This window comes from Patella vulgata, chromosome 1 (genome assembly GCF_932274485.2).
Source record: "Patella vulgata chromosome 1, xgPatVulg1.2, whole genome shotgun sequence".
NCBI lineage: Eukaryota > Metazoa > Mollusca > Gastropoda > Patellidae > Patella > Patella vulgata.
This window is the reverse complement of record NC_065879.2, coordinates 84,092,774-84,209,051: the sequence shown is the minus strand read 5'-3', so window position 1 is coordinate 84,209,051 and position 116,278 is coordinate 84,092,774. Positions and strand designations below refer to the sequence as shown.

Below are 116,278 nucleotides of genomic sequence, written 5' to 3'. Positions count from 1 at the left end.
TGGAGCATATTTAATGAGGTGGGGTTTAATTCCACTCAATGCAAACTAGGTGTTCCAGAGCTACCTCCCTTTTGCTGAAAACCTTGTGAACTTGATAGAGGCTGTATAGATGTGTTTAGGGTAGTTAATGACACATGGGGGATACTTAATGAGGTGGGGTTTAATTCCAGTTGATGCAAACTAGGTGTTCCAGAGTTACCTCCCTTTTGCTGAAAACCTTGTGAGTGTGATAGAGGTTGTATAAATGTGTTAAGGCCCTAAACTTTAGGGTACTTAATGACACATGGGGGGTACTTCATAAGATTGGGTTTAACGTCCACTCGACACAAACTAGATTGAATGTTCCGGAATTAAATTTTCTCAATCCCAAAATGAATATGCCGACTCCAAAAGAAAATATCTCAGAATTTAATTTTAAAATGGAGAGAAATTTTGCATAGCAGTTGGGTTTTCTCAAATCATACAATTATGGCGTAAGGTTTCACCTATATTTCAATGGGAGTTATGGGCCAGTAACATTTTTGTCATTAAATCCTGACAAAACATGCTCAAAGGAAGTCCTTAGAATGATCCACCTAAACTTCCCATGCTCTATAATTCGGTCTTGGTGTGATTTTCTCTAGAATTAAGCTAATTTCTCAGTAATTAAGCTAAAAATGCTAGGAAATAGCTAATAGAAATCCCACGAAAAACATATTTTTGACCGACCGACCATACTTTTTGGATCCAAGTAACCATACAAGAAGGTTGGTTTTTTTATGGCCTAATCAAATGTGAAAGAGGTAATACTCACTTTAATTAATATACATATTAATATAATAAGAACAATAATTATATAATAAGAACAATAATTATATAAGAACAATAATTATATAATAAGAACAATAATTATAGAATAAGAACAATAATTATAGAATAATTATAGAATAAGAACAATAATTATATAAGAACAATAATTATATAATAAAATTCATGTTGATATAAGACACAACACAATTTATATGGGAAACAATCACTGGTTTATACACATATAGCACAACGTTTCCACAAGTATTCCCTTATCGTTATCAAGCACAGATGACAATTAGTAAACGATAAGAGAATACTTGTCGAAACGTCGTGCTATATGTGTATAAACCAGTGATTGTTTTCCATATAAATTGTGCTATGGGTTTTCGTTGTGCTATATGTGTATAAATCAGTGATTGTTTCCCATATAAATTGTGTTGTGTTTTCAATGTGCTCAATCTCTAAATACCACACAAGGACGATATAAATAATATAATTCATAATGCTATGATAAATACAGGAAATACACAAAGAAAAAAATTCTACCAACCTGTCTCTCAACTTTAACCACACGGGATGCTAGACTTTGCTTCGAATCATAAACATCTTTATTTTTACTTCCGGCCTTGCCTAATATCTGATCCAACCTATAATAAAACATAAAACAGATTGAAGTTAGATAAGAGTCTTTATTTATTGTAGGATTTATATCAGGCTAAATCAACACAGATTAAACACACAGAGAAATTATACTAGTTCCAATAAATATTAGACAGAGAGAAAAGAGAGAGAGAGAGAGATTAAACCATAAAAATACATTATGTAAGAGATAAATCTATTTATTGCAGGTCTTTATCTTGGCTTCAAATGTTATTGGACATTTATTAACATGACCAAGATGAGAGAAAGGAAAAAAAATGGGCTTTAACGTCCACTCGACACAAACTAGTTCTCTTTGGGACTAACATATGGTTCAATTTTATTTCAATAATTGACTTGCGAGTAGGTGTCTTTAACAGTGAGAGGAAACCGTAGGACTCAGAGAAAACCCACGAGGTTGGACAGGCGAGAGAGAGAGAGAGAGAGAGAGAGATAGAGAGACCAGTGCACTGATCTACATGGGCTATTATCAACCATATTATTATGTTAAAAACAAGAACTAATGAAATATAAATGTGAACAAGTGTCTGTTAAATTTCTTGAAGCTTGATCCATGGTTGGTTGTGGATGGAGGGAGAGAGGGAGAGATTAAAAGCCATTATCCCTGCAGATCAAACACAGAGAGCTATTTATACTGAAGATTGAATGTTCAGAAAGTAGATTTATATATCACAGTTTGTAGAAAGTAGATGTATATATCACAGATTGTAGAAAGTAGATTTATATATCACAGTTTGTAGAAAGTAGATTTATATATCACAGATTGTAGAAAGTAGATTTATATACCACAGTTTGTAAAAAGTAGATTTATATACCACAGTTTGTAGAAAGTAGACTTTTATATGACAGTCTGTAGAAATTAGACTTAATTACCACAGTTTGTAGAAAGTAGATTTATATACCATAGTTTGTAGAAAGTAGATTTATATATCACAGATTGTAGAAAGTAGATTTATATATCACAGTTTGTAGAAAGTAGATTTATATATCACAGTTTGTAGAAAGTAGATTTATATATCACAGTTTGTAGAAAGTAGATTTATATACCACAGTTTAATAATTGGTCGGTGGTGGTCTTGCTGTTAGGACACTAAGTTCAAGACCAGAATGCTCTGGGCATAAATACAGCCGTGAAATACATTTAGGATAGCCAGTTTATCTTTTCATTTCATCGGCAGTGGCATGGAAAAGTAAAGTCTAATGCTTATAGCTTAGAGTTAGATGGCATTCTGTTGACAAAATTCTTCCTTACATTAATAGGAAAGACGCGACAAAAACCAGAATTTAAATATGTTCTAGAATCAAAAATTGTTTCTGAAATTTCATTACACAAGAAGATTGCTTTTCGAAAAATGGTTGAAAAACCTTGAATTTATTTAGAATAAGCGATTTGATGTAAGATTGAAAATGGAAATAATTTATGGTTTCGCAATCAGAGACATTATATAGGTTTTTTTGTTGTTTATCATATAAAACTTTGATAGCGTATAATAAACAGAGTAGAATTACATGAATATAGATTAAACCATAAAAATACATTATGTAAGAGATAAATCTATTTATTGCAGGTCTTTATCTTGGCTTCAAATGTTATTGGACATTTATTAACATGACCAAGATGAGAGAAAGGAAAAAAAATGGGGTTTAATGTCCCCTCAACACAAACTAGGTCATTTCAGGACTAACATATGGTTCAATTTAATAAAATAAATCGATAGCGAGTAGGGGTCTTTAGCTGTGGGAGGAAATCGGAGGACCTGGAAAAAACCAACGAGGTTGGACAGGCAATCCTACTCTTTGTCAAGTACAAGTAGGGATTCTAAACAAATTATGAAGATTACACAGTTTTACCTCTGCTGTAGGTTTTTCACTCTGCCCAGCATATCAATATGACATATCATAATGAAAGAAACATTAATATAAAATTAAACAAAATGTCATCCTAAAATTGAAAAGAACATTATCATAAAGGTTGTGAACCACAATATCCAACCCGTGGTGGTGTGAGAGGGTGGAGGAGTGCTAAGCCTGTCTGACAGTAAAAAACAGCACCACAGAAATTCTCTAGTTAATAATACGTAACAAAAAACACTTTCACAGTAGCTCGCTGCTTGAGGAAATTTCCGGGAATTCATTCACCGTAGGTTGAGATTTCTGCGTACTGGTATGTCGGTGGCAATACTATATACCGGAAAAAAAACGGAAAACACGATGCTAAACTGAATACCGAAAAACACACTAAATACCGGAAAACACCCTAAATAGGTAACCCGGAACCTAGTCCTCTGTGTGCGGGGGGTTAGGGTTAGGTTTTTCCAGTGTTTTCCAGAGGACCAGGCTAGGGTTACTATTTAGTGTGTTTTCCGGTATTTAGTGTGTTTTCCGATATTTAGTGTTTTTCCGGTGTTTTCTGGCATTTAGTATAACATGGTGTTTTCCGGTATATAGTAATATCCATATGTTGGTCAAGTGCCCGTATGTATAACCACATTGCATCAACACAAATTTTATTACATAGGTAATCTCTATTTACCTCTGCTGTAGATTTTTCACTCTTGCCAGCATATCAATATGACCTGCTGAATATTGCTCTATGACATCCTTTACATCATACGGACGCAACGCCTCACGGAACTTCCGTCTCGCGACAAAATATTTTATCTTCCTAAGGGATCGGATGGCTTTTTTATGAACTTCTGTTAATTGTGTTACTCTGTAGGAGGCGTCTAGATCGTCTGAAAAATATTAAAGAAAAGATTAAAGTAAAATTAATTGAAAGGAAATGAAATGGTTGTGATTTTGAATGGATAGAAACATAAACGGCATGTAATAATGTAATCGAAAAATGGATAATCAAGACTTTGTTTATTATTGTAGCAAAGAAAATCGAGACTAACACTATTCTTCAAATAGCTTTGATCAGAATGAAGAAAGAGAGAGAGAGAGAGAGAGAGAGAGTCAAGGAACCAAATGTTCCCAATACCAACTACTGTACAAGCTTAAGATAAAAAGAATGGGGCTATTTTGGATGGTGTGTGAGAAAGAGGGAGAGAGAGAGAGAGAGAGAGAGAGAGAGAGAGATGGGGCTTAACCTCCACTGGACACAACTGGGGCTAACATATATGGTTCTATTTTATTTCAATAATTCGCTTATGCGTAGGGATCTTTAGCAGTGGGAGGAAACCGGCAGAATCCATATTTACATTCCTTTTTCATTATCTATTTTAAACTATTATAGTGAGAACGGTCAACTCTTTATCTTAATCATACATAAAGTAATTTCAATATTTATACTTTTTTTTCAATATCTATTGCTCGCTAGCCTGGAGGTCGGGTGTTCGATCCCTGCATTGGCCGAGAAAGTTCATCCAGATTTTCCGGCGTGGTTCCCCCTTGTCAGTGATGCAGGACGGAGGGCCTGACAAGGACAGCTGTCTAGTCCTTCGGATGAGATGAAAAACCGAGGCCCTGTGTATACATTGGAATGCACGTAAAAGCTCCCTTGGCAGTTGGAATTCGATATAAGAGTAGGCGATAGTGCCACTGCCCAGGCAAAATTTCCCTCATAGCACACTGTATGGCATTTAGCCCAGTTTAGGAGCAGAACAGTAGGACGTTAAACCCCATTTCATTTCATTTCTATTTTAAACTATTATAGTGAGAACTGTCCATATTTTCATTTTACATTATCTATTTTTGAGCTATTATAGCAAGAATGGTTGGCTCTTTATCTAAATCTTACATAATGCATCTTTAAGACTTTTTTCTTTAGTTCCTGAAAACTTTGATTAACAGGATTAACAAAAGACATACTATTTTTGGAAAAACCTCAAAATAATGTATAGACCACACGACATGAAAGGAATTAATATAAACATCTCTTAGGCCAAATAAAATAATATATTCTGGTTATCAGATACTTCCGTATGTCACTTGAACAGAGCCGCATGACGTCGGTCGGTCTTTTGACCCCTGTCGTGACCTATTGCTATAACATGTCAGATCTTCATGTAGTGTAGGCCATCGAAAGTATAAAAAAACGAAACGAAATATTGATCTGTATTTTAATCAGATTGTGAGAAGTCATAATTTGACAAAATAAAAACACAAAAACAAAAAACCTCCATGAGAACCAGAGGGGAGGTTGGGTGGCCGAATCGTTTCTACGTGCACGTTGGATCAGATGGTCTGTCATCATAGGCGTACAGGGAAATTTTTGACTGGGGGGGCGGTGGTGGTTGGTGCCCAAAAAATGTAGTTAGGTTCTTAGTATGTTACATAATAATAATAAATTCGCTGTTAAATTGGACACATTCAAGAACACAATATTTTTTTATACAACTTTTACAAAGTACAATTGTGTGCCCAAATTTTTGTAGCATTTGGTGCCCAAAATGGGGGAGCGGCCGCCACCCCAGCCCCCCCCAGCTCGTACGCCTATGTCTGTCATTGAGTTGGTAAGTGGTGGGGTTTTGATCTCTCACTTGAACGTGACAAGGAGTAGGGTTGCCTGTTGACCCTTGTGGGTCTTCTCTGGGTCCTACGGTTTCCTCCCACTACTAAAGACTCCTATGCCCAAGCTTCGGATGGGACGAAAAACCGAGGTCCCGTGTACACATTGGCGTGCACGTAAAAGATCCCTTGGCAGTTGGAATTCGATATAAGAGTAGGCCGTAGTGCCGCTGTCCGGGCAAAATTTCCCTCATAGCACACTGTATGGCGTATGCCCGTCTTCATTAGCCCAGGTTAGGAGCAGAACAGTAGGACGTTAAACCCCATTTCATTTCATTTCATTTCTATGCCCAAGCGAATTATTGAAATAAAATCTAACTATATTAGTCCCAAAATGACCTAGTTTGTGTCAAGTGGTTGTTAAACCCCATCTCTTTCTCTGAATACCAATGTTTTCATACTGAAATTTTCCACCCTGCAGACCCCTTTGACTTCTATGATCCCCACGATTTCTTAAACTCTCTCTCTCTCTCCCTCTCTCTCCCTCTCTCTGAGAACCAGAATATTACACCCAAGCGAATTATTGAATTTAACTATAACTAAATGTTAGTCCAAAAATGACCTTGTGTGTGTCAAGTGGAGGTTAAACCCCATCTCTCTAATTTTTTTTTGTATGGCCTTATCATTAATAGATCATGAAAATGTCCCATTATCATCAATAGATTACGAAAACATCTCGTTATCATCAATAGCTGATGAAAGGGGATTAATATAAGCATCTTTTATCAATCCTGTCATCGTTTATTTATCTGTATACAACCTATCAATTAGCTGATCCTTGAATAATAAACATCTTCTAATCAAATCTTTGTATTAATTATCAAAAGGGTCAAATATCTCTTTGATGTAGCCGACATCAATATGATTCATGTGGTGTGGTATATTTCCAGCTGGTTCAGATCAAACTAAAATGAATTGTTGTTCGTTCTAACGTAAACATGCTTATTCGATGCAATTTAGACCCTATTTTGAATTCCATGACCTTGGTTTTTCTTCCCATTTGAATGGCTAGACTCCTTTCTTTGTATTAATTATTAAAGGTCCAAATATCTCTTTGATGTAGCCGACATCAATATGATTCAATTTGCTGAGTTATGTAGTGCGATATATTACCAGCTGGTTATGATCAAATTGAAATGAAATGAAATGAAATGGGGTTTAACGTCCTACTGTTCTGCTCTGACTGGGCTAATGAAGACAGACATATACCATACAGTGTTCTATGAGGGAAATTTTGCCCGGGCAGCGGCACTATCGCCTACTCTTATATCGAATTCCAACTGCCAAGGGATCTTTTTCATGCATGCCAATGTATACACAGGGCCTCGGTTTTTTGTACCATCCGAACGACTAGACAGCTGTCCTTGTCAGACCCTGCACCATTGCTTGCCAATGTATACACAGCGCCTCGGTTTTTCGTACCATCCGAACGACTAGACAGCTGTCCTTGTCAGACCCTCCGTTCTGCACCATTGCTTGATAACTGAGAGTGTCCTCATTGAAACATTACAGTTAATTTTATCCATAAAGCTGCCAGTTAATAAACCCAGTAAATTTTATCCATAAAGCTGTCAGTTAATAAACCCAGTAAAGGTTATCCATAAAGCTGTCTGGTAATACTAAAATACTTACCTTCAAATTCTCTACAAATAGATGAAACTGAATTTTCTTTTTTAACTGGAATGTGATCCTGTGGTTTCTGATCAGACAGACCTGTAGCTAGACTTAGATGACTCCTGTAAATAAACATAGAATAGATTACAATCGAATAAACATAATTACAACCAATTCATAACATTAATAATCTGGAATAAACACTGATGAAGGTCCAGATCCCCTGCAATCTGATTAAAATACAGATCTATATTTCGTTTCGTTTTTTTTTATACTTTCGATGGCCTACACAACATGAAGATCTGACAAGTGATAGTGATAGGTAACGTCAGAGGTCAAAAGACCGACTTATGACCCTATGATGTCAGACATTTGATTAACCAATCAGCATTGATGTTACTAGTGGATTACTCACAGTTCCGTGCAAAACACCCCTAAAGCTAGCTGTGACAGACCGTTTCATTGGCTTATCCCTGACACCATTCAGAACAGGAGTTAAATAACAACTCTTCCAGATCCAAGTGTAGTAAAGACAAGTAAAACGAAATTTTGAACTATAAAAACAAAACGAAATAGGATCTGTGTTTTAACCAGATTGGATCTCCTGCTACTTACATAGAGCATATTTTTCCCCCTACAAACATGTGAAGCATTGACACTGTTTTGGCCCAACCCAACCTATTGATCTAAATGAGCGGAAATATTGTCTTAAGGTTTCTGATCTTATATAAGTTGTGAGAAATCTGCCAGACCGTCTCTACTTTGCCCCACTCCCCACGCTGATCAAATACTTGAACACATCCCTGTGCATCTATTCCTAACCCAGTTAATCCTCGCTCTACTATGATCTCGAATATCTATTGTTAACCCCATTATGATCTCAAAAACCTATTGCTAACCCCATTATGATCTCAAATATCTATTGTTAACCCCATTATGATCTCAAATATCTACTGTTAACCCCATTATGATATCAAATATCTATTGTTAACCCCATTATGATCTCGAATATCTATTGCTAACCCTCACCCTATTATGATCTCGAATATCTATTGTTCACTCTAACCCAATTATGATCTCAATTATCTATTGCTAACCCCAAGTATATAGTACCCATTGTTACTTGCTCAGCTTCCATGCAATCCAGAGTCCTCACACAATATTTGCATGCCATTTGTATTGTTCCATCTAATCATCATGCAATCTGTACTGACTCCGCCCCTCCCCCCCTTGTCATTAATATCTGCATTAATCATCCCTTTCCCACCCTCCCTCTCTCAAAAAGGTCCCCCCCATCCCCAAACACACACAATGCAATCTTCTCCCCCATGCTGTACTTATGTTCATCATAATATTTGACAAAGACATGCATACATACTAGTACAGTTCACAGAAAGATATATGTTTGCATATTAATCATTCAAGCCGATAAGTCAGTAAAGATCTCAAACATTTCTGCTTTTAACTGTCAAGGGTTCTTTAACGTGCACACCAACAGCAACGTGTAAGTAGGGAAATTGGGTTTTTGTCCCTTCCAATCGACTAGACACTATTCCGTGCCAGGTCCTTAGTCCTGCACCACTGACAAGGGGAAACCACACTGGAAATCACTGAGAAACGTTTTTGGCCAACACTGGGATCAAACCCCAGATCTCCTGGTTAGTGAGCCAGCGCCTTACTCACTGAGCTACAGTAGAAAATATGGTAATTTGGTTAAAAAAACTTCCAAGTTAAGAAACTTTATTATAACAGAAGCTCAACACATCCAAACAAAGCAACATTACAGACATCAACGGCTGTCACAAAATCAGCACAAATTTTGTATAAACATTACCAGCACACTAGTGATACTTTGTAATTTCCCCTCTTTTTTGTCATTGTTATTTATTTGTTTGTAGCATGGGCCGAGAAAACCTTGGGGTGTTGATGGTAAAGTGTTGATGGGATGTAAATTATGGAGAGAGAGAGAGAGAGAGAGAAATGGGGTTTAACGTCCACTTGCCACAAACTAGGTCATTTCGGGACTAAAAAATTTATTTCAATAATTCGCTTGCGTATAGGAGTCTTTAGGAGGTTTGAAAGGCGACCCTACTCCTTGTCACGTACAAGCAGGGAATCGAAACCTCCCCACTTGACTCAATGACAGACCTTCTGATCCAAGGTACATGCGTTAACCAATCGGCCACTATCGCGACAAAATTCTCCTCCCTAGCAGGAGCCACAAAGCCTGGAGGTAGCGGGTTTGTTTTCGGTGTTGGCTGAGAAAGTGCATCAGGATTTTCCGGTGTGGTTTCCCTTGTCAGTTCGACCAAAACGAGATCCTGTCTGTGTACACATTGGCATGCACGTAAAAGATCCCTTGGCAGTTGGAATTCGATATAAGATATTTTCAAAACTATTTGAAAAGCAGAAATATTTGGCTTTAAAAACATATACATTATGCACACAATGTCTTACACATGGGACACAATTTAAAGCTTGCATTTCACATGTAGAGATATTCATTCATGAAATATGCTTCTTGAAGTTATTATATAGCATGCATGTATCAATGGATGAACTCCAAATCTAGATATCAGATTATATTGGGAATATCCAAATAATTTGCAGGTGCTTGTGACTCTCAAGACATGCATATGATCACACTGTATTGGCATTTCCATCTAATTTTTAGGGTCCTCATGATGTATCTCAACAGTGAAATAAGACTTACAAGTCTCAAAATATTTGATATGCAGAAGTACCAAGGCATGATCCCAATATTAAGTTACATTGTTATTCTTTGCATAATTTTGATGTTGCCACGACTTTCAAAAGTGAAATAAGACTTGCAAGAAACAAGATATTTGATATTACTGATCCTATTATCAAATTATATCATGATTTCCATACCGATACATGAGATACCGGTACTTGTGACACACAACAGTGAATGAGTGATATGGCCAGCCCTGTTCTTTTGGGTCTGGGTAAGAATATAGCATCTCAAGTCTCATAAACATTATTTTGTTCATCATTTGGAACTAAAGGCTGAGTAGGCTTTGTGAACTCAGGGCCTGTTCTTCAGGAACATCTATTCAAGTTTTGCTTCCTATTTCTTCAGAAAAAAAAAATTAAAAACAAAAAAAAACACTTGGCAGCTCCTCTTTTAAGGCTTCAGTTTCGATCTGGTAAGTTTTGAAATATTAAACAAAACATTGTTTGTGGAACTTGTGAAGCTACTTAGTTACCAAGACCCTGAGGAACTGAAGATCAAATTGGTTTGTCCTAAAGTCACTCCAAAGCTGCAGTTGTGGATTAGTTTGGTCAATAAGCAGGTGCTTTGGGCATTTTTATTACAACATCAAGTTCACTTACCAGGTGCGATTAACAAGGCTGGATTTGTAACAAGCAGGTAGTGGGTTAGTTAGCAGGGTGAAATAAAAAAAAAATCAACAACAAATATATTAGTAATGGTTTGATGTTAGTTTGGGCATTGAGGTTGGGTTCATGCTCTTCAGACTCTCCAGATGATCTGATGGATGATGTTAGCTTGGGCTTCAGGGTTGGGTTCAATGGATTATGTTAGTTAGGGCATCAGGGTTGGGTTCAATGGGTTCATGTGCTTCAGACCATCCAGATGATCTGATAGATGATGTAAGATTCAGCATCAGGGTTGGGTGCATTGCATTATGTTAATTAAGGCATAAAAGGGTTGGGTTCAATGGATGATGTTAGTTTGGGAATCAGAATTGGGTTCATGCTCTTTAGACTGTCCAGATGATCTGATGGATGATGTTAATTTGGGCATCAGGCAGGGGTTCATGCTCTTCAGAGTCTCCAGGTGATCTGTACATAGTGACAAAGATCTTACTAAACAATATTCTAATTCCCTGTAACTTTTTCTTTTATCATTACAGGATTAATGGTTAAATAGAGAGTTAGAGAGAGATTGGATAATTTAAAAAAGAAATGGATAGATTAGATCAAAAGAGACTAGATAATTTAAAGAAAAAGATGGTTAAATAGAGAGTTAAATAGGATAGAAAGAGACTGGATAATTTAAAGAAAAATATGGTTAAATAGAGAGTTAGATGCAAAAGGGTCTTGGAAAGTCAGATCAAAGAGAGAGACTGGACAACTTAAACAAAAAGATTGGATAATTAATGAATAAAACAAGCAGTTGCCAGCAAGATATCCCCACATTTTGCAAGAGATGGACATAGAACGAGCTAAAACAAATAATGTGATTTTTTGTACAATCAGGGGCCATAATCCAGGAAGTTACAGTCCGATATGCACGAATATGGAGCCAAGATCTTTGTGTTATAAACATCAATTTCAAATTTCATTAAAATCGGATACAAATTGTGACTTCTGGAGGGTCCGGACGGACAGAGGCAACGACAATATACATCCACATGAAAATGTGGGTGTATAAAAAAGTGGATAAGAAAAATGTAAAAATGTAAAGTGGTAGCAGTAAAGATAATAAATTGGAATATTAAATGATCAGATGGGTCAGTTGGATGGTGAGATGGGTCAGTTGGATGGTGAGATGGATCAGTTGGATGGAAAGATTGAATAGTGAGAGAGGAAGAAATGGGGTTTTAACGTCCACTCAACATAAACTAGGTCATTTTGGGACTAACATATGGTTCAATTTTTATTCCATTAATTCGTTTGCGCATATGGATCGTTATCAAGCATATACACAAGCATCTATATGTGTATATGCTTGATAACGACTTTTGAAATCTTGTTGAAACATTGCAGTGAAATAAACCATTGTAACTGTTATCCATAAATAGTGTGTTATTTGATTATGTTCCAATTACTAAATGCCATTCAAAATTTGTGGGTGGTGGTGGCCGAAGATTATCACACAGTCTGTCATTGAGTCAACTGGCGGGGTTTCGATTCCCACCCAGGTCCTCCCACTGCTAAAGACCCCTACGCGCAAGAGAATTATTGAAATAAAATTGAACCATGTGTTAGTCCCGAAATGACCTGGTTTGTGTTGAGTGGACGTTAAACCCCCATCTCTCTCTCTCTCTCTCTCTCTCTCTCTCTCCATTCAAAGAAAATATCATTACTGATATAAAATATCAATAATTAAAAAAAGAGGGGGCAGGGAGGAGGGGAATCAAAGGTATGAAGACTGTCGGTCTGAAAACAGGAACATAAATAAAACAGTAAAAAGATCTGTTAGTAAAACGTTAATTTAGATAAAAGCAAAATAAAACATTCATTCAAATAGTCATAACAATTTATTATATAAACATATTAAAACAGCAAGGTTAGTAGAAAATGAATGTTATATTTGTCATATCTTAGATTAAGCATTCTGAATAGCTTATCCTGGGTGAAAATTGATTAGCGGTATAGGGGTACAGGATCACGTCTAAATATTAAGGCCACCTGCAGATTTCTTCAAGGTCACAAGATGTAAGCAGGTTAGAGCATGTGATTGTTGCTGAGGATTGTGGCAGAGGGTTAGGGTTAGCCGTGTTTACATCTTGTGACCTTGACGAAATCTGCAGGTGGCCTTAATATTTAGAACAAACCTGGGGTACATCATGGACGCCATTTCGCCCGTATATGCCGAAAATTTCTTATTATCATGTAATGATGTAATGAAATTAGACACCAAGTTTGAAATAAAAGGAAATGGGGTTTAACATCCTAGAGTTATGCTCCGACCGGGCTAATGAAGACTTGGATACGCCATTCAGTGTGCTATGAGGAAAATTTTGCTCGGACAGTGGTGCTATGGCCTACACTTATATAAGGGATGTTTTACATGCACAGCAATGTTTACACGGACCTTGATTTTCTGTCCTATCCAAATGACTAGACAGCTGTCCTTGTCAGGCCCTCCTTCCTGCACCACTGACAAGGGGAAACCACACTGGAAAATCCTGATGAACTTTCTCGGCCAGCACTGGGAGCAAACCCCTGACCTCCAGACTAGTAGGCCACCGTCTCACCAGCCATTCACCAAGTTTGACAGACAGACAGACAGATGAACCCATTTTAATAGTCCCCTACTTTCTCCAAAATGCGGGAGGCCAAAAAAGATTAGCCAACTTCTTGGACATTGCTAATAAAAGTCTACTCTGTTCGTTATTTGTAATTCTTATTTCCAAATCATGTAATGGTCATATGAAATTAATGGACAAAAGCTTTCCGGAGAGACGCTCCTTCATGGAGCTACTTAAGTCTAAGACATGACAAATACTAGATTTTGCAGGCCTGGCACACAGCATGGATACACAGTCGACTTCATTCACAGTACTAAGAAATAAACCACCAAGTCTGACCGAGGTCACCACACTCACCCATAAATGTCTGCTTTTATGTATTAGAATTCTTGGATGAAATACTTAGGAGATTAATTTAGGAAATGAATTATATTTAAGGTTTTGGTTGGGACTAACAAGCTGTTGTTTTTCATATGAAATTTTATGTCTAATTATTAAATTTTACTATGAAATTTAAATTTGAGACAATTCTGATAAATTTATACTGCCCAAATAATTTTTTTTAGATATCTTAAATATTTGAATTCTTGGATGAAATACTTAGGAGATTAATTAAGAAAGTGAAATGAATTATATTTAAAGTTTTGTTTGGGACTAACAAGCTGGTTTTTTTCATGAATAATCAGAGGGACCACAAATGCTTGAGATTTTATGTCTAATTATTAAATCTTACTATGAGATTTAAATTTGGGATAATTCTGATAAATTTAAACAGCCCAAATAAAATCTTTAATTATTTTTAATTTCTTTTAATTTTTTTTTTTACAAAGGTAGGCTTTCCCCAGAACCAAATAGTGTATATTTGACAAAGATAAAGTCATTTGGACAATATTTTTATTTTTTTTTAAATATAATAAAACATTCCAAATAAAGTTTGTTAAAAATTTAATATATATTTTTTTTTTTTTTTTACGAACGTAGACTTCCCCAGAAATGAATAGTGTATATCCGATAAAGACAATAAACACATCTAATGTAATGCTAGGTTCCCACGGTCATGATTCAGGCTGTGATTGAAATCGTGGTTTTATTCATGGAGTAAACTTGGTGATCCTATCAAGTCTTGTCATATATCGATGCATACTGCACACAGCGATGCATCTACTTCAAACCTCAAGAATACATCAGGCAGAGCTAACGGTAGACAGGCAGCCTAAGTTTGGGATGATATTGATGTTAGTCGTAGCAGTCATGTTGATCGTATCGAGAGATATCCAAACGTATCTGCACGTACCGGAACGTGGACTCTATAGGGACAATCCTATCGTAACACAAAGGTACCGGTAGGCTTTTTTTAAGGCTCCAGTTTCACAAAACATTATCAGACTTAAGTTAAGAATTTACTCAAAATTGTTTGCCTTATTTTAACTAAAATATAGCCCTTTATAAAACTTTTGTTGTTTTCATGTATCAAAAATGAAATGAAATGAAATGGGGTTTAACGTCCTACTGTTCTGCTCCTAAACTGGGCTAATGAAGACGGGCATACGCCATACAATGTGCTATGAGGGAAATTTTGCCCGGGCAGCAGCACTACGGCCTACTCTTATATCGAATTACAACTGCCAAGGGATCTTTTACGTGCAAGCCAATGTGTACACAGGAACTCAGGTTTTCATGTATCAAATACATCAATAAGAAACTATGTGCAAAGTTTTGTGTTTCTGAATCAAAGATATTTCTCATAACCAGTAATTGAAAGTTGCATAAATTCTGAGAATGCTTTGTGACCTCGTAGCCTGAACTTAATATATCTGTGAAGACAAAGATTGTATGTTTTTAAATGGAACTATTTAAAGGTGATATGTAATTAACAAAGTACAAATAAAACTTAATAAAATATATAATTTTTGATAGTGTTGATTTTATAAATGACGAGTGAATTACTGTAATAGAAATAAATGATAAGTGTGAATGTTAAGTTTATTTAAATACCAAAAATGTTTTCTGTGAATTAAGTGTGTTTTAAAAATAAAAGAATCTAAAGAAGGTTTTGCTGAATTGTAGTGAATTTATCTTCATTTTATTGGCTTAAAAAAAATTACAAAACAAATGTTTTCTGAATTTACTATGTAAGAGTTTTTTGACCCTAGCATTGCCAAATTAAGGTTTTTTTGTGGTAAGATGTGTAGTGAATTGATTATTCTATTTTTATTAACTGAATAAATAACGACTGCAGACAATTACATTTTGTCTTAAATCAAATCAAGCAGTCTGAATTTATATTAAGGCGGGGTGGGGCAGGGGGGGGGGGGGGCTTGTTGCCGCAAAGAAATGTCAAAATAAGTTTTTTTGAGTAGCAGTGAATGTGCTAAAAAAAATGGTTAATGCCCACAAGTTTGGCTAAGGTAACAAAGAAAATGAGTAAGCAGTGCATTTATAGGTGGTCATGGTGAACTCAAACAGAATAAAGAAAATATTGACCTCCGAGCAGATGTGATGCCTTTAGTCCTGTACAGGAGAATTAAGAAAAGAAAGAATTGGAAGAATTTAGGAGAAAGAAGATTCAATTCATGTTAATACAAATTATGCTAACATTGATAGCATTAATCTAAGTTATTAAGCTTGGAATAATTTCCTTCATTATAATATCAGGTTTCTTGTTGTTGGCACCAACCTGACTCCATTGATAGGAAAAATTAGTTCTGGTCATATACATGCTCTTGAACAGTGGTTCCCTATCTTTTCCAGTAGCACTTAATCGTTCAACCAGAGAGATCGAGAGAAATGGGGTTTAACATCCATGCACCACAAACTAGGTCATTTCGGGACTAACATACGTTTCAATTTTATTTCAATAATTTGATTGCGTGTAGGGGGCGTTAGCAGTGGGAGGAAATCAGAGGAACTGGTGAAAACCCATGTGGTTGGATATATGACCCTACTCCTTGTCAAGTACAACTAGGACATCGAAACCACGTCAGTTGACTCAATGACAGACCTTAAGATGGAACGTGCACGTCTTAGACCATTCACATTCCCTATATTAGGGGTGCTAGACCTTTCGGAACTAAAACATGGTACCTCAACCCATAGACCATCGTCATTCCTGATTGTGATTCAAATATCAACTACAGACGTTTATTGTCTGAATGGGGGAGGGGGGGGTGACCGAATGGTTAATGCGTGCGCATTGCATCATAAGGTCTGTCATTGAGTCAGGTGACGTGTTTACGATTCCCCGGTTGTATGTGACAAGGAGTAGGGACACCTTTCCAACCTCGTTGGTTTTCTCCGGGTCCTTCGGTTTCCTCCCACTGCTAAAGACCCCTACGCGCAAGCGAATTAATGAAATAAAATTAAATCATGTTACTCACGAAATGACTTAGTTTGTGTCGAATGGACGTTAAACCCCATCTCTCTCTCTTTCTCTCATTGTCTGAATATCAATGTTTTCATATTAAATTTTACACCCTGCAGACCCCTCTGTTTTCTAGGATCCACACAATTTCATAAATTGGTAAACACTGTTCTAGAACAGTACAAGAACTCTAACTACAACATTTTGCCATTGACCCCGGATTCATTATTAAGTCTATTCATCAAATACATCACCTTGTCCAAAATGGGAGAGCTTTTTTTGACTTGCAAATTTACGAGTGCTTTTTTCAGTTCAATTTTAATGCACTGGCCAAACATGCTATAAATGAGAGGCCTAATCTGAAAATAATTACTATTAAACTTTAAGCAGATTACTAATTTGATTAACATTATACAGTTCATGTGTATTTTTGTATTAACTCTTTAAGTATGCAATATTTTTATGCGAAATTCAATTTTTCGATCATTCACCAGAAAAGTATTCAGATTAGGTGTATAAGAGTATATATTAGCATAATCTTAATGAGATCTCCCGTTCAAATGTGCATGAATTTTTTCTTTCTAATGTTACTGGCAATTTGATTAAAACACAGATCTAATTTTGTTTCGTTTTTTATAGTTCAAAATTGTCTTTACTACACTAGGATCTGGAAGAGTTGTTATATTATTGGCATTTTGGTTGAAGTGAGGGATACAGTGGCGGCGCCAGCCTTCGGTGATTGGAGGGGCAAAGCTGGGGCAAAGTCCAAGGTTAAGGGGGCAAAGGCACGAGCTTTAACTAGGGGTAGGGGGCCTCCCCCAGACAATTTTGAAAAACAGGTTGCCGGAAATGCAGCCTGGCAGTATTTCAGGCACCGATCGTCGAGATAAATAGATCTGACCAGATACCGTCCGTCGCCTGATCACTAGTTTATCCGACTAGAGAACAAAATGTCAAACGAACGGACTTGCGAACCTCAACAAATTCCCCTTGTGAGCGCCAAAGTAGTGAGTCCATTGGGGACCTCGCCAAGAAAATTTTGAAAAATAGACTGTCAGAAATGCTCTACTGAGTACAACATGCAAGTTTATGACTGAGTGGGGATGTGGGATTTATTCACTGTAGAAGGTATTGATTACCGAAACGCCCCCCCCTTGCCCCCCCCTGGCGCCGCCACTGGAGGGATAAGTCAATGAAATGGCCTATTACGGCGACTTCTTGGCGAGCCATGCACGGAACTGTGGGTAACCCACTAGAAACGTCAACCCTGATTGATTTATCAATGTCCGACGTCATAGGGTTAAAAGCCATTCATACGACTCCTGACACGACCTTCGAGTACATTTAGTGTAGGCCATCGAAAGTATAAAAAAACGAAACGAAATATAGACCTGTTTTTTAATCAGATTGGAAATTTTGTGTTTGATTATAACAGTCTGGTTGGTTGGCCAGTTTTCTTCAATTATATTTCTATCAACCAATGGAAGATAGTGTTTCATAACAACATGTCAGCACCAATGAATATCAAAAAGTCTTTGTAAACGGCATGTGGTAGTTAGAGAGTTAATACACAAAGATACATTGAAGTCTGATTTTACGATCACATCTTCATCTCAAATTATGAAGCATTAAATTTTCATGCTTTTTGGCTGACAAGCAAAATATTCTTTTGAATTGTAATAATTCAAATCCAAAGTACCACAACCCATCTTACACAGGACATTATTCTATGGAATAAAATTACTGTTAAATAGCGCTGACTTGCTAGCCTGGAGTTCGGGTGTTCGATCCCTGCATTGGCCGAGAAAGTTCATCCCGATTTTCCGGTATGGTTCCCCCCTTGTCAGTGATGCAGGACAGAGGGCCTGACAAGGACAGCTGTCTAGTCGTTCGGATGGGACGAAAAACCAAGGTCCTGTGTACATATTGGCGTGCGCGTAAAAGATCCCTTGGCAGTTGGAATTCGATATAAGAGTAGGTCGTAGCGCCGCTGCCCAGGCAAAATTTCCCTCATAGCACACTATATGGCGTATGACGGTCTTCATTAGCCCAGTTCGGAGCAGAACAGTAGAACGTTAAACCCCATATCATTTCATTTCACATTTAACAACATAATAAAATATAGGTTGCCAGGCAATAACACATATACCTATATATCAGCTCAATCGTCCCAGCAAAAATGAACACATTTTAACAAGGATTCTCAAATGATACAATAATAAAAGATACGTTGCAAGGTTATGACACAAATACCCATATCAATCAGCTCAATCATCCAAGCAAAAATTCAACTGTCAAGGGATCTTTTACGTGCACGCCAATGTGTACAAGGGACCTCGGTTTTTCGTCCCATCTGAACGACTAGACAGCTGTCCTTGTCAGGCTCTCCGTACGGCATCCCTAACAAGGGGAAACCATGCCGGAAAATCTGGATGAAATTTCTCGGCAAATGCAGGGATCGAACACCCGACCTCCAGGCTAGTAAGCCAGCGTCTTACCCACATCCAAGCAAAAATGAAATGAAATGAAATGGGTTTAACGTCCTACTGTTCTGCATCGAATGGGCTAATGAAGATAGGCATATGTCATACAGTGTGGTATGAGAGAAACTGTCAGGGGATCTTTTATGTACACGCCAATCTGTACATGGGACCTTGGTTTTATGTGACATGCGAACAACTATATGTTGCCCCTTGCCAGACATTCTGTTATACACCACTGACAGGGTGAAGTCAAGCCGAAAAAACACTGAGAAAATTTTCTGCAAACACCGGTATCGAACATGATACACAAGGTTAGCGAGCCAAAGTCTTGCTCCCATCATCCACAAAGGTTGTTGCCTATCCATTCTTTTGTAGGTAACTTCTAGTGTATAAATTTCAAGTCAATCGGATAATAATTTTTTTATTTTCTACCACAGTTGGTGGTCACATTTGTAATAAACAGTGATTACATCTGTAATAAACAGCGATTTCATTTGTAATAAACAGTGATTACATTTGTAATAAACAGTGATTACATTTGTAATAAACAGTGATTACATTTGTAATAAACAGTGATTACATTTGTAATAAACAACGATTGTATTCCATAGAATTATGCCCTGTGTATTTCCAGTTCAAATGTTAAATGCCAGTGAGTCCTTTCATTTGTGCACACAAGCTGAATGCACGAAAGCAGTGCCAATATTACACTCCATCACAAAAACAAAAGTAAAAGAAAAAACATATTTTTCTACCTCTGAAGTGCATCCGGAACATCTTCCTCTGGTCCTCCACCCATGGAGGAAGTGGTGACGCGTCGTGCACTGTTCTGACGGGGAATCATGGGTGATTGAGCACCAATCATACTCTCGCGATGATTTAGAGAAGAGTTGTGTGTGGATGAACGGTCTCTACGTTTGGTTGAAAATCTACTGACGAATGAAGCTTGGTTTTTCCATGGCCGTTCTCTTTCTCTGGAAAAGATAAAATGAAATACAGGCATAAACAAATATTTAGCTGGTTGGTTCCAACTCCCTTTATTTGACAATCACATAAATGACAAATGTTTAAACTTCCTAGATTTCTGCACCAAAAGGGCTAAGGAAGACAGACGTATGAGGGAAATTTTGCCCTGACAGCTGTACTATAAGGGAAATTATAAGCGCACACTTGCAAGAGAAGGGTCATAATTCAGGAAGTTACAATCAGATATGCGAAAGTGTCGAAGGGAACCCAGATCTTTGGGATATAACCATATATTTCAAGTTTCATTGAAATCGGATATGCATATGAGGAACGGCCGTTTCGTCTCACAGTTTCAGTCCAATTTTCACGATATGGTGTAAGTTTAACTATAAACCTCAGAATGCCTCGTTCGGCAAATTTTTGCGACAATTTTGCCACGTTTCATGTTTCGATGGAATTTAATTGGCCGTTTAGATACTACTTTTGCAATTTTAATACATACAACTGAGTGCCAATTACATAAAAATTTCAAGAGATACATTAAATATAGTATTGTTTATTATATAAAAACAGGAACAGCATATTTGTAATTAATAATTTTCAAATACCTAAAATACAATTATTGAGTTTGCTCCGCTTTGAACTTTCATTTCTCACATCTCTTTGTTGGGAATATTGTGTGAATGTAACAAACTCTTTTTATGCGACCAATGTCATTTCTAGTCGACTTTGCCTTGTGTTTTTGTGTTTTTGTCTCTACACAATCGCTTGAAAGTGTCACCAAATAATATTATGCTGTCCTCGATACGCTCGACAAGACTTTGGTTTGGCTGAACCCCACCCCAAAACGAGGCATTCTGGGGTTTGTAGTGTTTGATCAATTTAAATGCCTTTTTTAAACCGGACAAAAATTGTGACCTCTAGAGGAACCACAAGTTAAAAACATATTTTTTCAAATAATCAGGGAACATAATCCAGAAAATTATGTGGAGCAGCCATTTTGTCCGGCAGTTTCGGGCGATCTTCCCGGAATTCGAATTTGACCGTTATTATAGTGTAGCTGTGATGAATTTAAACGCATTTTTAAATCGGGTAAAAATTGTGACCTCTAGAGGAACCACAAGCTACAAACGCAATTTTTCATATATCAGGGGCCATAATCTAGGAAGTTACGGTTGTTCTAGATGAAACATAAAACACTTACACTGATGGACTTGGTAATGGTACCATGTGACACTTCCACGTGGCAACTGACATGGAATGTTCGTCTGCTGCATAGCAACGCCATAAACTCTGAATCAACATGGCTGCTGGAATTCGACGTCTGTTCAAATGTTTTTGTCTCTGCTGCTGTTGAACTTTCAAAGCAAAACCTGAACCTAGGATACCCTATTGATAGACAGAAAATTTGATAATGCAAAATGAAATATATAAAATTAAAGAGAGAGACATATGCTTCAATTTTATTTCAATAATTCGATTGAGTGTAGGGGGTCTTTAGCAGTGGGAGGAAACCGGAGAACCCGGAGAAAACCCACAGGCTTGGACAGGTAACCCTACTCCTTGTCATGTACTACTGGGGAATAGAAACCATGCCAGTTGACTCAATGACAGTCCTTATGATACAATGCACACACGCTAGCCATTTGGCCCTCTAACCCCCCTTAAAATTAAAATATGATTCATTTCTTTTCTGAAATTTTATACTATTTTTGAGACACAGAATATTGCACTTAGTTCTTAAAGCAACCAACAGACATAAATATTATAAAGTAATAGCCTTTGTTATTGAGCTGTTCGTTCCTCCGTGGCTACTATAAAGTTGTTTTATTCATGGTTGTTTATAAATTATGTTTCACATACATAGATGGTTGATATTGAGATGGAGATAGCAGTTAGATCTCGCTACCCGCTCGATGGGTTACTGTAGTCTCTAATATCCAGATATTACGGGAGCATATATTATGATGTACAATATTATAAAAGGGACCAGTTATTATACATTTAGTATGCGACATGGACACCACATCTACTATTTACAGGCACTTCCGTTTCTTTTCTCCTTTCCTGCCACCTATTTACAGCACTTCCGTTTCCTCTTTCTTTGTTCCGCCACTAATGTTTGCAGAGAATTTCTTCAGAGCGTAAAATTTAACGGTTAAGCTAAGTTAACTGTTATAGTGCTTTAGTTGACGCCATATTTGGTAGAAGTATTGATTCTAGACGTTAGGAGCAGTGAGTTTGGTTAATTGTTTTTAAAATTGGCATGGAATTTCTTTATGATCAAATGAATAACCCTTGCACATTTGAACAATAATCTTTAATTAAGAACTCCAGAGAGTTCTGATGGATGACATATATATATATATGCATTAAATGTGGGTCTATAAAATATACCCAGAGAAAAAGACACAAGGCAGACCAGGTGACCCTACTCAATGAAAAACCTTATAATCTAAATGGTTTAAACCATTCTGCGACCCAAACCTCCTGTGCTTGTGTGAGAGAGAGAGAGAGAGAGAGAGAGGGAGGGGGGAGAGAGAGAGAGGTTTTAATGCCCACTTGACACAAACTAGGTCATTTCGGGACTAACACATGGTTCGATTATTTCAATAGGCGCATAGGGGTCTTTAGCAGTGGGAGGAAATCAGAGGACCCAGGGAAAACCCATGAGGTTGGACAGGCGACCCTACTCCTTGTCACGTACAACAAGGAAAATGAAATGAAATGAAATGGGGTTTAACGACCTACTGTTCTGCTTCGAACTGGGCTAATGAAGACAGGCATACGCCATACAGTGTGCTATGAGGGAAATTTTGCCCGGACGTACAACAAGGGAATCGAAACTACACTAGTTGACTCAATGACAGACCTTATGATACAGCATGCACAAGTAATTGTGAATATACTGTAAAACGACAGGCTGAGATGGCGTCAATATAATTCCACAGTATAAAAGTAAACTTACTGCTGGAAGAGCGAAGAATGAGATACCCAGAATGGCTGAGAATGATGCTATTAGTTTACCAGCCCAGGTTGTTGGCACCACATCACCATAACCAACTGTACATAATGTTACCTGAAGAAAAAAAAACATACATTTCTATTTTACTTTACTGTTAGAAATGAAAACTTCCTACTTTTCTTCACCAACCGGGATAATGAAGACGGGCATAAGCAATGCAGTGTGCTATGTGAGGGACATTTTGCCCAACCAGCAGCATTTCCACCTATGCTCAGGGTCGTAACAGAACAACAATGGGTACGGGAAGTGTTATCAGGGGTGCTGTAAAATTGACAGACAATGTATATCTATTTTTTTTTAAGGTTGACAATTTTTTCACAGGGGAGGGGGGGTGGGGGTGGGGGTGGGGGGCGAAACTCTTTGCAGGGAGGGCTTGCCCCCCCCCCCCCCCCAGTTACGGGCCTGCCTATACTTTCATCGATTTTTATCTGTCCATTTCCATCTTACTTTACTTTAATAAATAGAATTAAGATTTCTACTAACTACCCATAATATTATCATTGGCAACAGAGGGATGTCTTAATTCCCGGTAGCTTAAAAATATTGTGAAAATATAATTTCTAAAAAAGAAGATAACTCCCAATACGATTCAATTCTTTTCAATATGAGGAATTGAAAACATTCAACATCCTCTGCTGTCAATATAAACAAGCCAACAGCACCCACAATTTACTATTTTACAATTGAAGTATTAACGTTTACTGTCTTAAGAGTTCAAATATTAACATTTTACTGTCTTAGAGTTCAAATATTAACAAATTCATGTTTTAGAGTTCAAATATTAACATTTTACTGTCTTAGAGTTCAAATATTAACAAATTTAATGTTTTAGAGTTCAAATATTAACATATACTGTCTTACAAGTTCAAATAGTAATGTTTACTGTTTTTCAGTTCAAATATTAACATATACTGTCTTACGAGTTCAAATATTAATGTTTACTGTTTTTCAATTCAAATATAAATATTAACAATTTACTCTTTTAAGGGTGAAATTTTAACAATGTACTATTTCACAGTTCAAATATTAACAAAATTACAGGTTAACAGTTTAAATTTAACAGTTTAAGTTATTAATAATTTTGTATTTTAAGGTTCAAAAATTAATAATTTTGTTTTCTAATGTTCAAAAATTAATAATTTTGTTTTTTAAAGTTCAAAAATTAATAATTTTGTATTTTTAAGTTCAAAAATTAATAATTTTGTATTTTTAAGTTCATATATTAACATTTACTATTTTATTGTTCAAATACTAACAATTTACTTTTTTAGAGCTCAAAATGGTAACAATTTAAATTTTGCATTCACATGGTATATTATACTATTTTACAATTTATTGTTTTACAGTTCAAATATTAACAAATCACAAATTCAAATATTAACAATGTACTATTTTACTTTTTTTAGACTTAAAAAAATAACAATTTACTGTTTTACAGTTAAAATATTAACAAAATACTCTTTTACAGTTCAATTATTAACAATTCATCATTTTACATTCAAAATATTAACCATGTACTATTTTACTCTTCAAATATTAACAATTTACTGTTTTACATTACAAATATTAACAATGTACTGGGATTTCATATTCACATGGTATTTTTGGTATAAATAATTGGTAATTAATAGCTACATCCATGATTACTTAGAAGAGCTTTGATATGTCAATTACAGCAGTCGATGTCAATTTCGTTTATGTCAATAATGTTGATGTACCGGATGATGAAATACGAAATTTGATATAAAGGACAGATCCACCATTCCTCTATAAGAATCTGTATCATTCTGGCTAATCAAATGAAATGGAGTTAAATGTTTTACTTTTCTACACTCTACACTAACTGAGCTAATGAAGAGAGAGAGAGAGAGAGAGAGTGTGAAAGAGAGTGAGTGAGTGAGTGAGTGAGTGAGTGAAAGAGAGAGAGAGAGAGAGAGTGTGAAAGAGAGTGAGTGAGTGAGTGAGTGAGTGAGTGAGTGAAAGGGAGAGAGAGAGAGAGAGAGAGAGAGAGAAATGGGGTTTAACGTCCACTCGACACAACTAGGTCATTTCGGGACTAACATATGGTTTAATTTTATTTCAATAATTCGCTTGCGCATAGGGGTCTTTAGCAGTGGGAGGAAACCGGAGGACCCGGAGAAAACCCACGAGGTTGGACAGGCGACCCTACTCCTTGTCACGTACAACCGGGGATTCGAAACCACGCCAGTTGACTCAATGACAGACTTTATGATACAGCGCGCGCACGCTAACCATTCAGCCATCCAACCCCCCTGAGTGAAAGAGAGAGAGCGAGAGAGAGACTAATAAGTGTCCTAAAAAAATCTTAAAATGTCTTAAAAAGAGAGAGAAAAGAGACCAATTAGATTCCTAAAAGAGAGAGATGGGGTTTAATGTCAACTTGAAACAAACTAGGTAATTTTGGGACTAACATATGATTCAATTTTATTTCAATAATTTGCTTGCTCATTTTAACAGTGGGAGGAAACCAGAGGACCCAGAGAAAACTCACGAGGTTGGATAGGCGACCCTACACCTTGTCACGTACAACCGGGGAATCGAAACCAGGCCACTTGACTCAATGACAATCTTTATGGTGCAATGCGCACCTGCAACAGGAGGGGGGGTTGGGATGGCCTAGTGGTCTAGAGTGCCACGCTTTGGCCTCTAGCTGGCCGGTCACCTCTGGTTTGCGGTTGTGGTTTCGATCCCTGGTGTGAGCGTATGCGGCTTGGAGATAGGGCTGCCTTCTCAACCTCGTGGCTTTACTCCGGGTACTCCGGTTTCCTCCCTCTGGAAAGACCCTGTGCGTTCGCTAGGATAATAAAAATGAAAGATAAGACTTGGTGGATATCATCTTCGGCGGAAGCGGAAGTTAAAACACTAAAAACAAGAACAACCTGCAACCTGCTCCTTAAAGGAGCTAAATCGCTAATATTTGGGACCTAGAAATTGACCCAAATGGGTCGCAACGCATATAATAATGTAATCTGATTGCATATAAACTTATTTACATTCAATTGTTTCTGTTTTGACTCTAATTTCAAACCAGTTATGTCCAGCGAAATACGGCATAAGTCTCAACAGAATGCCAATTTCTAGTGTCTGGTTATTCCAGTCTATTGTGCATGCTTTCCAGATAAGATATGGTGTCACCTTTTGACATGAGTTGTTGAATATGAGTTGTCATTGTATGCTTTATGAAGTTGTTTGTTGTTCACAAAATCATTGTTTCTTTGATTGGTATTAAAAATGCTATTGTCTTATGTTACTGATAGATATAAATGGCCTCAATCTAGATATTGTCATGCTGCGTGTAGTGGGCGGGGCAATTGACAAAATTGTTTGATTGTCAGTTGTTTGGATAGTATAAAATAAACTAGAATTATTGTTTCGCTTTTTACCGGTAGTCAGGATTTAAGCCGTGAGTAACTGATCATGATAAATTATTTTTACAGTTATTATTTCATTTGTTTATCATCAATACATATACATTTATCACAACCAATTGCTCGTGAATTTAACAGGATGTAATAGACGGCTATGTGCGTTGTGGGCGAGACTCTAACGACAATTTGACTATCGTACAGGTTGCCAGAATTACCATTTAAGTTATGTAACAATTCAATTGAAAGTTGTAATTAATATAAAGTCTTATGCAATTCAAAAAATGTATATAGAGTTTAATTTCATAAAGAAATATATATTAAGCTTGATAAAGCTAAATATTGGTAATTATTATAACTGTAAACAGTAGAGTTTGGACCAGTTACTGGAGATCGCAGGTGTATTTGAATCATGTATGGTAACTATGGTATGGCACGTATTTCACAAGGCGCTGGAGAAGGGTGCGCCTAAACCATGCATTTTTATTTTTTCCTGAAACACCTCTGCCAAACTCGCCCTGCGCCTTATCTACGCATGCGCCTAATACACCGAAAAATACGGTAGCCACGGTCTTTCTGGTTACTTGTTACAAATGACGCTGAAACGCACTATGGTACACGATTCGTGTACCAATGGTAAAATGTTTATTTTGTCTTTTGTCTTACCTTTTCCCGGTAAGATTACAACCTCAATGTTGATTTGAATTGACAAATAATTCGTGCTTTCAACGTGTAAGACTTTGGATGATATTGAGTTAGAGACTTAGCTACTTTAATATTTCACTTCCTTGGGTAAAGAAAATTTGTTCTATTTACCAGACATATGAGAATCGATCAAAGACAACTTGGTATAAATCCAACCAATTAAATTTGAAACAGATAATGTCCAAAAAATAGACCCCAAAATCCATTTAAAACTGAAACATATTGCAATAAGAAATCAACAAAATATCAACTATTTTTTGGGGAGAAAATTGGATAAAAATCATTTTTCAGGGTTTTTTTTTATTCCAATTTAAAATAAAAGAAAAAAACGATGAACTGGAGTCGAGTCTATTGGTCATTGAACTAAAAGCTGGTAGAAATTAATGGAAGCTTATTTCAAGATATCCTAAAAGATTAAGCCTGGGAGAATCCCACACTTTAAGAAGTTTCAAGCTCTAACATCAAACGAAGAATGAGACAATCACGTGAGGCATCAAGTTTGATTTTCAACGTTTTTACGTCCATTTTGCCCAATCAATAGCTTTCTAATTAGTAAATGCTGAATAGAAATAAATATTTATCTCACGGCACAACGTTTCCACGATTATAAACACTGGCACCAGACTGCAGGCCTAATTCCAGGATTATTCATAGTGCCCAAATAAGGACATATTTGTCCGTCTGTTCAAAGACAACTGACAGAAGGTAAATCTCTCGGGATAGAAAGTGAGTCAGAGGATATATCAATCAAATCTTCAATTCATTCTGTATATACTCGATACTTCATATTTAACAATTGATTCACTAAACATAAAAGGAGACAGACTCTAGAACGTTGAATATGTTATCATTGTGGGCTACGATTAAACAATCAATGCTCTAGAGTCTGTCTTCATCTCCTGCCCGGGTTGGATGGCTGAATGGTTAGCACCTGCGTGCTTTATCATACGGTCTGGCATGGTTTTGATTTTTCGGTTGTACGTGACAAGGAGTAGGGTCGCCTGTCCAACCTCATGGTTTTTCTCCGGGTCGTCTGTCCAACCTCGTGGGTTTTCTCTGGGTCGTCTATCCAACCTCGTGGTTTTTCTCTGGGTCGTCTATCCAACCTCGTGGTTTTTCTCTGGGTCGTCCGGTTTCCCTCCAACTGCTAAGACTCCTATGTGCAAGCGAATTATTGAAATAAAATTGAACCATGTGTTAGTCCCAAAATTACCTAGTTTGTGTCAAGTGGATGTTAAGCCCCATTTCTCTCTCTCGTTACCTGCCCAACTTTTTTTCAGTAGCTTGACTACTTGGAGGAGGGGTGGGTGATGCCCCAAGCTCCCCCCCCCCACCACACACCTGTTTCCCTCCACACCCAAGTACTCAAGCCACTGAAAAAAAAGTTGGGCAAGAAATTACGGGAAATTATGCCCGGACAGCGGCGCTATGGCCTACTCTAATATCGAATTACAACTTGCAAGGGACTTTAGTTTTTTGTCCCATCCAAATGATTATACAATGTCCCTTGCCAGGCCCTCGGTCTTGCAACACTGACAAGGCGGAACTACGCCAGAAAATCCCTTTGAACACAGGACCTCCAAGTTAGTCACCATGGCACCAACATTACACAAATATCATCAATAAAACTGCGGATAATTGGAATATTTAGCTTAAGTCTCCCCCCCCCTCCCACTCCATTTTCCCCATAATCAAATAATCCAGTACACTTAAGCCAGTAAATGAATAAATAAATTTTATGAACATATATAACCTTTGATATTTAACGTTGTTAATGTTAAAAGTGTTTTATTTCTTAATTCAAGTTTCTTTAACCTAATATTCTGTCCTTGGTACCGGTATATAAATTGTAAAGTTGCATGATATGTATAATTGGTTCATATTAGAGACAATAGTTTTATATTATAGACAATATTGTTATATTGAAAGGAAAAAAAGCATAAAATTCCATACACTTTAACATACTTTCAAATACAGGTTTGTGGGTGTGTATTGTGGGTGTGTATTGGGGGCAGGAGGGGGGGGGGCTGAAAGACCTATACAAGAGAGACCCAGGAAAGAGCCTAAGAGAGAGTCTATGCATTTAAAAGAGTAAATTTCCTTCGCAAACGGCCTCTGATGCAAGGAAATCAACTTCAAACTTTTAACATTTTCTGCGGGGGGAGAACCCATGCTTCCCTTGAGGCTTCACAGTCAGTCACGCCAGAACAGACCCCCACCACCCCACCTCCCACCTCCCACCTCATTTTTCTGCACACAGTAATTCCTGTATACACAACTAAATCCAGCACTGTTCTTTGCCACCATTCCAACATTCACACACAACACCTGCATATTAAACTTGCGCTGTCTGTCTACAGTTAGCTCCACTTGAGAACAGACACTAAGCTAGTTGACCGACATTTTAAAGGAGCTAAATTGCTAATATTTGGGACCTAGAAATTGACACAAATGGGTAGCAATGCATATAATAATGTAAAATGAATGTTTATAAACTGATTTACATTCAGTCGTTTACATTTTTAATCCAATTTCAAATCCGTTATATTTGGTGAAATACGCCAGAAGTCTCAATCAAATGACAATCTCTAGCATCTGGTTATTCCAGTCTACACCGGTAGTATTTATTGCACATGCTTTCAAGATAAGAATATGATGTCATCGTTTGACATCCCTTCCGAAATATGTCTAGCCTCGTTCTTCGAGTCCCTTTTACAAATGGCGATGAAACGCATTATGGTACACGATTCGTGTACCAATGATAAAATGTTTATTTTGTCTTAAATATTGGATATCAGAGGCCCATCTTTTCCCGGTAAGATCACAACTTCAAAGTTGGTTTAAATTGACAAAGAATTTGTATTAACAATGTCGAAGACTTTGGATAATATTGAGTTAGAGGCTTTGCTACTTTAATTCCTAAATCGGCGATTTTAGTTGAAAACACTTAAATGTACATCACGAAATGTGAAAAGTACGGCTTTAGGAAATGATATGAAATGGGGTTTAACATCCTACTGTTCTGCTCCGACTGGACTAATCAAGACAGCTTTATTCAATTGATATTTACTTTAAAAACTAATTGTATCCTTGAAATTGTGTTGGTCTTTTTCAAATTTGTGTCAATCTGATCAAAATACAGATCTATATTTCGTTTTGTTTTTTTATACTTTCGATGGCCTACACTACATGAAGATCTGACCAGTTGTAGTGATAGGTCGCGTCAGAGGTCATACGAGAGACTTTTGACCCTATGACATCAGACATTTGATTACCCAATCAGCATTGATGCTTCTAGTGGATTACCCACAGTTCCGTGCAAAACACGCCTAAAGCTCACCGTAACAGACTGTTTCATTGGCTAATCCCTCACACCATCCAGAACACTTCAATGATAACAACTCTTCCAGATCCTAGTGTAGTAAAGACAAGTAAAACGAAATTTTGAACTATAAAAAACGAAACGAAATAAGATCTGTGTTTTAATTAGATTGAATTCGTGTTGCCTGTATGACCTGTTATTTTTCTCTATATTTTGTTAAGTTGTGATATGTTACCGAATGAACAAATGCTGGTTGGGTGGCCGAATAGATATATCCTGGTAGATGTAATGTCTCTTTGTAATCATCTCCAAGCAATAAAATAGACGGAAAACTTATTCAGATGAAAATGACTGGGTAATCAAGCCTTCAAATCTTTTTTATGCTGAAAAACATTAACCTTGGGATCAATAACAAACTCCTGAAAAGTAATGTACCGAACGACACAGTGCCGTCCATCAACTGACGTCACATCATTAAGCGTCATTAAGTCATTACTATCCATCATTAGCGACGTCGCATCAATAATTCAACAGAAAGTCTGAATAGGGAGAAGTTCATCTCCATCGAATAAAAAAATTCTGCATGGAACTTGGCATGGAAAAGAAATTAACAAATTAATTCCAGGAATTTTTTTTTCTCTTTCAAAAGCCAAAGATCCTTTTTCGAATTTGTGTCAAGCACTCAGAGTAGATGAATAGTATACCGATACAGTATAGACATATCCTTGAAACTGTGCCAAAATTTGCAAGATTAGAAATGAAATAGGTTTTAACATCCTTCTTCTCTGCACTTGAATGGGTTAATGAATGAATGAACGAATGGAGAATGGGTTAATGAATGAATGAACGAATGGATGAATGTGAGAGAGAGAGAGAGAGAGCAGAGAGTATGACCACTATCTGGGCAAAATGTCACCCATAGTATACTGCATGGCATATGCCCATCTTGATTATCTCAGTCAGGGCAGAAAAGTAGGAGAGAGAGAGAGAGAGAGAGAGAGAGAGAGAGAGAGATGGTCTTAAACATCCACTCGAAACAACTTAGGTCATTTCGGGACTAACATATGGTTCATTTTTATTTCAATAATTCGCTCGTGCGTAGGGGTCTTTACCAGTGGGAGAAACCCGGAGATTACCATGAGGTTGGACAGGCGACCCTACTCCTGGGAATCGAATTCACGCTAGTTGACTCAATGACAGATCTTATGATACAGCGCGCACATGCTAACCATTCGGCCATCCAACCTCCCTGAATGAAATAGAGTTTAAGGCATGTCAGCTCCAACCGAGCTATATTGCGCCAAACATGTGGTGAAAAGTAGGAGACAAACTATATGCTATCACATAAAGTATTCATGTACACAAATAAAAACAAATATCACAGTAAATTAAATAATTAAAAATAAAATCACAACTTCAGGCACACTAATATTCAAAATGAAAGACAAGATGATTTATATATTTACAATTAAAATTGTTTATAAAAATATGTCTCTTTTAAAAAGTCTAGAATTTTACAATATAGACCCAGATGGGCAAACACTTGATTTAAAGACTGGTAACGGAAATGTTTTGAGAATGGGTTAATGCATATACAGAGAGAGAGAGAGAAATGGGGTTTAACGTCCACTCAACACAAACTAGGTCATTTCGGGACTAACACATGGTTCAATTTTATTTCAATAATTCGCTTGCGTGTAGGGGTCTTTGGCAGTGGGAGGAAACCTTGTCACGTACAACCAGGGATTCAAAACCACACCAGTTGACTCAATAACAGACTTTATGATACAGCTCGCACATCCAACCCCCCTAATGCATATACAACATGCAGTGTGCTGTTAAAGAAATTTTGCCCAGAGAGAGAGAGAGAGAGAGAGAGAGAGATTGGGTGTAACGTCCACTTGACACAAACATGGTCATTTCAGGACTAACATATGGTTCAATTTTGTTCCATTAACCAATCACAGTTGATGGTTCTAATGGGATAACCAGAGTTCCGTGCACCAGACGCCAAGAACTCCCCGCAACAGACTGTTTGATTGAAGTGTCAAATTGGTCAATGAACACCTCCCACATGTATGGTGCTATTGCGTGTCGCACGTGCAGTTCAGTGGTTCTGTTGGGGGCAATAAATTCTTCATCTGTGAACATACTCTCAAAGCATGTCAAGTGTCCATGACTATTTATCATATCACAACCTGCATAGGTATTTGCATTTCAATATCCCCTACTTTTTTTGAAGAGCATATAACAACTCTTTGCCATCCTAGTGTAGTAAAGTCAAGTAAAATGAAATTTTGAACTTTTAAAAGTGAAACGAAATAAGATCTGTGTTATAATCAGATTGAACCAGATAAGGAGATCTGAATTAACATTAAATTTGTTTAAGGGCGTTGCCATGTCTAACCTATGGTAACTTCGTCATTAATTTTATGTTATTTTTCAAACTCTGTTCCACATAAATTTAGTATGATCGTTAAATAGACATCTGACGCTGTGATTCAAGTCATAGTTTGGGCACATATCTTTTGTGGTTTTAAAGATATTAAATTTTGAAATCAGCTTAAATATGATCAATTTTTGTCATAAATCTAAAAAGTTCTCAGTCTTGCCTGATCCGAATTAAATAATTTTTGGCATGCAAATAGCTAAGCTAGTGTTTAATAAAATTACGGGAGTTTTTTTTTCATGGTGCCAATAATAATGCCAAAATTCCAGAAAATCAAAAGATTTCATAGGTCGTTAAATAAACTGATCTGAAATCAAATCTATTACATATAATCACAATTGGTCCCATAGAAATGTTCCTCCGAATGTAAGCTTCAATTTGATGCCAAGTTTGTTAAAATCGGTTGAGTAGAACTTGTATTTTCTTCATCGTTTTCCTTGGTTACAAAAATGGTCCGTTCGAATGTGACGTATTCGTGTAATAATTAATGCTATTTGTAAAAAATTTGACAAAATATCATGAATTAGCAATGAGTAGACTTTGCTGCTCCTGTCTGTGTAGTTTATGAAAAATAATATGATATCTTCGTCCCACCAAACAAAGAAAACGAATGGAGCCATTTTTTCGTTATTGGCAGTTGTCAAAAAGACTGGTTATCCGAGATCGAATGAATTCCCCCTATTCTAGTTTTTGTGTATCAGAAATGACCAAAACCAGGCTACAGAAGCATATTTCTATGCACAAACAAGAAAGACAAGCTACTATACTTATCGTAACGTTCAAAACAAATTCGGATACTATTTTTAGATCAACCAAGGTCAGGGATTCCCTCCCTTTGACCGACAACCCTGACCTATCCAGCGAAGTAAAAGTTTCTTTCTGTTGACAATTTAGGTTTTTAGGGGAAAAGGAGACAGGTACTAAAGTATCACCAAGAAATAGTTTGAAAAGTTAGTGCGAATCTTAGACATGGCAACGCCCTTAAAACTGAACGGGGTTATCTAAATACAGCCAATTTCTTAGACTTTTATTGAAGATAATCTCCAATATTACCATGTCATGATGTCATAAATTTGAAATTTGTAAAAAAAAGATTATTTGATATAACTTTTTTTATTCATAATATGTTAGATTTATTTGAAAACAGACCAACTCAAAGAGATGAAAATTAATGTGTAATCGTTTAAAACCATGTGTAGCTGATGCAGCCAATTTATCAGACTTTTATTATAATACCTTATTGACCTCACGAAGATAAGCTCACATAGCGATACACAACCTGACTTTTATCAGACTGTTATTATAATACCTTATTGACCTCACGAAGATAAGCTCACATAGAGATACACAACCAACATGTGTACAGCAGTGTTCTATCTCATTAGCTGCATGTTCTTGTCTTTGTAAACCCAGGAGGAAGCATGTCTGACACCTAGTCACGATTACTTATCTGTTTCAACACTTTAGAGTAGAGTTTTAGCTTTTCATACTGAAGAATTCTCTCCTGAGAGAGAGAGAGAGAGAGAGAGAGAGAGAGAGGGGGTTTAATTTCCATGACACAAAATAGGTTCAATTTTATTTCAATAAGTTGCTTGCGCGTAGGGGTCTTTAGCAGTGGGAGGAAACCAGAAGACCCAGAGAAAACCCATGAAATTGGACAGGTGACCCTACTTCTTGTCATGTACAAGTAAGTTTAATGTCACTCAAACACTCAAAAATTTAGAGGGGTAACACATGGTTCAACTTTTATTTTAATAATTGGCTTGCGCATATTGGTCTTTAACAATGGGAGGAAACCAGAGGACCCAGATAAAACCCAAGAGGTTGAACAGGCAACCCTTCTCCTTGTCACATACAAGCTGGGAATCAATACCATGCTATTTGACTCAATGACAGACTTTATGATCTAAAGTCACCCTTTCTTGCTGTGTAGTTGGTGTGTCCACAGGTTTGTGTTTTGTTTGCTGTAGTGCAAAAGAGAGAGAGAGAGAGAGAGAGAAATGGAGTTTAACATCCACTAGACACAAACTAGGTCATTTCGGGACTAACATATGGTTTAATTTTATTTCAATAATTCACTTGTGCGTAGGGGTCTTTAGCAGTGGGAGGAAACCAGAGTACCCGGAGAAAACCCATGAGGTTGGACAGGCAACCCCACTCCTTGTCACGTACAACTAGGGATTCGAAACCACGCCAGTTGACTCAATGACATGTGCTAACCATTCGGCCATCCAACCCCCCTCGCGTGTAGTGCAACATCTTGTACTTATATCACATAGATTACTTATAATTATATGGGTAAGGCCACAGTACTGTCCTGGTTACATACATCTTGCACCTACATCACATACTCCCCTCTTACAATAAATTACTGTTAATAATATATGTTACTAATGTGATTTATGTAATTGTATGCTGCTTTCCCTGTGGGTGTTTATCTGCAATAAATTCTATCTGATCTTATCATACTCTAGGATTATCATTGCTAGCAGATGTTTGTTACGCTTTTTGTATACAAGACAGCTGTAAGGATAAACCAAATTTCATTCCTAGTTATTCAGGGTCTTGATATGTAAGGGGGGTTGGATGATGTTGCATCATAATGTCTGTCATTGAGTCAACTGGCTTGGTTTTGATTCCCGGGTTGTACGTGACAAGGAGTAGGGTCGCCTGTCCAAACTTGTGGGTTTTCTCCGGGTCCTCTGGTTTTCTCCCACTGAAGACTCCCACACTCAAGCGAATTATTGAAATAAAATTGAACCATGTGTTAGTCCCGAAATGATCTTGTTTGTGTCGAGAGGATGTTAAACCCCAATTCTCTCTCTTGATATGTAAATAGCTATTAAAGACTCATGAACAATGTTTTGTGTAATATTCTAAAAGTAAAAGTAGTGACAACTTTCAATATACCAGTTCACTTCTTGTTGGTTGTGGATCTTTTGTTTTCTGTCTGTCAATTAAGCAGTCAAGATAAAGAGTTAGCAACTTTCGCTATAATAGTTAAAAAAATTGATAATGTAAAGGGGATATACTGAAAACCTCATTTTAAAAACACTGTAGCCTTAATTGTCATTGTTACCATTGTAATGATAATTAACAAAGTCTTGATTATCTATTTTTGCGGTTAATCATCAATGGGCGTTGACCGTGTACAACAGTGGTAACAGGTGTCCGGTTAAATACTAAATACTAATTAAGGTTGATAACACCTTGACCGTTATAAATGATCTCAGGTATAGAAAGAAGCATAGTTGTTAGAATTATTGATGTAATAACTTTTAATGATTGTTCCTGCATTGTTGAAATAAAGAAGTCAAATCCACAGCCATCGTTATCGTTATCGTTAGATCCTTTGATCCTATATGTTACAGATGAGATTATCCTCATCGAAACATTGCTTCTTGATAAAGTCAGTAACCGTGTATCCATAAAACTCTACCTTAAATATAACAGATTAACCAGTTCAATATTCAAGTCATGAAAATAGAGAGTAAAAAGAGTTTTAATCAATAAAGTTTCTAAACTTTTTTATTGACCGGCCAATTTCTTCCACTAACGTATGGAGATGATTTCAGAAATGATAAGTTTATGGTTTTTCCAATAAAAATGGCTAGAAAAATAGAATATTAATGAAAGCGGAACAGATCTTGTGGAACATTTACAATAACTCATATAGCAATAAGTATACGGTGATCAGACACAAGGGGTCAGGAGATAGGCAAGAGGTTATCTCATATGACCAATGAAGTGGTCAACCCGTATTGACTGATGGGAGCTTGGACCAAGAGATAAACCATAGTTAATATCATAAATCAGGATTACTCCCCCCTCCGAATCAATACCAGTAACAGAAAGCTATATATAAGACCAAAACAATTTAATTTTATGATCTTCTGGGTCCTGGAGGGGTTGGATGGCTGAATGGTTTATCATGTGTATGCACGTTGGATCATAAGGTCTGTCATTGAGTCAAGTGGCGTGGTTTTGATTCCTCGCCCTGTCCAACCTCATCGGTTTTCTCTGAATTATTGAAATAAAATCGAACAATAGGTCTCTCTCTCTCTCTCTCTAAAGCAAGAACATTGTCTCTCCCATTTAAAGATTTTCTTTGTACTGTAGGTTAATTATTAGCCTCTCTCTCTCTCTCTCTCTCTCTCTATCTCTCTCTCTCTTCTCTCTCTCTCTTCTCTGGGTCTTGATAAATAAAAAGTCTCTTGAATCACATGAATTTGAAGAATTTGTTATTCCTTGCAAAATACAATATTGTGAACTTTGAATTTCTTAAATAATGTAAACGCAAAAATAGTTCAGTTTGAAATTTTATAACTTAAAAATTTAGGACTAAAAGCATTTAAACAGTGCAATCAAATACTTTGGGTTCTTAAACATACATTATGCAAGAGCTAAATCTTCCTATTGCAAGTCTTTCTTTAGGCCTGAAATGTTATCTAAATTATTAATTAGATATTAAAATACATTATCCAGATCATAATCAACTCTCGATGGCATCGCTAGCCTGCAATATTTAATGGACTAAAAGCATTTCAACAGTGCAATCAAATACTTTGGGTTCTTAAACATACATTATGCAAGAGCTAAATCTGCCTATTGCAAGTCTTTCTTTAGGCCTGAAATGTTATCTAAATTATTAATTAGATATTAAAATACATTATCCAGATCATAATCAACTCTCGATTGCATGGCTAGCCTGCAATATTTAATGGATTATAATCCGATCTGCTGCTCAACGCTCATTTATGATTAAATAAAAAAATGGATAATCGAGACTATGTTTTTTATCGTACCGACTTTAGTAATGATGATTGAGGCTAGGCCCAAAATTCAATTGCTAAATTCTTGGTTCAGAGTGGATCAATTTGACTGAAATTTTCAGCAAATTCCCATTACATTATTATAGTGGAACTGCCAGCTCTTTATTTAATCTCCTACAATGTATCTTTATATTAGTCTTTTCCCCCGAAGAAATAAGAAGAAAAATTTTAACAGATGATCCTGGGGCAGCTGTATTGTAAAAGTTTCCAACATTTGCTTATATTTTATTTCAGATTATATGGAAAGTTTGAGTTCACAAAGAACAGAAAATCATATTGGCATGGCCTAACTGACGTCATGTCTTGTCAGTTGTGCCGTCAAAACATGTCCTCTATCAATATGAAACCTCAGCTGTCCATCAACTCATTTGTGAAATCTGACCGTTTGCCTTTTATCTTAGTGGTCGTTACAGACAGTCATTATGACATGCAGGAGTTTAATATGATATGCTATAACACTGAAAGCTTCTTCAATCAATATTACTGGATCCTTTCAACTGATTTAATAATTGTTGTTTATTTCTTGCAAAGGGGGGTTGGATGGCCGAATGGTTAGCATGTGTGCGCTGTATCATACAGTCTGTCATTGAGTCAACTGGCGTGGTTTCAATTCTCCAGTTGTACGTGACAAGGAGTAGGTTCACCTGTCCAACCTCGTGGGTTTTCTCTGGGTCCTCCGGTTTCCTTCCAGTTTGTGTTGGAGGGGGATGGATGGCCAAATGGTTAGCACATGCACACTGCGCTGTATCATACAGTCTGTCATTGAGTCAACTGGCATGGTTTCAATTCTCCAGTTGTACGTGACAAGGAGTAGGGTCGCCTGTCCAACATGTGGATTTTCTCTGGGTCCTCTGGTTTCCTTCCAGTTTGGGTTGAGTGGACGTTAAACCCCATTCATCTCTCTCTCTTATTTCTTCCAATGTCTGTGTAGTTTGTCTTGTCCGCAGGTCTGTCTTGTCGATGTTGTTTTGCTTGTAGTGCCATTCTCCTGCCCTAAATAATTAATAAAGCTAGATTTATTTGGGGTTTTTTTTTTCTACTTTTGCTTTGACGAATTAATAGGTTGTCTTGTCCTCAGGTCTGTCTTGTCAGTTTGGTTTTGCTTGTAGTGCCATTCTCCTCCCCTAACTAATTAATAAAGCTAAATTTATTTGGGAGGTTTTTTTTCTATTTTTTCTTTGACACGTTACAGGGGGGATTGGTGACTGTCACTGAGTCAAGTGGTGTGGTTTTTCAATTCTTTGTCTGTCCAACCTCGTAGGTTTTCTTCAGGTCCTCTGGTTTCCTCCAACTGCTAAAGACCCCTACGTGCTAGTGGATTATTGAAATAAAAATTTGAACCATATGTTAGTCCCGAAATGACCTAGTTTGTGTCAAGTGGACGTTTAACCCCATTTCTCTCTCATTTGTATTTTTTAAATCCGAATCTCATTGAATACACTTGGTAAACTTCTTGACAAGGAATAGGGTCGCCTGTCCAACATCATGGTTTTCTCTGGGTCCTCCAATTTCCTCCCACTGCTAAATTAATTCGCTTGCGTGTAGGGGTTACGTAAAATTCAAATTGAAACTTAAAAGCTTTTCCCGAGAAGATATGGGGGAAAAAAAATTTCAATTGGTGTTCACGTAGAACAAAAATAAAGTGGTTATATGGAGAGTGTCAAGTTCAGATGCACAATAAAGCAAAACTCTTCTGTCATCGACACTCGGGTTTTAGCTAATTATGCACATATACCTCCTTGAAACCATAATTTTCACAAAAGTTCATGAAAAGTGTGTGCCCTTCTAGCAATAACCAGTAATTTTAATCCCAGCCATTTTGACAGACAAGATAAAACCATCTTGTTAAATAAACCATTCTCGAATGTACCAAGTGGCTTTAAATTGTCATATTTGCATAAAAATAACTGAACAATTGTCGGCATTCTAAAACTAGCATATTGAAGTGCCCAGCTGCTTTTGTCAAACTCTTGACTTTACGTTTCATTTACTGAACTAATGTTTTTAAAGTGGCTACTTTCATTCACAAAGAGGAGCCACAGTCGCTAAGTGGGTAAGACATTGGCTCGCGTGTTCGCTCCCGGTGTTGGCTGAGAAAGTTCATCGGGATTTTTCGGCGTGGTTTCCCCTTGTCAGTGGTGCAGGATGAAGGGCCGGACAAGAACAGCTGTCTATTCATTTCGATGGGACAATAAAAATGAGGTTCTGTTCAGACATTCCCAAGGTTAAAAAAGGTGAAACTAGGGCCATAACTCTAGATGGAAAATGGGGGGTTGGATTGCCGAATGGTTAATAGCATGTGCGTGCTGTATCATAAGGCCTGTCATTGAGTCAACTGGCGTGGTTTCGAATCCCCGGTTGTACGTGACAAGGATGAGGGTCGCCTGTCCAACCTCATGCGTTTTCTCTGGGTCCTCCGGTTTCCTCCCACTGCTAAAGACCTTTACGCGCAAGCGAATTATTGAAATAAAATTAAACCATATGTTAGTCCCGAAATGACCTAGTTTGTGTCGAGTGGACGTTAAACCCCATTTCTATCTCCCTCTCTAAATAGAAAATGGTTATTGTTGAATTTTAGAGAAAAATACAAACGCTGCATCATCGTTGCTTTAAACTATGGATTGCCATTGGATGCTGTCAGTAATCAAATCTGAAAATCAATAAATATTTTGTGGTCCTAAGTAGCTCCTCCAAAATAACGATGTCTTCCCTTAAAGATACATTATGTAACAGCTAAATCTGCCTATTGCAGGTCTTTCTTTTGGCTTTAAATGTTATGTAAGTTATTATTTAGAAATTTTTCAACATGACAAGCCTATAATCAGCTCTCTAGTCCAACGGATGGTCAAGATTTAAATGAATTTAAAAACCCACGAGATTTAAAAAATCTAACAATAAAATGGCAATCAAGGCAAAGACTCTTTTCCCAAGAACGTTTGCTACCTATGCTAGATCTTGTCAAACATTAAAACGGTCATAATATCACTCAGTTTAAAGTAATCTTAATGAAATTTTCAATATATTCATTTTTCATTATCAATATATAACTATTAGGCCTATAGCAAGAATGTCCAGCTCTTTATCTAAATCTTGGCAAACCTTGCTCATAACTTTAAATGCTCATAAATTTGCTCATTTTAAAGTAACTTGAATGAAATTTTCATGGTATTCAAGCTCTTTATCAAAATTTTACATAATGCATCTTTAAATATCAAGACATGTTTGCTAAGTTTTAAAAATAAATATACATGTTATGTAAATATTAGACTTGGAGCAAGGATTAATAAAGTGGCATGTCTCCCTGTGACTTTAAATAAATATTTACTTCTCCTTAACAATGCATTATGTAAGAGCTAAATCGGTGTGGGTTTTTTTGGCTTCAAATGTTATGTAAAGATGCATTATGTAAGAACTAGATAAAAAGCTGATAGTTTTTGCTATAACAGTTCAAAAATAGATATGAAAAATGAATATATTGAAAATTTTAGTCAAATTACTTTATTCTGAGTGAAGTTACGAGTTTATAAAGTTTTGACAAAATGTAGCATAAGAGAATCCTTGACAGAATTGGAAATAGGAATAGACCATATGGCCGCTGTCTGGGCAAAATGTCACCCATAGTACAATGCATGGCATATGCCCATCTTCTTTATTTCAGTCAGGGCACAAAAGTAGGGGAGAGAGAGAGAGGTCCACTCGACACAAACTAGGTCATTTCATTTCTATATTATTTAAATAATTCGCTTGCTCATAATGGATCTTTAGCAGTGAGAGAAAAACAGGAGGACTCGGAGAAAACTGACGAGGTTGGACAGACGACCCTACTCCATGTCACGTACAACCTGGGAATCAAAACCACGCCAATTGACTCATTGACAGGCCTCATGATACAGCGCGCACGTGCTAACCAATCGGCCATCCAACCGCCCAGAAAAGTAGGACATTAAACCCATGTTTAACTGGATATAAATAAATGGCTGCAATTTACCATACAAACTGAAATCCTGTGACAATTGGCATTCGAAATAAGAGTAGCAGAAAAATAGGACGTTTAATCCTATTTCCATTCACTATTAAGAAAAACTGGATATAAATGACTATAATTAATCGTACAAACTGCTTAATTTAATCAGTTAAACTGAAGTGAGAAATATGGTGGGTTTACTTCTGGCGTGACCAGTGGTCATTTCTCTTCCTAAAGTAAATCTCTGGACAGACAGGACATTCCCTCGACTAATTAATTTACCAGCTAGAGATCTGCTTATCCAGTTTGATAGAATTATGTTTCCTATTAACGCATTTACCATGAAACACTGGTCGATGGTGTCAACCGTCAAACAGCTCAGACAGTATGTAGATATGACTAACCAGGCACTTGGGAACAGTGTAAAATTTGGAGTCTGATCAGCAAGCAAGTTCAAATAGGAAACTGAATATTTGTATTTCTGTGAATAGGTCCAATAGAAATTTAATGAAATGGAGTTTAACTTCTTACTATTCTGCACCAATCGAAGTTAGGTGTCAACCATCAAACAGCTCAGACAGTATGCACTTGGGAACAGTGTGAAATTTGGAGTCTGATCAGCAAGCACAAATGAAAACTGAATATTTGTATTTCTGGGAATAGGTCCAATAGAAATTTAATGAAATGGGGTTTAACTTCCTACTATCCTGCACCAATGGAGTTTAGCGAGCCAACGTCTTACTCACGAAGCCACCGTGGCTTCCCTAGACCAATCAGGCTAATGAAGATGCTATGTAAATGAAATGAAATGAAATTAAATTAAATGGGGTTTAACGTCCTACTGTTCTGCTCCTATACTGGGCTAATGAAGACGGGCATACGCCATACAGTGTGCTATGAGGGACATTTTGCCCGGGCAGTGGCACTATCGCCTACACTTATATCGAATTCCAACTGCCAGGGGATCTTTTACGTCCATTCCAATATATACACGGGACCTAGGTTTTTCATCTCATCTGAAGGACTAGACAGCTGTCCATGTCAGGCCCTCCGTTCTGCATCACTGACAAGGGGGAACCACGCTGAAAAATCTGGATGAACTTTCTCGGCCAATGCAGGGATCGAACACCCGACCTCCAGGCTACCGAAGATGCTATGTAGTGTCCTATGAAGAAAATTTTGTCAGGACATCAAATTCCAACTGTTAAGGCTTCTTTTCCATTGTTACATGCACCATGCATGGGACCTTGTTTTTTTTTCATCAGATCCTAATGACCAGGGCCCTGTTTCTCGAAATCTTAACTAAAGATAAAATCCAAATTTTAGTAGATACTTCAGTTTTGATTGGCTAAGCACTAAAATCAATCTAATATTATCCAATCAAATTACAAAAATTTGGATTTTTATTTAGTTAAAATTTTGTGAAACAGGCCCCAGGACTCTTTGAATCTCAAAATGACATAAATAAAGACTTTAAAAAAACAATTTGCGGGTTCCCTAAAAGAACTACTTTAACCCTGGAGAGAGAGAGAGAGAGAGAGAGAGAGTGATGTCCACTCACACAAACTGGAGAAAGAGACTAATGGTGTCCTAAAAAATCGTAAAATATCTTAAAAGGAGAGAGAAAAGAGACATATAAGAAATTTCCAAATGCCTTAAAAAATAGACTTAAAACAATTTACAAGTTAACTATAAGAACTGCTTCAGACAATCCGTTTGCTTTTTTGCCCCTGTGGGCGTAAAAGTTAACCACTTATTTTTCGTTCGAGTGGGCAATCTCAGTGAACATTTAATAATAGTAATCAGTTGGAAGCTAAAAGACCGAGGATAATTTGTTATTTCAATGATTTAATAGCCAGCCTTTGATTGTAAACTATAGTCATTATCTTGTAAAACATCCCGCTGACCTGGACGACTTCTTCTTTCATCATAATTTAAGATGCATCCATCAAGAAATCTTAAAAAGCAATGTCTGCTTTTTAAAAGAACATAGCAATTTACATTTGAGTTCTTTGGGGTCATGACAATTAGAGAGAAAGAGAGAGAATAACATATTGTTCGATTTTATTTCAGTAATTCAGAGAAGACCTGTGATGCTTGGACAGGCGAGGAATCGAAACCATGCCACTTGACTCAGTGACAGACCTTATCTAAGTGCACACTAGAGAGAGAGAGAGAGAGAGAGAGATGGGGTTTCACTCCATTTCGGGACTAACATATGGGTCTTTATATTAGCAGTGGGAGGAAAACCGGAGGACCCAGAGAAAACCCACAAGGTTGGACAGGTGACCTTACTCCTTGTCACGTACAACCGGAGAATCGAAACCACGCCAGTTGAATCAATGACAGACCTCATGATAGAGTGCCCATGCGCTAACCATTCGGCCATCCAACCCCCTACATGATAAATATGGACCTGAAAGAAATGAAATAAAAAGAAATGAAATGACATGGTGGTTTAACGTCCTACTGTCCTACTCCGACTGGACCGGACTAATGAAGGCGGGAGGGAAATTTTTCGTGCACACAAAAATCTTAGGAATCTTAATTATTGCTTATTGGTCTTTTTTCTCTCACCTTTTAAGACATTTTAAGATTCTTTTTAGGACACTTATTAGTCCTATCTATGTCCCATGGACATCTCTCTCTCGCTCTCTCTCTCTCTCTCTCTCTCTCTCTCTCCCTCTCCCTCTCTCTCTCAACTGATCTAACAATACATTTTATTGCCTTGTGTAGATTCCTGGGACTATTTGGTATTCCAACAGGGCCATCGTTTCGCCCCAAAAATTGAATCAATGATAAAATGTCAGAGGTCTCTTAATAAAACACGCCATCAAATGCCATAAATGGAAAACAATCCCTGGGGGAGACGATAAAAATTCCTTTTAATCACAAACCTGATGATATAAGTTCCATTTTATAATTAGAAATAGTTAAAAGAAACTTAGACATCTTATGATTCTGTATTCAAATGAATATCTTTTCCGTGGAGACCTTCTCACGCAACGATAAAATAAAATACTATATATATATGTATATCTAATATATTCCATTCTCAATTTATACGATATATATTCTCCATCGCTACGATGTCTTGCAGTCAATTAAAACATCGGAATATATAAATAAATATTATATCTTAATCATTCCGCTTTCAAATGAAATTAATCCCATTGTGTATTCAGAAGAACTAGTTTCCATTTGACTAGTATTCCTATGCGGTTAAAGGAAATGAAATGAGGTTCAACACATACTTTTCTACTGAGAGAGAGAGAGAGAGAGAGAGAGAGAGAGGGTTTAACATCCACTCGACACAAACCAGGTCATTTCGGGACTAACATATGGTTTATGTTTATTTAAATACTTCGCTTCAGCATAGGGGTCTTTAGCAGTGGGAGGAAACCAGAGAGAGAGAGAGAGAGAGGGTTTAACATCCACTCGACACAAACCAGGTCATTTCGGGACTAACATATGGTTTACGTTTATTCAAATACTTCGCTTCAGCATAGGGGTCTTTAGCAGTGGGAGGAAACCAGAGGACCCAGAGAAAACCCATGAGGTTGGACATGTGACCCGACCCGACCCGACCCTACTCCTTGTCACGTACAACCGGGGAATCGAAAACACTCTAGTTGACTTAATGACAGACCTTATGTATGATACAGCGCGCACATGCTAACCATTCGTCCAACTCCCCAATTAGTTTACTTATGGCTATCATGTCTGTACAAAATGGCCTCGTTATTATTCAATTATAGCAAGTGATTGGTCAAAAAAGGTATGTTAAAACTATCTACGACTGACTTAGTCTTGGTCATCCAGAACATCTTAGACTTCACAGAATATTGGTCTGAATGACAGAGACTACAACTGACTGACCTTTGACCTTTAACCAATTCTCTAACAATCTGTTTCACAGAGGATTACGAAAGTCTTCTAATATCTCTGTAAAAGATGACTGCCTTCAACACGTGACATCTCATCACTCGGCATCAATCATTGGCTCAATGGCGCGTGCATTGTTTACATAAGATGCTACTGGTTCTGGCAGAATGGTGCCTTTTACTCATTTTAATACCCATTTACACTAAATAGGAAATAATTCTTACCTACAAATACTTCAAACGTCTTTATTTATTTTTCTAATACATAAAAAAAATGATTTAAAATTCAAGTTGTCTGAGGAAAAAAGTTAATATTTGTGGCTCATTAAGTCGCATCGAAGTCATCCTTATCAGTGATTGTAGCGACACAGCGAATATCCACTGCTGAAAAGTGTGATTCTCTAAGTCTGGTCTCCATCTTTACAAAACAAAATCCTACAAATCAATAATTTTTTCTGCTAGCATAGAAAAGAATTAAGAGTCATTTTTCACCATGTAATTTGATTCTCCGCCAATGTGATTATTTCATTTCTTTAAGACTTTCTCCAAAAATCTCATTTTTTATTCATTTTGCGCGTCTGTTATCAAAAGTATGAAATATTCCACTTCAGCTCTTTCTATAAATAAATCTCCTGAACTTACGACCAGTCTTGACATTAACAGAACACGGTTTTTATGGGATACAATCACAACTTTTATTCTAAAAGCACGACGTTTCGACAAGTATCCTCTTATCGTTATCGTATCCCATAAAAAACGTGTTCTGTTAATTTGTTCCCTGATCGCTAAATGCCACTTAAAGAATAAGTCTTGACATTCCTGACTTCTGCAGGAGGCCGCAGAATAATTTTTTTTAGATTTGTTTTTTAAGTTTCTTTTGTCAGTCCATGCAGGATAGTTGGCCTGGTGAGAAACAGTGCATAGTCATTCGGATGATACGGAAAAAAAGGGGTCACATGTACATATTGGCATGTATGTAGAAGAACCCTTGGCAGTTTGAATTTATCAGAGAGCAGGTGGATACAAATTCTAAAAATTGGGCAATGAAATTTGTACAGTAGAATCCTGTACCAGTAGTCACTCCTATTCAGCGACATCTCCTTGTAAGCAGTCACAATACGGGGGGTGGATGGCCGAATGGTTAGCATGTGCGTGCTGTATCATAAGGTTTGTTATTGAGTCAACTGGTGTGGTTTTGATTCCCCGGTTGTACGGGACAAGGAGTAGGGTCATCTGTCCCACTTTGTGGGTTTTCAACCTGGTCCTCCCATTTCTTCCCACAGCAAGAGGGAGGAAGAGAATTATTGAAATAAAATTGAATCATGTGTTAGTCCCGAAATGACCTAGTTTGTGTCGAAAGATGTTAAACCCACCTCTCGCTCTGTCTCTCTCTCTCTCTCTCTCGCACGGTCACGATAAATTCCCCCAATTCCCCCTTAGAAAGTCTATTGTTTCAAATCTTTAATCAACGCTCAACGGTCCCTATTTTATTAACTAATAAATTTAACAAAACATTTCCCATTAAACGGCCATTGTTTAATGATACCATCTTCTTGTTGTACTTCGTAGTACCTCCGCTAATCCTGTGTTTAATAGTTAATTATCTGGCCCCCCATTTGTCAGGTAAAAAGTACTGTGAAAATAACAATAAACCCGGGATTATCTGTTAATTTATCATTTGTTTTAATACATGACAAATCCTGTCAGCACTAACAAACACTGAGATTTTATTAAGAGGTCACTCCTTTTAAGTGGTCAGTCATGAAAATTCCCTTCAGTAGTTTACAATATATATATATTTTAGACAGATCAGATGATAAATGTAGTCTGGCAGATGCAGGATATGTGGTGTATCAGAGGCATGCTGGGTGGGGGGGGTCACAACTCGAAAAGTAGTTTACAAAATACATATATTTTAGACAGATCGGATGTTGAATGTAGTCTGGCAGATGCAGGATATGTGGTTTACAAAATATATATATTTTAGACAGATCGGATGATAAATGTAGTGAACCCAGGCTAGCGAGCCAGCATCTTACTCACTTAGCCACCGTGGCTCATATCAGCAACAACCTACTGAAACATAGTGAATGAAATTTTGAAGACTGCCACCCCAATAAACCTAACCAATAGAAAGATCAAATATACAGAATAATAAGTGTGACAAAGTACTTCATAACTTTCATCAGAATTAAGACTATATTCTCTCATATAAAATATAAACATTTATTTATAGCGGAGATGGGCGTATTGACTCACCCTAGTTCAGTAGCTGCTGTGGCAGAGGGGCGGTATGGTAGTCTTAAAGTAGGAATGTACTGTGTTAACATTTTTATCTATGTTCCTGTTGTATTTATGTAGCTGTTTCATATTCTGTTCCAGGGCCCTTATTTACGAAAACTTAAACTAAGATACAATCGAAATTTTAAGAAATACTGCAATTTGATTGGCTGACCAGTAAAATCAATTTGCATATATCCAATGAAGTTGCAGTATTTCTTAAAATTTCGGTTGTAACTTAGTTTAAGTTTTCGTGAATAAGGGCCCTGATGTAAATAAATGCTATATTTAAGAAACTGATTTCTGTTATCTGTAGTTTTACATAAGAGAACTGTTATATTGTTATTTACAGGGTCCTTGTGGCGCTCTAAAGTCCCCCACCTGTATCCATTACAGTGTACTCTATATTAAAGCTCAATATAGATCCAGTAAAACACTTTAAGACAAATCTATTTCCTAACTCGTGGCGTTAAAAGACATTTCTGTTAAAGTGCACAATAAAAGAAGTGTTCAGCTGACTTCATCATAGTGACTAATTCACATGTGTTGTTTTTACTGTTTAACTAAATTGAGATATCTACTGGCGCCGTGCGTTAACTGATTTGTCATCCTGGTATTTTAGTCTACTGTAGACAAGTTATTTTGTATGATGTTATGTGTATTTTAAGTCCACTGTAGAGAAGTAATTTATATGATGTCAATTGTATTTTAATTGTAAAGTCCACTATAGATGACTTATTTATATGATGTCATGTGTATTTAAAGTCCACTATAGACAAGTTTTTTATATGAGGCATGTGTATTTTAAGTCCACTACAGACGTGTTATTTATTTGATGTCATGTGTATTTTAAGTCCACTACAGAAGAGTTATTTATATGATGTCATGTGTATTTTAAGTCCACTGTAGATATGTTATTTATTTGATGTCATGTGTATTTTAAGTCCACTATAGACGAGTTATTTATAGATGTTATGTGTATTTTAAGTCCACTATAGACGACTGTAGAGAAGTTATTTATATGATGTCATGTGTATTTTAAGTCCACTGTAGCCAAGTTATTTATATGATGTTATGTGTATTATAAGTCCACTATAGATGAGTATTTATATGATGTCATGTGTATTATAACTCCACTATAGATGAGTATTTATATGAGGCATGTGTATTTTAAGTCCACTATAGATGAGTATTTATATGATCTTATGTGTATTATAAGTCCACTATAGATGAGTATTTATATGATGTCATGTGTATTTTAAGTCCACTACAGATGAGTTATTTATATGATGCTATGTGTATTTTAAGTCTACTGTAGCCAAGTTATTTGTATGATGTTATGTGTATTTTAAGTCTGCTGTAGCCAAGTTATTTATATGATGTTATATGTATTTTAAGTCCACTATAGACGAGTTATCTGTATATGATGTCACATATTCCTTTAGGATTTTTCCTTCGACTTTGACATTGTTTGCTTATAAAGTTCTATAATGGTGGAGGCGACTACGGATTCCAGCATAAGTTGTCTACTCAGCTGGAGGTAATTCTGTTGACTAAGTAGTCTATGTTTCGTTTTCATGTTTTAGGCCACACAATTTAAATTTTTGTCCTTCAGGAATAAGGGGATGGGGGGAATGGCCGAATGGCCATTGAGTCAACTGGCGCGGTTTCGATTCTCTGGTTGTATGTGACATGGAGTAGGGTCGCCTGTCCAACCTCATGGGTTTTCTCCGAGTCCTCTGATTTCTCCCCACTGCTAAAGACCCATATGCACAAGCGAATTATTGAAATAAAATTGAACCATATGTCAGTCCCAAAATGACCTTGTGTCGAGTGGACATTAAACCCTATTTCTCTCTCCCTCTTCAGGAATACATGTTAAAATTTTGTGTACCATTGCCTGGGGAAAACTAATTTAAAAGCAAAAATAAATATATGGTTGCCCTTCTTAAATCCTTCTTATTCTAAATTTTGGAATTTTGAAATATTAAAGATACATTATGTAAGAGCTAAATCTGCCTATTGCAGGTCTTTCATTAGGCCTGAAATGTTTTCTAAATTATTAATTAATTAACTTATCCAGGCCATAATCAACTCTCGATGGCATCAGATTTCTCCGATATTAAATACATTAGAACAGTTCAGCCATATTTTGATTTAAGCTAAAAATGGAGGAGCGAGACTTAGCTTCGAAGAACTAGTACGGTGGCTGAAATTATTGCACACGTCTTGTCAAAACTTCAAAGGCTAATATCTTCGCTCGCAACAGAGTAATTTGAATGAAATTTTCAAATTATTCATTTTGCATTATCTATATTCGAACTATTATAGCAAGAATGGCTAGCTCTTTATCTAAATTTTATATAATGCATGTGTGCTGCAGGTGTCGGAGTGACTCCAAAGAACTAACAAATTAAATTAGTTTAGCCTTATATTTTATTTTTATTTTTTGAATCATGATATAAAATATTTTGTAATCTATTGAGGATTTTTTTTTTGAAATAATCTGCTGGAGACCTGCAGAGATCGTATTGATTTTTAGGTAATTTATAATCTTTAAAGTTTAAAATTTCAAAAAAAGTTAATGTTCCACATTAATAAGGAAAAAAAAGAAATTCATCTCTGATTCGGAAATATTTTTAGGATTATGCCAATACTATTAAACATACATCATATAGTAAGTGCAGGAGGACCGCACCACACACAAAACAAAAATCTACAAGATAAATTGGCAGACATGACAGAAAATAGACATTGCACCAAATAAACAAATATCAAGTCAAGTGAATGGATCCGGGGGTCAGCCGTAAGCGTCCACTGCGCTGTACAGTCCCGGGCCTGTAGTGACACAGACTTCACTCAAATTTGAAAACAATCAGGAATACAAAAAAGACGTAACAGAAATAATGCGACCAATCTTGACAGTGGCCGTCTCCTCAATGGCGATAGTCTGCCAGTTGACATCATGAGTTAGAACGCTAAACAATTTTAACAATAAGGGCGATAATCCGGATAGAATCTCGGAAAACGCTAAAATAATAAGTGTAGTGAGCAAACAGGAGCAAAACCCGACAACGAGAACATTCTGCAGTACGAAGGGTTAAAACTCTACTCTAATAGTAAGTTGCAAGAGCTAAATCTGCCTATTATAGGTCTTTCTTTAGGCCTGAAATGTTATCTAAATTATTAATTAGACATTAATTAACTTATCCAGACCATAATCAACTCTCGATGTCATCACTAGCCTGCGATGTTTATTGGATTAGGTTCCGATTTGCTGTTCGACTTCCATTCATAATTTAATCATGAAATGGATAATCGAGACTATGTTTTTTATCGTACCGATTTGAGTAATGAAGATAGAGGCTAGGCCGAAAATTCAATCGCTAAAATTTTGGTCCAGAGTGGATCAATTTGACTGAAATTTTCAGCAAATTCACTTTACATTATCTAGTTTTTAACTATTAGAGTGAGAACTGTCTGCTCTTTATCCAATCCCCCATAATGTTTCTTTAAGTACCTAATATCAATATTTTATGGAACTGAAATGAAACGAAATGGGGTTTAACGTCCTACTGTTCTGCACTGACTGGACTAATGAAGACATGCATATGTCAGTGCTATGAGGAAAACTTTGCCCGGACAGCGGCACTATGACCTCTTATTTTGAAAAGTTTTCTTTTATGTGCTTGCCAATGTGTACACAGGACCTCGGTTTTAAGTCCCACTGAATCGACTATATGCTGTCCCTTGCCAGGCCCTCCATCCTACACCACTGACAAAGAGAAAACACACCCAATATTTTATGGAAGAATGATCAAAAAAATAAAAAAGCCTTTCCTCAAAGGTATTCTATCAAGATCCGTAAAAGTGTTCTGTAGGTAAGTAAATAAGGGCTTCACACAGTCCCAAAATCTCAAATTGTTTGGCCTAAACAAGAGAATGGAATTTATTGCGTGTACTTCTGGGTTGTTTTTTTCCAGTATTCTGCGCACAGACTAAAATGAACAAAAAATGGAATTTATTGTGTGTGTGACATTTTCTTCCAGTTTCCTGTAGTTAGACTAAAATAACCAGTGGTCTTTGTTGAATATTGGTAAGACGTTTGTAGCAGACAAGACAACTTAATTATTTTCATCATCCAATTACATGTGGTTTATCAAGTAGAACAATTGTCCATAATAGCACAAAATAGAACAATCACATATGGTTTATAAAGACTGGATGTCAGAATAAGTGTCTATGTCAGAATAAGTGTCTATCTTAGCAAATGAAATGAAATGGGGTTTAATGTAATCCTGTTGTCATTCAAACGGGCTAATAACGACAGGATCCATCTTAGTTTGAAATGTACAATCACTGGTTTATTAATACTGGACGTTAGAATAAGTGTCCATCTTAGAACAAAATAGTACAATCACATATGATTTATAAAGACTGGATGTCGCATAAGGTTCATAAAGACTGGATGTAAGAATAAGTGTCAATCTTAGTAGAAAACAGTACAGCAACATATGCTATTTATAAGGTCTGGATGGTTCATAAAGATGTTAGAATAAGTGTCAATCATTGCTTTTATAAAGACTGGGCATTAGAATAAGTATCCATCTTAGTACAAAATAGTACAACCACATAGGCCCATGGTTCATAAAGACTGGATATCAGATAAAGTGTCCATCTTAGAATGAAATAGAACAATCGCATAAGGTTCATAAAAGACTGGAAGTCAGAATAAGTGTCCATCTTAGTATGAAATAGCACAATCATATAAGGTTTATAAAGACTGGACGTACAACCACATATGGTTCATAAAGACTGGACGTTCGAATAAGTGTGCATCATTGTACAACCACATACGCTTTTATAAAGACTGGATGTCAGAATAAGTGTCCATCTTAGCATGAAACAGTACAGCGTTATATGTTGTATCTGTACGTTAATGATATACATTAACTGATGATGATCTAAATACAGTGACATTGCCTACAGGATACAACCAAACGGACAAACATCTCCAGACATCTTTACGCTCATAACAACATGGTAAAGGTACACTGGTAATCACATGATTCACACTAATAAATGGCCTAATGCATCAGAGAGAGACAGAGAGAGAGAAATGTGGTTTAACGTCCACTCGACACAAACTAGGTCATTTTGGGACTAACATATGGTTTATTTTATTTTAATAATTCGCTTGCACGTAGGGATCTTTAGCAGTGGGAGGAAAAGGAAGAACCCGGAGAAAACCCACGAGGTTGGACAGGCGACCCTTCTCCTTGTCACGTACAACCGGGGATTCGAAACCACGCCAGTTGACTCAATGACAGGCCTTATAATCTTAATATGGTGGAAACAAGCTAGCGCCACCTGTAATATCTATATGGTAGAAACAAACGAACACCACCAGTAATCTTGAGAGAGAGAGAGAGAGAGAGTTTAACGACCAATGTCCCCTCGACACAAACTAGGTCATTTCGGGACTAACATATGGTTTATTTTATTTTAATAATTCGCTTGCACGTAGGGATCTTTAGCAGTGGGAGGAAAAGGAAGAACCCGGAGGAAACCCACGAGGTTGGACAGGCGACCCTACCCCTTGTCACGTACAAGCGGGGATTCGAAATCAGTTGACTTAATGACAGGCCTTATGATACAGTGTGCACGGTCTAATCATTCGGCCATCCAACCCCCCGCATCAGAGAGACATTGTAAATGAAATCAAATGAAATGGGGTTTAATGTCCTACTTTTCTGCAGCAGGGAACTATTTTTTCTCTGGCAGTCATGTTATCACCTATTCTTCCTTGTTCATGGGTTCATTTTCCTGAATGCATGCCAATATGTACACAGGACATTGTTTTTTAGACCCATTTGAACGACTAGACACCATGGCTAATTGAATCAGGGAGACATTGAAAAATCTTTGAATGTACAAACTATACAGTGATCAATGTATCTTATCTTATATCCATCCTGGGAGATCACGGTGGCTAAGTGGGTAAGACACTGAAGACGGGCATACGCCATACAATGTGCTATGAGGGAAATTTTGCCAAGCAAGTGGCGTTACGGCCTTCTCTTATATCAAATTCCAACTGCCAAAGGATCTTTTACGTGCACGCTAATGTGTACACAGGACCCCGTGTGTATTAGTGGATATTAATCTCAATCTCTTTCACCATGTTAATCCCAAAATGACCCAGTATGTGTCAAGTGGATGTTAAACCCCATCTCTTTATCTCTCTGTCTCACCATTGAGTCAACTGGCATGGTTTCGATTCCCCGTTTGGGTTTTCTCTGGGTCCTCAGGTTTCCCACTGCTAAAGACTCCTACACGCAAGCAAATTATTGAAATAAAAATGAACCATATGTTAGTCCTGAAATGACCTAGTTTGTGCCGCGTGGATGTTAAACCCCATTTCTCTCTCTACTCCTAACCATCTTAAGTGGACGATAAACCCCATCTCTCTTTCTCTCTCTCTTACCATCTTAGTTCCAAAATGACCCAGTATGTATCAAGAGGATGTTAAACCCCATCTCTCTCTCTCTCCCTCACCATGTTAGTCCCAAAATGACCTAGTATTTGTCAAGTGGATGTTAAACCCCATCTCTTTCTCTCTTACCATGTTAGTCCCGAAATGACCTAGTATGTGTCAAGTGGACATTAGACCCCATCTTTCTCTCTCTCTTTCTCACCATTTTAGTTGGGGAGTTGGATGGCCGAATGGTTAGCACGTGCACGCTGTATCATAAGGTCTGTCATTGAGTCAACTGGTGTGGTTTCGATTCCCCACTCATACGTGACAAGGAGTAGGGTCGCCTGTCAAACCTCATTGGTTTTCTATGGGTCCTCGAGTTTCCTCCCACTGCTAAAGAACCCTACGTACAAGCAAATTATTGAAATAAAATTGAACCATATCATGTTAGCCCCAAAATGACCTAGTTTGTGTCAATCGGACGTTAAACCACATTTCTCTCTCTCTCTCTTGAACCATGTGTTAGTCCCAAAATGACCTAGTATTTGTCAAGTGAATGTTAAACCCCATCTCTCTTTCTCTCTCAGCCTATTATCCATGTTATAAATAAGTGCATTATTCGTCCTTTACTGCTATAACTATATTAAGTCGACATATTGTGAAACTAGGGCCTCTGGCCGAAGCTTCATAAGAAGATAAATATCAGTTTATTTTCATACACGAGACCTCTAACCTCTAACATTTACGATTCATCCATATTAGTTTATAATGGGTTTACCGTCTTAGCTTCCAGAGAGAAAAAAAAATGTCTGAATAAAAAGTGTGACAATAATTGTATGGAGTCAGTTAACGATACGTTATGGGAGATTAGATAAAGAGCTGGCAGTTCTCACTATTATAGTTAAAAACTAGATAATGTAAAGGGAATTTGATGAAAATTTTAGTCTAATTGATCCACTCTGAACCGAGAATTTAGAGATTGAATTTTGGGCCTAGCCTCAATCATGATTACTAAAGTTGGTACGGTAAAAAACAGTCTTGATTATCCATTTTTTGATTTAATCATTATTAATGAGCAACTGATCAACTGGTTCTAATTCAGTAAATATCACAGGCTAGCAATGACATTGAGAGGTGATTATGGTCTGGATAAGTTAATTAATGTCTAATTAATAATTTAGATAACATTTCAGGCCTAAAGAAAGGCCTGAAATAGGCAGATTTAGCTCTTGCATAATGGATATTTAATGTTATTTTGCCTTAATAATGAGCGTTACTTTACCTTCAGTGGCTCAGCACTAAGGACACACCAATTTGATTTTCTACTCCCTTGACACGTACAAGCGGGGGGAATCGAAACCATGCCACTTCACTCAATAACAGACCTTATAATCATCACACACACATTAACCATTTGACCACCCAAGCCCTCTTGAAGACAGAGGAAACACCATGCAGTGTGATATGTACAAAGTCACTCACAGGAATCTTGGTTCATCATACCATTGTAAATACGGAGCGAAATTAATAAACTATTTTGCTATTCATATTAGAGAGATGTGGTTTATCATCATTTTGGGACTAATATTTCAATAATCACCTTGCTCGTAGGTGTCTTTAACAGTGGGAGGAAACCGGAGTACCCGGAGAAAACCCACAAGGTTGGACAGGCGACCCTAACCTTGTCACGTACAAGCAGGGAATCAAAACCATGCCACTTGACTAATTGACAGACCTTATGATCTAACATGTATGCGTTAACCATTCAGAAACCCACCACCCCAACTTTAATATGGATAGCATGCGCGCGCTGTATCATAAAGTCTGTCATTGAGTCAACTGGCGTGGTTTCGAATCCCCGGTTGTACGTGACAAGGAGTAGGGTCGCCTGTCCAACCTCGTGGGTTTTCTCTGGGTTTCTCCGGTTTCCTTCCACTGCTAAAGACCCCTATGCGCAAGCGAATTATTGAAATAAAATTAAACCCTATGTTAGTCCCAAAATGACCTAGTTTGTATCGAGTGGACGTTAAACCCCATTTCACTCTCTCTCTCTATCAGAAAAAATGTGAGGCGGCATGACAAAAACCCTTCACATGGTGAAAATTTAAAAAATCAAGTTCTTGGTATGCATGCAACAAGTACAAATTGGGGATTAACATTATCAACGAATTGTCAACATCAGTTGATAAATTTTGGAGATATTTTTCGTTCTATACAAGAAAATGACACAGACGGAAGAAAAATAAAAAGGGAGAAAATGCAGTTTAATCTCGGATTAAGCCAGCGCAACATCCAGCAGGTTTTATTGTGCCGTCACACATGAAAAGTCCAGGGGAAGAACGAACTTAGTCACTTTTTTAACGAACCCCAGTTAATGGCGCCATCTGGTAGAAAATTGTATAAGCTTTCTGTGGAACAATCAATTTCAGGTAAAAACGATCGCATTCACATCAAACCAAGGCCCTTCTGAAATAGCCTCCCGGACAAATACGTCCATCGTACCCTTTATTTGACCTTAATTTGGCTGAAAAGTGGAAGTCAGTTGTTGTACTGGTAATTAGGATTCGTATTAAACATTATTTTGAAGTTGTAATTAAACCCACTTGTTGTTCTGTTTGCGTCAAGCATTCTCGTTCAAAAGTCTGTTTTGCCTTTTATGCGAAAAGACAAAAATGTGACTTAGATCGTTCTTCCCCTGGACTCTTCACATATCAAAACAACTGTAATTCATTTAAAAAATCATCCATATTACTTCATTTACATTCAATTTTAATTTCTATTTTATTTTCTGTGACAGAAGAACATAAATATGGCTAATCGAATCATTTGTAAGAAAATTTGAGTCAATTTATTCCAAAAGGAACCACAAATTTGTACAAGTGCCAACAAAACCTTTCTTTCCTCTGAATAATTCCAAATCATTTTCCATAATAAATAAAATTGATTAAAGAAACAATTGTGGCAAACTTTGAGTTTTTCCGAAATGTCAAATACAATAAAAATATGTTTAGTTATTCAACTAGAGGTGATATTGGGAAAATAAATTTGATTGTATTTCATCCAGATACAATCAGCTTATACTGTGGTAGATGAAATTTGTGAAATGAAATGAAATGAGGTTTAACGTCCTACTGTTCTGAAATGAAATGAAATGAAATGTGGTTTAACGTCCTACTGTTCTGTTCCTAAACTGGGCTAATGAAGACGGGCATACGCCATACAGTGTGCTATGAGGGAAATTTTGCCCGGGCAACGGCGCTACGGCCTACTCTTATATTGAATTCCAACTGCCAAGGGATCTTCTACGTGCACGCCAATATGTTGACGGGACCTTGGTTTTTCGTACCATCCGAACAACTAGACAGCTGTCTCTTTAAACAAATAAAATATGACCCTTTCTTTTCTTATAGTTCAATTTAGGTGAATGGAATTGAGTTATAACGTCCTACTTTTTTTTTTCGATACCCGACACTGTCTCTTTAAACAAATAAAATATGACCCTTTCTTTTCTTATAGTTCAATTTATCCGAAAACTTTGAAGTATATTCACACTTAATATACAACCGTTTATTGCCGATTCCTTTGTTCTCAGCAAAGTCGTAAAAATGCTGTAAACGTATTATTGACCACAAAATCTTCAGGGACTTCAATCATATCTTGTAAGATTTTATGGGTTTTTTTTATTCTTTACCCACTCACTGACCTAGTTCCGAGAGGCTAATGGTTATATTTGTTATCAATCTTAGGCAAGGCAAAATATATCTCAGACCAAAATAGAGTTTTAAAAAGCGGATGAAGAATAGATGTAAATGCTACTGAAATGAAATGATATGAAATGAGATGAAAGGGGGTTTAACGTCATACTGTTCTGCTGGGGCTATACTATATACCGGAAAACACCGGAAAACAAATGGAAAACTACCGGAAAACACCATGTTATACTGAATACCGGACAACACTGGAAAAACACTTAATACCGGAAAATACACTAAATACTGGAAAACACCCTAAATAGGTAACTCGGAGAAGGGCTATAATATAAACCGGAACTAACCCTAACCCTAACCCAGGCATACAAAGGACCAGGTTCCGGGTTACCTATTTAGGGTGCCAATCTCCAGGTTACCTATTTAGGGTATTTTCCGGTATTTAGTGTGTTTTCCGGTATTTAGTGTTTTTCCAGTGTTTTCCGGTATTCAGTATAAAATGGTGTTTTCCAGTGTTTTCTGGTTGTTTTCCGGTATATAGTATTGCCGGTTCTGCTGCTATACTGGGCTAATGAAGACGGGGTATACGTCATACATTGTGCTATCTATTACGTGTACGCCAATGTGTATATGGGACCTCAGGTTTTTTGTCCCATCCAAAAGCCTAGACAGCTGTTCTTGTCAGGCCATTCGTCCTGTACCACACAAATCTCCCCAATGTACTGGCTGCATCCTCCTCACTTTGGGCCTGCCTGTACCATACCAACCTCTCCAATGTACTGGCTTCACCCCCCCCCCACCCCGCCACACACACACATCTTGGGCCTGCCTGTACCAGACAAATCTCTCCAATGTATTGGCTTCACCCCCACCCCAACCCCACTCGCTTTAAGCTTGCCTGTACCACACAAATCTCTCAAATGTATTGACTTCACCCCCCCCCCCTACTCTCACCTTGGGCCTGCCTGTACTAGACAAACTTATCAGATGCAATATAATTACATGTACTTTACAAGCTGAACATTAAACCCCATTTCATTTCATTTCATACACTTTACACCACTCGACCGGTTCCACATAAATCAATCAAAAACATATTCTTGGCTGTGGTCTTGTTTCCTAATGTTGTGAATGCTTTCCCCTAATGTTTAATACCAGTCATTTATTGGTGCTAGACATTATAGAAAATCAGAGATAATCTTAGATTACCGCCATAAATGCAGCGCTAAATGATCTTTTAAGAATGTTTTTGATGGAAGGAAAAGTTAAAAGGGTTTAGAATGTTTTTCTCATTAATCATAAAACATTTTACAAGATAACCTTGTTATCTTCTATGCTTAAAGAGAGGGAGTGAGAGAAAAATTGGGTTTAACGTTCACTCGACACAAACCAGGTCATTTCGGGACTAACATCTGGTTCTATTTTATTTCAATAATTTGCTTGTGTGTAGGGGTCTTTAGCAGTGGGAGGAAACCTAAGGACCTGGAGAAAACCCACACGGTTGGATAGGCGACCTTACTCTTTGTAATGTACAACCGGGGAATCAAAACCACGCCAGATGACTCATGACAGACCTTATGAACCATTCAGCCATCCCCCCCCCATGTTTAACGAGACAGTCTTATTATTGTCAACTAATCTGTTTCACAGCAGTAATGTTAAAGCGATAATTGCAATTTATTAAGTCGAATGTTTAAAATATTAAAATACATAGCATCTATCCACACAGTCCTACCTTGTTAAAGAATAGTCATAAATCCTATAATTTACTTGTGTCAGTTGAGAAATTGGCAAATATATCATTTTCTTTTACACTCAGTGGGCTATGATGTAAACTTTGCCCTGACAACCACGCTACTCTTATTTCGAATTCGATCTGTAAAGGGCTCCTTTATGTACACATTAATGTGCACACTGGGCCTCGATATTTCATTCCATCCTGGCCCTCCATCTTACACCACAGTTCTGTGCCCCGCACGCCAAGAAATCGCCACAAAAGACAATTTCAATGGCTAATCCCTCACATCGACCAGAACAATGGTTATATAAAAACCTTAGGATCTGGTTTTAATTCAGATTGATGACGCATAGAAACTATGATGAGAAATTTATTAGCTCCCATAGCTGTAATATTGTCACTTGTCATATTCTATACCAATTCATCTTCTGTAGTTTAAACATACATTTGGCAAGAGCTAAATCTGCCTATTACAGGTCTTTCATTAGGCCTGAAATGTTATATAAAGTATTAATTAGACTTTTATTAACATGAAAAGACCATAATCGACTCTCGATGCCATCGGATATCACCGATATTAGGTGGATTAGAACGGTTCAGCCATATTTTGATTTAATTTAAAAAAGGTGAAGCGTGCTTGTGTATAATAAACCAGTGATTGTTGTCCCATATAACTGTATAGTTTTGTCAGTTTACATTATCTATTTTTTAACTATTATAGCAAGAACGGCCAGCTTTTTATCAAAATCTTACATAATGTAACTTTAATAAAGATAAATATAATCAGATATAAAGAGAGAGAAAGAAATGGGGTTTAACATCCACTCAACACAAACTAGGTCATTTTTGGACTAACATATGGTTTAGTTTTTTTTTCAATTACTTGCACGTAGGGGTCTTTAGCAGTTGAAGGAAACTGGAGGACCCAGAGAAAATCACGAGGGTGGACAGGCGACCCTACTCCTTGTCACATATAACCGGGGAATCAAAACCACGCCAATGCAGGGATCGAACACACGACCTCCAGCATCTTACCCACTGCTCATTGAACGTTTTATTCAACGTATATATTGTTTTGTGTTTTCTGATATTAATACTTTCAAAGAACAGCTAATTTAACATGCTTTTAGAAAGGGCAGTTCTATATAATATCTGATGTTTTCTGATATTAAACATTTTCAAGGATTGTCACTTTGCTCTTTGAACATGTTGTTCTATTTATAATATCTGATGTTTTCTGATTTTAAAGGATAGTCACTCTGCTCGTTGAATGGACACATGTCACCAAATATTCCTGGGCTGTCAGCCACAAAACAAGGGCCAAAGCTATTTTTAGTCCTTCTCCCCCTTTCTCTTTTTCTTCCTTTTACATGGCAATCTTTGTTGACTTTTTGGTGTAGAATTGAAGAAAAACGTTTTAATATACATTTTCTGTCCGGTTTTGGGGAATATTCATGATTTTGAGGCAGAAGGATACAAGAGTTAAGAGGTTGGTTAGGTTGAAATGTAGGGGCGAAAAATTGCATGTAAATTTATTTATCTCTATTTCCAGCTTGTGTATCTCAAGTTTTTCATGATGAACCTCATACATGCTTTTGGACAAGAGGTTGTCACATGTTGCTCCATCTGTAGTAGAAAGCATTCTACCCAACGAAAATTTGGGAAAAAGTGAGAGCCGATCTAAGAGTCGAGAATTAACATTACAGTCAATGGGGAAATCATTGATGATCTGTGGCCTTATGAAGCACTAACTACAGAGTTTAATATCTCAGACTTTCACTTCAGGGCGCCTTGTTGCTGGTTGTATATCATGCGACTTATTATCTGCAGTACTATCTGAACGTTGTAATGAACTACTATTATAGACGCATAAATAGAAACTCAGAAAAAACAAATATATCTTATGGCACATTTGTCTATATTCGTCGAGGGGAGTCATGGTTACTTAGTGAATAGGGCGCTGGCTCAATAATAACGTAGTGTCAAGTGTTAGCCGAGTAAGTTCCCCGGGAGTTTTCGGCATGATTTCCGCTTCTAGCCTATGCAATGCTAACTACATAGTTTATCTCAGGGTTTCAGGGCGCCGTGTTGCTGGTTGCATATCATGAGAATTATCATTAAAGTCAATGGGGAAATCATTGGTTATCTGTGGCCGAATGTGCTTGCTGTTCCATGTACATAATTCTATCCATGGTTTTCTCATTTCCTATGAAAAATATCTATTTCCTGACATTAAATAGTTACAAAAAAAGTCCGGATAATTCCAGCATGTATATCTATTACCGACAACAATAGTTCATAATTAATAATACATTTAGAAACTGAGCTACATTTATTTTCCTGCGACTAGTGGGACTTTAAGTAAGCAAGGATAATTCCAGATACAGCGCTATATTTATTTTCCTGCGACTAGTGGGACTTTAAGCAAGCACTATACAGAAATCAAAAATAATTCCAGCATGTATATCTATCACCCACCCTATTTCATAATTAATAATGAATAATGATACAAGGCAATATTTATTTTCCTGCGAGAATAATTCCAGCATGTATATCTATTACCGACCACAATAGTTCATAATTAATAATAAATTTAGATACAAGGCAATATTTATTTTCCTGCAAGGTAGTAAAGACCTATGTTCAGAAATCAATGAGATATGGTTTGAGTATTCTCCTGAAGCTTTGGTTAATCCATCTGAATACCAACACTGATAACTGACAAGTTATCCTAGTCAACAACAGCCTTAATCTTATTTTCATTACAGCCTATCATTTATATGGCGTTGACAGGAGTAAATATTTGCCTGAAAGCTGTCAGATTGTTCCTGCTATTCCATCTTTCTGTTACTGTGTTCATTCAAGCTGGATCCCTTTCACTATAGAAACTATAATTATGTGATAATCAATGGAATAAGCTAACAGTGAGGTTGTTGTCCCCCACCGAAATACCAAAATAAATAGATGTCACATGATAATTAACTGCTCATTAACCTTTTAATAAAGCATATAATAACTAGCCTACTGTACTAGGAAAATCTTTAAATGAGAGAGACAATTTTCTTGCTTTAGAAGGTGAGAGAGAGAGAGAGAGAGAGAGAGATGGGGTTTAACATCCACTCGACACATACTAGGTCATTTCGGGACTAATAACTACTGTCCTAAGAAAATCTTTAAAAGAGGGAGACCCAAGGGACACACATAAACATATATAAGTGTCCTAACGAAATCTCAAAATATCTTAAACAACAGTCTAAAAACAATTCACGAGTTCACTATAATAAGAACTGCTTCAGACAATTATCTTGCTTTTTTGCCCCTGTGGACATTAAGTTAAACATTTATTTTCCGTTCGAATGGGCAATCTCAGTGAACAATGGCGTTCAACATGCAGTCAACACAAACTAAGCAATGTCGGGACTAACATATGGTTCAATTTTATTTTCAATAAATCGCTTTCACATATGGGGTTGGACAGGTGCCCCTACTCCTTGTCACGTAAAGCGGGGTATCAAAACCACTCAACTTGACTCAATGATCCAAAGTGCATGTACAGAGAGAGAGAAATAGGGTTTAACATCCTCTCGACACAAACTAGGTCATTTTGGGACTAACATATATGGTTCAATTTTATTTCAATAATTCGCTTGAGCGTAGGGGGTCTTTAGCAGTGCCAAAGTGCATGTGTTAGACCATTCGACCCCGTGTCTAATAAATGATATATACTCCTATATTGATAAGATATTTTGTAGTGATGGATATTTCAAATTGTCACGCTTCGAGTGGCAAGTTTTACAGGTAGTTACACACCTGTTAATCAATGACCACTGTATAATTCACAATACTATGGAACATTAGGTTAAAGTAATGATTGCAAACATCTTCATTAATACAAGTCATTGCTTTATAAGTGAACTGTGAGGTTGATTACATTAATGCCAAACATCTGAAATGGTGCTCAGTAATGAACAGATGTAATTAACTATTAGATTAGTTTCTGTATAAATATTATATTAATGAAATGAAATGGGGTAGAATGTCCTATTTTTCTGCAGCAATCTATCTTCAGTATCCCCAGTGGTCTCATTCCATTCCACTCTACTAACCCCTGGGTTCATCCATAGGGGAGACACATACTTAAATTATCTGCCCTTGATGGCTGTGCTATTCTTATCGACCAATAAAAAAATTTGTTAAATAAAAAGGAAGTTGGTGAAGGGAAGTAACTCTCATCTTGTTAGGCCTACAACAAACAAGCCGCCATATTGTTGTGAACGTAGAATCAAGCTATGATCAAAGGTAGATAATTTGAATGGAATGAGACCACTGGGAATACCAAGGATGGCAGCAACCGGGCTAACAAATAATAGCATGCACTATGCAGTGTGCTATGCGGGAAAATAGCCTATTCTTATTTCGAATTCCAAATGTTAAGTACAAACTTCAGATCAAAACTACGGCACTTGACTCAATGACACAATCTGATTAAAACACAGATCCTATTTCATTTAGTTTTTTATAGTTCAAATTTTGTTTTATGTGTCTTTACTACACTAGGATCTGGAAGAGTTGTTATATAACCCACCTTCTGATTGATGAGAGGGATTAGCCAATGAATTGGTCTGGTACCTTTTGATCTGAAGCGTAGGCATTGAACAAGGGGAATCCATCTTTAATGAAAGGCCTCTCACTTTTCTATTCTCAACAAAATGTCACAGTTTGGTTGATGCAATTAAAAGTTGTCAAACAACGTAGTTAAAACTTGAACTTGGATAAACTAAACAGTTATTTGCAAGTACGTTCAGTGCGGCGTAAAAAGAGGTTTGTAAGGTCAGATGGGGAATCCATCTTTAATGAAAGGTCTCTAGCTTTCCTATTCTCAACAAAATGTCATGATTTGGTTGATGGAATAAAAAGGTGTCAGATTAGGATAAACTAAATCATATTTGCAAGTTCATTCGGTACCGCGTAAAAAAAGAAATTGCAAGGTCAGTAGGTGAATCCATCTTTTATGAAAGGTTTCTAGCTTTAATATTCTCAACAAAATGTCACAATTTGGTTGATGCAATAAAAAGGTGTCAGATTAGGATAAACTAAATCATATTTGCAAGTTCATTCGGTGCCGCGTAAAAAAGGATTTGCAAGGTCAATACTTCTTTAATAATAATAGGGGAATCCATCTCTTGCTCTCCTATTCACATCCAAATGTCAAAGTTTGGTCAATACAATAAAAACGATGTGGTTAAAAATTGAACTCGGATCACCTAAACTGTATTTGCAAGTTGTGGATAAGCGATATAAACCCTACAAGCTCGGTTGAATAACATCAATCACGGATTGTCAATAAACAGACTTCAAGTAGAAGAATAATGAAGAAAAGTCGATACACGGAGAGCATGTTATAGATGGGTCTCTAATTTCATGTTTCACAGTAAATGTCAGTTATGTTGAAATCATTGTGAATTATTGGGAAGTACGGCTAAAAAGTTCTGGGTCTGTAACTTCATGTTTCACAGTCCAGAATTCCCTGTTATCACGCACAGGTGCATGTAGAAGATCCCTTGGCAGTTGGAATTTGATTTAAAAGTAGGCTATGGGCAAAATTTCCTTCATAGCACACTGTATGGCATTTGCCCTTCTCATTAGCCGGGATGAAGCAGAGAAGTAGGACCTAAAAACCCATTTCATTTCATTTCTTTGGATGAAGCAGAAAAGTAGAATGTTAAATAGCCAGGATGGAGCAGAAAAGTAGGACGTTAAACTCCAATTTTATTTTATTTCTTTGTAAGGAGCTGAAAAGTAGGAGGTTAAACCCCCATTTCATTTCATTTCTTTGCCCAAAACCATTCATTAACACCAGTTCTCTTTACAGTGTGTATTGATTTTAAAATAATCATTGTATCTTAAATAGTTGATATTCAGATCCCATATTTTAATGGTTAGGTAACAACATCAAAATATAATCCTTATAAGACATATAGAGAGAGAGAGAGAGAGAGAGAGAGAAGAGAGAGAGAGAGAGAGAGAGAACTAGGTCATTTCGGGACTAACATACGGTTTATTTTTCTATTTCAATAATTTGCTTTCAATAAGGAGTAGGGTTGCCTGTCCAACCTCGTGGGTTTTCTACAAGTCCTCGGGTTTCTTCCCACTGCTAAAGACACCTACGTGCAAGTGAATTATTGACATAAAATTGAACCATATGTTAGTCCAAAAATGACCCAGTTTGTGTCGCGTGGACGTTAAACTCCATTTCCCTCTCTCCCTTTAAAGCTATTTAATAACACAAGATCTCTTTAAAGCGTTTTATTACCTAGAAACACACAGGTCCTCTGGGTTCCTCCCACTGCTAAAGACCCCTATGCAAAAGCCAATTATTGAAATAAAACTGAACCATATGTTAGTCCTGAAAAGACCTAGTTTGAGGCGACTGCCTGTTAAACCCCATTTCAAATGAATAAAATATTGTTTAAACTAAACCCCATTTCCCTCCCTCCCTTTAAAACATTTTATTAACACAAGATCTCTTTAAAGCATGTTCATTACCTAGAAACACACACTCTTGTAGTTTTAATTGGTCTTTTCCACGACAGCTAAATATATGCCTAGAACTTTGATTCCATGTAAAAACGTTACATGCATACATCCGTAATAACACTATAAAAATCAATAGAGAACATGGCATCATTTTTCATAGCAGCCGTTAATGACTTCGATTCATCCTTCCCACTACTTCCATGTCAACTTCGACTTCCTGCTGTTTTTTCTCCTGCGACATATCATCGAATATACACACTCCAAATATCAACATTTAAATTTTTTATTAAGTATTGGAATTCATGCATTTATTAAATATTGGAATTCATGTTTTTTTATATATTAGAATTCACTAATTTTTTAAATATTGGAATTCATGAATTATTTTTTTAAATATTGTAATTCATGAATTATTTTTTTAATATTGGAATTCACTCATTTTTTTTTAAATATTGGAATTCACTCATTTTATGAAGGGGGGTTCGATGGCTGAATGGTTAGAGTGCGCGCGCTGTATCATAAAGTCTGTCATTGAGTCGACTGGCGTGGTTTCGTATTCCCGGTTGTATGTGACAAGGAGTAGGGTCGCCTGTCCAACCTTGTGGGTTTTCTCCGAAGTCCTCCAATTTCTTCCCGCTGCTAAAGACCCTTACATGCAAGCGAATTAGAGCGAATTATTGAAATGAAAATGAACCATATGTTATTCCTGAAATGCCCTAGTTCGTGTGGAGTGGACATTAAACTCTCTCTGTCTCTCTCTCTAGTCTCTCTCTCTCTCTCTGTCTCTCTCTATTGTTGTTTGACTAATGTTTATATTTGCAATGTTTTCTAATCAATAATTTTTATCTGTCAATAATAAATAACATATTACATCTTATCAAGATGTATGGAACTGAGTTATAGGATTGACGGACACAAAAAAATTCTTTTAAAAAAACCTATTGAAAGATTGAATCCACATGGATTCCATCACACTCAAACCTCTCTCACACTCTTCAACAGTCATTAAGATCTATGGAAAAATCTATGGCAGTCTTGCGTCACAGGCTTGATTTTTGTCGAACGAGATACTGGGCTGTAAAACCCGGGTGATTTGATAATTAGTCTGTATGTGTGACAGAATGAGTGATAACTGTCCTAGGAGAATTAAAGTTTAACTAGAGATACCACAAGGTATTATCTAAATGAGAAGAAATCTTATAAAGTGTTTTTTTATCTCGATGCATTCAGCCCCCCAAAAAACATTCATTACTTCAAACAATTCATTCCAATCGGAAACCACTAAAAAGAATGAATGATTTGATTTTTTTGGCATAAGTGTGCTAAAATAAATATTACTTCAAACAATTCATTGCAATCGGAAAGCACTAAAAAGAATGAATGATTTGACTTTTTTTTTTTGCATAAGAGAGCTAAAATAAATATTTGGAAAGTTAATGTCACTGTTAATGTTAAGCAACAAGGTATTATTTAAAGGAGCTAAATCGTTAATATTTGGGACCTAGAAATTGATACAAATGGGTCGCAACGCATATAATAATGTAATATGAATGTATATAAACTGATTTACATTCAATTGTTTCCGTTTTTACTCTAATTTCAAATCAGTTATGTTCGGCAAAATATGCCAGAAGTCTCAACCGAATGGCAACCTCTAGCGTCTGGTTACTCCAGTCTACACCGATAGTATTTATTGCGCATGCTCACCAGATAAGAATATGACATCACCATTTGACATTTCTTGTGGAATATGTCTAGTGAATTGTCAGATATCCTCTCACAGTCTCACACAACAACTGTTGGTCTTCAAAGGAATTATTAGTGAGCAGAAATTCGCCCATGTATCTGTTATCACTCGTCACTTCAGTCAGTTATATAGAGGTATCACTTGTGTTTTCCTTTTGCGTTCGTCACTTCCGATTCAGGAAACCTGTATTACTCAGCTATCGTAGCAATGATCTCTGTGTTAAAATTATATTTGGAATGTGTTTAACCAGCTCTAACACATATGTGATTATGACTGGCACCAATATTGTCCTTTAAATCCCATCTCTCCCTCCCTCCCTCTCTCCCTCTCTCTCTCTCTCTCTCTGTTGTTTGTGCTATTTAGTTATATCTAGTGGATGTTAAACCCTATCTCAATCTTCGTTTCTCTTTAGATAATATTTTACATTCAGTCGCATATCATTTAGGACGGTTGAACCTTAAAAACATAACAGGTGCACATAGATCTTTTAATCAAATAGGGAAAATAATGTGTCTGGTTCCCAATGACTGAATAAAAAATAGACAGTGTCAAATGTGATAATTCATAGGAAAACAACACTATATCTAACCTATTCAATTGTTAGCAATTGTTGTTTTATCCTCCATACAATGGACTAGACGAATATTAATATGTGTTACATTATTCCCAAAAGATAAGTAAAGAACACTAGCTGTTGTTGTTAAACACTAGTGTATATAGATTAACGATATAATATTAATAAGAGTTACATTATTCCCAAAAGATAAGTATAGAATACTAGCTGTTGTTAAACAATGGTGTATATAGCAGTAGATTATAGGTACAGTATTATCAGTATCATTTATAAAGCTGAACACATCCCAGTATAATATATTATGTATTCTATTCCCAACAGTTTTATATCTAAAAATGAAATATTTACTCGTAGAATATATTAAATATATGAGTTTGATGATTCAGTGTTTCATTACGGGAGTCATGGTGGTTATGTGGTTAGGTCTCTGGATTGTTCCGAGTTCAATTCTGGGATCTCCTAGTTATAATTAGCAAGCCCACACCTACCCACTGAGCCACAGTTGCTTCAACATATGACTTCGATGATTCATTGTTTCGTTAATGTATGGGAGTTGTGGCGATTACCTGGTTAGGTCTCTGGATTGTTCCAAGTTCAATTCTGGGGTCTCCTAGTTGGCAAGCACACGCCTTCAACTGAGCTACATTTGCTCCCCGAATGTTTCAATAGAATGAATTAAAAAGATGACTTATTAAATTAGGGAGTCATGGAGGTTATGTGGTTAGGTCAAAGGACTGTTCCAAGTTGAAATCTGAGATCTTCTAGTTAGCAAGCCGACGCCTCTACCCACTGAGCCACAGTTGCTCCCAGATAATTCAATAGAATGAATTCAAAAAATAACTTAGATGATTCATTAATGTATGGGAGTCATGGTGGTTATGTTGTTAGGTCTCTGGATTGTTCCAATTTCAAATCTTGGATCTCCCAGTTGGCAAGCACACGCCTTCGACCATTGAGTCACAGTTGCTCCCGAACGATTTCATCAAGGTATGAGAGTCATGGCGGGTATATATATATATCTGTGAATGGATTCCTGAAAACTTTGTGATAAAAATCAAACTTAACTTACCACACCCCACCAAAGAGCGTCTGCAAAACTGGAAAATTTTTTGATTGGTCCACCGTCTTTGCCAATGCCTTGACCTAAAGCATCTTTCTCTACCAGATAAACCAGGAAGGAAGAAAATATCAGCCCCAATACTCCGATATATAATGTAGTAATAAGTTCCTGTTACAATAGAAAATTATTAATTATTAAGAATGAATGAATGTACGAATCAGGCTTAGTGAATGAATGAAACAAGCTTAATGAATGAATAAATAAATAAATGAATGAATGAATGAATGAGTGAATGAAACAGGCTTAACATCCTACTTTTCTGCACCAACTGGGCTATGAGTGAAATATTGCTCAGACAGCCATTGAATTGTAGGGTTCTTTTACATGTGCACTAAATGTTTACACAGGACCTCATTTTTTGTTCCACCCGAAGGACTACAATGTTCCTTGCCAGCCACCTCCCTGGTCGAACAAGTGGAAAACCACGCTGAAAACCTTGGGAGAACATTCTCTGCCAACACTGGAATCAAACCCCTAACCTCCTGGTTTGTGAGCCAGCACCTTACTCACTGAGCCACCGTGGCTCCCTATTAATTAAGAAATAAACCTCAACAGCTTATGAATATCAATGAAGGGTTCACATAGTCGAGGTACAAAATCCATTGTAAATTTCAAGCTCCAAGATATGTTTTGGTATTTTATTTCAAATTTGTCAATACAATCACAATAATATCACATTTAGAAAAACCTTACTAGCCAGTCAATCTCGTGTCAAAAATTTCATACAGTCAGAAAATCGACATAAAAAAAATCCATTGTAAATTACTTTCAAGATAAAAGATGCATTTTGATTTTTTATTCCAATCAACAAATGAGTCATCAGAGAAAGAGAGAGAGAGAGAGAGAGAGGGAGAGAGAGTTGGGATTTAACAGTCCACTCGATACAAACTAGGTCATTTCGGGCCTAACATATGGTTTAATTTTTTATTTCAATAATTCGCTTGCACGTAGGGGTCTTTAGCAGTGGGAGGAAACCGGAGGACCAGGAGAAAACCCATGAGGTTGGACAGGCGACCCTACTCCTTGTCACGTACAACCGAGGATTCGAAACCACACCAGTTGACTCAATGGCAGGCCTTGATACAGTGCACTGCTAACCATTCGGCCATCCAACCCGCAATATAAAAATAAAGAAATCTAACTTGTTCCAGTTACTCTTTAAGATTTCCGCATGTTAATACAAGGCCTGACAAAAAGTTACTTCTGTCCAATTCTTAAAGATAAATTATGGGAGATTAGATAAAGAGCTTGCAGTTCTCACTATAATAGTTCAAAAACAGATAATGTAAAGCGAATTTGCTGAAAATTTCAAATTGATCCACTCTGAACCAAGATTTTAGCGATTGAATTTTCGGTCTAGCCTCGATCATCATTACTAACGTTGGTACGATAAAAATCATAGTCTCGATTATCCATTTCATGATTAAATTATGAATGAAAGTCGAACAGGAAATCAAAACCTAATCCAATAAACATCGCAGGCCAGCGATGACATTGATAGTTGATTATGGTTTGGAAAAGTTAATTAATGTCTTATTAATGATTTAGATAAAATTTCAGCCTAAAGCAAGACCTGCAATAGGCAGATTTAGCTCTTGCATAATGTAATGTTTAATTCTGTCCAATTTTTAATAAAACTTGTACTGGCAATACAATGTAGCCATTTCTAGAATCCTATCTAAAAAATTTGTTGATAATAGAAGTGACATCATCTTGACATCATATGTGCCCCGCTCCCACGAAACCAGGCGCTTGTCGCACAACTTCATTTTGTACTACGGGCACAAAAGTATAAACCGTATGCCTTCTTGTTGCTGTGAATGAGCCAAACTCAACTCCAGATGATACGACAAATTTAAGAGGCATTGCAGTTTTAGAAAGCTTAGGCTGTGGACTATTCAAATATGCTGCCAGCTCTATTTTTATAAAAATGACCAAGAGCCTGGTTTTGTAGGAGCTCACATATTATCTTTTCCTTTTGATTTTTGATTTGAGAGTGTAAACATCTGGATCTCACAGACGGCTTTAATGGACTTCTTTTGAAAATAAAATTAACAACATCTAAAATGTATGAAGTGGTTATCTTAAATAACTTCAACATTGAAAGTTGAGTCTTTGCCTCCTTAACTCACTTCCTGATCTTTATTAAGTTACTCCTTCTAAGTAATGAATATACAAATTGAGCCAATATTTAAATGTTAAGGGGCACCTGCGAAACCCTTTATAACTGCATCGCAGGTGCAGTTATTCCATTGTTGCACTTAGTGATGCAGTGCCCTGGTATGCCAAGAGATTTAATTAGGTGCAGAGAAAGATTATTTTTTCGAAATGTTAAAAGTCCCTATGTATTTAGTGACGGAGCCTAAGCGAGTGAGTAAGACGCTGGCTCGCTAGCCTGGAGGTCGCGGGTTCGATCCCGATGTTGGTCGAGAATGTTCCTTAGGATTTTTCTGTGTGGTTTCCCCTTGACAGCGGTGCAGGATTGCGGGCCAGCTGTCTAGTCGTTTGGTTGGAACAAAACACCAAGGTCCTGTGTACACATAAAAGATCCTTTGACAGTTGGAATTCGATATAAGAGTAGGCCATAGTGAAGCTGTCCAGGCCTGGTCTTTGCCCATCTCCATTAGCCCTTCACCACTGACAAGAGCAAACCAGGCTTGAAAACCCTGAGAAACTTTCTTGGCCAACAAAGGGATAAAACCAGGACTTGGCTAGTTGATGAGAGAAAGAGAGAGAAATGAAATGAAATGAAATAAGAGTTTAATGTCCTACTGTTCGGCACCGACTAGGCTAATGAGACAGTAGAGAGAGAGGGAGAAATGATCGACACAAACTAGATCATTTAGGGGCTAACATATGGTTCAATTTATTTTCAATAATTTGCTTGCGTGTAGTGGTCTTTAGCAGTAGGAGGAAACTGGAGGACCTGGAGAAAACCCATGAAGTTGGACAGGCAGGAAATCAAAACCACACCACTTGACTCAATGACAGACCTTGTAATTTCACACACATGTGTTAACCACTATACCCCCCACCCCCACTCCTAGTTAATGACTTACTCACTAACCAACAAATGAAATGAAATGGGGTTTAATGTCCTACTATTCTGTCCCGAACTGGGCTAATGAAGACGGGCATACGCCATACAGTGTGCTATGAGGGAAATTTTGCCCGGACAGCGGCACTACGGACTATTCTTATATCGACTTGCAACTGTCAAGGTATCTTTTACGTGCACGCCAATGTGTACACGGGACCTCATTTTTTTATCCCATCGAAACAACTAGACTGCTGTCTTTGTCCAGCCCTCTCGGCCAATGCAGGAATCGAAAACCCGACCTCCAAGCTAGCGAGCCAGTGTCTTACCCACTTAGCCAGTGTGACCCCCCACTAACCAACACGTTCAGTATACAATTGTATTGTAAAACATTTGATTTAAGCCAAAGCATGCTTTTCAGAATTGAACCCAGTTGTTAAGGTGCACCAGCAGTTGGATCAAATATTTTTGGAATTGGACCACGTTCTTATGCTGCACCAGTAGTTGAATCAAATCATTTTGGAATTGGACCCAGTTCTTAAGGTGAATCAGTAGTTGGATCAAACCAAATTTTCAAAAATCACAATTCTTACCTGTCTATGAGCCCAGACAACAGAGCCGAGAAGTTTCCACGTTCCTCCTCTTCTATCCATCCTCACCATACGTAAAATTTGGAAGAAACGTAATCCACGCAGGGAGGATGTAGCAAACATGTCCTGAGTACCACCAATAATTAACGTGGTTATACTTGCTAACACCAATATAAAATCTACAAGTAAATATTACACAGAACGAAATAAAAATGAAAACGAAACGAAATGGTAAGGGAACTTTTACCAGGACAGTGGCACTACAGCCTACTCTTATTCCAACTGCCAAGGGTTCTTTTACATGCAAGCCAAGGTGTACACAGACCCTAGTTTGTTTTTTTGTCCATCTGAACAACTGACAATAGGGAAAAACACCAGAAACCTGTGATGAACTTTACTGGCTACAGGGAACAAACATGCGACCTTCAGGTTAGCGAGCCCTGTGCATTCCGTAGAAGCAGATATCAAACTTTATAAACAACAACATGATAGGGAGCCATGGTGGCTCAGTGTGTAAGATGCTTGCTTGCTAGCCTGGAGGTCGCAGGTTCGATTCCGGTGTTGGCTGAGAAAGTTCATCTGGATTTTCCGGCGTGGTTTACTCTTATCAGTGGTACACATTCATGTGCACCTAAAAGATCCATTGGCAGTTGGAATTCGATATAAGTGTAAGCAGTTAACGCCGCTGTCCAGGCAAAATTTCCCTCATAGCACACTTAATGCCCATCTTCATTAGCCCAGTCAGAGCAGAGAAGTACAAAGTTAAACCCTATTGCATTTCCTATGAACAAAAAACAACATGGTAGTCGTGGACCCTAATATCTGTGTTATAGTAAAGACCTATGTATGAATGTAACTTCTCAAAACTAATCAAATTTGAATGTTCAAAAAATATTCATTCTAATTGGATATCAAAATATATTGAAGCCATAAAAATAAATTGATAGACCTTGTTATCAGCTAATTTTCTACATGATCGACCATTATTTCATATAATTACATGAATGGTGTAAATATGATTGATAATTTGATAAGTAACGATAACTATACTTTAAATCTGATCATTGGCATTTCACAAGATGGGTTAGGAAACATTATATATGTAGATATGGAGAGAATATGTTACTTTAGTAACGTAAATTGTATCTGCTCTGCTCTCTACTACGTTACTGTCAGCTCCTAATGACAACTAGTATGAAAATAAGACTTTTCCCCTATTTCGGTTCTAAGGCAATTTTGGAATCCTTACCGTCTATTTTTCACCGTGATTCTTCTTTGGTCGCTAAAAGGAATCATTTCTTGTCACATCCAACACAAATTTATAAAAATCCAACACTATTTTCATGTAGAATTACGCGATACAAAAACATAAACAGAGCCGATACAATTTACGTTACTAAAGTAACTAGGGGAGAATATGAAGAAATGAAATTAAACTGATAACTATCCTTTAAAGCTATAATCATTGGCATTTCACAAGATAGGTATAAAAACATTATATATCTACATATGGAGAAATGAAATGAAATGAAATAGAGTATAATGTCCTACTGTTCTGCTCAGTGTGGGCTAACTATCCTTTAAACATAACCATTGGTATTTCACAAGATGGGTATGGAAACATAATATATGTAGATATGGAGAAATGAAATGAATTGAAATAGAGTTTAATGTCCTACTGTTCTGCTCCGGGCTACTGATGTAGGGCATATGCCATACAGTGTGCTATGAGGGAAATTGTGAACGTCCTGCTGTGCTATGGCCTATTCTTATATCAAATTCCAACTGCCAATAGATCTTTAACGTCCACGCACACAGGAAGTCAGTTTTCCATCCCATCCAAAGGATCAATATAAAGAAAACAGAGAGAACAACAAAAGCCTGAATCTGTGCCTGACATTGTCTGTGACAGTTGCCTTATTTCCAGGCTATATAACATGAAGAAGAACTGATCCACTTACCTATAATACATAATGGTCTTTTAAAGAATCTCATTCTACCCCGAAGTCCCTGATATCTCGACCGACAACCTGCTGCCCACAAACGTAAAATAAACTCTGATGCTATCCACAACAACATAATAATCTCCTGAAAATAAAATAGAGTCATTGCAAATGAAATGAAATGGGGTTTAACATCCTACTGTTCTTCTCCGACTGGGCTAATGAAGCCAGGCATACACCATACAGTATGCTATGAGGGAATTTTGCCCAGGCAGCAGCACTATGGCCTACTCTTATATCGAATTTCAACTGTCAAGGTATCTTTTACTTGCACGCCAGTGTGTACACGGGACATCAGTTTTTCATCCCATCCAAACGACTAGACAGCAGTCATTGTCAGGCCCACCGTCCGGCATCACTGACAAGGGGGAACCACGCCCGAAAATCTGGATCAACTTTCTCGGCCAATGCAGGGATTGAACACGCGACCTCAAGGCTAGTGAACCAGCGTCCTACCCACTTAGCCACCGTGACCTCCGAGAGTCATTTCAAAATCATGGACAATACAACATGGTCTCTTGGAGGAAACGAGTCAACAGTGAGACTGATATCTCCTGCCTTAATCCCAATCCAAAAATAAATAGATGACACTTATTTGAATATTTATCTTTAGCACATAAAAACTATTAATTTTACTGTATTGTTTGGTTTGGGGTTAAATGCATTGAAATTCTAATTTTGTAAATTGATTGCGGATAGGTTCTCCAACAGGATTCATACTTGAGGTATTACAAACTAATGGACATTACATGGTCTCTTGGAGGAAACGAGTCAACAGTGAGACTGATGTCTCCTGCCTTAATCTCAATCCAAAAATAAATAGATGACACTTAACAATCATTAGCACATGTATGACATGAAAATGAAATGAAATGGGGTTTAACGTCACACTGTTCTGCTCCGACTAGGTTAATGAAGACGGGCCTAAGCCATACAGTGTGCTATGATGGATCTTTTACGTGCACGACAATGTGTACACGGGACCTCAGTTTTTCACCCCACTCAAAGACTATACATTGTCCCATGCCAGGCCCTCTGTCCTGCACCACTGTCATGAACTTTGTCGATCAATGCAGGGATCCAACACGGGGCCTCTAGGTTAGTAAGCCAATGCACATTTATGAGAAAACAAGGTTAGACAAGTGACCTCACTCCTTGTCACATTCAAGCTTGGAATCAAAATTTGACAGACCTTATGATCTAAAGTGCATGCGTTAAACCACTTAGCCACCCAACACTACTCTTTGTCACATTGAAGCTTGGGATCAAAACCACACAACTTGACAGACCTTATGATCTAAAGTACATATGTAAGAACACTTGGCCACCCACCCGATGACAAACGGTAGCTAATATAATAGTTTAATAGTTTAATAATAATAGTCTATTTCAGTAATTAGGTCGAATGACCCATAGATACAGTGTGTAATACTTATATATTTACAAAAATAAATAATTGTCATTTACACAATTTGAAATCTAATCATGGTAAATCCATTGGTAAATTCAACTATCAAAGAATATTCACAATACTACAATATAATTTGGATTTAAATTATATTATCGCTTTATTTGCTATTCTAAATATAAATGATTTTAATTTAATTTATTTAAATCATTACAAATTTTACAAATGTTCCTCTCTCAGTGGAAGTGCCTTATCCAGAAAACATGATATGACTACCTACCATAATACTTTTGTCGGGGTTTGAACATAACTGATTGAACTTATATACATTTTAAACATGATTCCGATATAGTTTAGGTAAATATTGTATTCTTAATTCACTAAAATGTTTACATTCTAAGACGAAGTGATATATGTCTTCTACCACGCAATCACAATAAATATTATTTATTTTTGTAAATATATAAGTATTATATATACTATGTATCTATGGGTCATTCGACCTAATTACTGAAATAAACTGTTAATTTTATTATTATTATAATTATTATAGATGTTGTGCATTTTCAGATTGCTTGGAAAGATCAGGGGCCTGTGTCACGAAATTTTAACTAAATTTTAGTAATTCGATTGGATAATATAAGATTGATTTTAGTATCTACTAAACTTTGGATTTTATCTTTAGTTAAGATTTCGAGAAACATGGCCCTGGTTGGTAGAGGAGATTGTTTCCATTAGGAAAATTCATCTATCATAAATAATTTAATCAGGATTTTCCGGTGTGGTTTCCCCTTGTCAGTGGTGCAGTACAGAGAGCCTGGCAAGGGACAATAGTCATTTGGCTGGCATGCACATACAAGATCCCTCGGCAATTGGAATTCGATATAAGAGTAGGCCATAGAGCTGCTTTCCGGGCAAAATTTCCTTCATAACACAAGGTATGGCATATGCCCATCTTCATTAGCCCAGTCGGAGCAGAAAAGTAGGACATTAAACCCCATTTCATTTCAATAATTAATTTGGGGTTAGATCTAGAGATACCTGCTTTTAACTCTTGTGGCGTCCAGCTTGCGACATAAAGAAATTCTGACAACTGACCTTCTTTGAAAATAGTCTTCCTAATAAGGTGTAATGGTGGATTTTATTGATCTCAAACATGAAAGAATATCAACCAAAGAATTGTGTCTGTACTGCACTTTACCATTAAACTCAAACAAACAGAGAGAGAGAGAGAGAGAGAGAGAGAGAGAGAGATGGGGTTTAAACTCCACACAAACTAGGTCATTTCGGGACTAACATATGGGGATTCAACCTTCACTCAACATAAACTAGGTTATTTCAGGACTAACATATGTCTCAATTTTATTTCAATAATTGGAGGTCTTTAGCAGTGGGAGGAAACCAGAGGACCTGGAAAAAAACCACGAGGCTGAACAGGCGACCTCACGCCTTATCACGTACAACCGGGGAATCGAAATCACACCAGTTGACTCAATGACAGGCCTTATGACACAGCGTGCGCGTGAGAAAGAGAGAGAGAGAGAGAGAGAGAGAGAGAGAGATTTAACCTTCACTCAACATAAACTAGGTTATTTCAGGACTAACATATGGTTCAATTTTATTTCAATAATTGGAGGTCTTTAGCAGTGGGAGACACCGGAGGACCTGGAAAAAACCCAGGAGGTTGGACAGGCGACCCCACTCCTTATCACGTACAACCGGGGAATTGAAACCTCGCCAGTTGACTCAATGACCAAGCATAAAAGAATATCATGTAAAGAACTGTATTGCACTTTATCACAAATGTCACGCATATGTCAAATGTCTCATTAAACACTCATCCAGGCTCATCAGTATTATGGCATTGTGAACTGGGCTTAATAATGATTATTCATGGATTTGAGTCATATCAAGACAGTTGCCTAATTCATCATAGTAGAAGCTTTCAACCTATCTCATTTGTTACATATGATAAAAGAGATGAAATACTGCTTCAAAGTTAGGCTAAAACATTTCCCTTTCAAGGACAAGTTAGCCCATTGAGGGTGGGCTAAAACACTACCCCAGTCATTGTAGACTCAAGTAATACTCCCATGAGGGTAGCTAAAAAAAACAATCCCTCCCTCTGAGGGGATACTCAAGCAATACTATTTCAAGGCTTGGCTAAAGCAATACTATTTCGAGGGTAGACTCAAACAATACTGCTTTAAGGATAGACTATACCCTCAAGAGGGTAGTCTAAAATAACACCTCTGCAAGGATAGGCAAAAGCAATAGGCTACTCCTGATTGGGTACACTAAAATAATACTCTTTGATTGTAGGCTAAAATTATACCATTTGATTGTAGGCTAAAATAGTAATGGTAGTTTAAAACAGTAACCCTCCAATAATACATCGCTGATGGTAGGCTAAAAAAAATGGCCCTTCGATTGTGATTAGTTAAAATAATACTCTTATGATTGAGGTAAGGCAAAATTAATATCCGTTCAAGGGTAGATTAAAATAATACCCACCTAATGGCATGCTAAAATAATACACCTTGAATGGCAAGCTAAAACAATAGTCTTTAGAGGGTAGGCTAAAATAATAACCCCTTAAGGGTAGGCTAAAAATAATACCCCTCTAATACCCCTTTTTAAGGTAGGTTAAAATAATACCCCTCTAATAATACTGGTAGGCCAAAACAATACCCCTTTTTAAGGTTGGTCCAAAATAATATCTCTTTAATAGTAGGCTTTTCATGGGTAGGCTAAAAAAAAAACTTTAATGGTAGGTTAAAAGAATACTTACAGTATACATCACATAACAGCTAAGTAATTTTTCAAATTCATGAATGGAAGCCAAAACACTTAAAACAAGGCACACAATCACCATGGCAAACCTGAAAAAATAAAAACATAAATACTTAAAGCAAGGCACAAAACCTTCTTGGCCAACCTAAAAAAATAAAACATAAATATTGCAATACAAGAAAAGGAAGTGGAAAGAAAGAATGTGCAAAATAATTGCTACTAGTAACATTTTACAACATGACTAGAAAATTCCAGACACTTAAATGAATATTATGATAGTATTTGTGTTGATGACTTTATTGTTCCAATACCCAGTAATCGGATACTTTTATTGCTACCACTTCCTCCCATGATCCTCTATTCTTGGTGCCAATCATTTGGACATTCCTCCTGCCTAGCGGTCGACATATTTTGCTAAAGCCAACCATTATTTCCCATAATGTTTTGCTATTTTCCATTAATTTTGGAATTTCACTTATATCATCTAATTGTGTTGTTTAATAAATGACCGTCATTTTATCAAATGACATTTTCACAAACAGCAGTGTTTTTGTTGCTTTTCTGATCTGGAAAAAGACACAAAAAACATTTGTTTCAGTCATATTTGGTGGTTTATAACCTACTGACACTTTAAAACCTTTTGGGTGAAATTCTTGGAAATTTCACTTTAACAGGGGGGGGGGGGGTATGGCCGAATGGTTAGCACTTGCGCACTGTATCATGAGGTCTGTCATTGAGTCAACTGTCTTTTTCCTCGAAACAAGGGTGTGGGGGGGGGTGTACCCGATCGGTTAACACGTGCGCATTGCATCATAAGCACTTGTCATTGAGTAAAGTGACAATTCCTGGCTTGAACATGACAAGGTGTTGGGGGGGTCTTCCGGTATCCTCCCACTGCTAAAGTCCCTTGAAATATTGAAATAAAATTGAACAGTGCCTACAGAAATTTTATTGAGAGAGAGAGAGAGAGAGAGTGGGAGGGAGGAAAGGGACAGGTGAGAGAGAGAGAGAGAGAGAGAGGAGGGAGGGTTTATGGTCTACTAGACACAAACTTGCAGTCAGGGTCTTTAGTAGTGGGTGGAAACTAGAGGTCCCAGAGAAAACCAATGAGGTTAGACATGCAACCTTACTCATTGTCATGTATAAGCTGGGAATCGAAACCTTACGATTTAAAGCGAACATGTTAAACCATTCAGCAATCCAACCCGTCACCCCCACCCCAGCCGCAAATTAGGACGGCCTCTTGTAATAGTTAGTTGGAAGTATATTGTCCATGCAAAGCAAATTCTGCCGATGTCATCAAAATATTTCCTCATTTGCATTTTCTTTGATAAACGAATATGGAATCTGTGAATGAGCCATGGGGAATTCCCCATGACCATGTCAGTAGAAACTAGGAAGTATATGTCAACTTAAAGCAAATTCTGCCGATGTCATCAAATATTGCCTCAATTGTATTTTCTTTAATAAACGAACATGGAATCTGTGAATGAGCCAAGGGGAATTCCCCATGACCATGTCAGTAGAAACTAGGAAGTAAACGTCAACGTAAAGCACATACTGCCCAAGTCATCTTTAACGCAGTTTATAAATGAGCCATGGGGAATTCCCATGACCAAGTCTGTAGGAACTATGAAGTAAACGTCAACGTAAAGCACATACTGCCCAAGTCATCTTTAACACAGTTTATAAATGAGCCATGGGGAATTCCCCATGAAAAAGTCAGTAGTAACTCGGAAGTAAACATCAACGTAAAGCACATACTACCTAAGTCATCTTTAACACAGTTTACAAATGACGGAAAACATTATCTACAGAAATTTTATATGAACAAATCATGTAATAATATTACTAACATTTCTGACTGGACAATCAAGCAGAGGCTTCAAATATAACCAATTAGGACAGTTAATTATGTCTGCTGTATCTATTGCCAAAGATGGCTTCGGCAATTTTTGTTTTAGTTCGAGACAGATTAAGAGAACAGACAGCAATATGCAACACTCTAATTGTCCCCAGATACACAAATAGACTGGCCTCCAGCCTATATCAATACTAGATATCGTATCATGATACTTTACTAATCTGATTGTGTTTTTTCTCTTTTTTATTTTTTTTTTCAGTACATGCATTAGTGAAATGAAATGAAATGGGTTTTAATTAACATCCTACTGTTGTGCTCCGACTGGGTTAATGAAGACTGGCATACAACACACAATGCTCCGACTGGGTTAATGAAGACTGGCATACAACACACAATGCTCCGACTGGGTTAATGAAGACTGGCATACACCAGTGTGCTATGAGGTATATTTTGTCCAGACAACAATGCTACAGCCTGCCAAGGGATCTTTTACATGCATCACTAACTGCAAACTTTCTAAATGACATACTGTTCCCTTAAACAGGCATTATGGGAGATTAGATAAAGAGTTGACAGTTCTCACTATAATAGTTAAAAAGTAGATAATGAAAATAGAATATACTGAAAATTGCCATTTCAATTATCCATTTTTACGTCTAATTATTTTTCAAAAAATGTATTCCAATCCGCTAAATATCGCAGCGAGAGTTGATTATGGTCTGAATAGATTAATTAATATCTGACAAGGGGGAACCATGCTGGAAAATCTGGATGGACTTTCTCGGCCAATGCAGGGATCGAACACCTGACCTCCGGGCTAGTGATCCGGCGTCTTACCCACTTAGCCACCGTGGCTCCTGATATGATGTTAAGACTGTTGGAAAACATTATCTTAAGAGCTGTGGGTCTAGATCAAAAGAGAAAAAGACAATACTGAAAGTGTGGTGATCGTTTATATAGAGCGTGGTCACGTGTTTATACACACTGATTCGGTGAGCTATTTTTAGCCTTTAAAGTTTGAGCGAGTGTGCATGGTTTGAGAGAATAATGAGAAATATGCAATATAAATCCTCGAGCCCTCAGCCCTGTAGCCTTCCGCTTTGTATTTCAAATTTGACCAGAACGAAAATAAACAGAGGATATAAATTTGTTTCTTTTAAATACGACTTAACACAAGATTGTCAACTCTTTTAGACAGCAACACTTAGAATTGGTCAATAATTGGGGATCTCCAATTTGACCGGAACAATAATAAAGAGAATATATGGATTTGTTCTACACACAAGATTGTCAACTCTTTCACAAAGCAACATTGGGTTTTGGTCAATAATTAGGGATCTCCACCAATTAATTAGTTAGTGAAGTTTACTGAATGTTCCGAGGTTCTTTTCAACCATCTGGTCAGCAAATAAACAAAATAAACAATGATTTCTGATAACCCTGAGGTTCTTCTCTTGTGAGGTGGGGAGGGAGAGGCGAATGGTCAATGTGTGCGCTCTGCATCATAAGGTCTGTCGTCATTGGATGTGAGTAGGGTCACCTGTCCAACCTCATGGGTTTTCTCCGGGTCCTCCAGTTTCCTCCCACTGCTAAAGACCCCTTCATGCAAGTGAATTATTTAAATAAAGTTGAACCATATGTTAGTCCTGAAATGACCTAGTTTATGTCAAGTGGATGTCAAAACCCCTCTCTCTCTCTCTCTCTCTCTCTCTCTCTCTCTGGTCAGTTGTGTTGGACAGAGGACCTGGCATGGAATAGCCTCGGATCAGATCGATCTTATATACCAGGGTCTCATGTAAAAATTGGCATGTACATAAACCATAGTGACACTGTCTGGGCAAAATTTCTCTCCTAGCACACTACATGCGCATCCCTAAATAATTTTTGTGATTCATGGAAGCAAATCGGATTAACCTTTCTATATGCAATTCAGTCCATCAAATGAGACAAAAAACATTGGCATATACGTAAAAGAGACCTTTACTGTTGGAATTCGAAAAAAGAGTAGGCCATAGTGGCAAAATTTCCCTCATAGCAGATTACATGATGCATCCCCTTTTTCATTAGCCCGGACGGCGCAGAAAAGTACGGTGTTAAACCCAATTTCATTTCATTTCATTTTTTTCATTAAAAAGTCTGAAACACCTCTTTAAAAGACAGAAGGAAAAAAACCAACTCTACAAAGTAAAATCCATTCAATTATAATTCAAGCATTCAGTTTATAAAAAATCCATTTAATTATAATTCAAGCTTTCAGTTTATAAAAAAAAAAATCTAATATCAGCTGAAACAGGCAGGAAAGTGACATTTAGACATGTGATTTGTTTGCACTGGGCAATCCATCAACTTGGGCGCTGAACCTGTGCTCCTTAAATAGCTTCATTTCGTCTCCACACCAGAATATCATTAGCCTTCGTCTCCTGATTACCGTTTTGACAAGAAAAAGCGACATGAATTATGGTCGGATCATGATCAGCCGACCAGCAAAACACACAGCAAAACAGAGAGAGAGAGAGAGAGAGAGAGAGAGAGAGAGAGCCGTGAAAGATTCTACAAGTCAAACAGTGTCACTATAGCAGACATGACCATATCAAAAATAACACAGACAATTGAATTAAAACGAATGATCAATTTGTTTTCAGTTATAAATAAAACAAAATGTCTATTCTTGTTCTTAAGAAAAGAGACAATTTGTTATTGTTGTGATAAAAATATCTTATGACAGATTAAAAACAGGAATTGAAAACAGAATTGAACAATAAAGATGTTAATAATATAAATAAAACGATAATTCTATTCTTGTTGATAAGAAAATTGACAATATTATGATATTTTAAGATCTTCTAGACAAAATAAAAATCAGAATTAAAAGCTGAATGGAACAATTGAAAGTGTTGATATTAAAAATATAACTAACATCCGAATAAATATCTTTAGACAGATAAAAACAGGAACTGAAAACAGAATTGAACAATTAAAGATGTTGATAATATCAATAAAACGATAATTCTATTCTTGTTGATGAAAAAATTGACAATATTATGATATTTTAATATCTTCTAGACAAATAAAAATCAGAATTAAAAGCTGAATTGAACAGATGTTGATATAGAACATATATAACAACATTTCTATTCTCGTTAATGAGAAAAACAGAAATTTTTATGGCGGTGTTAGTTAGACCCCCTATCTTTGATTTACTAATTTTGCTCATTTATGTAAGATAGATATTTTTGTTAGAATGATTGTTAAGTATATTAATGTAAATATTATGTCATTTAAATGATTCAAATATATTTATATCATTTAATGAATAAATGGCCTTTTCAATGTCAATATGTTTGGGGGTATGTATTTTATAATTTATATAGTCTGGGGGTATGTCTTTTATAATTTATCTAGTCTGGGGGTATGTATTTATAATTTATCTAGTCTGGGGGTATGTATTTATAATTTATCTAGTCTGGGGGGTATGTATTTATAATTTATCTAGTCTGGGGGTATGTATTTTATAATTTATCTAGTCTGGGGTATGTCTTTTATAATTTATCTAGTCTGGGGGTATGTATTTATAATTTATCTAGTCTGGGGGTATGTCTTTTATAATTTATCTAGTCTGGGGGTATGTATTTTATAATTTATCTAGTCTGGGGGTATGTCTTTTATAATTTATCTAGTCTGGGGGCATGTATTTTATAATTTGTCTAGTCTGGGGATATGTATTATATAATTTGTCTAGTCTGGAGGTATGTATTTTATAATTTATCTAGTCTGGAGGGTATGTATTTTATAATTTATCTAGTCTGGAGGTATGTCTTTCATAATTTATCTATTCTGGGGGTATGTCTTTTATAATTTATCTAGTCTGGGGGTATGTCTTTTATAATTTATCTAGACTGGGGGTATGTATTTTATAATTTATCTAGTCTGGGTGTATGTATTTTATAATTCATCTAGTCTGGGTGTATGTATTTTATAATTCATCTAGTCTGGGGGTATGTATTTTATAATTTATCTAGTCTGGGGGTATGTATTTTACAATTTATCTAGTCTGGGGGTATGTATTTTATAATTCATCTAGTCTGGGTGTATGTATTTTATAATTTATCTAGTCTGGGGGTATGTCTTTTATAATTTATCTAGTCTGGGGGTATGTATTTTATATAAATTCGTCTAGTCTGGGGGTATGTATTTATAATTTATCTAGTCTGGGGATATGTATTTCATAATCTATCTAGTCTGGGAGTATGTATTTCATAATTTGTCTAGTCTGGGGATATGTATTTTATAATTTATCTAGTCTGGGGGGTATTTATTTTATAATGTATCTAGTATGGGGGGGTGGGGGGGTATGTATTATATAATCTATCTAGTTTGGGGGTATGTCTTTTATAATTCATCTAGTCTGGTTAGGCAGGAAGACAAAACATGTTATTGGGATATAAATATCTTTACACAAACTTACACTTACACTGTTAGAGGGACTCTTCCGCCCTTTCTTTTCAGTGAAAGTTTTTTTTCGTCTGTTTTGTTATTTTATTTTTACACCTTTAAGAATTGATAGATTGACTTTACACCTTTAAGAATTGATAGATTGACTGATATAAATTTTGGAATACAAACAGGGGCCAGATTAGTTTTGTTTGGGAGGGGTGTGTGGCGGGGGGGGGAAATCCATGGGGGATGGGGGAGTGCCTGAATTACGAAAAAAAAAAAAAGCATGGAGTCAAGAAATTTTGAAAATAGATTTGATTTGGTGGACGAGGGAGAGAGAAATGGGGTTTGACGTCCACTCGTCACAAACCAGGTTATTTCAATAATTTGCTGCCGTGTAAGGGTCTTTAGCAGTGGGAGGAAACTGAAGGACCTGAAGAAAACTCACGTACAACCAGGGAATAGAAACCGCGCCAGTTGACTCAATGAAAGACGTTATGATACAGCAAGCACATACTAACCATTCGGCCATCCATCTACCCACATTGTAACACTAGTTACATAAAATAGATATACTGAACATTAGAATATCAAAATTCAAATCAAATTGATTGTAGAATAAAGTAGAACTTTATGAACATGAATCGGGGGAATTCTTGCCATGAGAATATCAAAATTCGGTTATATAACAACATCTCCAGACAAAACATGATTGAAATATACAGGTTGATAGATACATCCTGGATCGAAAAAAAAATAATTTGAATACAATTTTTTATATAGGTATTATATTACATATTCTAGTCTGGCTACAAATGTTTAAACAAGTATTGATATGAATCAGACATGCTTAATGTCCCATGATAGTCTATCATCCAGAAAGATAGGTTGCCAGGTAGCAAAACAAGAGAAAGAAAGAGAGAGAGAGAGAGAAATAGAGAGACCGACAGACAGACAGACAGACAGACAGACAGAGGGTGTAAATACACAAAATAGGTCATTTTGATACTAACACATGTTTCAAATATAATTCAAGAGAGAGATGAGGTTTAACATCTACTCGACACAAACTAGGTCATTTCGGGACAAACATGTGGTTTAATTTTATTTCAATAAATCGCTTGCGCGTAAGGGGCTTTACAAGTGAGAGGTTTAACATCTACTCGACACAAACTAGGTCATTTCGGGACAAACATGTGGTTTAATTTTATTTCAATAAATCGCTTGCGCGTAAGGGGCTTTACAAGTGAGAGGAAACCGGAGGACCCAGAGAAAACCCATGAGGTTGGACAGGCGACCCTACTCCTTGTCATATACAACCAGTGAATCAAAATCACACCAGTTGACTCAATGACAGACCTTGTGATGCAGCACCTACACACTAACCATTCGGCCATCCAACACCCCAAAATGACTCAAAGCACTCACATTACACCACTCAGTCATCTAACACCGCTGGCCGAGAAAAAGACCTTAGGATATTCAGTGATATTCACTAACTAATACCTTGTAATCTAAACTATATGTTAGACCAGTGATTCTCAACTCAATTGGGATCAAGTGGCATTTCGCATTTTCTTAGTGTGCCGTTCAAACTTTCGCGGCACACTAAGGAAGATTTCGTGGCACACCTGTGTGCCGCAAAAGTTTGAACGGCACACTAAGAAAATGCGAAATGCCACTTGATCCCAATTGAGTATTCACTGGTGTCTACTAATATGTTCATAGCTGTGTTTTTCTTTATTTAGTTTGAGTCATTCTATGTTTCTATAACTAGTCTGTGTCTACAGTTGCATGCCGTCTATGACTTGCCATGTTTTTATTTTGCAAAATTCCAATATTTTTCATATATATTTAGCCAGGTGTGCTGCTATTTTTCACGTGTTCCAAGGTGTGCCGTTGCCAAAATAACGTTGAGAACCAATGGCTTAGACCATTAGACTGCTCAAACCTCCTGTATTTTATAGCATTTACAATTTAGACTTTATATTCTGTTGTACCGTATTCAGATATATTATCACTGAGTATGTAATAATTGTAACATACGTTATTATACATGTACTGTACCGAGTATAAGTAATAACATACACTATTCTCCCGTCAAAAGGCAAAACCTAGTAACTCACTTTTTTTTTATCAAAATTGAGTTAGGACCAAATTTGTAGTTACTAGGGTATGTGCTTCCTGTTGTTGTACTAGATATTCAAGTCTTTTGATTTTGTAAGCAGTTACACCCATGACACAACCTAGCAACTTCCTTCATTTGCCTAGTATACCACAGCAAAACCTAGTAACTCAATAGTCAAATCAATGGATGAGCTGGGGTTTAATATTCATTCATTACGTTTTCCTTTGTTTTCTCAAAATAAGAAAAAAGTGAGTTACTAGGTTTTGCCTTTTGACGGGAGTATTGTACATGTACTGTACCGTCCGTACGAAGTAAGTAATAACTGTAATAAATGATTGAGTATCAATGAGTATTTCGTAGCATTGAACAAATAAAACATATCAAACTCTAACTAATTAATTGGTGGAGATACCTAATACTGTACCATTCCACAGTGTTGTTGTAGGACAGACCTTGTGACCACCAACCCTCCCCTTTTTTATAGCATTGACTGGATAAAACATATTTAACAAATGACCTTGCACCTTGTCATGTGAAACCGTGGGTTCGAACCCACACCACTTGAGTCAATGAAAGACCTTGTGATCTAATGCACTTGTATTAGATCACTTGACCATGCCACTTGATTAAATGACAAACCTCGTGATCTAAAATACATACGTAAAACAACTCAACCACACATATTTTAAAGCATTGACCAGATAAAAGATATTTAATAAATAACCTGCACCTTGTCAGGTGAAAGCGTGGGTTCGAACCCACACCACTTGAGTCAATGACAGACCTTGTGTTAGATCACTTCACCATGCCACTTGATAAAATAACAAACCTTGTGACCTAAAATTCATACGTAATTTTATAGCATTGACCAGATAAAACATATCAATATACACACGTTAATTTGATCTCGGCTGAAATAAAGATGTCAAACCATCACCCGAGCAGGATACAAGGTAATTACCATTTAATAAACTCGAATCTCTCTTAACATGCAATACAACGATATATAAAATACACATGGATATCCTAAATGGAAAAAATATACGAAAATATTACTCAGAACTTGAAATATTCAGTGCGTTTCTCTCGTAATTCAAAGCTAGTATAAGAGATTAATCTTTTATTTTGTTGAAGCATGCAATAGAAACTTCCTTCGGAAATAATCGACTTAAAGTGGCAGTACTTGCAACATGTAAGAAATCGTTCATTTTTAATATCTTCTTTTGAGTGATCGACTTAAAGTGGCAGTACTTGTAACATGTAAGAAATCGTTCATCTTTTAATACCTTCTTTTGAGTGATCGACTTAAAGTGGCAGTACTTGTAACATGTAAGAAATCGTTCATCTTTTAATACCTTCTTTTGAGTGATCGACTTAAAGTGGCAGTACTTGTATCATGTAAGAAATCGTTCATTTTTAATATCTTCTTTTGAGTGATCGACTTAAAGTGGCAGTACTTGTAACATGTAAGAAATCGTTCATCTTTTAATATCTTCTTTTGAGTGATCGACTTAAAGTGGCAGTACTTGTAACGTGTAAGAAATCGTTCATCTTTTAATATCTTCTTTTGAGTGATCGACTTAAAGTGGCAGTACTTGTAACGTGTAAGAAATCGTTCATCTTTTAATATCTTCTTTTGAGTGATCGACTTAAAGTGGCAGTACTTGTAACATGTAAGAAATCGTTCATCTTTTAATATCTTCTTTTAAGTGACATTTAGCCATTGACACACGTAATTGACACAAATATGGCATGGTAACGTTGACAGAAGCTTCATCAAAATGTCGCTTTGATTAAAATAGTAATTGTGTTCCACTATCTGATTAAAATACAGATCTATATTTTGTTTAGATTTTTTATGCTTTCGATGGCCTCCACTACATGAATATCTGATCAGTTGTAGTGGAATGTTGCGTCAGTGGTCATACGAGCGGCTTTTGACCCCACGATGTCAGACATCTGATTAACTAGTCAGCATTGATGTTTCTAGTGGGATTCCCACAGTTCCTTGCAAGACATGCCAAGAATTCGCTGTAACAGACCGCTTCATTGGTTAATCCCTCACATCAACCAGAATGCGGGATATATAACAACTTTTCCAGATCCTAGTGAAGTAAAGACAATTAAAACGAAATTTTGAACTATAAAACACAAAACGAATTAGGATCTGTGTTTTAATCACATCGTGTGTTCCGTGCCATAAATGGTTTTGTGTTTGTTTATCTTTTCATATTATGTTTATTTTATGGTTACCATGGAAAGAACAAAGATAGGTTGCTAGGCAACAAAAACATATACCCACAGTAGCCAAGTTGTCCGAGCAGTTAAGAAGGGTTGTCACATATTTTTTTCTTTTGTCAGTAATGAGAACATTTACATCATATGAAAATCAGATTACGAGTAATAATCCAGTAATTTCAATGTGGGCATATAAAAACTGAAAAAAGATGCCGAGGGATAACTTCACTAGATATTCATCAAACTCAGTGTTGCGATCAAACAAATGTATGCCTACAAGGAGCTTTTTCAAAATTCTAAGTTCAGGAGAGGTAGCTGTGCAAAAAATCATTGTATGAATCTGAATTTCAATAGGGAATATGTAAGTATCCTATCATCAAAACCTTATAAACTGGTCCATGTTTTGCAGATATTTTTGGATTAAAACTTATTAGGATTGCTTTACTAGTTTTGGGTTAAACAACAATATTTTGCATTGTTATTGCCCCCCAGAAACAGTAACCTTGAAGACACTAGATAGGTTAGAGATTTTAAGTATTTTTTCTAGTGAGCTATACTATAAGGCTGGCCAAAAGCGAAAGGAGCCCAATTGACATTCAGGCTCACACATTGATCTAATGAACAGTTAGTTTCCCTGGTATTGTAACCATTAATGTTATTGCCCGACCTGAAACTTTTTGAAGAGTTACTGCCCCTGACTTGAATCCTTTTGCAGACTTACTGCCCCGGACAAAGTAACTTTGTGACGTTTGTAGGTTCGGGGTGGTGGGGGGGGGGGTATGTCGATTGCGTAAGAACACAAGGTCTGCCTTAAGTCCTGTGAACTTTGCAACTTGATTATCTAAGGTAGACATTTTAGCTGGAAAGTGTGAGACTTGTATTCGCAATGATATTTTCTATTAAGAAATCTAAGAGTGAGAGAACCAGCAGGGTAAGTAACCAATCAAAATTAGTGACGAAATATGCAGGGTATTACGTGAACGGCTTGATACAATGTGAGAGAGAGAGAGAGAGAAATAGGGTTTAATGTCCACTCGACACAAACTAAGTCCTTTTGGGACTAACATATGGTTCAATTTTATTTAAATAATTCGCTTGCACATAGGGGTCTTTAGCAGTGGAAGGCAACCCCTACTCCTTGTCACATACAACCGGGGAATCAAAACCAGGCCAATTGACTCAATGAGAGACTTTATGATACAGCAAACAAGTGCTAACCATTCGGACATCCGACCCCCTTGATAAGATGTACGGAGCGAAAGCGAGATCAAGCCTTCTGTTGAAGATGGCCTTCATTACCTGAGTCAGTACAGCAAGGTAGGATGATATAAAACCCATCATTTGTTTATCTTCAGATTATCTTAACTTTAATCAAGCATTATAAAAGTCTCCCGTTCATCCTCTCTCGGTCGACATGACAAAATTGCTAAGAAATACGGCAGCACAAAAGAAATTTCAATTTCATCACATCTAAAAAAGACTCTGATGAAGCGTAAAAAAGCTTTTGGATCTTAGCTGATCTCTGAAGATTTAAAATACATGTGCAGATAATATGGTGATTGGAAAGCTGTTTTGTAATACACTTTTAATAAAAAAAAAGAACAGGACGCTGTTTTATAAGGGTTTATTATATATAAGGCCACTTCAATTTCTTTTTCTGTTCTTCAAAAACACCTGTAAAAAACTTTCTTCTTAATTCTTTGAGAAAAAGACTAATTTAGAATCCAAAAGAACTGTTCAAAAACCTCTAGTTACCAATCATTAAAGGGCATATGGCGCTATTCTTTGGAACTATAAATGGGTCTAAAAGCAGATATTAATGTAATATGAAAGTATAAAAAGTGATTTATATTCAATTTTTAAAAAAAAATTGTAATTTCTAATCTATTACGTTTGGTGGAATACGTCAGGAGTCCAAACTGAACGTCAGTTGTTTACGCCTGATTCGTAAGTTCTAAAGGTTTTTACTATTATTTTATCATTTGTGATACTGTCACATTGTAATTTAGGATATATTTCTTTGTTCATTGATCTAATATATCGCTAGATTATGTCCGCTGGTCATTTCTAAGCACTTTAACTATTAGTTCTTGCACAAATATTTGGTAAACAGATGTGTCTTTAGTGTTGTCTTAAAACTTGAAAATAGACCTGTTGTTCACATCTGTTGAGGAAGCTCGTTCCATAACTATGCACCATGACTATTTACCATACAATTTATTATATCTGGGAACCGAAAACAATATTTTATTTGCTGAAGATCGCAAGTTTTGTCACAAAGGAATAGTGAATGAAAAAAGTTCATGCATATACTGTGGTGCAGTGTTAGAAAACATGGCTTTATGGATAGTTGTCAGAATTTTATAGTCAATTCTAGCTTCAACAGGCAACCAAGTTTATTGGTGATGTGATCCAAATTTTTAGATCGAGTGACTATACGAGCTGCATTATTTTGAGAAACCTCGAGACGTTTTAAACAATATTTTGGTGCTCCTGCTAGCAGTCCGTTTGCATAGTCTTTTAAGTGCACTCCAATGTGTACACGGGACCTTGGTTTTTCATCCCATCCAAACAACTATACATTGTCCCCTGCCAGACCCTTTGTCTTGCACCACTGACAAGGAGGAACCATGCCAGAAAATCCTGATGAACTTTTGCGACCAATGCAGGGACCTCGGTTTTCCATCCCATCCGAACAACTAGACAGCTGTCCTTGTCAAGCTCTCCATCCTGCACAAATTGGTTTGGCCTGTAGATATAGCAATTGGGACGTATCTTGTGACTTTAAGCTTCTCTGTAATACGCTTTTTAACAAAATCGGTTGGTGTTTTATAACGGTTTATTGTTAACATTGGCTTGTGGATATATAGAAGGCTTATTTAGCATGTAGAGATCGAGTGGGAGTGTTTTTTCTATTATTGATTTCCAGTATGCTATCAGATGACTTCATTCTCATCACTATAATAATTGGCTATTATAACATGTGAGAGAGAGAGAGAGAGAGAGAGAGAGAGAGAGACTAGAAAGAGAGAGAGACGAGAGAGAGAGAGAGAGAGAGATGGATTTAAGTCAACTAGGTGACATATGGTTCAATTTTATTTCAATAATTTGCTTGCGCGTAGGGTAGGGGTCGTTAGCAGTTGAAGGAAACAGGAGGACATGGAGAAAACCCATGAGGTTGGACAGGTGAAACAAACCTTTGTCACGTACTACCAGGGAATCGAAACCACAAGATCTCTGTTTTTCGTTCCATCCAAAACTTTGTTTCTTTGTCCTGCATCACTAACATTTCTATTATATCATCAGGTTTCAATTTAAGGCCGCTGAGCATCATTTGGGGGTTTTGGTGGCCAGAGAGAGAGAGAAATGGGGTTTAACCTCCACTCGACACAAACTAGGTCATTTCGGGACTAACATATAGTTTAATTTTATTTCAATAATTCGCTTGCGCGTAGGGGTCTTTAGCAGAGGGAGGAAACCGGAGGACCTGGAGAAAACCCACGAGGTTGGACAGGTGACCCTACTCCTTGTCACATACAACCGGGGATTCAAAAACACGCCAGTTGACTCAATGACAGGCCTTATGATATAGCGCGCACATGCTAACCATTCGGCCATTCAACTCCCCTTTTGATGGCCAATTGGTTAACATGTGTGTGTTGCATCATAGGGTCTGTCATTGAGTCCAGAGGCGTGGTTTTGATTTACTGCTTGTATGTGACAAGGAGTAGAGTTGCCTGTTCAATGATCCCTACGCGCAAGCGAAATAATGGAATAACATTAAACCATATGTTAGTCCCGAAATGACCTAGTTTGTGGCCAGTGAACCTTAAACGATCCTCTCTCTCTCTCCCTCACTCATATCATTTGGTTACATCATTATTAATATCAGTACTTGCATTTTTCGGACTAATGTACCCGTACTCAAATTTAATTAACTAAAACAAAATATGAACAGCAGATTATCGCCCAGCTTGGATTGACACAGATTAAAAAGATGTTTATCAAAAGATTTTACCACGCTCTGGTTTGTTTGTATTGTCGCTATTATCTTTAATCAATCACATCTTGGTAAATATGGAATTGAACATTTTTTGGACTTATATACATTGTATAGATTAATATTGTTGAAATGAAATGAAAAAAAATAAAATAAGGTTTAACATCCTACTGTTTTGCTCCGAACTGGGCTAATGAAGATGGGCATATGCCATACAGTGTGCTATGAGGTAAATTTTGCCCAGACAGCGGCACTACGGCCTACTCTTATATCGAATTCCAACTGTTAAGGGATCTTTTACGTGCATGCCAATGTGTACACAGGACCTCGGTTTTTCGTCCCATCCGAACGACTACACAGCTTTCCTTGTCAGCCCCTCCGTCCTGCATCACTGACAAGGGAGAACCACACCGGAAAATCAGGATGAACTTTCTCAGCCAATGCAGGGATCGAACACCCAACCTCCAGGCTAGCGAGCCAGCGTCTCACACACTTAGCCGCCGTGATCACCATTAATATTGTTGACTGGGATGGATTCAATCTGATTTCAATACAGGGCCCTGTTTCTTGAAATCTTAAAAATACATTATGGGAGATCAGATAACGAGTTGGCAGTTCTCACTATAATAGTTTAAAACTAGATAATATAAAGACAATTTGCTGAAAATTTCAGTCAAATTGATCCACTAAGAACCGAGAAATAAGCGATTGAATGTTCCGCATAGCCTTGTTCATCATTACTAAAGTCGGTACGACAAAAATGATAGTCTTGATTATCCATTTAATCGTTAAATCCAGAAAGAAAATTATGCAGCAAATCGGTTCATAATCCAACTAATATCGCAGGCTAGCGTTGACATCGAGAGTTGATTATGGTCTGTATAGTTAATTAATGTCTAATTAATAGTTTATATAACATTTCAGGCCTAAAGAAAGACTTACAAAAGGCAGATTTAGCTCTTGCATAATGTATGTTTAACTAAAGATAAAATCCAAATTTTAGTAGATACTCCAATTTTGATTGGCTAAGCACTAAAATCAATCTAATATTATCCAATCAAATTACTAAATTTTATTTTAATTTAAAATTCGTGAAACAGGCCCCAGATCTATATTTCACTTCGTTTTTTATACTTTCGATGGCCTCCACTACATGAAGATCTGACCAGTTGTAGTAGAAGTTTGCATCAGGGGTCATACAAGCGGCTTTTGACCCTATGACATCAGATTAACCAATCAGTGTTGATGTTTCAAGTCCGTATTTGGAAATACAACTTTTGGTTTGTCTTCATTGTGAATGTCTGCCCTCAGCTTCATGCACCGCACACCAAGAACATCAGAACATATCATTTCATTGAGTAATCCCTCACATCAACCAGAACGCAGGTTATATAACAACTCTTCCAGATTCTAGTGTAGTGGAGGCAAGTAAAACGAAATTTTGAACTGTAAAAAAACGAAATGTGTTTTAATCAGATCGGGATGGATTCAGAATCCCTCAATTAATGATCAGTGGCTTCAAGTTGCACTGGCAGGTTGGGTGGCCAAATGGTTAACATATCATATGGTCTGTCATTGAGTCAAGTGGCGTGGTTTTGATTCCCCCGCTTGTATGTGACAAGAAGTAGGGTCAGTGACTTTAAGTTGCACTGGGAGGTTGGGTAGCCAAATGGTTAACGGATCATACGGTCTGTCATTGAGTCAAGTGGCGTGGTTTCGATTCCCCCACTTGTATGTGACAAGAAGTAGGGTCGCCTATCCAGCCTCGCGAGTTTTCTCTGAGTTCTTAGGTTTCGTCCCACTGCTAAAGATCCCTACGCACAAGCGAGTTATTGAAATAAAACTGAATCTTATCGTAGCACCTGAATTGCAATATTGTATGGTATCGTGATTACAGTGGCAATAAAGTGCTCTAGTGCAACTTGAGAGGGAGAGACAGAGAAATGGGGTTTAACGTCTACTTGACACAAACTAGGCCATTTTGGGACTAACATATGGTTCAATTTTAAGGGTCTTTAGCTGTGGGAGGCAGGGCTGTAACTAGCTCGGAGCAACGAGGGGGCGGGAAATGTTCTCAGGGGTGCTGTAAAATTGACAGACAATCTATATCTATGGTCGAGAATATTTTCACAGGGGGGGCGATACTTTTTGCAAAGGGGGGGGGCTTTGCTCCCCCACCCCACTCCTAGTTACGGGCCTGGTGGGAGGAAACCGGAGGGCAAAGACTCTGGAGAAAACCCACGAGGTTGGACAGGCGACCCTACTCCTTGTCACATACAAGCAGGGAATCGAAACCATGCCACCCAACTTAATGACAGACCTTATGGTACAATGCGCTTGTGTTAACAATTCGGACACCCACCCGCCCCAACACATGTTAAAGAAATATTTTGGTTAATAAAACTTTTGATATTTGTCAATAAAATATGTTTAAACTAATAAAACTTGTTAACTCTGTGTGACCGTTTATCATAGTATTGAATTCCAAGTGCCAAGGGCTCTTTTACGTGCACAACAACGCGTACACACCAATCCGATTGTGGATTTATCTTTTAAACATTTCTCTTATTTTATTCTTTCATTAATATGCTACAGGAAGTATGTTTTTAAATAACTAAATAATTCTGATACAAGAATTACTTTTCTGCTCTCCTGCCAGGAGATAATCAGGAGATACAAGACAGAATCACCAAATGCAAAGACACTTTAAAGGAACATAACTTCTTTGATTTGTATAAAAACACAGCAGCCATAGGATTCCATCTAATGTGCTTCTTTGATGTTTTATTCTGGAAAAGATAGTAATTCTTTTTTTCTTTTTTTTTTTTTTTTTTTTTTAAATTTCTGCTTTGTTTTGTGCTTTGTTTCTTACTGTTAAAAAATATTAATTTTTATCAGCTCTTAGCATACATTTTACCCTAAACTTTTGTTTTGAGCTTTGTTTCTGACTGCTAAAATATTAATTTTTATCAGCTCTTAGCATACATTTTACCCCAAACTTTTGTTTTGTGCTTTGTTTCTGACTGCTGAAATATTAAATTTTTATAAGCTCTTCAAGATTTCAAGTCTCTTTACCCCAAACTTTTGTTTTGTGCTTTGCTTCTTAAATATTAATTCTTTATCAGCTCTTCAAGATTTTCAAGTCTCTTTACCCTAAACTTTTGTCAATTTGAGATTAACATGTACTGTTGTTGTGGGTGCAATGAAAGAAAGTAGAATTTTGCATATATGATACAGTCAAGAAAATGAAATGGGGTTTATCATCCCACTGTTTTGCTCCGACTGGGCTAATGAAGGCGGGCATACGTCATACAGTGTGCTATGAGGGAAATTTTGCCTGGACAGGGCCTACTCTTATATCGATTTCTAACTGCTAAAGGATCTTTTATGTGCACACCAATGTGTCCACTGGACCTTGGTTTTAAATTCCATCTGAACGGCTGTACGTTGTCCCTTGCCAGATGAAATCTCGAACAGTGGATAAAGAAAAAATGATAAAAAAATTGACAGATCAAAGGATGGCTTAACAACGACATTAGCTGAGTCAGATTCAATCTTTAACTACAAGCAATGTAGAAAAAATACAAGATTTACAGATGTTGTGAAAGATGAATATTTCAATATGATGGTCCTATTTAGAAGGATTTTAAATCCCTTACAACCTGAGGGGGGGTGAATGGCCGAATGGTTAACACGTGCACGCTGTATCAGAAGGTCTGTCATTGAGTCAACTGGCGTGGTTTCGATTCCCCGGTTGTACGTGAGAAGGAGTAGGGTTGCCTGTCCAACCTCGTAGGTTTTCTCTGGGTCCTTCGGTTTCCTACCACTGCTAAATAAAATTAAACCATATGTTAGTCCCGAAATGACATAATTTGTGTCGAGTGCATCATGTAAGATTTAGATAAAGAGCTGGCCGTTCTTGCTATAAAAGTTCAAAAATAGATAATGAAAAATGAATATGTTAAAAATTTGATTCAAATTACTTTATTCTGAGCCAAGTAATGACTGTTTGAAGATATAGCGCAGATCGTTCAATAGGATAGCAACGGTACTTGACAACAGAGAGAGAGAGAAATGGGGTTTAACGTCCACTCGACACAAACTAGGTCATTTCGGGACTAACATATGGTTCAATTTTATTTCAATAATTCACTTGCGCGTAGGATTCTTTAGCAGTGGGAGGTAACCGGAGGACCCGCCGAAAACCCACGAGGTTGGACAGGCGACCCTACTCCTTGTCACGTACAACCGGAGAATCAAAACCATACCAGTTGACTTTATGGTACAGCGCGCACGTGCTAACCATTCAGCCATCCAACCCCCCACTTGACAACAGAGTCAATCCATTTAAATAAATGTTTTAATCCGTTTAAAATCTCTGCCAATAGATAGTGTAGAGAATTGATCATAGATTTGTCATGTTAATAATTGTCTATATAATAATTTATAGCATTTGAAGCCAAGATAAAGACCTTTCTCTCATCTTGGTCATGTTAATAAATGTTCAATTATTTATAACATTTGAAGCCAAGATAAACCCCTGCAATAATCAGAGTTATCTCTTACATAATGTATTTTTATGGTTTAATCTATATTTATAATTCTACTCCGTTTATTATACGCTATGAAAGTTTTGTATAATAAACAACAAAAAAACTTATATCATGTCTCTAATTGCGAAACCAAAAAATATTTCCATTTTCAATCTTACATCAAATCGCTTATTCTAAATAAATTCCGTTTGTATTTAATTTCAAGGTTTTTCAACCATTTTTCGAAAAGCAATCTTCTCATGTAATGAAATTTCAGAAACAATTTTTGATTCTAGAACATATTTAAATTCTGGTTTTTGTCGCATCTTTCCTATTAATGTAAGGAAGAATTTTGTCAACAGAATGCCATCTAACTCTAAGCTATAAGCATAAGACTTTACTTTTCCATGCCACTGCCGATGAAATGAAAAGATAAACTGGCTATCCTTAATGTATTTCACGGCTGGATCTAGGCCCAGAGCATTCTGGTCTTGAACTAGTGTCCTAACAGCAAGACCACCCCCGACCAATTATTACACTGTGGTATATAAATCTACTTTCTACAAACTGTGATATATAAATCTACTTTCTACAAACTGTGATATATAAATCTACTTTCTACAAACTATGGTATATAAATCTACTTTCTACAAACTGTGGTATATAAATCTACTTTCTACAAACTGTGATATATAAATCTACTTTCTATAAACTGTGGTATATAAATCTACTTTCTATAAACTGTGGTATATAAATCTACTTTCTACAAACTGTGGTATATAAATCTACTTTCTACACACTGTGGTATATAAATCTACTTTCTACAAACTGTGGTATATAAATCTACTTTCTACAAACTGTGATATATAAATCTACTTTCTATAAACTGTGGTATATAAATCTACTTTCTATAAACTGTGGTATATAAATCTACTTTCTACAAACTGTGATATATAAATCTACTTTCTGAACATTTAATCTGCAGTATAAATCTGTAGAGAATAAAAATCCAATTATATCTTTCTATCTACAGAAGATCTTATCAAAGGTGGTATCAACTTCACTCTCAAATTTCAGAATCAAATTTTTAATTAAGAACATCAAATCCTGTATCTTATCGCTGGAATTTTTTTTTTTTAACTGAATGTTACCTAGGGGTCTGTCTATATTCACGTAATTCTACTCTGTTATTATACACTCTGATAGTTTTGTACAATAAAATAAAACCTTATGTCATGTTTCATATTGAGAAACAAACAAATATTTCTTTATACTGATCATGATCTCTTAGTGGGTTCCACACCTGTGTTAGCATAGTCACCACCAGGGTGGAGGGTTGGATGGCCGAGTGGTTAGTATGTGCACGCTGTATTATAAGGCCTGTCATTGAGTCAACTGGCATGGTTTCGATTCCCCGGTTGTACGTGACAAGGAGTAGGGTCGCATGTCCAACCTCGTGGGTTTTCTCTGGGTCCCCCGGTTGCCTTCCACTGCTAAAGACCCCTATGCGCAAGAGAATTATTGAAATAAAATTAAACCTTATGTTAGTCCCAAAATGACCTAGTTTGTGTCGAGTAGACGTTAAACCCAATTTCTCTCTCTCTCTCATCTGATATCCCTTTAACAGACATCAAGCTACTGTAACCATCTTAAAATACCAAATCGCCACAAAATCTTGAAATTAACATCCTTCGTTACACGCGGGTGAAATCCCTTTAACAGACATCAAGCTATTGTAACCATCTTAAAATACGAAACCCCTACAAAACTTTGGAATTAACATCCTTCGTTTCACGCTGGTGATATCCGTTTAACATACATCAATCTATTGTAACCATCTTAAAATACGAAACCCCTACAAAACCTTGGAATTAACATCCTTCGTTTCACGCTGGTGATATCCGTTTAACATACATCAATCTATTGTAACCATCTTAAAATATGAAATCGCCACAAAACGTTGAAATTCACATCATTCATTTCACGTGGGTGATATCCCTTTAACAGACATCAATCTCTTGCTGATTGATAGACGGAACAGTGGCAGACGTGAGTTAATAAACTTTGACTTTTATCTCGTTAATACACTTAAGGTATTTTTTTTCTATTCCTACTTTCTCTACTAACAGACTTTATTCCCATCCTCAACTATAATAAAAAATGATAAATTAAGACAATAAAATTTGGGTTAGAGAGTAATAGATGACGGGTGTATTTGGGTTGGAGAGTAATACATCACGGGTCTCTTTAACTACGAATAAACAGAGTTAATATGTCAGAGGGATTCAATAAAAATAATTATCACAAGTAGAGAATTACATTGACAGTCACTTTTATTAGATAAAGAACATGGTATGGGCATTCTCAACTTAATCTCATTTTAATTTCTTAGCTGGTTAAAGCGTGGGGGAGTGGGGGGTGGATGGCCGAATGGTTAGCGCGTGCGTTTTGTATCATTAGGTTTGTCACTGAGTCAACTGGCATGGTTTCGATTCTCTGGTTGTACGTGACAAGGAGGGTGAAAGCTGATGATAACCTTAATTAAGAACCAATGTAGCAGGTGCATGTCCAGAGGGGGGAGGTTTGGTTCCCTTCTGCTCATGCAGATCATATCTCCTACAGTCATCGAACAAACAAACGTGCAAAGCATTGTCGTCGTTTTTGCCTCATTCCGCTCTAATCCTATATAAGTATGTAACTAAATCAGCAGATATTTTTCCTGAACTTCTGATTTGATCAAATTCTCAATAAATTCCTCAGACCTCACACCAAACTAGATGTTGTCTCCACCCCATACCCCCCTCACACCTGCTCAAATTCCTGAACACCCTCCATGTGTACAATTAACTAAACTTCACAAGACATGGGTAATATTTTAACAAACAGCTTTTTTTGACATCTGACAAAACCAATTCACTAAATTTCAATCTACTTTACTCTCCAGCTTGCCAACAAGATTTTATCACAGGACACCATTCTATAGAATACAATTACAGGGTGAAGTTTTGACTAGGCTACTGTAGTCTTTATCATGCAATGAGAGAGAGAGAGAGAGAGAGAGAGAGAGAGAGAGAGAGAGGGGGGGTTAAACAATCATTCGACACAAAGTAGGCCATTTCGGAACTAACACGTTCAATTCGGTTGCACGTAGGGGTCTTTAGCAGTGGGAGGAAACCCGAGGACCAGGAGAAAACCCACGAGGTTGGATAGGCGACCCTACTCCTTATCAGGTACAACCGGGGAATCAAAACCACGCCACTTGACTCAATGACAGACCTTATGATACAGCATGCTCAAGCTAATCACCAACCACCCATCAAGCTATGAATAAATATGATGGGACCTATAAAACAATGATGATCAGAGTATTAATTAATATGCTGGTCACTAATTACCTTGAAGGAAATCAAATTTAATTAATATTCAAGCCACTTATTACCTTGAAGGAAACTGAACTTAATTAACCTGTTAAAAATACATTATGGGAGATAAGATAAAGAGATGGCAGTTCTCGCTATAATAGTTAAAAACTAGATAGTGTAAAGGTAATTTGCTGAAAATTTCAGTCAAATTGATCCACTATGAGCCGAGAAAGAAGTGGGTGAAATTTTTGCATAGTCTCGGTCATCATTACTAAAATCATTAATATAAACAGCATAGTCTCGATTATCCACTTTTAATTATCCACTTTTAATTTGATTTAATTATCAATGGCCGTTAGCGGCATAAGGAATCTAATCCAGCCAACATCAAAGGCTAGCCTTGACATCGAGAGTTTATTATGGTCTGGATAAGTTAATTAATGTCTAATTGATAATTTAGATAACATTTCAGGCCTAAAGAAAGACTTGTAATAAGCAGATTTTGCTCTTGCATAATGCATGTTTAAGTGCGTAGGTCGTTATATAACATCCTGGACAACTGCCACTCACTGTGTGTAGGGCGTAATATAACGCCTTGGAGGTATTTTCCCCAACCTATTCTTAGAACATAGTTCGTCACTTGGGGGAATCCCTTGGGAATTCCCCCACGATCGCAGCATGTGTAGGACGTTATATTACGTCCTGGACAATTGCCACTCACTGTGTGTAGGGCGCAATATAACGCCTAGGAGGTATTTTCCCCAACCTATTCTTAGAACATAGTACATAGTTCTTTGTCACTTCGTCAAATTAATTACACAATAGGGGGTAGTTAACGTTTTAAAAACGTCACGCTTAACAGGTTAATCTGCCAGTCACTAATTACCTTGAAGGAAATCAAACCTAATCAATATTCAAGTTTCTAATTACCTTGAAGGAAACTGAACTTAATTAATGGCCAGTCCCTAATTACCTTGAATAAAACCAAACTTAATTAACAGCCATGTCCCTAATTACCTTGAAGGGGACCAAAATTATGTCCATGTGCATAATTACCTGGAAGGAAACCAAACTTAACTAATGTTCATGCCACTAAGGACACCTAACTTAATTAATGTTAAAGTCACTAATTACCTTGATGCAGATAGACCTATCTTAATTAAACTGATGTGCTACAGTTCCTGAAACAATATAAGATTCTATCAGGGATGACAATAACGCTTTCATACATTCTTTACTTGGTGGGCTTTGGGAAATAAATCATCATGAAGTGGATAAAAAATTTAGGATAAAACTCAGCGATTCCAATTTCAATGTAGCTGATTTTCAATGCTCTCTGTTCAGAGTCACCTCACATAGAGTAATCTCAATTGCTTTTGTCCTTTTTCTATCCTATAAGCATCTGTACCAAGCAAGCTAATGTTACATGTACTACAAGACTTTTGAATTGCTTAGAACTAGGTGACATTCAGTTGATAAAATATTTTTTTCCAGCAACAAGAAACAGGATTTAATATGTTCTTAAATAAGACTTTGATTCTGAAATTTAAGAATGAAGTTAATGCTACCTCTGGTGTTAGTTTGGAGTTCTTATAAGATCATCTGTAGATAGGAAGATATAATTGGATTTTTATTCTCCAGAGATTTATACTGCAGATTAAATGTTCAGAAAGTAGATTTATATACCACATTTTGTAGAAAGTAGATTTATATATCACAATTTGTAGAAAGTAGATTTATATACCACAGTTTGTAGAAAGTAGATTTATATACCACAGTTTGTAGAAAGTAGATTTATATACCACAGTTTGTAGAAAGTAGATTTATATACCACAGTTTGTAGAAATTAGACTTATATACCACAGTTTGTAGAAATTAGACTTATATACCACAGTTTGTAGAAGGTAGATTTATAAACCACAGTTTGTAGAAATTAGACTTATATACCACAGTTTGTAGAAATTAGACTTATATACCACAGTTTGTAGAAAGTAGATTTATATACCACAGTTTGTAGAAAGTAGATTTATATACCACAGTTTGTAGAAACTAGATTTATATATCACAGTTTGTAGAAAGTAGATTTATATATCACAGTTTGTAGACAGTAGATTTATATACCATAGTTTAATAATTGGTCAGTGGTGGTCTTGATGTTAGGACACTATGTTCAAAACCAGAATGCTCTAGGCTTAGATCCAGTCATGAAACACATTTAGGATAGCCAGTTTATATTTTCATTTCATCGGCAGTGGCGCAGAAAAATAACGTCTAATGCTTATATAGCTTAGATTTAGATAACATTCTGTTGACAAAATTCGTCCTTACATTATTGGAAAAGGAGCAACAAAAAATACAGAATTTAAATATATTCTTGAAGCAAAAAACTGATTCTGAAACTTCATTAAATGTGAAGATTGCTTTTCGAAAAATAGTGGAAAACAATTTATACAAACCAGATCTATTAGAAATAATTCTGACAAATACCAAAAATGGTTACTTTCATTTTCATATTATTTCCAGACAGTGATGTTCTTGAATATCACATATTTTGACAAACCACTATTGAAGGAGATTCAATATGTTCATTTAGCAATACTGGAACTTATAAACTAATAAAATAAAAGAGGGAAAGTGTCTACCTTTGCATATAAAAACTATAGGATGAATGTCTCCAAGGGGACCTTCATAGAACAACTCAATAGACATAGAAAAAGGTTAAAGTTGAAGATGTAGTGAGTGGACTCACTACTCACTACAGACCAGGTATAGGATAGGTTTAAAGGGATAGTACAATCTTTATTAGTTTATATTAAGTGCAGATTAAAATGAATAAAACCAACTGACTATTTATATTAAAAATATCACTCTGTCGCATTAACATGAACAAAACATTTCATAACCATAGACCGAGAGAATTGACATTAATCATGCATTATGCAAGAGGTAAATCTGCCTATTGCATGTCTTTCTTTAGGCCTGAAATGTTATCTAAATTATTAATTAGACATTAATTAACTTGTCAAAACCATAATCAACTCTAGATGGCATCGCTAGCCTGCGATCTTTAGTGGATTATGAGCCGATTTACTGCATAACTTTCCTTCACGATTTAACGATTAAATGGATAATCGAGACTATGCTATTTATCGACTGACTTTAGTAACGATGATCGAGGCTAGGCGGATATTTCAATCGCTTAGTTCTCGGTTCATAGTGGATCAATTTGAATGAAATTTTCAGCAAATTGCCTTTACATTATCTAGTTTTTAACTATTATAGTGCGAACTGCCAACTCGTTATCGAATCTCCCATAATGTATCTTTAAATAGATAATGTATCTTTAACATGACTTTAGATATAATTAACATACTTATATATCACCCTTAAAAAAGAAATGTCATTTAAATATCTGTTAAATAGATAATGTATCTTTAACATGAATTTAGATGTAATTGACATACTTATATATATCACCCTTAAAAAGAAATGTCATTATAAATATCTGTTAAATAGATAATGTATCTTTAACATGAATTTAGATGTAATTGACATATATATGTCATTAATATCTGTTAAATAGATAATAGAGAAAGAGAGAGAAATGGGGTTTAACATCCACTCAACACAAACCAGGTCATTTTGGGACTAACATATTGTTTAATATTATTATTACAATAATTCGCTTGCACGAAGAGGTCTTTAGCAGTTTGAGGAAACCGGAGGACCCGGAGAAAACCCACGAGGTTGGACAGGCAACCCTACTCCTTGTCACGTACAACCGGTGATTCGAAACCAGCTGACTCAATGACAGGCCTCATGATACAACGTGCACATGCTAACCATTCTCTCTCTCTATAAACTAATAAATACGCAAAAAGATATACCATAAATTTTATATTGCTAGGGAGAGGAAAAGCGTCTACCTTTGCAAATAAAACTACAGGATGAATGTCTCTGACACAACCTTTTACTTTTTACTACAAGTTGTCAGATATTCATGCCTTGTAGGCCATCGAAAGTATAAAAAAAAACGAAACGAAATATAGATCTGTATTTTAAAGTAGCTAAGTCTCTAACTCAATATCATCCAAACTCTTCAACATTGAAAACACGATTTATTTGTCAAATTAAATCAATATTCATGTTGTGATCTTACCGGAAAAAGATGGGCTTTTGATATCCAATATTTAAGACAAAAAAAAACATTTTACCATTGGTACACGAATCGTGTACCATAATGCACTTCAGCCCCAGTTGTATCAAGAGACTCGAGGGACGAGGCTCGACACATTGCACCAAATCAAACGGCGTATGTAGACTGGAATAACCAGACACTAGAAATTTGCACTCGCTTGAGACTGCTGGCTTATTTCGCCGAACATAACTGATTTGAAATTGGAGTAAAAACGGAAACCATTGAATGTAAATCAGTTTATATACATTCATATTACAGTATTATATGCGTTGCGACCTACTTTTGTCAATTTCTAGGTCCCAAATGTTAGCGATTTTGCTCCTTTAATCAGATTGCATCGAGGTAATAGTATCCAGACACCTCCTTTTTACGTAAACAAATCCACAGACAAATCCTGATAAATCTTTTTATCTTTTTATCAATATAAGATAAATTTCTACTGACTACATTTATAAACAAACAGTCACGTATCAAATTGAAGTCCCATTTATCAATTTCTAGCCAATAATTATCCCATATATAAAGCAGATGATCTGTTTTCCTTCACCACTGCATCTGAAATCACATCTACGTCCCAAGAAACATTATAAAAGATTACAGATTAGATGTTTCGCTTGAAACAAGAAGTAATGGGTTAATACGAAGAGATTATTAAGTCTGTAATCTGGACGTCAATTTTTTTTAAATCTTTCTCATGTTAGAAATTAGGACTCAGAAAGGTGATATCGCAGACAAAGGAATCATATAATTGAGCCTATATTCTTGTTTTAAAAATGTATGACGTCATAAGCATTACTAAGATTACACTAACTGAACCTTTTGTTCTTATTAGTGAAGGGGGGTTGGATGGCTGAATGGTTAGCACGTATAAGGTCTGTCATTGAGTGAACTGGCATGGAGTACGTGACAAGGAGTAGGGTCGCCTGTCAAACATCGTGGGTTTTCTCTGGGTCTTCCGGTTTCCTCCCACTGCTAAAGACCCCTATGTGCAAGCAAATTATTGAAATAAAATTGAACCATGTGTTAGTCCCGAAATGACCTAGTTTGTGTCTCTCTCTTAACTTAAAGGCTCAATACCACCCTTGTTGTAACTGAATAATATGTCCCAATCTTTATTCTGGTCAACAATTGTACTATTTTACAGTATTCCAATTAATTGATGATACAAATTTCATCTTAACACACCTAATTTAAAAATTGGAAAAATTCAACTAAATGATTTGAAAAGCCTAACGTAAAACTTTTCAAATGTGACTTGGATTTAAAAATATTTTCGAACCCTCTGGATAAGTAAAATAGGATTTTAATGGATAATTTACACAACAGGTAGGACACTTAAACGTCTAATACTTAGAATAAGGCTAATATTTATTTACTGGGGCTGACGCAAGCCAGCAAGAGTGTTATTATCCCTTTAAGTCTGAGAATACTTTGTGAACTCCAAGCCAGTACAATACAGTAGGACATTACACTACTTAACACTTCATTTACAAGTTGAAGACAAAAAAATTTTGAAAGATAATCAAGCTGACAAGCTCAACCAGCTTTGCATTCAAATGAACATTTAATGTAACATAACATTGAACAATTTAACAGTTAACATAACACCGTTTGATAACTTTCAATTGACAAGATTTGAAATACATCATCTGAACTTTCCTTTTAATGTGTACTGCTCTTGGGAATAATTTTCTGTCACAGTAGCAAATAGCTGTTGGCAGTCCGATCACAGTGTAATATATAAATAGCTGTTGGCAGTCCGATCACAGTGTAATATATAAATAGCTGTTGGCAGTCCGATCACAGTGTAATATATATAAATAGCTGTTGGCAGTCCGATCACAGTGTAATATATAAATAGCTGTTGGCAGTCCGATCACAGTGTAATATATAAATAGCTGTTGGCAGTCCGATCACAGTGTAATATATAAATAGCTGTTGGCAGTCCGATCACAGTGTAATATATAAATAGCTGTTTGCAGTTCGATCACTGTGTAATATATAAATAGCTGTTGGCAGTCCGATCACACTGTAATATATAAATAGCTGTTGGCAGTCCGATCACAGTGTAATATATAAATGAAAATATTTCTCTGCACCACCTATTAAATTATACCTATTAAATGGGGTTTAACGTCCTACTGGGCTAATAAAATGAAATGAAATGGGGTTTAACGTCCAACTGTTCTGCTCCGAAATGGGCTAATGAAGACGGGCATCAGGCCCATAGCCAGAGGGGGGCAAGGAGGGGCAGACCCTAGCTCTAAAATACCTACTGTAGACTATGCCGGGTGTGCCCCCCCCCCTAAAAACTTCACTGCCCTTCCGAAGCTAGCAAGCTGGCTACAGGCCTGACGGGCATACGCCATACAGTGTACTATGAGGGAAATTGTGATTGCACAGCGAAACGACTGTGAAGGGTTCTTTTATGTGCATGACAATATGTACACAGGACCTCGGTTTTCATGCCATCTGAATGCTGGAAAAAAATCCAGAACTATCTCGAACAACACCTGTATCGATCACGTGACCTTCAGGGTAGCCCATTAGATCATAAGGTTGGTCAATGAGTCAAATGGCCAGGTTTCGATACCCATTTAGCATGTGACAAGGAGTAGGATCACCTGTCTAACCATGTGGGTTTTCTCCGGGTCCTCTGGTCTTCCTCCCACTACTAAAGACCCCTATGCGCAAGCGAATTATTGAAACAAAATTGAGCATCATGTTTGTTTCCAGATGAACAAGGAGTAGGATCACCTGTCTAACAATGTGGGTTTTCTCCGGGTCCCCTGGTTTTCCTCCCACTACTAAAGACCCCTATGCGCAAGACAATTATTGAAACAAAATTGAGCAACATGTTTGTTTTCAGAGGAGCTAGTTCGTGTCAAGTGGTCGTCCAACCCCATTTTTCTCTCTCTTTAAAAAAAAAAATATAACTCTCGGTGGTCTGATTCCTGTGTAACATATACATAAGTATATATGCACTAATGACAATAATCCCATTCCCTGGGCATTTACACTGAATCATAGCACGGTAATTTAGGTCTGGATAAACATGTACACTCTTGACAATAGTTCAATTCTCTGGACATTTACATTAAATCATTGCACAGTAATTTAGGTCTGGATAAACAGGTATTAACAATGTGTTAAGACTGAAATTTAAGTAATATCAACACGATAAAAGTCAATTCATAGCATAATAAAAACGCCATGAACAATGCTAGAAAACCTCTAGAGGACAATAGGGCATTAATGATGAGAAGCTCTGACCTTTTACTTAAAGCTCTGATGAGCACATTTCTAAATCAAAAGCAACAATCAACGAATCATTCTCATTTGTGTTGAAAACATTAGTTGCATTTTTTCGTCGTATGTCACAGTTGTCAAAGCTTGTTAACGCCACCTGCCCTTGGTTCACTTTGGCCAATAATTTATCCCTTCAGCCAATCGATAGCAATAATGAATATATTAATCAGTGTGGCACACAATAAATTGGACTGGAGTCAAGTCCTAGCCAATTAGTAATTAATAAATCAAAGTTAAATGTGTTTCATTTATCCGTAATTAGATATTCTCTGCTGCGGCATACCAAGATAGGGACTAAGGGTTTGAACAACACCCTTCACTTAAAGATATTTTCAGCTGTAGCATACCTAGAAAGGGACAAGCCAATTAGTAATTAATAAAGTTAAATGTAAACAGAGTTTATACGTAAACAGAGTTTCTCAGATATTCTCTACTGCGGCATACCAAGGTAGGGTCTAGGAGTTTGAACACCCTTCAATTCAGATATTTTCAGCTGTAGCATACCAAGAAAGGGACTAGGGGTTTGAACAACAACCTTACAAACAGTATAGAGACTAGGAGATTGATCAACACCCTTCACTTTCTGTTGGGTTCCTTACAAACAAGATTGGGACTAGGTGTTTGACCAACAACCTTAAAAACAGTACAGGGACTAGAGGTTTGAACAATACTCTTTCACTTAAGATATTCTCAGCTGTGGCATACCAAGATAGGGACTAGGGGTTTGAACAACACCCTTTAATTAAGATATTTTCAGCTGTGGCATACCAAGAAAGGGACTCCAAAAACAGTTTAGGGACTAGCTATAGGAGTTTGAACAATACCCTTTCATTTAGATATTCTTAGCTGTGGCATATTACCAAGCAAGGTATAAGGGACTAAGGGTTTAAACAACTCCCTTCACTTTCTGCCGAGTCCTTTTATATTCTATGCTGTGCCATAACAAGATAGGGACTAGGGCTTTGAACAATATCCTTCACTTTTCGCTTAGTGGGGAGCTGTAGTGAATATGGTGCCAACTCAGTAACCCTCCTGGAAGTACTGTATTCGATTCCAGAGCATGACTGAGAATGTCCTTCATGATTTTGCAGCACGGTTTCTCCTGGTCATTGCTACAGGAAGGAGAGCTTAGCACAGGCACAAGTTGTCCAGGGGATCCTACATTCATGGAAAAAAACCCGTTTTGGCTCACTCCACTTTATACTATACATGTATCAACCTAAATATTGTCTCAAAGCTTCTGAATTTATCAAATTCGTGGATAGTCCCCCCCGCCCTTCCGACCTAACGCCAAACTTGACGTTGTCTCAACCTTGTCTCAACCTGGGACCCCCCCAGGCCCTCCCCCAATGCCTCAAATTCTTAGACATGCATCTTTAAGCACGCCACTGTACGGGGAAAGTTTCCCTCACAAAACACTGTATGTCGTATACCCGAATTTAATTTCCCAATTGGTGTAGAAAAGTAGAAGAATATCCCATTACATTTCCGCTTTAGGCAATTGTGTAACTTTGTATTCAAGAAAATACACAAGTTTTGAATATCTTGAATTCACTTCCACTTCTTACAGGTTTAGAATCGTTAATTACATTATCTACGTTTAGATATTACATAGATGTTTTTTTTCTATTTGACAAATTAAATTAACATTTGAAGATAATTCTGTTTTGTTTGGGGTAGATAAGACTTGATATTTAGAACATAATGCACCTGTTCTAGTGTAACAAGTTCAAATCATAACCAACATCAAAGTTATTGATATATTTACCTGTAATATACTCTTCAAAAAAAGTAGGGGATATTCAGAAACAATACAAAACTGAGGAAATGCACTGCTGTTTTTATTAGAGGTAACCAGTTTATGTTAATAACAGGCCAATTGCCTACACATGAACATAAACAGTAAATCTTATGCAAGAACTGATAGGAAAGCAAACATGGATAGATAAACCAGCACGCGGCAGTTTTCATCAACCCTTCCTTGAAATGTCAAATTTGACAATGAACCACTCCCACGTGTATGGCGCTATTGCGTGTTGCATGTGCAACTCAGTGGTTCTGTTGGGGCAATAGGTTCTTCATCTGTGAACATACTCTCAAAGCATGTCAAGTGTCCATGACAATTTATCATATCACAACCTGCATTTCAATATCCCCTACTTGTTTTGAAGAGTATATATCTAAAAACTCCCAAAGTTTTTCATATATATTTTCTCTTCATGTACTGTTGAGCCCTAATCCCTTACTTCATAAAATTCAAGCTCCACCAAGGATTCGGTGTGTTCAATCATGCAATATGTATTCATGCATTTCATGAAAAGTAGGACGATAAACCCTATTTCATTTCATTTCATGTTTGTTGAGTCCTAATCCTTTACTTTATAAAATCCAAGCTCCACCAAGGATTCAGTGTGTTCAATAAAGCAATACGTATTCATGCATTTCATGAAAAGTGAGTGGAAACGCCCCTGTTTGGATGTCAAACCCAATTTCGTTAATATTTATCAACATATTAAAGAAGAAATTGTTTAAGCAAATTTTAGTAACTGTATGAGAATAACACATGACCTAATTATATGGAATACAAGTTACTCAAGAGTTTATTTCTGACGTTGTTTCGTTGTTTCGATAAGGGTTCTCTCTTCATTATCAATAATTTGCTTGATATAGAGAAGAGAAGAGAACCCTTGTTTTATATGGACACAGATCCCCAAATATTCCTACGCCGTCACCCACGAAACAAGGGCCAAAGCTATTTTTAGTCTTCCTCTCCCTTTTCCTTTTTCCCCCTTTTGCATGGCGATTTTTGTTGACTTTTTGGTGTAGAATTGAGGAAAAGGGTTTGAAAATACATTTTCTGCCAGGTTTTGGTGAATATTCATAATTTTGATGCGGAAGGATACAAGAGTTGAGAGGTTGGTTACGTTGAAATGTAGGGCCTGAAATTGCATGTTTACTTGTCTCTACTTCCAGCTTGTGTATCTCAAGTTTTTCATGAAGAACCTCATACGTGCTTTTGGGCAAGTGGTTGCCACATGTTGCTCCATCTGTGGTAGAAAGCGTTCTACCCAACGAAAATTTGGGAAAAAGTTAGAGCCGGTCTAAGATACGAGAATTAACATTGGAGTCAATGGGGAAATCTTTAGTGATCTGTGTCCATATAATCCAAGCTCCGCCACTGAGTCTATGTGTTCAATGAAGCAGTACGTAAACATGCATTTTATGTGTATTTAATGAGCGGTCTGGCCTAAACATATGTATAAGAATTGATTTGTTCACCAACGCTATAAAAATTGATCTGTTATTAATTCATGTAATTCTGTATTTAATGGTCTGCTATCAGGTACTGTTTATTACCAGAGAGAGAGAGAGTGAGAGAGAGAGTGAGAGAGACAGACAGACAGAGAGATGGGATTTAACATACACTCCACAAAAGGGGGTTGGGTGGCTGAATGGGTTAACCCTTAATCAGTCGATGTCATTTTGACGTCATGACGTCAAGTGGTCAGGCTAAATAAAGGCTGACATGAAATATTTTGTATGCCTATTTCAATCGACTATTGCCGAATAATAATAAGTGATAGACTCTTGACACCAATAAAAAAGTTGAAGAGGATAAGTTGATCTATAATTTGCAAATCATTCTAAATTCTTTTCATCAGAAATATCGTCTTCAGAATCGGTGTCATCGATATAATCCGAGTCAGAATAATTCATATGAATTTCAACCACTTCGAGCGTCTTTAACGTTCCCGACATCGTTAAATTACATTTTTCGTCAAAAAATGTTGAACAAAGACATGTTTTTCTCAATGCCCTTGACTAGACAAGTTCCTGTCTGACACGCATGTGTGGCCATATCAATTAAATACGAAAATAAATACTCAAATGCGGCTTATAAAAAAGGTTCTTGTTGTGGTCGACTTTAGCTGTATAACGTTGTGGTGACTATAGTCGACAATGACGGGTTAAGGGTTAAAGCGTTATCTTAGATCTTACGGTCTGTCATTGTGTCAAGTGGTATGGTCTCATTTCCCCGATATATGTAACAAGGGGTAGTGTTGCCTGTCCAACCTTGCGGATTTTCTCTGGGTCCTTCGGTTTACTCCCACTGCTAAAGAACCCTACATGGAAGCGAATTATTGAAATAAAATTGAATGATGTGTTAGGCTCCGAAATGGCTGCTCTTGCTATAATAGTTCAAAAATAGATAATGAAAAATGAATATATTGAAAATTTCATTCCAATTACTTTATTCAGAGCAAAGTTATGAGTGTTTGAAGATGTAGCATTGATTGTTTATTATCAGCGATAATGATCCATTGGACCTTTAAATTTTTTAATTTTGTATGCGTTCTTATCCATTTAAATTTCAGCCATCCGATTGTCTAGAGAGTTGATTATGTGCTTGTCATATGAATAAATGTCTTAATAATAATAGTTTATCTATAGCATTTTAAGCTAAAATAAACACCTGCAATAAGCAGATTTAGCTCTTATATAATGCATCTTTAATTGCCTTGAGCAAGAAATATTTACTTCTTAACCCTTAACCGGTCTTTGTTCGCTATAGTTACCATAACGTTATACAGCTAAGTGGTTGACCACAGTAAGAACCTTTTTTATATACATTTGAGCATTTAATTTCGTATTTAATTGATATGACCACGCATGCGTGTCGGACAGGAACTTGTCTTGTCAAAGGCATTAAGAAAAACATGTCTTTGTTCAACATTTTTTGACAAAAAACATAATTTTGGTATGTCGAGAAGGTTAAAGACTGACAAAGTGCTTGAAATGCTTATGAATGATTCCGACTCGGATTATATCAATGAAACCGATTTTGAAGATGATATTTCCAATGTAAATGATTTAGAAAACGAGAGACAACGTGCAAATTATAGATCAACTTATCCCCTTCAACCTTTTTAATGGTGTCAAGAGTCTATCACTTATAATTATTCGGCAGTAGTCTTTTAAAATAGGCATACAAAATATTTCACTTTAGCCTTTAATTAGCCTGACTACTTGACGTCATAACATCAAAATAATGTAGACTGGTTAAGGGTTAATGCCCTTGTTCAGTAAGAATATATTACTAAATGTCTTGCTCTTGACCTTTAAACCACGCTTCAAAATAAAGTTTCAAATTCAATTTTCTTCCAATTTGGATTAACCCGCTAACAATATAATAAAGTTACCACCTCAACATCACTAAATTACCCAATTTGGCTGAAAAAATAACTAGTTATTGCCACTCATCCTGCAAATTATCAGAGAAAAAACATCGCTAACAAGCTGACATGTTAAATGTACCATTGTCTAATTAAATCAGTTGGTTGTGTGGCCAATTAATGGTTTATATCATGTGCCCTTTAGTTCATAAGACCTGTCACTGTGTCAAGTGGCGTGGTTTTGATTCCCAGCTTGAACGTGATTAAAAATACGGTTCGCTGTCTAACCTCACGAGTTTCTTTTGGTCCTTCGGTTTCCTCCCACTGTTAAGGGGGTTGTGGCCAAATGGTTTATCATGTGTCCTTTAGTTCATAGGATCTGTTATTGTGTCAAGTGGTATGGTTTTGATTCCCAGCTTGAACATGATTAAAACTATGGTTAGCTGTATAACCTATTGAGTTTTATCCGATCATTTGGTTTCCTCCCACTGTTAAGGTGGTTTCAGTTAAATGGTTTATCATGTGCCCTTTAGATCATAAGATCTTTCACTATCAAGTGGTTTTGATTCCTGGCTTGAACATGATTAAAAATACGGTTAGCTGTATAACCTATTGAGTCTTATCCGATCATTTGGTTCCCTCCCACTGTTAAAAAGGCCTTACATATATGTGCAAGTGAGAAATTCAAATAAAATTAAACCATATGTATGTACTGAATTGATCTAGTTTATGAAATATACTATGTATTATTGACATCTTGGTTTTCATGTTTTAACATATTTAACTATTGATACCATGTGAGTTAAAATATTTAACATGAAATACACTAAGTATTATTGATACTATGTGAGTTAACATATTTACTAAGTATTATTGATACTATGTGAGTTAACATATCTAACAACATGAAATATACTAATTATTATTGATGCTATGCGAGTTAACATATCTAACTTTATGAAATATACTAAGTATTATTGATACATATGTGAGTTAACATACTTAATTATATGAAATATGCTAATTATTATTGATACCATGGGAGTTAACCTATTTAAAATATACTTCTGTCTGAACCATCGTAAATTTAAAACAGATTTCTTCGATTATGA

General features: G+C 36.7%; 1 protein-coding gene across 1 annotated transcript; it reads right to left on the bottom strand.

Annotated features, from left to right (window-relative positions):
• Positions 1-20,044: 20,044 nt before the first annotated feature.
• Positions 20,045-80,010, bottom strand: LOC126821825 (potassium voltage-gated channel subfamily KQT member 5). Its single transcript, XM_050550338.1, has 7 exons — positions 79,926-80,010; positions 75,685-75,811; positions 73,727-73,902; positions 70,046-70,204; positions 23,317-23,427; positions 21,553-21,737; positions 20,045-20,356 (listed from the first exon to the last, which is right to left on the bottom strand). Exons 1-7 carry the CDS (start codon positions 80,007-80,009, stop codon positions 20,134-20,136), a joined length of 1,065 nt encoding a protein of 354 aa, XP_050406295.1. The 5' UTR covers position 80,010; the 3' UTR covers positions 20,045-20,133.
• Positions 80,011-116,278: the final 36,268 nt, after the last annotated feature.

Bases quoted from the DNA above. Each gene is read 5' to 3' on its own strand.
- LOC126821825 (XM_050550338.1), bottom strand. From the start codon at position 80,009: ATGGTGATTGTGTGCCTTGTTTTAAGTGTTTTGGCTTCCATTCATGAA. The intron at 73,903-75,684 runs GTAAGTGGATCA...ATTTACTTGTAG, and splicing joins AAGACCATTATGTATTATAG to ATTTTATATTGGTGTTAGCA. The intron at 20,357-21,552 runs GTAAGTGTTTTA...TATCTTTTCCAG, and splicing joins CCATTACCAAGTCCATCAGT to AGAAAGAGAACGGCCATGGA.